The 144,179-nt window shown below is 38.6% G+C and overlaps 3 protein-coding genes across 3 annotated transcripts in view; all 3 read right to left on the bottom strand.

Annotated features, from left to right (window-relative positions):
• The window catches only part of CUL5 (cullin 5), a 163,341-nt gene extending 137,594 nt beyond the window's left edge, over positions 1-25,747 (bottom strand). Inside the window, exon 1 of the mRNA XM_037841325.1 lies at positions 25,295-25,747. Within this exon, the coding sequence (XP_037697253.1) occupies positions 25,295-25,318 (24 nt within the window). The 5' untranslated portion in view covers positions 25,319-25,747. The remainder of the gene's footprint in view (positions 1-25,294) is intronic.
• Positions 25,748-47,351: 21,604 nt separating this feature from the next.
• Positions 47,352-119,190, bottom strand: RAB39A (RAB39A, member RAS oncogene family). The gene is made up of 2 exons (XM_037841531.1): positions 118,825-119,190; positions 47,352-49,790 (listed from the first exon to the last, which is right to left on the bottom strand). Exons 1-2 carry the CDS (start codon positions 119,049-119,051, stop codon positions 49,364-49,366), a joined length of 654 nt encoding a protein of 217 aa, XP_037697459.1. The 5' UTR covers positions 119,052-119,190; the 3' UTR covers positions 47,352-49,363.
• On the bottom strand, positions 119,100-119,782 carry LOC119537292 (putative uncharacterized protein encoded by LINC01465). The gene is made up of 2 exons (XM_037839794.1): positions 119,679-119,782; positions 119,100-119,340 (listed from the first exon to the last, which is right to left on the bottom strand). The coding sequence occupies exons 1-2, from the start codon at positions 119,780-119,782 to the stop codon at positions 119,100-119,102; spliced, it is 345 nt and encodes a 114-aa protein (XP_037695722.1).
• Between the last annotated feature and the right edge of the window lie 24,397 nt (positions 119,783-144,179).

Genomic DNA, 144,179 nt, shown 5'->3' with positions numbered 1-144,179 from the left:
AACACATTGCAAGACCAAATAAAAAAATGGATGATCTTATGGAAATTAAAGAAACTGTTGACCAAATTAAAAAGACTCTGGACACTCATAGTACAAGACTAGAGGAAGTTGAACAACGAATTAGTGACCTGGAAGATGACAGAATGGAAAATGAAAGCATAAAAGAAAGAATGGGGAAAAAAATTGAAAAAAATCGAAATGGACCTCAGGGATATGATAGATGATATGAAACGTCCAAATATAAGACTCATTGGTGTCCCAGAAGGGGAAGAAAAGGGTAAAGGTCTAGGAAGAGTATTCAAACAAATTGTTGGGGAAAACTTCCCAAATCTTCTAAACAACATAAATACACAAATCATAAATGCTCAGCGAACTCCAAATAGAATAAATCCAAATAAACCCACTCCGAGACATATACTGATCACACTGTCAAACACAGAAGAGAAGGAGCAAGTTCTGAAAGCAGCAAGAGAAAAGCAATTCACCACATGCAAAGGAAACAGCATAAGACTAAGTAGTGACTACTCAGCAGTCACCATGGAGGCAAGAAGGCAGTGGCACGATATATTTAAAATTCTGAGTGAGAAAAATTTCCAGCCAAGAATACTTTATCCAGCAAAGCTCTCCTTCAAATTGAGGGAGAGCTTAAATTTTTCACAGACAAACAAATGCTGAGAGAATTTGCTAACAAGAGACTTGCCCTACTGGAGATACTAAAGGGAGCCCTACAGACAGAGAAACAAAGAAACGACAGAGAGACTTGGAGAAAGGTTCAGTACTAAAGAGATTCGGTATGGGTACAATAAAGGATATTAATAGAGAGAGGGAAAAATATGGCAAACATAAACCAAAGGATAAGATGGCCGATTCAAGAAATGACTTCACGGTTATAACGTTGAATGTAAATGGATTAAACTCCCCAATTAAAAGATATAGATTCGCAGAATGGATAAAAAAAAATGAACCATCAATATGTTGCATACAAGAGACTCATCTTAGACACAGGGACACAAAGAAACTGAAAGTGAAAGGATGGAAAAAAATATTTCATGCAAGCTACAGCCAAAAGAAAGCAGGTGTAGCAATATTAATCTCAGATAAAATAGACTTCAAATGCAGGGATGTTTTGAGAGACAAAGAAGGCCACTACATACTAATAAAAGGGGCAATTCAGCAAGAAGAAATAACAATCGTAAATGTCTATGCACCTCATCAAGTTGCCAAAAAATACATGAGAGAAACACTGGCAAAACTAAAGGAAGCAATTGATGTTTCCACAATAATTGTGGGAGACTTCAACACATCACTCTCTCCTATAGATAGATCAACCAGACAGAAGACCAATAAGGAAACTGAAAACCTAAACAATCTGATAAATGAATTAGATTTAACAGACATATACAGGACATTACATCCCAAATCACCAGGATACACATACTTTTCTAGTGCTCATGGAACTTTCTCCAAAATAGATCATATGCTGGGACATAAAACAAGCCTCAATAAATTTAAAAAGATTGAAATTATTCAAAGCACATTCTCTGACCACAATGGAATACAATTAGAAGTCAATAACCATCAGAGACTTAGAAAATTCACAAATACCTGGAGGTTAAACAACACACTCCTAAACAATCAGTGGGTTAAAGAAGAAATAGCAAGAGAAATTGCTAAATATATAGAGACGAATGAAAATGAGAACACAACATACCAAAACCTATGGGATGCAGCAAAAGCAGTGCTAAGGGGGAAATTTATAGCACTAAACGCATATATTAAAAAGGAAGAAAGAGCCAAAATCAAAGAACTAATGGATCAACTGAAGAAGCTAGAAAATGAACAGCAAACCAATCCTAAACCAAGTAGAAGAAAAGAAATAACAAGGATTAAAGCAGAAATAAATGACATAGAGAACAAAAAAACAATAGAGAGGATAAATATCACCAAAAGTTGGTTCTTTGAGAAGATCAACAAGATTGACAAGCCCCTAGCTAGACTGACAAAATCAAAAAGAGAGAAGACCCATATAAACAAAATAATGAATGAAAAAGGTGACATAACTGCAGATCCTGAAGAAATTAAAAAAATTATAAGAGGATATTATGAAGAACTGTATGGCAACAAACTGGACAATGTAGAAGAAATGGACAATTTCCTGGAAACATATGAACAACCTAGACTGACCAGAGAAGAAATAGAAGACCTCAACCAACCCATCACAAGCAAAGAGATCCAATCAGTCATCAAAAATCTTCCCACAAATAAATGCCCAGGGCCAGATGGCTTCACAGGGGAATTCTACCAAACTTTCCAGAAAGAACTGACACCAATCTTACTCAAACTCTTTCAAAACATTGAAGAAAATGGAACACTACCTAACTCATTTTATGAAGCTAACATCAATCTAATACCAAAACCAGGCAAAGATGCTACAAAAAAGGAAAACTACCGGCCAATCTCCCTAATGAATATAGATGCAAAAATCCTCAACAAAATACTTGCAAATCGAATCCAAAGACACATTAAAAAAATCATACACCATGACCAAGTGGGGTTCATTCCAGGCATGCAAGGATGGTTCAACATAAGAAAATCAATCAGTGTATTACAACACATTAAAAACTCGAAAGGGAAAAATCAATTGATCATCTCAATAGATGCTGAAAAAGCATTTGACAAAATCCAACATCCCTTTTTGATAAAAACACTTCAAAAGGTAGGAATTGAAGGAAACTTCCTCAACATGATAAAGAGCATATATGAAAAACCCACAGCCAGCATAGTACTCAATGGTGAGAGACTGAAAGCCTTCCCTCTAAGATCAGGAACAAGACAAGGATGCCCGCTGTCACCACTGTTATTCAACATTGTGCTGGAAGTGCTAGCCAGGGCAATCCGGCAAGACAAAGAAATAAAAGGCATCCAAATTGGAAAAGAAGAAGTAAAACTGTCATTGTTTGCAGATGATATGATCTTATATCTAGAAAACCCTGAGAAATCGACGATACAGCTACTAGAGCTAATAAACAAATTTAGCAAACTAGCGGGATACAAGATTAATGCACATAAGTCAGTAATGTTTCTATATGCTAGAAATGAACAAACTGAAGAGACACTCAAGAAAAAGATACCATTTTCAATAGCAACTAAAAAAATCAAGTACCTAGGAATAAACTTAACCAAAGATGTAAAAGACCTATACAAAGAAAACTACATAACTCTACTAAAAGAAATAGAAGGGGACCTTAAAAGATGGAAAAATATTCCATGTTCATGGATAGGAAGGCTAAATGTCATTAAGATGTCAATTCTACCCAAACTCATCTACAGATTCAATGCAATCCCAATCAAAATTCCAACAACCTACTTTGCAGACTTGGAAAAGCTAGTTATCAAATTTATTTGGAAAGGGAAGATGCCTCGAATTGCTAAAGACACTCTAAAAAAGAAAACCGAAGTGGGAGGACTTACACTCCCTGACTTTGAAGCTTATTATAAAGCCACACTTGCCAAAACAGCATGGTACTGGCACAAAGATAGACATATAGATCAATGGAATCGAATTGAGAATTCAGAGATAGACCCTCAGATCTATGGCCGACTGATCTTTGATAAGGCCCCCAAAGTCACCGAACTGAGCCATAATGGTCTTTTCAACAAATGGGGCTGGGAGAGTTGGATATCCATATCCAAAAGAATGAAAGAGGACCCCTACCTCACCCCCTACACAAAAATTAACTCAAAATGGACCAAAGATCTCAATATAAAAGAAAGTACCATAAAACTCCTAGAAGATAATGTAGGAAAACATCTTCAAGACCTTGTATTAGGCGGCCACTTCCTAGACTTTACACCCAAAGCACAAGCAACAAAAGAGAAAATAGATAAATGGGAACTCCTCAAGCTTAGAAGTTTCTGCACCTCAAAGGAATTTCTCAAAAAGGTAAAGAGGCAGCCAACTCAATGGGAAAAAATTTTTGGAAACCATGTATCTGACAAAAGACTGATATCTTGCATATACAAAGAAATCCTACAACTCAATGACAATAGTACAGACGGCCCAATTATAAAATGGGCAAAAGATATGAAAAGACAGTTCTCTGAAGAGGAAATACAAATGGCCAAGAAACACATGAAAAAATGTTCAGCTTCACTAGCTATTAGAGAGATGCAAATTAAAACCACAATGAGATACCACTTAACACCGGTTAGAATGGCTGCCATTAAACAAACAGGAAACTACAAATGCTGGAGGGGATGTGGAGAAATTGGAACTCTTATTCATTGTTGGTGGGACTGTATAATGGTTCAGCCACTCTGGAAGTCAGTCTGGCAGTTCCTTAGAAAACTAGATATAGAGCTACCATTCGATCCAGCGATTGCACTTCTCGGTGTATACCCGGAAGATCGGAAAGCAGTGACACGAACAGATATCTGCACACCAATGTTCATAGCAGCATTATTCACAATTGCCAAGAGATGGAAACAACCCAAATGTCCTTCAACAGATGAGTGGATAAATAAAATGTGGTATATACACACGATGGAATACTACGCGGCAGTAAGAAGGAACGATCTCGTGAAACATATGACAACATGGATGAACCTTGAAGACATAATGCTGAGCGAAATAAGCCAGGCACAAAAAGAGAAATATTATATGCTACCACTAATGTGAACTTTGAAAAATGTAAAACAAATGGTTTATAATGTAGAATGTAGGGGAACTAGCAGTAGAGAGCAATTAAGGAAGGGGAAACAATAATCCAAGAAGAACAGATAAGCTATTTAACGTTCTGGGGATGCCCAGAAATGACTATGGTCTGTTAATTTCTGATGGATGTAGTAGGAACAAGTTCACTGAAATGTTGCTATATTATGTAACTTTCTTGGGGTAAAGTAGGAACATGTTGGAAGTTAAGCAGTTATCTTAGGTTAGTTGTCTTTTTCTTACTCCCTTGTTATGGTCTCTTTGAAATGTTCTTTTATTGTATGTTTGTTTTCTTTTTAACTTTTTTATTCATACAGTTGATTTAAAAAAGAAGGGTAAGTTAAAAAAAAAAAGAAAAGAAAAGAAAAAAGACAAACAAGGAAAAAAAAAAAAAAAGATGTAGTGCCCCCTTGAGGAGCCTGTGGACAATGCAGGGGTATTCGCCTACCCCACCTCCATGGTTGCTAACATGACCACAGACATAGGGGACTGGTGGTTTGATGGGTTGAGCCCTCTACCATAAGTTCTACCCTTGGGAAGACGGTTGCTGCAAAGGAGAGGCTAGGCCTCCCTGTATTTGTGCCTAAGAGTCTCCTCCTGAATGCCTCTTTGTTGCTCAGATGTGGCCCTCTCTCTCTGGCTAAGCCAACTTGAAAGGTGAAATCACTGCCCTCCCCCCTACGTGGGATCAGACACCCAGGGAAGTGAATCTCCCTGGCAACGTGGAATATGACTCCCGGGGAGGAATGTAGACCCGGCATCGTGGGATGGAGAACATCTTCTTGACCAAAAGGGGGATGTGAAAGGAAATGAAATAAGCTTCAGTGGCAGAGAGATTCCAAAACGAGCCGAGAGATCACTCTGGTGGGCACTCTTACGCACACTTTAGACAACCTTTTTTAGGTTCTAAAGAATTGGGGTAGCAGGTGGTGGATACCTGAAACTATTAAACTACAACCCAGAACCCATGAATCTCGAAGACAGTTGTATAAAAATGTAGCTTATGAGGGGTGACAGTGGGATTGGGAATGCCATAAGGACCAAACTCCACTTTGTCTAGTTTATGGATGGATGTGTAGAAAAGTAGGGGAAGGAAACAAACAGACAAAGGTACCCAGTGTTCTTTTTTACTTCAATTGCTCTTTTTCACTCTAATTATTATTCTTGTTATTTTTGTGTGTGTGCTAATGAAGGTGTCAGGGATTGATTTAGGTGATGAATGTACAACTATGTAATGGTATTGTAAACAATCGAAAGTACAATTTGTTTTGTATGACTGCGTGGTATGTGAATATATTTCAATAAAATGATGATTAAAAAAAAAAAAAAAGAAGGGAAAGTTAAAAAAAAAATAAAGAAATAAAAACAAGGAAAAAAAAAAAAGATGTAGTGCCCCCTTGAGGAGCCTGTGGAGAGTGCAGGGGTATTCGCCTACCCCACCTCCATGGTTGCTAACATGACCACAGACATAGGGGACTGGTGGTTTGATGGGTTGAGCCCTCTACCACAGGTTTTACCCTTGGGAAGACGGTTGCTGCAAAGGAGAGCCTAGGCCTCCCTATATTTGTGCCTAAGAGTCTCCTCCTGAATGCCTCTTTGTTGCTCAGATGTGGCCCTCTCTCTCTGGCTAAGCCAACTTGAAAGGTGAAATCACTGCCCTCCCCCCTACGTGGGATCAGACACCCAGGGGAGTGAATCTCCCTGGCAACATAGAATATGACTCCCGGGGAGGAATGTAGACTCGGCATCGTGGGACGGAGAACATCTTCTTGACCAAAAGGGGGATGTGAAAGGAAATGAAATAAGCTTCAGTGGCAGAGAGATTCCAAAACAAGCCGAGAGGTCTCTCTGGAGGGCACTCTTACGCACACTTTAGAAAACCCTTTTTAGGTTCTAAAGAATTGGGGTAGCTGGTGGTGGATACCTGAAACTATCAAACTACAACCCAGAACCCATGAATCTCGAAGACAGTTGTATAAAAATGTAGCTTACGAGGGGTGACAATGGGATTGGGAAAGCCATAAGGACCACACTCCACTTTGTCTAGTTTAGGGATGGATGAGTAGAAAAATAGGGGAAGGAAACAAACAGACAAAGGTACCCAGTGTTCTTTTTTGCTTCAATTGCTCTTTTTCACTCTAATTATTATTCTTGTTATTTTTGTGTGTGTGCTAATGAAGGTGTCAGGGATTGATTTAGGTGATGAATGTACAACTATGTAATGGTACTGTAAACAATCGAAAGTACGATTTGTTTTGTATGACTGCGTGGTATGTGAATATATCTCAATAAAATGATGATTAATAAAAAAAAAAAAGAAAGTGACCCAGAAATGGCATAGATGATAAATTTAGTAGACAAGAATGTTAAATCAGCTTTTACAAAAATACTCTGCAAATTTAAGATGATAGAAGAAAGGATGAAAGTTTGAGGAAAGAAACAAAAGATTTTTTTTTAATTGAATAGAATTAACAGTGAGCTATGGGACATCCAGTGACCTAATACACATGTAACTGGAGTCTCAGGGTATGAGAGACTATTTGAAGAAATAAAGGCCCCAATTTTTCCTAACTTGATGAAAACTATAAAACTGCAGATCTCAGATATTAAACAATAAGTGGTAGAATCAATGAATCAGAGGCCCTAGTGAAAGCTGGACTGTTGGAAATCAGGGCATTAGAGGAAGTGAGTTGGAAAGACAAGAGGTGGTAATCAGAGTAGAGTTACTCATGAAACTGAGATTATGGAGGGGTTCCATTTTTTAAAAAGTTTCTCCTATTTTTATTATTTTTGTTTAATCATCCCATTGCAAGTCTACCTAGTCTCTAATTGCAAACAGATGGCACTTTGGCTAATATGGGATTATACAGACTAACAAACTTTGTTCAAAAGGGGATTTCCTTTTGTTTTCAAATGTTTATTTTAGCTTTCCACACACAGATCTAATAATCTGGTATTTATAAATAAGTTTGAGCTCAGCTATTTATACCCTCTATTTCTTAACTTCAGTATAGATGTGCAAATCACTCCACCCCTTTAACGATTTAATTTTATAATATCTAACTGCTAATTACTGTCAGGAACTATCTAAAAATTTTACAAGTTTTTTTCTCACTATTTCATATGGGCAGGAGGAGGCTCTTTGTCATTATCCTAAGGATGTGTTTCTTTTGCATACTAGATAATACAACAGCTCTCAGATTTCCAACTTGAGTGAAAGACTGGTGGAAACACTGACCAAAGAAGAAATACTAGGGGAGGAATGCATTTGAGATGAGGTGATTTGAGGTGCATTTGAGGTGAGGTGATGCGTTCAGTTTTGGATATATTGTCCAATTTAACCAAATATTGAAGTTATTAATAACTCTTGGCCTTCATTTATTCTTCCTGCACTCTTGCTTCCTCTTTATTTAAAATAAGATAAAAGCTTATTTACTACTAAATTGTTTTTTACTTAATGTCTCCTCCACAGAATTGAGGGTAAAAAAATAAATCAGTGTAAAGTTCCTCATAATCAGGAGAGATGGAATGAATAGTACGAAAAAAAAAGATAGAAAAATAGCTGAACAAAGGTACAGCAACCTTTGCCAGCTCTAGTCAGCATGAAGAAATCAGGATCCCTTAATATAATAGGTTGATTGCCCTGACCCAAATAAAATACACTAAGATGCCCTGACCCAAATAAAATACATCAGAAAAGTATTCCCTAATGGAAGAATCAGTTCTAAAACTGCTTGACAGTAAAGTCCCAGAATCTACTATCTGTAGAATAGTGGTTTTTTCAAAGGAAAACAAATGAACATACACCAGGAGGAAAACTGGTGGAAGGTATTATAGGCCAAGAATATAAGTGCTATATAGATCTTTGTAGATTACACTATCACTCAAAAACAAAAAACAAAAAACATAAAAACCATGCACACCTCCCAATGAAATTCAAGAGTGCTTTTTCAACCAATAAGTTCATCAACAATAGTGCCAATTTATTTAACCTCAAGAAAAAGACTGTGTGTGTGTGTGTCTATATATATATATATAAAATTGCTTGTGTGCAAACATAAAACCTGGTACCATCTTTTTAAAAAAAATAGAACTGCTTAAACATATAAATATAAACAAAAACAGAAAAGTCTGCTGGCTTGCAAAATGTTTTAATATTAAAAGTAAATGACACTTTACAACCAAAAAAAAAATACAAATAATGACCTATTGATTTGCCCTAAAAATGTCCAGAAAATTCTACATAACATATGGGAAAAAAAAAATACCCCATCAAATGGCTGGAGTATTATTACTGTGATATTTTATAATGATCTCAAATGTTGCATTTAAAAGAAAACAAAGAACATATGTACTATTGTTGTATTTATCATGATGACAAAAGTACAAGAAGAGGCAGGGTGAAAGGACAAATTGAAGGCAAGACAAGAAATAATAGCATGCAAGAAACCACATAATCATCTCAATTGCCACAGAAAAGCCATTAGACAAAATCTAGCACCCTTCTTGATAAAAATACTCAGAAAACAAGGGATAGAAACTTCTACAACATATAAAAGGAATATAAGAAAAAACCCACAAGTAACATCATATTCAACAGTAAAAGACGGGAAGCTTTCCCCTAAGATCAGGAACAAGACAAGGATGTCCACTTTCACCACTACTGTTCAATGCTGTATTGGAAGTTCTAGCAAGAACAATTAGGCAAGAAAAAGAAATAAAAGGCACCCAAATTGGAAAGGAAGAAGTAAAACTATCTCTATTCTCAGATGACATGATCCTAAACACAGAAAATCCCAAAGAATCCACAAGATACTAGAGCTAATAAATGAATTCAGCAAGATTATGGGGGATAAGATTAATACACAAAAATCAGTGGTGTTTCTATATACCAGAAATGAACAATCGAAAAAGGAAATCAAGAAAACAATTCCATTTACAATAGCATATAAAAAGATAATGTATCTAGGAATAAATTTAAGCAAGGATGTAAAAGACTTATAAGCTGAAAACTATATAACATTGCCAGAAGAAATTAAAGACCTAAATAAATGGAAAGACAGCCCAAGTCCATGGATTGGAACAACTGATATTGTTAAGATGGTAATACTCCAAGAAAAGCAATTACAGATTCAATGCAATCCTAATAAAAATTTTAGCAGTTTTTTCTGCACAAACAGAAAAATGAACCATCAAATTCCTAAGGAATGGTAAGAGTCCCCCAAGAGTCAAAACCATCTTGAAAAAGAACAAAGTTGGAGAATTCACACTTCCCAGTTACTACAAAACCACAGTAATCGCAACAGTGTGGTGTTGTTATAAGGACAAACAAATAGACCAATGGAAAAGAACTGACAGTTCAGAAATACACCCACACATTTATGGCCTGTTGGTTTTTTTAAGCAATTTTATTGGGATATATCTGACATATCATACAATCCTTCCAAAGTGTACTATCAATGGCTGTGTTACAACTGATGAAAGAACATTAAAGTATTACTATTAACTACAGTACACAGTTTATATAACGTGTATTTTTTCCATATACTACCCTATTATGAACACCTTGTAATAGTCTGTACATTGTTATAATTCATGAAAGAACATTCTTTTTTAATAATTCAATTTTATTGAGATATACTCACACATCATACAGTCATACAAAGCATACAATTAATTTTTCATAGTACCACCATATAGTTCTGCGTCCATCACCAGAATTAATTTTTGAACATTTTCATTACCACACACACAAAAGCAGTAAGAATAAAAATTAAAGTGAAATAGAACAATTAAAGTTAAAAAGATCACTGGGTGCTTTTTTTTTTTTTTTTTTTGCCCCCGTTTTTCTACTTACTCATCCACACACTGGAAAAAGGGGAATGTGATCCACATGGCTTTCCCAATCACATTGTCACCCCTCATAAGCTGCATTTTTATACAATCCTCTTCAAGATTCATGGGTTCTGGGCTGTAGTTTGATAGTTTCAGGTATTTACTGCTAGCTATTCCAATTCATTAGAACCTAAAAAGGGTTATCTATATTGTGCGTAAGAGTGACCACCAGAGTGACCTCTCAGCTCCTTTTGGAATCTCTCAGCCACTGAAACTTATTTCATTTCATTTCACATCCCCCTTTTGGCCAAGAAGATGTTCTCCATCCCACGATGCCAGGTCCAGATTCCTCCCCAGGAATCACATTCCACATTGCCAGGGGTATTTACACCCCTGGGTGTCAGATTCCACATAGAAGGAAGGGCAGTGATTTCACCTGCCAAGTTGGCTTAGCTAGAGAGAGAGGGCCACATCTGAGCAACAAAGAGGCATTCAGGAGGAGGCTCTTTAGGCACAATTATAAGCAGGCCTAGCCTCTCCTTTGCAGTAACAGTCTTCCCAAGGGCAAGTCCCGTGATTGACGGCTCAGCCCATCAATGTCTGTGAGCATATCAGCAACCATCGAAGTGGGGAAGCCCAACGCTCCATGCATTCTACCCCAGCAATGAAAGAACATTCTTTTTTTGTACTACTAACCACATGTTTGTTTGCTAAAGCTGCCAGAATGCAATATATCAGAAATGGGATGGCTTTTACAATGGGGATTTATTAGTTTACAAATTTACAGTTTTATGGTTGTGAAAATGTCCAAATTAAAGCATCAACAGGACTGATACCTTCTCTGAAGAAAGGCTGCCGGTAATCCAGGGTTCCTCTGTCTGATAGCAAGGCACATGGCTGGTGTCTGCTGGTCCTTCACTCCTGGGTCTCTTTGCTTTCAGCTACTAGTTCCAGTGGCCTCCTCTCTAATCATCTGTGGGTCCTCTCTTAACATGTCCAGGGCCTTTCTCTCCAAGCTCTCTGGGTTTTTCTCTCCCTAAGCTTTGACTTTGGCTCTTTTTTGTTTTGTTTTGTTTTGTTTGTCTTTTATCCTCATAAAGGACTCCAGTAAAGAATTAAGACACACCCTGAACTGGGTGGATTACATCTCAATTGAAACAACCTAATCAAAGGGCCCACCCACAACAGATCTGCAGCCACGGGAAAGGATTAAAAGAACATGTCCTTTTCTGGGGTACATAACAGCTTCAAACCAGCACACCACAGTACATCATCCACCACAGGGTACACTATGTTACACAGTCCTACGTTTTACCTTCTAACTCTCCTTGTAGTAATATACAACAATGCAAAACTTCCCATTTCAACAACATTCACCAAAATAATTCAACATGGTTAAACTCACAATAATGTGTTATTACCGCCACTATCCATTTTCAAACACTTAAAATCAACCTAAACAGAAATTCTACACAAAGTAAGCATCAGCTCCCCTTTCCCTACCTCCATTCTATCCCCTGGAAACCTATATTCCAGATTCTACTTCTATGAGTTTGCTTATTACAATTAGTTCATAACAAAGGGAACATGCAGTAGATATCTTTTAGTGTCTAGCTTATGGAACTCAACATAATGTCCTCAAGGTTCATGTGTGCTGTTGCATACATCAGGACTCCATTCCCAGTTACAGTTGAATAATATCCCATTGTATATATATTCCACATTTCCTTCATCCGTTCATTGGTTGATAGACACTAGGGTGGCTAACATCTTTTCGCATTATGAATAATGCCAATGTGAACATCAGGGAGCAAATATCTGCTCAAGTTCCCGCTTTTAGTACTTCTGGGTATATATCTAGTAGCAAGATTGACGGATCACATGGGAATTCTATACTTAGCTTTCAGGAACCACCGAACTTTCATCCACAGTGGCTGTACCATTTTACATTCCCACAAGCAATAAATGAGTGTTCCTGTTTCTTCACATCCTCTTCAACACTTGTACACTCGCAGTCTTCTGTTTTTTTACAGTGTCCATTCTAGTAGGTGTGAAATAATATCTCCTTGTGGTTTCGATTTTCATTTCCCAATAGCTAGTAATGTTGAGCATCCTTTTATGTGCTTTTTAGCCATATGTATTTCCTGTTTCAAGAAATGTCTAGTCAAGTCTCCTGCCCATTTTTTAATTGGGTTGTTTGTCTTTTTATTGTTGAGTTGTAGATATTCTTCATTCAGGATATTAAACCCTTATTGCGTATGTGGTTTCCAAATACTTTCTCCCATTCACTAGGTTGCCTTTTACTTTCTTGACGAAGTCCTTTGGAGCACAAAAGTTTTTAATTTTGAAGTGGTCCAATTTATCTGATTTCTTTATTGCTGTGCTTTGGGTGTAAAGTCTGAGAAATCCCTATCTACCACAAGATCCTGAAGAAGCTTCCCAACATTCCCAACATTTCTTCTAGAAGTTTTATGGTCCTGGTTCTTATATTTAGGGCTTTGACCCATTTCAAGTTAATGTTTGTACAGGGTGTGAGTGTAGGGGTCTTCTTTCATTCTTTTGGATATGGATAACGGGTTCTCCCAACACCACTTCTTGAAGAGACTGTTCTGTCACAGATGAGTGGTCTGAGCAGCCTTGACAAATATCAATTGGCAACAGAGGGTCTATTTCTGAACTCTCAATTAAATTCTATTGATCACTGTATATATACTAATGCCAGTACCATGCTGTTTTGACCACTGTAGCTTTATGCTTTAAAGTCAGGAAATGTGAGTCCTCCAACTTCATCCTTCTATTTCAAGATGTTCTTAGCTATTCAGGGTCCCTTACGCTTCCAAATAGATCTGATAACTGGCTTTTCCATTTCTTCTAAGAATGCTGTTGGAATTTTGGTTGGGACTGAGTTGAATCTATAAATAAATTTGGGTAGATTGTCCTTCCTTTTATATAAGTCTTCTTTGATTTCTTTAAGCAATGTTTTGTAGTTTTCTGTGTAAAAGTCCTTTACATTCTTGGTTAAGTTTATTTCTAGATATTTGATTACTTTACTTGCTATTGTAAATGGAATTTTTCTCTTGATTTCCTCTTCAGATTGTTCATTACTAGTGTAAAGAAACACTACCTTCTGCATGTCGATCTTGTTTCCCACCACTTTGCAGAACTCATTTATTAGCTCTAGCACCTTTGTTGCAGATTTTTCTGGACTTTCTAAATACAGGATCACGTCATCTGCAAATAGTGAAAGTCTTACTTCCTTCTTTCCAGTTTGGATGGCTTTTATTTCTTTTTCTTGCCTAACTGCTCTAGCTAGAATTTTCAGCACAATGTTGAATAACAGTGGTGACAGTGGGCATCCTTGTCTTGTCCAGATCTTTGAGGGAAAGTTTTCCAGTCTTTCACCATTTAGTATGATGTTAGCTGCAGATTTTCACATATGCCCATTATCATGTTGAGGAAGTTTCCTTCTAGCCCTATCTTTTTCAGTGTTTTTAACAAGAAAGGATGTTAGATTTTGTCAAATGCCTTTTCTGCCTCAATTGAGATAATGAACATGTGGTTTTTCCCTCTTTCATTTGTTAATGTGGAGTATTACATTAATTACTTGTATTGAGCTACCTTTGCATATCTAGGATAAAATCCACTTGATCATGGTGTATAATTCTTCTAATGTGCTGGTGGATTTGGTTTGCAAGTATTCTGTAGAGGATTTTTGCATCTATATTAATTAGAGATAATGGTCTGTAATTTTCTTTTCTTGTACTATCTTTATCAGACTTTGGTATTAGGATGATGCTGGCTTCATAGAATGTGTAAGACAGTGTTCACCCACCTTTAATTTTTTGGAAGAATTTGAGCAGGATTGGTATTAATTCCTCTTTGAATGCTTGCTAGAATTCACCTGTGAAGCAATCTGATCCTGGCCTCTTCTTTGTTTGGGACGTTTATGATGACTGATTCAATTCTTCACTTGTAATTGGTCTGCTGAGATCTTCTTCTGGTCAGTGTAGGTTGACAGGTGTTTCTAGGAATTTGTTCATTTCATCTAGGTTGTCTAATTTGTTAGCATATAGTTGCTCACAGTATCCTCTTATGACCCTTTTTATTTCTGTGGGATCAGTAGTAATGTCCCCCCTCTCATGTCTGATTTATTAATTTGCATCTACTCTCTTTTATTGTCAGTCTAGCTACGTGTTTGTCAATTTTGTTGATCCTCTCAAAGAACCGACTTTTGGTTTTGTTAATTCTCTCTACTGTTTTTTGATTCTCAATTTCATTTATTTCCACTCAATTCTTTGTTATTTCTTTCCTTCTGCTTGCTTTGGCAGTTGTTTGCTGGTCTTTTCCTGGTTCCTCCAAGTGGGCTGTTAGGTCTTTGATTTTAGCTCTTTTTTCCTTTTTAATGTAGGTGTTTAGGGCTATCAATTTCCCTGTCGGCACTATCTTCTCTGCATCCCAAAAGTTGTGATTTGTTGCATTTCATCTGTCTCAAGATACTTCTCTTGCAATTTCTTCTTTGACCCACTGACTGTTTAAGAGTGTATTGTTTAAACTCCATATAATTTTGGATTTTCCAGTTCTCCACCTGTTACTGATTTCCAGCTTCTTTCCATTATGGTCAGAGAAAGTGCTCTGTATAATTAAAATCTTTTTAAATTTTGAGCCTTGATTTGTGACTCACATTGTGTTCTATTCTTGAGAATGATCCATGAGCACCTGAGATTGAGAATGTATATAATGCTGTTTTGCGGTGCAATATTCTGTATACGTCTGTTAGGTTTAGTTCATTTATCATATTATTCAAATTGTTTCCTTATTAATCCTCTGTATAGATGTTCCCTCTATTGATGAGAGTGGTGCATTGAAGTCTCCAACTATTATTTAGAGACATCTGTTTCTTCTTTCAGTGTTGCTAGTGTTTGCCTAATGTACTTTAGGGCACCCTGGTTAGGTGCATAAAGATGTATGATGGTTATTTTTTTCTTGGTGGATTGCCCTTCTTATTAATAAATAGTATCCATATTTGTCTCTTATAACAACTTTATAAAAAATGTTTCCTTTATTTTTTTAGAGTCATTGCCTTGTAAGAACTTTTGACTAAAAGTCAATTTTGTCTGATATTAATACAGCTATCTCAGCTCTTTTTTGGTTTCTGAAGTGTGGAATATGTTTTTCCAACCTTTCGCTTTCAACCTATTTGTGTCCTTGGGTCTAAGGTGAGTCTCTTGTAGACAGCATATCAAGCATTGAACAGATAATGCTTTTTTAATCCATTCTGTCAATCTGTGTCTTTTGGTTGGGGAGTTTAATCCATTAACATTCAATTCTAATACTGTAAAGGCAGTACTCCAACCATTTTATCCTTTTGTTTTTATGTCATATCTTATTTTTGTCTCTCTTTTTACCCTTTTAGTTACCCTTATCAATAATCTTCATTTCTACACTGTCCTCCAGGCCTCTCTCTTCTGTCTTTTCCTTTCAGCTGGCAGAATTCCCTTTAGTATTTCTCGTAGGCTCATACCTTGTTGATGAACTCTCTCAGTTTCTGTTTATCTGTGAATATTTTAAACTCTCCTTAATTTTGAAGGACAGTTTTGTTGATAAACAATTTGGGCTGGCAGTTTTTCACTTTCAGTACCTTAAACATGTCATAAAACTGCCTTCTCACCTCCATGGTTTCTGATGAGATGTTAGCACTTAATCTTATTGCAATTACCTTATATGTGATGAACTGCTTTTCTCTTGCTGCTTTCAGGGTTCTCTCTTTATCTTTGGCATTTGATATTTTGATTAGAATGTGTCTCGGAGTAGGTCTGTTAGGATTTATTATATTTGGAGTACACTGCACTTCTTGGACATGTATATTTATGTCTTTCATGAGAGTTGGGAAAGTTTCAACCATTATTTCCTCAAATATTTTTTTCTGCCCCTTTTCTCTTCTCTTCTCCTTCTGAGATACCCATGACACATGTTTGTGCACTTTGTGCTGTCAGTCAAATCCTTGAGACCCTGCTCAATTTTTTCTATTCTTTTCTCTGTTCTTCTTCTGTGAGATTTCAATTGTCATATCCTCTAATTCACTGATTTTTTTTTCATCTGCCTGTTCAAATCTGCTGTTGTATGCCTCTAGTGTATTTTAATCTTTTCTACTGTGACTTTCATTCCCATAAGTTCTGTTATGTCTCTTTTCATACTTTCAAACCCTTCTTTATGGTCACACAGTGTCTTCCTACTATCCCTAGCCATATTTTTCTTTATCTCCTTGAATTGATGTAGGAGATCTGTTTGAACATCTTTGATTATTTGTTCCAAATTCTGTGTCTCCTCTGATATTTTAATTTGTTCCTTTGACTGGGTCCTATCTTCCTGTTTCTTAGTATGGCTTGTAATTTTTTGCTGATGTCTAGTCATCTGATTATCCTTATGAGTTTACTCTGAAGGTCAGTTTCTCTTTCACGCCTAGGGTTTTATTGGTGATTGGCTTTGTGTGAAGGCTCTTCTTTGACACTTGGTTCAACTTATTTTAGTCTTTAGAATTGCCAGTGTTTGATCAGTTTTTTTTTTCAGTTCTTCCTCATCTGATTCTTGCCTGGGTATGGGTAGAATTTTTAGAATTGTACTATTTGTGCAACTGTTTCACCCCCAGAGGAAAGCTTTCTTTCCCCTGTTCCTTCTCTGGGAGTCCCGATCTGTTTGTTTCTGTTTTGCCTCTATAGTTTTTTTACTCTCCTTTCATCACCTCTAGCTGCTTTTGCCTGGAGGGCAAATTCTCAGAGGAGGGTCACCCAGGAAAGGACTTCCCCACATCAGTATATCCCAGCCAAAACAGGGCCAGGGACCCACAAAGGGGCACAAACCAGTTCCAAGAAGCCCTGGGGAGAGAGACAGGAAAGATGACAAAAAGCCTTTTTGATGGCTCTGAAGCTGTGCTTTCCTGGTTTGCCCAGCAGATGGCACTCTTCAGCAAACTTTTCCCAGCAGCGTCTTTGAACTTTCTTTGCCTTTGCCTGTCAGGGGTGGAGTTGAAACAACGGCCGGGTGGTCCCTGTCCAGGACAGGTTAAAACTTCAGTTCAAAGCCAGGGCCTAGCGATTACAATTTGCTGATTACAAGCCCTGATCAGTACTCAGTCATGCCTTCCCCCCTCCCCCATACCAGTTCTTGGGGAAGAGGGCTTCCACATCTCTCTCCATCCAAAGCAGCCAGCCTGAAACCGGATCCAAGGTGTCCATCCTCAAGAGTGGGGGTTGGGTACCAGCAGATGCTGCTGAGTGCTTTACTCACAGTTCTTTACTGCAGTTCTGCAGCCTCTTTCCTGTTCTTCCCTGGATGCTATACAATGCTCCCCTGGCCTCCGGTGCCCCAGAACACTTGTTTCAGATACTTTCTACCTGTCCACAAGCTGCTTTTGGAGAAAGATTGAGTAGTGCAGCGCCCTACTCAGCCATCTTCCCCGGACATCTGGCCCACTGATTTTTTATTTTCATTTTTTGTGGTGTTTTTTGGTTTGTTTGCTTTTTGGCCCATTGATTTTTGATGAGAGTACCATACCCACTCAATGGAGAAAGAAAAGTCTTTTCAACAAATCATGCTGGGAAAACTGGATATCCATATACAAAAGAATGAAGGTGGACCCCTACCTCACACCATATACAAAAATCAATTCAAAATGGATCAAAAACCTAAATATGAGAGAAAAAAACATAAAATCTTACAAGAAAACATGGAGGAAAATCTTCAGGACCTTGTAGTATACAACAGACTCTTGGATATGACATCAAAAGCATAAGCAACAAATGAAAAAAAATAAAGTGGACTTCATCAAAATTAAAAATTTTGTGCATCAAAGGACGCTATCAAGAAAGTGAAAAGACAACCTACAGAATGGAATAAAATATTTGGAAACCATACATCTGATAAGGATTTAATATTCAAAATATATGAAGAACTCCTAAACTCAACAACAAAAAGACAAACCAATTTAAAAATTGGCAAAAGTCTTGAAGAGACATTTCTCCAAAGAAGATACACAAATGGCCAATAAGCACATGAAAAGATGTCAACATCATTAGCCATTAGGGAAATACGAATCAAAATCATGAGATACCACTTCACACCCATTAGAATAGCTTTTTTTTTAAATGGAAAATAAGTGTTGTCAAAGATGTGGAGAAACTGGAACTCGCGTGCATTGCCGTTAGGAATATAAAATGGTACAGCCTGTATGGAAAACAGTTTGGCGGTTCCTCAGAAAGTTAAACATAGAATTACCATATGTGCCAGTTTGTATGTATTATGTCCCCCAAAACAACATGTTCTTTATGCAATCTTGCGGGGGCTGATGTATTAGTGTTGACTAAGCTGGAATTTTTGGATTACGCTGTTAACACGGAAATGTGACCCACCTGTGGGTAATATCTTTGGTTAGATTATTTCCATGGAAGTGTGGACCCACCCATTAAGCAAGGGTCTTGATTAGTTTCTTGAAGCCCGAGGAAAAACTCACAAACAGAAGGACCTCAGAGCAGCTGCAGCTTAGAGAGACATTTTGGAGAACACCATTTTGAAACGCAACCTAGGAGCAAGCAGACGCCAGCCACATACCTTCCCAACTAAAAAAGGTTTTCCAGCCGCCATCAATGTTCTTCAGTGAAGGTACTCTACTGTTGATGCCTTTGTTTGGACATCTGCATGGCCGAGACTGTAACTTTGTAACAAAATAAACTCCCTTTATAAAAGCCAATCCATTTCTGGTATTTTGCATAATGGCAGCATTAGCAAACTGGGAACACCATATGACCCAGTAATTCCAATCTTTGGTATGTAACCCCCAAAGAATTGAAATCTGGTTTCAGATACTGCTACACCAATGTTTATAGCAGCATTATTCATAAGAGATGAAAAGTGGAAACAAAGGTAAGAGGCAAGTATCTACTGACAAATGACTGGATAAAACAAATGTGGCATATCCATACAACGGAATAGCAGTCATGAAAAGGAATGAAGTTCTGATACATATTACAACATGCATAAACCTTGAATACATAATACTAAGTGAAATAAGCCAGACACAAAAGTACAAATACTTACATGAAATAAAGAATAAACAAATTCACAGAGGGAGGAAGTAAATTAGAGGCTGCCAGAAACTGAGGGAAAGGGGAATAGTGAGCTACTACTTAAAGGGTAGAGATTTTCTTTACATGATAAAAAAATTTTAGCAATGGAAGATGGTGATGGTAGCACAACACTGTAAAAATACTCAATGCCACTAAATTGTACACTTGAAAATGGTTACAATGGTAAAATTTTGTTATATATATGTTACCACAATAAAAAGAAATAACATCTACACAATTAACAGCAGTTATTTTTATCACCTGTATTCTTTCATTCCAACATTTTGACCATAACATAAGGAGTCTCATTTTTAAAAAACTCATATTGGTTCCCTCTGTGAAGCTCCTAATGTAATGATTATAGATTATACCTACAAAGGCACTCTTAATAACTTTACAAAAGGAATCCAATTTGCAGAATTTTGATCCTTCACATAAACTTTGAGGTTAGCTATTTGAACACCTGGGCTCCAATAGTCTATTAGCCACTAGTGCTCCCACTTAGGTTATTTTAACACCACATTTGGAATCCCATTAACCATAAGAACCACAAAACTACAGTACATATTTGAATACTGGCAATTCTGACTACATTACAGCCACAGTAACATTCTAGGTGTTCCTCAAAAATGCCAACCTCACAACTATACCTCAAGACCATTGCCTAGAGTGCAGATCATTCAGGTCTCAGCTCCAATGTCGACTCAAAGAAGCCTTTTAAAACCAAACTAACAAAATACCCTTCCCCCACTAATATCTGTAGATCCCAGAACCAAGGGCTTGAACTAGAGAGAGGGATGCTTTGATTGGTTATGAGATTTAAATTAAAATTCCAACTAAACAGGACTTTTTAATATCTTGGAAATGACAGGAACATTATGGAATCTGGCAAAACGATCAAGTGGCAGAAAAGAAAAATTCAAAAGAATATAGTTGAAAACAATATCTATGGAAAAGATAAAATTATTTTCTGTTGTAAATAAGTAAGTAAAACAGTGCCCCCACCTTCCAAAAACTATTATATTGTTTTTATCACATACCTTACTACTAGCAAAATCTATTCGGTTTATTATTTTCTTCTTTGGTGTCAGTCTTTACCCATTAGACCATAAACTCCAAAGACCAAGGATCTTGTCTGTCAGTCACTACTGTATCACTAACACTTAGAATAGTATCTAGCACACAGCAAATGCTCAGGTATTTGTGGAATGAACAAACCTCAGTTAACACAGACCTATTAAATACCCTTGATATTACTTATCCACGTATTATTTATGATCCATGTATTATAACCAATGTTTTAACTTGAGCTGTATCCTGCTTTAACTGAGAACAACAGGCACCAATTTACCTTACACATAGAATACCAAAGGTAAGAGGCAGCGATACAAATCACAGAGGTGATACAAATCACAAAGAGATGATACAAATCACCTTTCACTAGGACCCTAGGCAAAATATCTAATAAGAAAAATGTATCTTTATCCATCTCCCCTCCTCCATGTTCACCACGTAGATGCCTAATGTCCTCCTGATAACCTCCTACAGTAAAATTTCCCTCCTCTAAATACATTCAATAAATGACTGACCTCTCAAATTTACCCTAAACTGTAACCTTCTTTCAGCAGCTTTAATTAAGATACATCACCTCCACATTATGGTAACTGCTCACACATTTATTTCCAGAGAATAAGAAAGATTCCCACACTAACATTTATCATACAGTTACACAGTTACTAATTTAGTCCACTATCTCCACTCCCACCCCTTTCCATGACCAACATACACACCTCTGAATTAGTTTTCTCCATAGGTTGTGTCTAATGTAATCACGTTTCTAGAAGAGGACACTATAGTGAGTACAGGTGGCCCTAAGGCTCACATCCCTTTTAGATATCCATTTCCAAAAGGACAAACAGCCACCAACCAAATGAAAAAACTGACAAACTGGATTCTTAAAGAGGTTCTAGTTTATGTTTAACAGATTTATTAAATAGAATTATCCAGTTGTGGATCTTAACCACATTTATTGCCAACATTCAAATCTTGGTATCACATCCATATTACTTGCTAAGCATGACTTTTACACTGGTTGTTCCCTCTACCTGAAAACTCTTCAAAATAGGTACATGGCTTGCTCCCTTGCTCCATTCAGGTCTCTCCTCAAATATCATCTCCTCAGAAGCATTCCCCCACCACCTTATCAGGAATAACAACACCTATCACTCTCCATCCTTTACACTGATTGTTTTTCTTCACAGCATTTAACATACTGACATATATTGATTTGCTTATATTTTTATTGCTTCTCTTCCCCCAAAAAAAGTAACTTCCACAAGGGCAGTAATTTGTCTGCCTAGTTTATTTATTTTCCATAAACTTTATGATTCCTATTATCGTTCTAATGAACATGGGGTCATTAGCACAAATGCCCCTAATCCATGGCCAAACCCCCCCTCAAAAAAATCAGATTTTGAATACATACAAAACAAACGTAATGATGAGTAACAGGTTTTATGTGTAAGAGTCAAAAATAAATTGAGGGCTTGATAATATCTTTGCTTGCATATTTTCAAATACTCCCCATTACCTCTAGAACTTTTTCAAATTTCCATGCCTATCATTGAAGGCCTTTCATAATCTGACCCTGATTTTTCCTCTGTATTCTTACCTCCTCCTCTTTTCCTGTATCTGGGCTACTATGCTGCACAATTCTAAGGAGCACCATTCATACAGAATGCAACACAGCATGCAATACAGCTACACTGCAGCCAAAATGACTTAGTCTCCATTCTCTATTCTCATCATTTTTATCCTAATTACCACATATAAAAATTCTACCCATTTTTCAAAAGCCAGCTCTTATTGCATAAAACTTTCCTTGAACATCCCAACAGAAGTGATATCCTTTCTCTACAAGAGACCATACAGCAGTTGGTAACACTCCTTAAATTCTGGCCTTCTACTAAATCATCAGCACCTTTTTATCTCCTTCAGTATATGGTAAATTCCCAAAGAACATGGACATTATTTTACACATCTTTGTATACTTCATGGTATCTTGCACATAGGTGTCTCATCAAATTATTTTACTAATGAATAAATTCTACAGACAATTTGAATTGCTCTTTTGTTTCCACTCTTTCCTCTTAAAGGATAAAAACTTTTCAACTGAGAAAAGTAATGAGCTTTCTATTTCGGCTGAAAGTCTAGGATTCTCTTGATGGGTTGGTTTTATATCCCTCTCCCCTTCTCTCTCCCTTTTTCTGTATCTAATTACAGAGAGCATTAAATCAGAAACTCCTTTTAACCAATCAACACTCATTTACTAAGCATCTACATGCATTACTGCACTAGACTTCTCTTTTTAATCAATTATCTCTCATTTACAGAGCACCTACCATGAGTGACACCAGTCTAGGTAGTAAGGCATCAACAGATGAATAAAATCAAGTCCCTGCACCAACAGGGTTTACAGTCTGGAAAGGGAGTTAAATAAGTTAAAAAACTAATAAATAAGGCACAATATAAGCGCTAGAAGAGACTGATACAGTGCTATGGTTGTGCACAGTAGACAACAATTCTAACTGAGAGCACTAAGAAGAAAGGAATATTTGGGATGAGTCTTGACGGTTGGGGTTCGGGGTCATTCCTGGCAGAAGAAACAGCAAATATAAAGAATCATGAAGACCTCGGCATGCTAGAGAACTAACAAGTAACCATCTAGGTAGTGTGTGTGTGTGTGTGTGTGTGTGTTTAAGAGAGAAAATAAGAATTAGTTATTAAGGAGAAGAAGTACAAGTTGTAAAGATCTCAAAGAATTCGAACCATCAAAAGTATATGAGCAAGAAAGTGATATGGTCAGAAGAGTGTTCTGTCTAAAGCTCAGATCAGAGTTAAGAAGACAAAAATAGCGAAATCATGGGAGTTAAGACTGTCCCAGGAAAAAAGTACAAACAGAAAAGGGCTGAAGATCAAATCCTGAAAAATAATTTTATGGGGGCAGGGGACATGCAAAGCAGGTCAGTGAAAACCACAAGTGATTTGAGTAGAACAAGTAGAGAATAACGCCATAAAAACCAAAAGAGAAGCAGAGGAAGTGGTCAACAATAAAAGGAGAGAGAACGATTGGACAGAGAAGAATCTCATTTGGCAATCAGGAGGTTGCTAGTGCTTTTAAGACCAACAGCTTCAATATAATGGGGGATGGGGGGGCTAGGTCACAGTAAATTAAGGAAAGAGGTAAAGAATTATAAAGGCAGCAAGTGGGATTGCTTTTCCAAGAATTGTGACAATGAATGGAAAGAAAGAAAAAGGCAGAAGTTTGAGGCAGAAACAAAATATAGGCTGCATTTACACGAGGAGACACGTGAACTTTCTTACAAGCATAGAAGTGAGAAAAACTCAGGCAAAGAGAGATTGAGAAACTTATCCAAAGTCACACAGTTTTAAGTGGCAGATACTCAACCAGTCTAGCTCTAGGCCCTTACCCTTTTTAAAAAAACTATATATTGCCTCTTAAATTAGTAAAATAAGATCTTTGTTTTATAAGACAGTCCCACCTTTTAGGCACTTAATATCAGTGGTGTAAAGAAAACATGATGGTGACATTCCAGTATATTTTAATATTTCTATTATGCATCTTCACCGCCTGACGGCCTAATGATGTGTCCTGGGCGAAGAAGAGAGGATCCTTCGTATTTAGTTTCCCTGAACTGATCACTACCCTCATTTCAGTCAATACTTTTAAGGCAAAAGTCTCCTACTACAAACACAAGCACAGAACGGACTGGTGCTATGTCTAGCTCATTCTCCTCCAAACTTTTTAACTGATGGTAGAAGTCTGGGCATAGATTTCCCTTGCTATCCAAACACAGAAAACTATCTTCAAGTAGTTTCTTCTGTTTTCTTTGATAAAGTAACTTTCCTAAGCCCTGAAACGACACTTCATCAATTATCACATGGCAGTGTTCTGCAATGGGGTGGGGGTGCGAGTGAGAAGCAGTTTCCTAAGGAAAAATGGGAAAAATATGACTTCAGGAATTGGGGGGGGGTGGAGTAGGAGGGAAGCTGTAACGTGCAGAACAGGGAGGAAGGGGGTGGGGCGGGAAATACTGCTGTGTCTGACTTGGAATTTTTAAGCAGACTGAATAAGAACAGAAATTGAGATGGGGGCAAGTCGTTGACACCTGTTAGGCGGCAATTTCTTGGATTTTCCTTTCATGCGTCTTGGGCGCTCGCTTAGGAAAAAACTGAGACCGTCTTAGACTGTGGCTTCAAAAGAAACTGAGACCCCCAAAAGTACTACAGGCCCAATCCGTCAGGGCATAGCAGGACCATTCACCCCTCCCATCCGGCCAGAGCTAGTTCCTTGAAAGCATCGCTCTCCGCCACCCCTCAGGCGGCCCTTTCACTCCGCCCGCAACCGGCGGGAGAGACAGCCGGAGCCTCTCGACCCCAAGGCCAGAGACCCGCGTTCCGTTCCTCTGCGGCTGCCACCGCTACTTCTCTTCCGGTGGACAACCCCTGAACACTCCCACATTTCGCCGCTGAACAGGAACCGAGCCTTTTCCGAATAGGTGAACCCGGTGGTCTGGGAATAAACCCCAGAATGAAGTGAGGGTCTTACCTTTAACAGATTCGACGTCGCCATGTTCCTTTAACTTAAATTCTCGCGAGACGACGCGGGATTTCGTGGGGGGTCCGGCCCGGGCCCCAACTGGAGGCCGGAATTTTCACCAGGGCCGATGGGCCCTTGAGCCCGCACCGGAACTGTGGTGGGCGCGGGGGTGGCGTGCCGAGAGCTGACCTCGTCCCAGGCACCGGGAGCTTCCTCACTTTTTCCCCCTACATGGTCACCGGAGCTTCCCCACACGGAAGAGCTCATGCAGACACTTAGGGAGACCGGAAAGGCGAATGGGAAAACGTGACAGGAGCCGACCTGAAGTGAGGGAGGAAGCACGGACTCCTCGAGCTTGCCTCACTCCTTAGAATTAGCCTTTAAGGCTGCACCCGCAGCGGCCACCGTCGACGAATTTAGCGCGGCTTAGGCCTGGCACCTCAGGGTCCGCGGCCAAATCACGTGATGCGGCGGACGGGAGCGCGCTCAGGAGCGGGCGGGGGCGCTCTCGGGAGCGAGCCTGGGAGCCTGGGAGTCTCGGTCGACCAGGAGGCGGCTGAGAGGACGCGAGCAACGCCCTCTGCTGGCGGGATCCGACGTTTTTCTTCATCCCTTAAGGGAAATGAGTGATCTCAAAATGCTTAGAACTGTCTTCAATAAGAACTGACATGTAGAAGGCGCTCAGTAAATATTTGTTGATTGCATGTATGCATGAATAAATGCATAAAAGTGATAGCTATTAATATTTTTATTCAAAAAAAGTGGATATGGAAGTTGAAGATCTAGAAATTAATTTCCTTGAAAGTATCCAGGCTGCTCTCTCTCTAGCTAAGCCAACTTGGCAGGTGAACTCACTGCCCTCCCCCCTTTGTAGGATCAGACACCCAGGGTAGTGAATCTCCCTGGCAGCATGGAATATGACTCCCGGGGAGAAATGTAGACCCGGCATCATGGGATGGAGAACATCTTCTTGACCAAAAGGGGGATGTGAAAGGAAATGAAATAAGCTTCAGTGGCAGAGAGAATCCAAAAGGAGCCGAGAGGTCACTCTGGTGGGCACTCTTACGCACAATATAGACAACCCTTTTTAGGTTCTAATGAATTGGTATAGCTAGCAGTAAATACCTGAAACTATCAAACTACAATCCAGAACCCATGAATCTTGAAGACGATTGTATAAAGATGTAGCTCATGAGGGGTGACAATGTGATTGGGAAAGCCATATGGACCACACTCCCCTTTTGTCTAGTTCATGAATGGATGAGTAGAAAGATGGGGGAAGGAAGCAAACAAACAAACAAAGGCACCCAGTGTTCTTTTTTACTTTAATTGCTCCTTTTCACTTTAATTATTATTCTTGTTATTTTTGTGTGTGTGGTTATGAAGGTGTCAGGGATTGATTTTGGTGATGAAGGCACAACTATGTAATGGTATTGTGAACAATCAAATGTATGCTTTGTTTTGTATGACTGCATGGTATGTGAATATATCTCAATAACATGAATTAACAGAAAAAAAAAAAGTGTCTAACACGCTTTTATTCCATGAATGATTGTTAAGGGAATGAGTATTAATCTTGGATTTTATCAAGATACGTTAACCTAGAAGTTCCTAAAACATAAGACCCCCAGCTCTATCCCCTTAGATCACAAACTGCTGGCCAAGGAAGCGGTATGTAATTTATATGGAGAACTTACCATATACCTGGTATTGCATTATGTATGTTTACAAACAGTATTTATTCATACATTAATATGTTAGAAATTAATAAGAGCTATAAAGTAAAGCAGAGGAAAGGGATGAAGTTTGCAATTTTAAATGGAGTGGTCTGTGTAGTTCTCACTGAGAAGATGACATTTGTGCAAAGACTTGAAGTAGTTGAGGGAGCAGGCCATGCCTTATGTGAGAGAGCATTCCACAGAGAAAAGCAGGGGAATGTACCTGAGGGAGAAGGTTGCCCAGTGTCCAGGAAACAGTTCAGTGTGTCTAGAACAGAGAGAGAAAGATAAGGAGTAAGATCATATAGAACCTTGTAGGCCACTGTAAAGACTGGCTTTTATTCTGGGTGAGATGGGGAATCATTGCTGGGTTTTGAACAGAGAAGTGGCATGATCTAACTCCCATCTTATCACATGATCACCCTGTCTACTATGCATGAATAGAAGCAGAAAGGTCATTTACAAGTCTTTTGTAATATGTCATTTACTCCAAATAAGTTAATAGAGAGTAACCTAGTCAAATTTAAATAATTACTAAGTGGTAGAACAAGAATTCAGAGCCTCTAAGCCTGTAATGTCCTAGTAGAATGTTAACATGAAGAGAACACTTAAAGGTCATCTTTGTTCTACAATTTTCAATTTTTCTATATGTTTGAAATTTTCATAATGTTGGGGGAAATTTAAAAAAAAAAAAAAAAAAAATCCTCTTTTCCTCCTCAGTCCTCCTGACAGCCATCATATTGAGTGAAATAAGCCAGACACAAAAAGACAAATATTGTATGATTCCACTGATATGAAATAGTTGGAATAAGCAGTTTCATACAGTCAAATACTAGAATACAGTTTCTCAGGGGCCTGGGTGGTGGTAAGAATTGAGAGATAATGCTTAATTGGTACAGAGTTTCTGTTTGGGGTGATGGAAAAGTTTGGTAATGGATAGTGGTGAAGGAAACACAACATTGTGAATGTAATTAGCACCACTGAATTATAACTGAATGTGGTTAAAAGGGGAAATTTTAAGGTGTATATTTTTTACTAGAATAAAAATATTTAAAAATCAAGCCATAGTACTGTAAACACAAACAGTGAACCCTAATGTAAACTATAGACTATAGTAAATAGTATAATCATAATAATATTGTTTCATCAATTTTAACAAAGGTACCACACTAATGCAAAGTGTTAATGAAAGGAAAAATTGTATGTGTGACAGGGTGTATATGGGAACTCCGTATTTTCTGCATGATTTTGCTGTAAACCTACAACTCTCTTAAAAAAAAAAAAAAAGACTGTGCAGGAAGACCCATAGAATCCTACCCTAAACCTAACCCTAACCCTTTCCCTAACTGGAATCTAACAGTTTCTGTATATTGATTCCTATTCTCATTCCTAAACCAGAAGATCCTTCTTGCTGTGTCAGGTAATGCCACACATTGCCTGTGCCGAGGGATGTGTTTTTTGTCTTTCTTAGGAGAGAGCATCTCAGAGGTAGCTGCTTTCTACATATGCCTATAAGCACCACCTGAACCTTGTCTTTGCCCAGGCCATGGGAACTACTTTATTTGTATGAATCCCTCTTTCGTGACTCAAAACACTTCTAAGTTCCATCCCTCTTCCCCAACAGAAAGTGGGACTCTGGGCAAGGTGAAAGGATGGGGGAGGGGAGAAGTAAGGAAGTAAAATTCCACCAGCAAGTATGTGAAATTGAAGAAAACCATCCTAAAATTTCCACCCCTAAGATCAGGTCAGGAGGGAAACATCCACCACCCAATTTACCCACATTACATAATAACTTTCTTGCAAATGTCTTCAACAATCTATCCCTTCTCCCCTCTATCATACACAAGTAATAAAATCACAACCTTGAAAAAACCTTCCTCTCTATTTTCTCCACATACCAAGAAGTTGAACGTTGCTGGAGAAAAGCAGGCAGCTAAGTTGAGTGGTTTCTCTTTCAATTCATGAAAGACCTACAACGGGCATTCAACACTACCCAACAATCCTGTCACGTTCTCTGGTGAGCATGCTCTTACACTCTGCTCTCAAGTACACCTACTTCTCATAATTTCTTGTGCCCCTTCCCCTCCTCAGTGGATTACCTCCAGCCATACTTCATTGTCATTATGAAAATGGCATTTTCTTCATCTGCCCCCCACCAAATCTTCAGATTTCCATCCCTCCGTCTTTTGATTCTTCTCCCTTTTTGCACTATTGGGCAGGCTCCACCTCCAGCCCAATGCCAGTTCCTTTACTTGTGTTCTGGATCCCATACCCTTTCACCTTCTCAAGGACTTCCTTCCTTTAGCCAAATTCTGCCTCTCTTGTATCATCAATGTTTTCCTCTCTGCTATGCCATCAGCATAGAAACCATGTTCAGAACTGCCCTTCATACTAAAAGAAAAGAATCCCTCCTTTGACTCACTTGTCAATTCTAATGTTCACTGCCCTGATCTTAATTCTCAAGACGGTTCTCTACTTTCCCTTTCCAGAAGTACTCTCCTCTTTTTGCCTCCATGACACCAGATTTTCCTTATGGCTACTTCTCTGTCTTCTTTGCCAGCCCCTTCTCCTCTACCTAACCTTTATGGTTATTGTTCTTCTAGGATCCATCTTAGCCTCTCCTCTCTATCAACAATTTCTCATCAAGTCCTGTAGTTTTAAATCTCTATTATACTGAGGACTTTCATATCTATATCTATATGTCCATATATCATCCATATCTATTCTTGATCTTTTCTCCTGAATTCCGTACTCAAATATCCAAAAGCCTGCTAGATATCTCTATTTGGAATTGCATAAACACGTCAAGTTTAACATACGGACAACGTTAAATTTTACCTGAGCCCTGTGCTCCCAGAAAAAGTGACAGTTCCAGACTAGTCAGTGTTCCAGAAATGGCTTAACTGCAAAGAACTACCCTTCTCCAAATGACTTAGATTAGATAAGATTCGCCAATCACTCTTTCTCATGATTCCCATAAGATTGGAGAATGACTCCCTTGTTTATTTAGTACAAGGCCAAATACAGACCCTCCATGTTCCCATTCTTTGTCTTATAAATGACTGACTGAACTGTTTGTCCCCTCAGAACTAGCTTGACACAGAGATAAGCATTTCTTGTCCAGTTGACTGTCTGAGACTACACTCTCCCCTTACAAAAAAATCCCAACTGTAAAATCAACCCACCTATAATTTGTCTACTCCTCCCTATTAAAGTTTAAGGCAAAACCACCCTGCTTAGGCACTGTGATCTTTGGATCTGGGTGCTTTCCCTAGTGCAGTAGCCTGAATAAATCAATTTCCTTACTTGTTCAGTGTTTTTACCTTTGACAATATGTAAAATAGAACTTTTGATTCTCTTCTCCTCTAATTGTCATTTCCACACCTTTCCCATCTTCCCAAGCTTCCACAACTCATTTTAAAGCATCACCCTCCACCCAGTTGCTCAGATAAAAAAACCTAGGAATCATCCATCCTTCCCCCTTTAATTTTATCCCCTAAGACCAATGCATAAGTAAACCCTCTTGATTTTGTTTCCAAAACATAAATCTGAATCTATCCATTCTGCTCCAAATCCACTGCCATCACCATATTACAAGTCAGAATAACTTCAGCAGATTCCTAACTACACTACTTTCTCTAATCCATTCTCTTTGCAGGAGATCCAGGTTGGGGACAAGCAGAAGAATTAGCAACCATCTGCTATATCATAAGGTTACCAAATGATACATTAGAGATTGTGGAGATAATTTGGGGGTGCTAAAAGATTATTCTTGCCAATCATTACTTTATTATTTAAAAATAAAATTCTATATATTTCTCATTACAATGTTTTTCTTCACCGTCATAAGGATCACTTTGTAGATCATATACATCATTTAGCACTTTGTTGATGTAGGCATTATATCAACACTGAATTCCATTTTAATGCAACAGAAAAAAAGAAATGCACAAATATCTGTTTGGAGCTGTTTACCTTAAAGTATTGGTCAATCCTTTTGATCACTGAAAAGCTAGTTCTATGTTTAAGTTTCAGGGGAAGATCATCAACAACCCTCTTGAAAAGTTTTGTGATTTACTTAATAAAGAATAAAGATACTAGCATTTTATTACAATAATACTGAAGAAAATCTTTCATATTCCTGGATATACTTTAGGATTCAATAATACAGATATTAGTGGGAAAACAATAAAATAATTATCCTCTGTTTCAGGTATAGAGAATGTTTTATAGATGCTGAATATTAAAGAAAAAAGTAGGATTTTCTATTACTATTTTCTGTTAAATATAATGGACACCCAATAATGTCACTCTGGTTGGGGCCTCAGTCAGGACTCAGGACTCCACCCTATTTAACAGTTTTGTTCATATATTACAGACTAAATTTCATGCTATCTAATATCCTCAGCATCTAAACTATCTCAGCTGGCTGGAATAGTGGGCTAATGTGACAACATTTAGCCAGGAAAAAAAGTAAAATCTAGTGCTTGGATTAAAAAAAAACAGCACACAGTTTTCAGAGGAAGGCTAGGAGGCAAAAGAATATTAGCATCTGTGAATATACTTAAGCATTTTAATCTTTGGGTTCAAGATTCATAAAAATGTTCTTATTCACTTCCAGGTATTTATTTGTAAGAAAAAAACCATATATAAACCATCAAATTTTGGTATGAGCACTTTTATCCCAGCGTTATCAATAAGAGCAAAAAGTATGAACAACCTAAAACTCTAACAATAGAGGAATGGTTAAATAAATTATTACAGATACATGACAGAATAATATTCAGTTATTAAAGCTCATATGTAAGATGATGATTATTTAATTACATAGAATAATGCTCAGGGTATGATACATGAAAATATAGGATGTAAAGTTCCACATATATACTATAAAAGCAATTTTGTAGAAAACAAAAACAAATTACAATTTTATTTTCTACCCTGAATAGGGGAGAAAACTGGAAGAAAATATTCACAATGTTACAGTACTTAGCCATAGATGGAGGGAAATTAGATAATTTTTTATTCATTTAAAATCTGTTGTTCTGATTATAAAAGCATCACATGCTTATTTAAGCAAATTTAAACATTATGTTGAATCAAAATACATTAGAAAATGAAAGGTCTCCATAATCATCTGTCCAACATTCTAAGAAATCTACTGTTATCAGTTTGCTTTCATTTGTTTTCTGTGTATAAATTAAAGGAAATATAAAGGAGTTTCTCAGATGTGGTTGAGGTATCACATATCAAAAAATCTGGAGTGTTTATTTTAAAAAACATATTTCCAGGCTCTACTCTCCAAAGATTCCCATTCTCCACTATCCAAAGTTTATGTAGGTTAGAAGTTGGACCTCAAATCTGCCTTTTCTCCAAACATCCCAGGTGATTTTTATGCACACTAATGTTTGAGAACCACTTGTGTGGTGCTTAAGAGAATGTGCTTTAGAACCAAGCATGCCCTGCTACTTAGGAGCTATGAGACCTTGGCACTCTGGTTAACCCTGCTGAGTCTTAGTTTCCTCATCTGTAAAGTTAGGATAAAAAGCATCCATATCAAGTAGAGAGGTCACTCTGTTGGATATTCTTATGCACTGTATAGATAACACCTCTTAGGTTTTAATGTATTGGAATAGCTAGAAGTGAATACCTGAAACTATCAAACTCCAACCCAGTAGTCTGGACTCCTGAAGATGATTGTATAGCAATGTAGATTACAAGGAGTGACAGTGTGATTGTGAAAACCTTGTGGATCACACTCCCTTTATCTAGTGTACGGATGGATGAGTAGGAAAAATGGGGACAAAAACTGAATGAAAAATAGGGTGAGATGGGGGGGGATGATTTGGGTGTTCTTTTTTACTTTTATTTTTTATTCTTATTCTGATTCTTTCTGATGTAAGGAAAATGTTTAAAAATAGATTGGGGTGATGAATGCATGACTGTATGATGGTACTGTGAACAGTTGATTGTACACCATAGATAATTGTATGATATGTGAATATATTTCAATAAAACTGAATTTAATTTAAAAAAAAGCATCCATGTCATAGAGTAATTGTAATGATTAAATACGATAATGCAAGCTATTATGTATTGCACATGGTAAGCCTGCCAAATTTAATAAAAAAATAAAGAATAAGAGCTAACACATATAATACTTACTATGTGTCAGGCACTGTTCTATGCATTTTTCAGAGTTTAATACCTCAAATGCATGAGTGTAATCTCTCCTCGTAGAGACTGTCACATCTGGGAAGAGGAGAAGTCGGAGGTGGCTGATGGGAATGATCAAGTAGAGGGAATAAAATGATGATCAGAAGACAGAAGGGGAAAAATTGCTGTGGCCATATTCTTGATAGAGAGAGAGTATGGCACCTGGTGCACAAAGGAGGGGGAGTTGGCCTTTGGTGGAAGCATGGATATTCACAGATAGTAGGAGGATGGGCATGATGCAGTAGATGGACAGATAGAAGTAAAAAGGTCTCTTCTCATGGAAGCTGGAAACCAGGTTATTAGCTGATAGTGTGGATGTTGTGAGGTTTAAGGAAAAAGGAGAAAAGAAGATAAGAAATCATTACCTAAGACAGTAGGAAAGTGAAGGGATGAAGGAAATGTATGATTACTGGGCCACCCCAAGGGCCTACTTGAGACTAGTGGTCCTGAATTTTAATTGTGATCACTTAGCATAGCTTTTCTCCAGCCACATTCAGCCACTCAGGTGCAGGCACTGAGCAGGTATAGAATAGGATGTAACCAAGATTTGGCTTTTGCCGATGGAGAATGTTGGAGGGAGTAGAGAGTGTATGTAAGGAAGTGAGTATGATGATTGACCATGGGGATGAAGCTAGATCAGGAGGGCAAAGGACAATGAAAAGAGAGTAGGATCAAAGTGCACTAGGTCCAGGTGAGAGTCTAAGGATTTTTGGAGTTAAGGTACAACAGGGACTGAGCTGAAAAGGTGGTGGTGGTTGGATGGTGAAATAACTGAACTTATGGACATGTTGCAGTTATTGGCAATGGCCAGGAATAAGCTATTACCAAGAGAGTAGTTGAGGTAGGGTGGAGGACAGTGATTGGAAAAGAGGAGATCAGAGAATTAATAAATGCCCAGGTATATGGGGATGAGGAGGTAACCTGGGTATTGGGGCTTCTTGTGGAGAATGATACAAACAAGTCTAAAGGCATAATGTAATTACGTAATGTTTAATGGTGGAAAGGCAACTAGTGGGAACATGTCAAGGGGTAGGGATGGGAGGGGATCTTGTGGAAACACACAGAGCTCTAGGGTCTCCTTTTCTAGGCCTCAGTTACAAGTGTGGGAGCCAGGGAGGGGCAATTTTACCCCAAATCCACAGGGTTCTTGAGAACTCTCCTGACCCTTGCTCTAGCAATCAGGGAACCTGGGAAAAGACATGTAGTTCTAGGGAACAAGTTCTAATGACCAGTTTGGGAGACAAATACTTTCTCAGAGCACTTGGTGAATGGTCACCCATTCTTTCAAGGTTTTTCATTAACAATTTTAAACCAATGCCTCAATCATATATTCTAGCTACAAATGAATTAAACAATATGGGATTTTAATATTCTATTTGCATAATAGAAAATTAAGCCCCCAAATGCTGAAAAATAGCAAAAATGTCTAAAGATTCAAAATATTGCAAGACAATGCCATGAGGCAACAGAATTATCAAAGCTTAAAAAAAAACAGTGATTAAGTATATGATTTTTGGACAAATACCTATTTTAACCAACTTGTTGGGTTGACCGGTTGCATCCTATGAGCTTTAGGCCGAATTATCTTCCACCATATCAACTAGTGTTGATTGACAGAACTGGGACTAGAACCAAGTCTTCCTGTCTGAAGGATGGTTTCAGAGAAAAGCATCGAAGAAAACTGGAATAAGAATGCACCAGATGTGTTTTGCCTGCAGAACCTTCACTTTCAGATCTGATTCTTCGCTTCTCCCCTGAAGCTGCCTCACTCACCAGAGACTCAGACTTTAGTTCCTCTTTCCCATTGTTCACAGCATTGGACCTCCCCTGCTTTATACTCACAGTGTGCCCTAAATTTCATATAGTAGAGGAGTGTTTAAAACTAAGATAGTTCCATATTTTCTGACGTCTTTGCTGGACCTGTTTGCTTTCCACCAGATCTGTTTGTTCCAGTGCCCAAGTCAGGCCCACCCCTTCTCCCTTCCTCACCCACTGAAGAGATTCTCCAGGAACTAGAAATTTTCCTCCGTGGAAAGTCAGATTTTAATGCTGAGTTCCTTACCCTCACATTCTGGCACCCTCCACGGGCCGCTGTTGGGCTTGCAGTAGGTGGTGAGGGGAGTGTTCAGATCTCAATGGCACTCCCAGGGATGCGTCACTCAACTACAGTCGCAGGGGCTGCCATCTGAGATCAGAACATTGACTTGTTGGCTTACGGGGGATTTCAGACAAAGACCCTTTAAGAAACACACACATACACACATGCCAACACGTCTAACACTTGTTTCATTATACATAATTACATTATATATAATTGCATGATATATAATTGCACAAACAATTATTTACTCACCAGGAAAAACAAACAACTTTCTTGTCTAATTAGCACTAAATAGAAGAAACACAAATTAGCAGCTGTTGGCCAATTGTAACACTTTTTATTCATGCTATCATTTGGAAGCCTTGTCTAATTAGAATTTTATTTTTAAATTCTATAAAAACACTACTTTTTATTCAAGTCTATTGTTTGAAAGCTCTATCTAATTAGAATTTATTTTTAAATTATTTCAGTTTAGACAATTTACAAGATAAGATAAGGATAGACTGTATGAAAATAATAGTTTTGGTAATAGAATTTAGAGATTTACTTTCTACATGAAACTCAATTTCTTAATTGAATTAAATCTGAAGTAAGCTGTCAGAGTATTTTTGCTTTTCCAAAGTAATCTAGTAGCTATAGTACAAAGGATGTGTTTTGCTCTATTTTTTGCTTAGTATATGACTTATTACTTATAAAATTAAAATAACCCCAAGCTTTGCAAGTCTAGGCAATGAGGTCATATCAACAGTAATACCTAAATTTTTCCACTTTCTCCACCAGCCTCCACCTCTTCCTCCTCACAATTTTTGTTTTGTTTTGTTTTGTTAGTCTCCAGGGCATGTTTCAAAATCCTTAGGAGTGATTCTGCTTGTGTTTTTCAGCTGCATTGGGCTACCTAAAATGTATTGGTGATTTCAGAGAACATAATTAGAAATGCTAATTATGAGCCAGTTGAGAGCAATCATAAGGGGAAAAACAGGGCTTAAAATATCTACTTTAATGGTTGTAAAGCTATATTGGAGAATGTATCTTCAAAGGGAGACACAATGGTGGCTTAATCTCCTTTCTCTCTGATTTGAACTTGATTACCCAGGCACAGATGGGGCAGCTGGAGAACCACAGACCTCCCTTCAACTCCTGCAAGTTTATAAAGACTATAGTCTGACTCTGTCCACTAGACAGACAAAAGAATCAGCTCGGACAAGCAGGATCATCCTGTTACATTTAAACTTCGATATGATTTTCCCCAAATTAAACTCTATATTAAATAAAATTCTAACAAAATACCTAAAGGATATTTTTTAAAATGAAACTTGACAGGCCAATTTAAAAAGGTATCTGGAAGATAAAATGTGCAATAGCAAAACATAAATTTTTTGAATGACAAAAGAGGACTTGCCCAACTAGATATCAACCCATATTACATTTATTTTTCCAATGCTTGTTTTATTTAAAAAAAACCTTTTTATATAGAAAATTTCAGGAAAGTAAATAAATAGTAAATGAAACTCCACATACCTACTGTACTAATTTCCTATTTTGGTCTAACAGATTACCATAAATATCATGGCTTAACACAACACAAATTTATTCTCTTACAATTCTGGAAGTCAGAAGTCTAAAATCAGAGTGCGAGCAGGGATGCATTCCTTCTGAAAGTTTCAGAGGAGAACCCATTTCTTGCCTTTTCCAGCTTCTAGAGGCTGCCCACATTCCTTGTGGCCAGCCTTCCTCCATCTTCAAAGCCAGCAGCATAGCATCTTCTTAGTCTGACTGTGCTTCCATTGTTTTATAGCTGTCTCCTTTTACTGACTTTGACCCTCTTGTGTCCTTTTTCTGACTTTGAACCTCTTGTCTCCTTATAAGGAGTTCTGTGATTATATTGGACCCACCTAGATAATTCAGAATAATCTTAACATCTCAAAATACTTAACCACATTTACAATATCCCTTTTTCCATGTAAAGTAACATATTTGTAGGTTTCAGGGATTAAGATGTGGGTATTTTGGAGGGGTCATTATTTTGTCTACCATACTTACCAACAACGCACAGTCATTTATCTCATGTATATTCTGGTCCATTTCCAATTATTATTTTTAACATAGTACATATCATTTCATCTATAAATATTTTAGTATGTATTTCTAAAAGACAGTGATATTTTAAAAACATGACAATAGTACCATTATCACACTAAAAATTAACAATAATTCCTTAATATAATTATTTAATGTCCAAATGTCCCTGATTATTGCATAATCCTTTTAACAGTTGTTTGTTTGAAACAGGATCATATGACAATCACTATATATATATATATATATACAGTTGATGCATCCTTTAAGTCTCTTTCAATGTATAAGCTTCTATGGTGGACAATGAGATACCTCATCCAGATCCCACTTCAAAGAAAGACTTGTTACCTCAGCTTTCTGGGAGTGATACTGGCAGACAACTTTTACCTTTCACTTCCCTCAGGGATTGCCTCAGTTGCAAAGCAACCTCACCCAAGGCCATGCCACTTTTGGAAGGCCCATATCCAATAACCGATCAATGTGAGGGAATGAAGTTTTGGTCATCTACCCAATTCTGTCTCAGAGTCCGCTACCTGGGAAATTCACCCTCTGGTAGTTGCTACCAGGTGGGTTCTGATAAAGAAGCAGCAAAACTAAACTTTCGGAAATGGCTCACTTCTCCCCAGTGTGAGGAAGACACCATCACAGGTTATTAAAACTTTCTCCAGTGGTGAATTATTTGATATATGGTGGAAGAGAATGCAAATATGATAAAAGGGGAGTGATATATCATGCATTTGAGGAATAAAAGGATAATAACAGTAACTATAAGGACAATGGAATTGGGTGGCTATTACTAAGCACAAGAAAAGGTCAATGAAAAGCTGAAAGTATGAATTGCCAAGTGAAAACTAAGTGTGAAGTCCAGAAGGTCTCCCTAAAAGCTTATAAAGAGGCTTTCATCTCTGTCAATGGAAGGACAGAGAAAGAAGAACAGGCAGGCCCATTACTTAATCATCAGAGCAGCCAAACTTCAAAGAAAAACTCCCTACAAGGCAGGTCTTCTATGCCTTGACTGGGAAAGAACAGGAACCTGATACATGTGATGAGGACATCTAGGTTGATGACCTAAAAAATCGTGAAACACTAGATCTCCCCTAACCCTCTGCACCTGAAGAAGTAGTGTACCCCCCCCCATTAAGAACTATCGCTTCTCCATTGCTTGATGGTCTTTTCCACATGAGACAACATGTGCCTCTGCTCCTGCCACTAGGCCTAAAACTAGGGTTAAGCCACAATGTAATCCAGTAATGAACATGCTGGGACTGATAAGGAAGGAAAGGGACTATATCCTACAGTATGCTGCAAGACTGCCACATGTGCAGGCAGGAGCTGGGGAATCATGCTGCTATTGGATTTTGAAGGTGCTTGATCAGCAATATGAAGTTGGATAAGGGAAATTTTATTGATATGGGAGCAGTCTCACAGAATATTAGATTTGATACTCTGGGTAAGAACCCTAGGAGATGATGCCAATTTTCTCTTACGATGTCTTCTAGAAATATGGAAAAACTGATGTCCACGCTAAATGATGTTGGAACACTAGAATTGCCATGATAGATGGTAGAAGAAAGGATTAAAAGGCTCAGAGAAGTGGGCATGCTGAAGTGGATATACTACGTAAAATGGAAAATGATTATGTTCCACAGAAAGGCCTGGAGGATATATCAGTTACCAAGGCAATAAGGAATGTCCTGGTAAGAGGAGCATCTGTGTCACTAAGAAGACAGTTGCAGCTCTCCTCTGGAAGCTAGGGCTGATAGTAAGAGGCCATTATAGCATTAGGCTCCCTGAGAGCAGTGGTGATGATAGGACTCCTAAATAATAGAAAGTAGGTAGCAACATTTAACCATTAGAAGCCAGGTGGCCACAATTATCAAACTGTATGTCAATGTCAGAGGGGCTATCAGGGGTGCCTGAGAGTTACAGAGATGGTTAATAGAGCATAGTGTTCCTGTTGCAAAATATAATGGAAGTCAAGCTGGTACACTCAATCTATACTATCAAAAGAAATCAAGGATGTACAATCAGGAGGTTGAAGGCAGTCACTCCAATTAAAAAAATCATGATCCTTTGCCCAGTTTGTGTACTTGAACCAATTTTCAGATCCAAAGACTATTGACTTAAGAAAAAATTGGGTCCCCAAGAGGAGGACAATGTGACACTTTGGTCAGTATACATAGTAATGGTCCTCTCCCACATGGACCTACAGCCATTTACTTGGGTAACTATGCACCGGGGAAAGGGGAAAATACAAATATTTCAAGGATCATTGAACTCAGGGTCCAAGTTGACACTGATATTCTGAGACATGGTTACATTGTGAGAACGGGAATATATGGGGGACCACACAGAAGCTGCTGACTTGATAAAGCATTAGAATGGCCTCTAAAAGCAGAGCTGCAGTGTCTGCTCAATGAACATATTTTATGAGGATGGGACGCCATCCTCCAGGATGCAGAATATACTTTGAATCAAGACCTTTATATAGTGCTGTTTCCCTAAATAGGAAGAACGCATGCATCCAGGAACCAAGGAGTGGAAGGAGAAGTGGCCCAACTCCCAGTGACACATTTAGGGAATTTGTTTTCCCATTCGCACAGCTCAGAACTTTAAAGATCCTGATCTCCAAATGGGAAACACTCTGTCAGAGGGAGGACACAGCAAGAATCTTGTTAATTGTAAGCTATGGCTGCACGGAGAACTTTGGCATCTTATGGCAAAGGACTGCAGTCAAGAACTCATCATGATAAGGGTAACTGAACTTTGTCAAGAGAAGTTAAGGATGTTAGGCAGTGGGATAAGGAAAAGTATGTGGATCACTTGACGGTAAATGGAGAAGTGCAGCACCTTATTCTGAAAAGAGCATGTGCATTAGTTTCCTATTGCTGCTATAACAAATCACCACAATCTAGTGGCATAAATTAACACAAATTTATTATATTACAGTTCTGGAGGTCAGAAGTCCAAAAATGGGTCTTGCAGACTAATCAAGTGTTGGCAGGGCTGCATTCATTCTGGAGGCTCTAGAGGAAAGTGCATTCCTTGCCTTTTCCAGCTTCTGGAAGTCACCTGCTTTCCTTGGCTCATGGCTCCCTTCCAACAGTGGCATCACTCTGACCTCTGCTTCCATCATTATGTCTCTGACTGACGTTCCTGCCTCCTCCTTTCCCTTATAAGGACCCTTGTGATTGCATTGGGCTCACCTGGATAATCCAGGATAATCTCCCCATCTCATAATTCTTAACTCAATCAAAAATGCCAATTCCTTTTATCATGTTAGGAAACATATTCAGTTTCTGGGGATTAGGACAAAGACATTTTTTGAGGGACCACTATTTTGTGTAACACATATGGTGACTAGGAGCTCAAACCCCTCAGGGATGAGGGTCTGTGTTATACCACCAGACAAGATAATGAAACCAGTAGAGATGCTAGCTGGGGTGAGGGAATCTAGATGTGAATAGCAGAGGAAGAAGACAATGAGTATCAGTTACGGCCTTGAGATTAGTTGCAGAAGCAGATTCTTGAATTTGTTTTGCTAACCCTCCTCTTCTCAGGTTCCCCTCAGAGAGAGAGGTCCACCAGAATCCTGGAGGAGCTGCCCCAAACACATATGAAGAAGTGAATCAGAGCAGCTTGTACCAGCTATCAATTTATGGCCTCTGGCACCAAATCCAACTTTCTTTGCCTTGCTTTGTGGTTGGACCCAAGAGCAGGGGGCTCCCACTTACCAAAAGCTGACCTAGTTACTGCCACCCCTGAATGTCCAACTTGTCAGCAAGAGACACCAACACAGAGCCCCTGATGTGTCACTACTCCCCAAGGGACTGGGCAGAAAATAGTTAATACAACAGGATTGAGACTGCTATTCTTAGAAAGACCTGCTGGCAAGGTTGGCCCTTGGCTGGTGTATGGGAATTTGAATGGTCAACAGCTCCCCCCACTGATATAAAATTTTCCAGAATGATAGTGGCTCACTGTGCCTAAACTGTACAAACAATATGTTTTTGCTGAACACCTGCTTTCCATCTGGGAGTATAGAATTTTGGTATGTGCTAGGCAGAGACCTACGTGACCAACCCCCAACGAAAACCCTGGGTGCTGAGTCTCTAAAAGTTTCCCTGGTAGACAACATTTCTTACATGCTGTCACAACTTCTTGGGGGGATTAAACACATGCAGTGTGACTCCACTCGAAGAGGACTGTTGGAAGCTTGTGCCTTGTTTCACCCAGACTTTGTCCCATGAGTCTTTTCCCTTTGCTCATATAGTGAGTACAACTATATGCTGAGTCCTGGTGTTCTCCTAGTAAATCACTGAACTTGAGGGTGTTCGTGGAGACTTCCAGCACAGGGACTAACCACAACACTATAATCACATTGGACCTTTTTTGCTTTAGAAGAGGCATAGATTTGTCCTTACTGGAATAAATACATATTCTTGATATGGTTTTACCTTTGCTATCTGTAATGCTTTTGGCAGCACAACCATCCATGGACTCACAGAATGCCTTATTAACAGTAATATCACTCCCTATAGCATTATGTCTGATCAAGGAACTCATTCCACAGCAAAGGAAGTATAGCAGTGGGCTCATGCCTACAGAATTTTCTGGTCTTACCACGTACCCCATAACCCAGAAACAGCTGGCCTAATTGAAAATCGAAATGGCTTACTGAAGCCTCAGTTACAGAGCTCCTTAGGAGACAATAGAACTCCTGGGGTTCTGTCTTACAGGATGCAGTATATGCTTTGAATGAAAGACCATTCTATGCTACAGTCTCCCCAACAGCCAGAATACCTGGGTCTAGGAAACACGGAATAAAAGTTGGATTAACTTCTTTCACTATACAATGAATTTTTATTAGTATCAATTTGAGCTCATAGTTTGAAAAATATTTAATGTTATTTTACTCCATTATTATTCATTTTGATGGTCATATTGTCCCAGGTTTGACTTCTTCAGGTTTGCTTCTAAGTCCTTTTGACACATCCCCAGTATTCTTTGGTAGTTGCCTTATTTTCTGGGGTGACAAAATCTCCAGGCTCATTTTGTACATTTCCTGCCCTAAACCAGGAACCAGCTGTTTCACCAATTTCACTAAGAGCCTTGGTTCTTCTTAATGGGAAATAGTATTTAGAGACCACAGTCTGAGTGGTGGGAGGGGCATATAGCAACTGGGTTAGTCATTATCAAACCTTTTAAAACTTGCGTAAATGAAAGTGGTATTAGTTCAACAATAGATTAATAATCAGTGGAACTGAATAGTCAGGAAACAGATTCTGTATAGTAAATGTAGACATGAAATATAGATCTGTAAATCTTATGTGATAGAGACGGCAATTCAAATGTTTGGAGAAAGAAAGAAAGAACACTGGAACAAGGGGCAATTTATTCAGAAATAAAATCCCTATGTCATACCATATGAAATCATATTCTGATAAATAAAGGTGTAAACATAACAAAAACAAATGTAGGAGATTATATTATAATTTTGGACTAGGGAAGAAGTTCCTATTCAAGACATAAATCCTAGAAGACACAAAGGAAAAAAATTAGAGATTCCTGAATATGAATCTTAGAAGAGGCATATTTATAACAAAAAATAGCATAAACAAGTTAAAAACACAAATAACAGATGGAAGAAAATATTTTCAACATATAAAACATACAAGGCATTTCTGTCCATAGTCTAGAAAGTTTTCCTAAAAATCAATCAAATTCTAACAATCTAATTGAAAATTGGAAAAGGATATAAATAGATACTACAATGAAGAAATACAAATGATCATTAAATTTATGAAAGAACTCAAGCTTAGAAGAACAGAAAAACACTATTAAAAGAGAGTATTTTTGTCATAAGATTGTCAATATGTCACAATTTCGCCGTTATTTAGTATTAATGGGGATATTAGTGAAATAAATGTTCTTTAGAAACTCTTTGTGAAAGTATAATTGACCTACTCTTTAAGGGAAATTTGACAAAAGCTACAAGAAATGTGCGCATCCTTTGGCGCCGCAAGTTCATTTCTAGGAATCTATTATATAAAGTACATACACATTTTCCCAAAACTATGTGCACTAAGACATTCTTTGTAACATTGTTTATAATAACAAAACAAAACAATGGGAACAATCTAAATGTCTATTATTGTGGGTGGTTAAATAAATTACATTTCCTTTTATATTATGGTACTCTATGAAGCTGTCAAAAAGAAAATGAATAAATATTGATATGGAGAAATTTCCAAGACCCTTTATGTGCAAAAAGCAAGTTACAGAATAACATTATAGATTAATTCATTTATATAGTCCACCCTCCATTACATATGTGAATGAATATTTAAATACATAGGGAAAACAACATGAAGGATACCAAAAAAAAAAAAAAAAGTCAACAGTTTTCTCTTTAAGGGGAATGGAATCAAGGTAAATTAAAAAGGGGCTTTCATTTTCTACTTTTTATGTCTTTCCATGATTTGATTTTTATTTACAACATTGCTGTGTTCATGTATTACTAGACGGAAGCATATTAAACAATAAAAACAGTTGTTTTGGGGTGATAGGTTTCATGGTGATCTTTCCATTTTTCTGTATTTTCCAAATTTTATATGAGCTTGTATTTATTAAATAATGGGAAAATATTTATTAAATAAATATGTTACTACCATGAAAACATGGTAATTGAAAGAAGCCAGTCTCAAAAAACACAGTATTATCATATGATGCCATCAATATGAAAAGTGTAGTCAAATATATAGATACAGAAAGTAGATTAGTGGTTATTTAGGACTGGGGAGGGGAGAGGTGGGGAAATTTGGGAATGACAGCTAAAGGGCACGGGGTTTTCTTTTAGAGGTGATGAAAATGTTCCAAAATTGACTGGGGTGACGGTTACACAACTCTGTGACTATACCAAAAACCATTGAACTGTATAGTTTGAATGGGTGAATTGTATGATATGTGTATTATGTCAATAGGGCTGATACTAAGAAAAAAAAATCTTTAAAAAATGGCACTACCAATAATCATTGTATGTACAACTGATTGAAAAGCCCATTCCTCTGACCTACAATCGTTACCACAGTGTGCATGTGTACTGTTCTTGGTGATGGCTGTTTCCAGCATTGCCGTGGAGACGTGTGATGGTCCCAGACTTATTAGAGCAACTGTTTACCTGGCCAGATGTTGCTGTTGATCACCAGCAATTCCCAAGAGCTACAGCATCTTCTTTGTCCTTTAGTGTCATACTAAAATCATTCTTCTGACTCTAAGAATCAGACCATTTCAACAAGTCATGACCATTAAAAATGAACAAGCAAAGAAATAAAAAAAAACCCACAAATATAAAGATTAAAAAAATTAAAAAAGAAAAAGAGAATTAAAGAAATGAACCAGCAAGATAGCTATTATCAACAATCAGTTCTTGGCAGACCATAGAAATTAAAACTGGCTTCTTGGCAACTTAGTGGTAACAGTAATACCAAAAATAAAGCAAAAATAAAAGGTAACAGCTATCAAGTGTTTCCTTCATGATAGGCACTATTGTAAACATTTTACACGTAAAACTGGTTGTATGTGCAGAATGTATGAAACATGCATCTGTGTGATTTAACAGTTGAACTCAGAATTTAATGAGCTTCTACTAAGTGCAGGGCTGAAGCAGTACAAGCAGCCAACTAGATAAGTCACAAATTCTGAAATATCTGCCAAGGCACAGTACATGGCCATGATTCTTTTTCTGCAATTCTGAAATCCAGAAACGTTTGAAAATAAAATTATTTTCATAACTCATTTGTTAGCAAAATCTGACCTGAACTGATGACAGGTTATTTATATACTTTGTCCTTTTTAGTGTGAATATCCATACATTTTATTGTATAAATATTAATGTTTGATTATGGGGTTCTGCCCCAGATGCCATCAAGGTATTTTGTAATATGTAAGAGATTGTGAACTTTACTTGATCCTCATTTGCATTTTATTTGTGACTACACACACACACACACACACACACACACATGATTGCAGCTAAATAGTTGCTTCTGTTTTAAAATCACCACTAAAGAGATTACAGAAAGGTCAGGTCATGCAGCAGTTCATTCAGGTTCAGGAGGATAGTTTGTTAGTTATTTTAAGATCAAGTAAAGACTGATGCTCCGGAAAGTTTAGTGAAAATATTGGAATTTGGGAAGATTCTGGCTATTTGTCAGCTGTGGAATTTCCAAGAGTTAACTTCTGCTTGGATTGTATTCCACTATTTTAAAATACAAAGGGTCTAACTTGAAAGTCTTTATAGCCTTTCATTTTTTTCTTAAAGATTACATGTTTCCTTTTCATTTCCAAACTAAATCTGTCCAGGCACAGTTACTGGGGAATAACTGGGTTAACTTATGAAATGGGTTTAATCTTGTGAGTTCCTTCTCAGACCTAGGAAATTATTCAGACCTAAGGAAATTATTCAAATATAGGGCACTCTTTGAAGTCAATGGAAGCTTTGTGCCCAATTGAACCAAGAGTAGTATAAAATCTGACAACAGTACTCTTGAAATGATTTCATTAATCCTTGGATTCAGTTTTTTAATGATGTAAAGTTGGATAAAAAGACTTTGCTCCAGTAAATTTATTTTAATTATAACAGAAAAGACTGTTTTGGTTGCCACAAGCACAAGAAATCATGGTATGCTTGAGGCTTTTGGAACTCTAGAGTAAACTCTCAAGCTTCCAGGCTCAAGAAATCTTGTTTGCCACTATTATGTATGTATACATATTTAAAGGCCACATTTAAAAGCACTCTGATTACAGAATAATTTTAACTTAAACTTATAATGAACCATCACGTCCCTACACGTACTGAAAGTGTTAATGCAACTCAAGATGAACAATTTCTGTCAGGGACAAGCTTATCATATGGTTGGAAACTTCTTCATTCCTTTTATAGCACACTAATTTAAAATATTTAGTAATTAGCTACACCATTCATTAGTTTTAGATTTTTAAATTTAAACAAAATTTAAATTTATATTAAATAAATTTTAAATTAAATAATTTTAATATAAAATCAAGTATATCTGATTTCTAAGAAACTTAGTAAAAATGTTTTGCCTAAAGCAAATATTTTTATAATTTTGGCATTATTATCATTCATATTCTCTATAATGATGAGTAAGAAAATAGATCAAATATTTTATATATTTGGATAAAGAAATCTTGACTAAGGTTATACAGACAAGTTGGCAATCTTGTATAAGAAATTAGATCTTTGTAGTCATTGTTCATTTTACTATTGTTTTGCCACAAATAGCACCTCCGATATCAAAATGATTTAGCCCAATTTTAGTATTTTGTGGGTTCAGTTAGATCACATTTCGTCTTTCCTTCATTCTAAACACATAAACACTACACACACACACACAACAGCAGGGTAATGTAACGAACTTCCACTAAGGTTTTAGTAGTACCAGAGTTCTAGGTTTCCTTCCCACTTATTTCTTCTAGTCCTTTAATTCTATTCAAAACCTTAGAACATACCATGTCCTTGGGTCTGAATATTAGTCCTATCCCAGCATTATTATTATAACAAGTGTCAATGCAAAGTTAAGTTTTATTTTATATTTTAGCTGTGTAGCTTTATAAGTAGGCACAAGGGACTGAACTTTGAACTGTATTTAAATATTCAGTATTTGAGTTTGTTCCATTTTGTACTGATGGTAATTTGTCTGAACATAAGATTTAAAATTGTAAAAGTAAAAACAGATTATGGCACATTTTGGGGGACAGGTATTATCTAGTCAATTATAGTTCAAATTCACTCAAGTAAAATCAATCTAAGGATATTAAGAGAATGTTGAAAATATTAATATTCAAAAATTTTATAGTGATGTTATAGTTTGTATTCTTCTCTCCATAAGCACTATTAAAAATATTTAAAAATTAACATGAACCTAGAAAATGTACAAGTATTAAAAATACAATTCAATATCTATTTCAATGACGCACAAAGAACATCTCAAAGTGTCAAGAAAAATGAACAATATTGACATTTTTGGACATATTTGTCAGATATATGCTAACAAAGTTGAGAATGGTGGTAATTAACACTTCAGTTTCAAGAAAAAATTGTCTGCTTTGCCTGATAACTGAATGAAATACCCAGGTAGGTGTGAGGCCAAGTTAAAAAATCATGCTATAAGAATGGGAAGTAGCTGATGATTTACAAGACAAAATGCCCCTGTAAGTTTTTAAGCAAGCACTGCTGTTATAAAGAGCTTTTAAATAAGTCTGTAGTAACCCAGTGCTTTTAGGACTTCAACCCCTTCTTTTGAACAAGACTTTTGATTGAATTAAGAAGAGCAGTGTTTCAGGGTAAAAGGGCAGCAGGGAAGCGTCAAGGCCAAGAATTTCCCCAGGTCCATGATAACTTGTACTTACTTCTGTTTCCTTTGCATGGGGATGGAGGGAAGGAATATGAAAAAACAAACTTCTTACCCATTGTAAATATAATGGTGTGTACATGAGCAGCTGAGAGCAATCTCACAATTTTATAGTGATTTCTCTATTTACAAAGCTTTTCCACTTGATTCTCAAAATACTTCCATGAAACATAATAAATGGAGTACTAGACTCATTTTATAGAAGAAAAAACTACTGCTTTTGAGGTTAAATGACTTCTTTACTCATGGTCAAATGTAAGTACAGCACAGGAAAGCTTAGAAAACCATTTTTCTGATTTCTTGTTAAATATTCTTTCTCCTCTACTATGTTTGTTTTCAAACAAATGAAGCAACTACAGTTTAACAGTTAAAAAAAAACCTTATGATTTAAAGAAGGCAGCTTCATTTGGTGCTCCTTTGTGATTAGAAATGGTTTACAGAACAGAATAGAAATATACATTATAAAATAATTGACAATGTGATCAAAATGTCCCTTCCAGGAGAGAAGTTTATTCGGTAAGATAAAAATTAGGGGACTCAAAAGTCTTTGAACTCCATTGACTCATTATTCTACCTTCACTTTCATGATAAGAGTGTAAAATAGAATTTGAATACTAAATATATCAAACATTTAACCCATTTTCTGTGTCTAGAACTCTTTTCTATACTTCTCTTGTATTGGAAATAGGAAAATTTGGAAATTTTCTGTATTTACCTATATTGATAATTTTGACAATAGCTCAAGGTAAACTGCATTTACTTTCTTTGAAAATGTCAGCATGTAAATAAATGTTTTTCCTATCTAAATAAGGATAGTACAGTATAACATCAAAACATTTCCTGAATCATGGTCCTACATTTTTATTTTTACAAATATTTGCAATAAAATATTTTTGCTTGGATTTTTACATACCTTTATAAAACATAAAATTTTCAAGAGCATTAAATCAAAGAACAAAATGAGTATAAACCATATTTTCTCATGTTCAGGCAAAATTAAAGGAAGATAATATTTCAGAGAATGATTATAAACTTGGTCCCTTAAATAAGTAATTGCTATTTTAGTCTTAATTGACACCTCTAGGCTTTGTAAGTGACCAGCACACTTTTAGATCCATTTTACTATGCCTTATTAATTAACTAAAAAGAATACAGTTCCTGATGAAAGCTTTTAAATTGGACTATACGTGCACAGAAAAATGCCCATTTCAAACTGTGAAGAAAAATGAATAATATTGACATATTTGGACACTATAGTCAGCTATAGGCTAACAAAGCAAGAATAGAGGTAATTATATAGATAATTCAGTTTTAAGAAAAAGCTGTCTGTTTTGCCTGATATTTTAGCAAAATATCTAATCTGGTAGTGTAACAAATAAGCATGTTGCTCTGAATTAAATACCTTACAAAATAGTGTTAGTATGGGCATATGAATCAGGTAATGCTTTCATCACATCATTCTGTTCTTATTATTGGTATTTTTCCTGAAATAACACACAATCTGCTTGTTAGTTCTTTGGCATGTTTGAAGTCAGCAGAAGCACTCTTTCCTGGGCTTTACTGCTTCCTCAGAAGAATGTACTGTATTTGGAACAAAACCACTTTTAACCCCTTCCCACCCATCTTGAATACAAATTTCTCCCTTTTTAATAAGTTCATATATGTCTCTTGTCAAGATTGTGAAGGATTCCTCAACATTTGTAGCATCTTTTGCTGAAGTTTCTATATACTTCATACCACAGTCTGCTGACAGTTTTTCAGCTTCTTCCCTTGTAACTTGACGTTGTGAAGCTAAATCGCATTTATGTCCCACTAGCAGAAATACAATCTGAAATGGCTGTACATGCATTTTTGCTTCTTCTAGCCAATCTCTCACGTGTTCAAAAGATCGTCGGTTAGTAATGTCAAATACTAAAAATCCACCAACTGAGTTGCGGTAATAAGAGCGAGTTATTGATCTGAAAAATAAATAGAAAAAGGATTGTAAAAGGACAACTTGGTTTTTTTTACCCTCCTTCCAACAATATAGCACCATAATAAAATTTGAAGATAACTTAATGTGACTTAACTAGAACTTGTAAATCAAAGATAAGGCATATTAAGTGAACACAAATATTCCATGAGACTAATATGTAAGCCAGTTTCACACACTGACAGAACATTAAAGTTGTGGTAGTTTTCTTTTTATCATGGTAACATATATACAACACAATATTTCCCATTTTAGCTACTTCAATTGTATAATGCAGTGGCATAAGTTACATTCACAGTGTTGTCATACCATCACCACCGTCCATTACCAGAACTTATACATTTCCCCAAACAGAAACTCTGCACCCATTAAACATTGATTCTCCATTTCCCATTCTCCGCCCCCTCCCCACACCTTTGGTAATCAAATTTCTGTCTCTATGAATTTGTATATTCTAGGTATTTCGCATAAGTGTAATCACACAGTATCTATTCTTTTCTGTCTGGCTTATTTCACTCAATGTGATGTCTTTAAGGTTCATCCATGTTATAGCATGTATCAAAACTTCATTCCTTTTTAATGGCTGTATAATATTCCATTTTATGTATATATCACATTTTGTTTATCCATTCATTTATCGGTAGACACTTGGGTTGTTGTGAGTAATGCTAATGTGAACATTGGTGTGCAAGTATCCATTCAAGTCCTTGCTTTCAATCCTTTTGGGTAAATGCCTAGAAGTGGGATTGCCAAGTGATATGGTAATTCTAAGTTTAACTTTATGAGGAATTGCCAAACTGTTTTCCAGAGTGGCTGCACTGTTTTACATTCCTACCAACAATGTACCAAACTTTCTATTTCTCCACAACCATGCCAACACCTGTTATTTTACATCTTTTTAATATCAGCCATTCTAATATGGGTGTGAAGTGAGTAGTTCTTTTTAGATAGATAAATAAGCACTTACATGGTATGTCATCTTGCACTGTCTTATAGTTGCTTATTCTTAATATCTGATAGAATAATTATTACATCATTATGGCTGAAAATAGGCATATGAAGACTGGGTGAACAGCAGGTTACACAGCAAAGCAGACCTTAAGATTCTCTCCCTATCATTTAATTTAACGAGCCCCTCTCTATCCATTCAGGAAGAAGAAACAAGGACAGACTGCTAGTCCTGTGCTATACCTATCTGAGAAACAGGAAATTATTCTATGAACTTGGGATATGGAACTGAGGAATGCAAATCATTCTCTGTTTGTCTCCATTCTTCTCTGGGCCTAAGGCCCAGGCAGCTTTCCCCAGACCCCCTTGCCCTCTGGCTGGCTGTTGGGTTCACCCAATGGGAGGCACGTGTTGGAGAGAGAAGGAAGGAGAGGCCAGAAGATTTATCCCTCTCTGCATCTCTGCCAAGCTGTGGCTCAGCAGTGGCTGTGTTCCTCCTGCTGGGGAGTCCCTCTCCCAGTGCTACAAACTTTTTACCAGATTCTGGTAGCACCATTCCCTTTCCTTGTGCCTTCCAACCTGATGGCTTTTCCCTCTTGCTATCCCTGAATGCTTCACCATTTTTTGTTGGTGCCCTTAACCTTGTCCATACCTCTGGAAGTAGTCACATAAACTCTTTTCAACTAACTTTTGAGTGTGCCATTTGTTTCCTGACTGAATAATGAGGCAAAGTGGTAAGGCTATATACTGTTTTGTGTTTCTAGCCTTCATGTATGTTTGTTGTTCTTTCTTCCTAGAATGCCCTCTACCCCTTCTCAGCCTAGGAAATTCCTGTTTCTCCTTCAAGAGTCAGCTCAAGAATCATATCTTCAGAGAAGCCTCCCCTTCCACTGACTTTTCCACCTCTACCCCTCTTAGGCACTCCTTTTCTAATGATTCCATTGAACTTTTTGCATACTGCCATGATTATATCAATTTCATAAAATGCTGTGATTAGGTTTGCTAGCATGTCTCCCTAAAGAATTTAAAGCTCCTTGAGGGTCAACATTTTTTTTCATCTATCTATCTATCTAACCACCAAATTGCCTAGCAAATGATAGATGTAATCAAATTTCTGTTACAATGGATTAATTGATTTTATTGGAGAGTGTTCCGGTTTGCTAACAGTGCCGTTATGCAAAATGCCAGAAATGGATGGGCTTTTATAAAGGGCATTTATTTGGTTACAAAGTTACAGTCTGAAGGCCATGAAAATGTCCAAATTAAGGCATCAACACAAGTATACCTTCACCAAAGGAAGGCCAATGGCGTCTAGAAAACCTCTGTTAGCTGGGAAGGCACGTGGCTGGAGTCAGCTGATCCTGGGTTGTATTCCAGCTCCTTTCTCAGCTCCTGTGCATTCTTCAAAATGTTGCTCTTGGGGAGTTTGTCCTCTCTTAGCTTCTCTGGGGCAAAATGTAAGCAAAAATCTGCTTTCAAAGGCTGTCTCCAAAATGTCTCTCTTGGCTGTAGCTAACATCAGGGGTCCACAACTCCAAGCATGTCTAAGCATCAGCATCAGCAAGCATCTGGGCCTGTGTGGCTCTATTTTATAGTACTCCAGTGATTAAATCAAGACCCTAGTTGAATGGGCAGGACCGTACCTCCACAGAAATAATCTAATCAAAGGTATTACCCACAGTTGGGTGGGTCACATCTCCATGGATACAACCTAATCCAAAGATTCCAACCTAATCAACACTAATACATTTGCCCCCACAAGATTTCATTAAAGAACATGGCATTTTGGGGGACATAATACATCCAAACTGGCACAGAGAGGTAAGATGCTAAATGTTGTATGAGCCAAAGACTCCATGTTTCTCAGTTTCCAAGCTCTCGAAGATCTTGAGCATTGAGATCATTCTTAAGCAAACTCACCTATCTACTTCTCTGAGGTATCAATGATCTTTGTGGGGGGGGGGGCAGTGGATTATCTGGTACTCTCAAACTTACAAATACCTTTATTATTTTCATTGCTGAAATCATAGTGATCTGATACCAAAAATACCTTTGTTAAAGTAGTGTGAAGAAGAAAGTATTTTACTTTCCTTTTCTTTCCATTTCTTTTCTGTTTCTTCTCAGAATTCCCAGTATAGATATTCTCCAGTGACTAGTTTTTTAAAAAACTTTTCCCAAGAACCATTGTACCATACAGCCATTGACCATAAGAACAATCTCCCATCATCTCTGGCAGTTTACAAAGAATGCAATCCATTAAAATTTTTCTTTGAAGGCCAATTAATTTGTTATTGTTTTACTACTCACTTTTATAAGTGTGAATTCAGGCGGATGTGCAGTTGGCTTGAAAGAAACCTAATTAAGGCTGTGATATTAGGCAGACAACTTTAATATATTCAGCACCAAGTCTGCATTACTTTTTTTTCCACCTCTCATTTAATTTGCAATTACTGGAATTGAAAAAAACTATGCCTTTTGTAGTCAAAAACTCAACATTGAAATGCTTATATATCAGGCAGAGACATGTTTTACACTGTAAGAAATAGCATTGTGAGGCCATAAACCAGAGAAGCCATAAGTTCCTAGATAAGACAAACCACCACCCCACCCCACCCAACCCCTTTAGATGCATCTTAAAGTGCACGTGCATATTCCTAAGCACGATACTTATCTTTATTAGAATCACTCCTGATACATATAAGTAATTTCAAAGAAACATGTTTACGATCTTGCAAATCCTGACTTGACTCTCTGCCTTCTTTGTTCTTGCCCCATATAACCCCCTGTAACACCTGGGGTGGTGTGGAGCACTACTCTGAGCGTCCTGCGGCCCCCCAGGAGCAGCTTCCCAGTCTGTAAGTCTCCTAACAAACTGTTTACTATTTTGTTATGTGGCATAGCCTTCTTCGTTTTTTGGTCTAAAGTACCCATCGAATTTTGGTGGAACCTGTTCTGTAGGTTCACAGTCAGACAACCATGTTTTTCCAGCATCTTGAATTTACTTTAGAAAGGAATTTGGAATATAGTTGGCAAATCATTCTATAGAATAAAATTATAGCAAATTATATGCAATATACTGTGCCAGTTTGAATGTATTGTGTCTCCCCCAAACACCATTATCTTTGATGTAATCTTGTGTGGGCAGACCTACCAGTGTTAATTAGATTGTAATTCTTTGAGTGTTTCCAAGGAGATGAGCCCCACCCAACTGTGAGTGATGACTCTGATTGGATAATTTCCATGGAAGTGTTGGCCTGCCCATTGGGCGGGTCTGAATTAAATTACTGGCACACTATATAAGATCAGACAGAAGGAGTGAGCTTGCTACAGCCAAGAGGGACATTTTGAAGAAAGCACAGGAGCTGGAGATGAAAGACATTTTGAAGATGGCCGTTGAAAGCAGACTCTTGCTCTGGAGAAGCTAAGAGAGGACAAATACTCCAAGTGCAACTAAGAGTGACATTCTTGAGGAACTGCAGCCTAGAGAGGAACGTCCTGGGAGAAAGCCATTTTGAAACCAGAACTTTAGAGCAGACGCCAGCCATGTGCCTTCCCAGCTCACAGAGGTTTTCTGGACACCATTGGCCATCCTCCAGTGAAGGTACCTAATTGCTGATGTGTTACCTTGGATAATTTATGGCCTTAAGACTGTAACTGTGTAAGCAAATAAACCCCCTTTTATAAAAGCCAATCCATTTCTGGTGTTTTGCATTCTAGCAGCATTAGCAAACTAGAACATATACTTTATAAAATAATGCTTATTAATAATTATTTGTAATAAAAGGTCTTAAAATATCAACTGCCATTTTCCATATAATTGATTTCCAGTTTCTGTGTATGGTTCAGGATATTAGGCTTTGAATTCTGATATGGTTGTCCTAAGGGGTGCTTAGGTTTTCCCTAAAACAAGTGGGGATTCTTCTGTGCGTCATTTGGAAGAAGAGGCAGACCTTCAGAATGAAAACTTGAACTTGAAAGAAGGTCTTACAGAGTTAATGAGGAAGCATCTTTCTCCAGACTTCCTCCCTTAGGTTGATACAATCAGGTCACTAGAAATTCTTGAAGGTATTATGAATAGGTACGGAGCAGACCCTAAAAGAACTAGGTGGGGAGACCTCCTTGCAGAGAACTCAAAAGTTGTTGATGAGTAATAAATCCTTATAAGCAACAATATCTTGTTACATGTTACTTTATATCTATTTCCTTCTGGGCTTTGGATTTCGCACTGAATGAATTAATGATTTAAGAAAGGAAATAAATAGGGAGGGAGACAGAGGGAAGGGAAGAATGAGAAGAAAGGAAGTCAGAGAGAAATAAATGAATGAATTCCAATCAGGTCTCAGGTGTGCTATGGAGAATTAAGAGTTTTGATACTACGTTCTGCTAAGAACAGTAATAAGAACAGTAAAATGGATACAGCATCCTCTAAATCTGGCATGATGGTGGCATGATGGGGAAGGTGAATTATGGAGGACAGAATTTAGGGTTACAGGCTCTTAGTGGCCCCTTGTTCTTCTCAAGTGGAAGATCTAGCTTTGATTAAAAAAGAAAACTGTTGGTTCTTTTATGTCTTGGATGGGACACTATCAGCACATTCCATCCCAGTTCCAAAGGACCAGTTCTCTTCTCAGAATGTTTCCTTCACCTCCTTGACTTACCCGAAACCTCCTGGTCCCTGAGAACATTCTGCAGCACACACGTTCATTCTATAGGATCAGGAGGAAGTGGCTTCTTTTTCCCAATGTCACTCCCCCAACCCGTTTTAAAAAAAAAACAAACAAAAAAACAAAAACAAAAAACCTTGCTCCTTTGAGGCTTATGCCACCCGCTGTTTCATTGCTGTCATCTATTAACTTCTTGGTCACTCTCCATGTAATGAAGACTAGCACTTAGCTTAGTTTTTCTTTCTATCCTAATTCTTGTCACTCTGCTTAGTGATTTCAACCTTCATTTGAATAAGCTATCTGATATCACCTTTTCATTTCTTAACTTCTGCATTTCCAATGAATGTTTCCCTCCATTCTGCCTTTCTCACTCACTTCATTTTCATCACCAGAAACTTTCACCATCTCCAGTACTGCAAATTCACACACTCCATTTTTTTATCAAAATCTCCCAGCCTTCTAGCATAATTTTACTGTGGTAATTCTTTAAGTTTATCAAGATTTGTAATCCACCGACCAACTTTATCACTTTTTATCCATTAACAATCTCCTATCTTTACCTTCGATTCTAATGAGACATCATAATTGCTCTTTTGGAAATACCTTCAATCCCCAAGCCCCTCTTCCTGTAATACTCATGTGGGAAAACTCTATCTCTGGATCAGTCTAGCATGAAGCTGAATGTTTCTGGGGGAAATTTACTCAATCAGGCATACTTGTGTCACTATGAATTGATTATAACTAAACCCAAGTAGGGATTCAACACTTGCCACATAATATTGCTAGTATCAAGAGAAAAACTTTTTCCTTTTCCCTCACATTTAGGCTTCTACCATAAGAAGAAATGGAATTTCTAGCCAACCTTCTTCTCTCCACAAAAGAGAACTGGATGGTGGTGGATACCTGAAACTATTAAACTACAACCCAGAACCCATGAATCTCGAAGACAGTTGTATAAAAATGTAGCTTATGAGGGGTGACAGTGGGATTGGGAATGCCATAAGGACCAAACTCCACGTTGTCTAGTTTATGGATGGATGTGTAGAAAAGTAGGGGAAGGAAACAAACAGACAAAGGTACCCAGTGTTCTTTTTTACTTCAATTGCTCTTTTTCACTCTAATTATTATTCTTGTTATTTTTGTGTGTGTGCTAATGAAGGTGTCAGGGATTGATTTAGGTGATGAATGTACAACTATGTAATGGTACTGTAAACAATCGAAAGTACAATTTGTTTTGTATGACTGCGTGGTATGTGAATATATCTCAATAAAATGATGATTAAAAAAAAAAAAAAAAAAAAAAAGAGAACTGGAGGATTACTTTACCCTCTTGCCAGATTTCTCCATAGAAAGAGAAGTTGTTCCATTCAGTTAGTTTGTTTCTTAAACTGGTGGGCAGGATTACTATGTGTTCAAGATCAGTACTCTTACATAACATTCCTTTCCCCTTTTCCACCTTCTGGATCCATGCTACTGGTTTGCCAATTTTGGGAAGTGGGAAGGTACCATACCTATTTGTTCAACACTGAGTACCCAGGCTTTTCAAATGCCTGGCACGCAGTAGGTGGGCACTCAATACATTCTTGGTGAGTGAATGAATGGCTGATTTAGTCAGAGCTATGAACATAGCAGTTGGGGAAATAGGAGAAATGGCAGAGATTGAGGATGCTTGATGAAAAAAGGTACCAGCAGGGAGAAAAAAGAAAGGTGCCCAATGTTATATCTATTAGTAGCATGTTCTTTATTCTCATACCAAGGTCACTAAGTTGTGGTATCTTATGTCTCCCTAACAAGGAGAAAGAAGCATAATACTTGGTGGATTTGTTTGGACTTTAAAGGAAACTTTTATAGTATTTGGATGTGCTTCTGAACCACAGGGCTACCAAGTTTAATACGGCTGAGAGCAAGAAGAGTTCCTTCAGCTGGTACAGGCTGTAATACAAGCAGCTTTGCCACTTGACCATGACCCATCAGATCTAGTGGTGCTTTTAGCAGACAGGGATGCTCTATTGATATTCAGCTTGTGGAAGCCTCCACTGGACAGAGGTGTGGAATTTTGGAGTAAAGACATGCCACCTTTGTCAAGAACTATTACACTTTTGAGAAATAGTTCTTGGCTTATAACCTTGCTTTAGATAGAGACTAAATGCCTGGCTGTGGAACACTAAGTAACAGTGCAATCTGGGTGCCCATGATGAGCTGGGTATTCTGATTCACCAGGCTGAAACTTTGTCACCAAGCAGAAGTGGCATATATAGGCAAGAGTATGGGGCTTGAGGTGAGAGGGAGTAATAAGGCTCACATACCCAGAAAGCCTACTCCTGAAACACTCTCCCAAACCATGGCCTTATCTGGATTTCCCTATAATTAAAAAGAAAAAAAATTCAATTCTGCCTTACAGATGGTTCTACACAATATCATGGCATCAGTCAGTCACACTCAATGGTGGACTTGAAGGTCAGTGGAAAAGAGAAATCCTTCCATTTGTGGAACTTTTTGTAGTACATTTCATTGTCCAGTTTTGCCATAGGAAGACAGATGAAGAGAGGTAAAGATCTACACTAATTCACAAGCAGAGCCTAAGGTTTTGGTATATTGGAAAAAGCAGGATCAGAAAAAACTGGTAACAAGGTTTGGGCAAGAGGTATATGGATGGGTCTAGAGTATGTGAACACTTGTATCCTATGAGAATGCTCACCAAAGCCCCCCTCCATGGAGGAATTCTCAGAATGCAGAACACAACGTCCTCTCCTACAGTACTCAGTATTTTTAATCCAGTTTGAACTCAAACAAAGTGGCCATGGTAGAGGAATAGAGGTTATGCCTGGGCCTAACAAGACTTTCTCTTACCTAGGCTGGTTCTGACTGTCATTTCTTAATCCCTAACTTCCAACAGCTACTGACACCTTGGAAGTGGTACCTTACTCTGGGGGAGAGGATGAGGGGTACCACCATCCATGAACTTATGGAATGCTTTAAACATTGTCATGGTATGACACAGTGCTACTAACCAAAGAATTCCCTTAACAGTGGAAAAGTTAGGGCAATGGGCTAATGCCATGGAATTCATTGATCTTCTCATGTCACTCTTACCTAGTCACCTAGAGATGTTTGGGAGAATGGCCTATTAAGTTTCAGTTATATCTATGTCCACATGACAACTTGTTAGATTTTGATACAATCCTTCAGGTTATGTATGCTCTAAACTAGTGAGCAATATAATAGATGGTGCTTTTTCCCACAGACAGAAGTTGTTGTATGGGAAGCAAAGAAAAGCAGGGAGATGGTGCCTATCACAATTACACTTAATGACTCTCTAAAATTTTTTGTTCCTTTTAATCCTTGTGACTCTGAACTCTGAGATTTAAAGGTTTTAATATTCAAGGGACAAATGCTTTCACTAGAAAATTCTATGATGCTTTTGGCTGAATTAGCAATTCAGACTGCTAATTGGCCAACTGGGGCTTCTTATGGCATTGGGTGAACAGGCAGAAAAGGGGCAACAGCATCATGGGGACCACATTAGCCTCCTGTGGGTCTTGTCGCCCAGAACTCCTGGGATCTTTTGATTCATTCCAGCTTCCCAATTATCTATGTCCCAGACATGATTCCAGTAACTCTCATTTTTCATTGAGATCCTTAAGTTGGTTTTGTTGCTGGCAATCAAGTATCAGTCAGGTACTGATAGGGTCTGTATATATTTTGTAAGAAAAGAATGATATAAAACAAGGCCACAATATGCCCTTAGGAATTTTTTTTTCCTTTTCTATTTGACACATCTACATTTATTTGTATCATTTTTTTATAATTCATTTTTATTGAGATATATTCACATACCATGCAGTCATACAAAACAAAACAAAGCATACATTCAATTGTTTACCATACCATTATATAGCTGTGCATTCATCACCAAAATTAATTTTTGACATTTTTATTACCACACACACAAAAATAATAATAAAAATTAAAGTGAAAAAGAACAATTAAAGTAAAAAAGAACACTGGGTGCCTTTTATTTATTTATTTATTTTTTCTTCCCCTATTTTTCTACTCATCCATCCATAAACTAGACAAAGGGGAGTATGGTCCATATGGCTTTCCCAATCACATTGTCACCCCTCATAAGCTACATTTTTATACAATCATTTTCAAGATTCATGGGTTCTGGGTTGTAGTTTGATAGTTTCACGTATTTACTGCTAGCTATTCCAATTCTTTAGAACCTAAAAGGGGTTGTCTATATTGTGTGTAAGAGTGCCCACCAGAGTGACCTCTCAGCTCCTTTTGGAATCTCTCAGCCACTGAAGCTTATTTAATTTCCTTTCACATCCCCCTTTTGGTCAAGATGTTCTCCATCCCACAATGCCGGGTCCAGATTCCTCCCCGGGAGTCATATTCCACGTTGCCAGGGAGATTCACTCCCCTGGGTGTCAGATCCCATGTGGTGGGGAGGGCAGTGATTTCACCTGCCAAGTTGGCTTAGCTAGAGAGAGAGGGCCACAGCTGAGCAACAAAGAGGCAATCGGGAGGAGGCTCTTAAGCACAACCATAGGGAGGCCTAGCCTCTCCTTTGCAGCAACAGTCATCCCAAGGGCAAGTACTGTGGTAGAGGGTTCAACCCATCAAACCACCAGTCCCCTATGTCTGTGAGCACATCAGCAACCATCGAGGTGGGGAAACCCAACACCCTTGCATTCTCCACCAGCTCCTCAAGGGGGCTCGGAATATTTTTTTCATTTTTTTTTAAATTAACTTCTTTTTAAAATCAATTATATAAAAAAAAATTTTTTTTTTAAATACAATTAAAAAAAATTTCAAGCAAACCATAACAAGGGAGTAAGAAAAAGACAACTAGCCTAAGATAACTACTTTATTTCCAACATGTTCCTACTCTACCCCAAGAAAATAACCTAATATAGCAGTATTTCTGTGAACTTGTTCTTACCATACCCATCAAAAATTAACAGGCCATAGTCATATCTGGGCATTCCCAGAATGTTAAATTTACCCATGATAGCTTATCTGTTCTTATTGGGTTATCATTCCCCCTTCCTTAATTGCTCTCTATCGCATTTCCCCTACACTCTACATTATAAACCATCTGTTTTACATTTTTCAATATTCACATTAGTGGTAGCATACAATATTTGTCTTTTTTGTGCCTGGCTTGTTTCGCTCAGAATCATGTCTTCAAGGTTCATCCATGTTGTCATATGTTTCACGACATCGTTCCTTCCTACAGTCGCGTAGTATTCCATCGAGTGTATATACCACATTTTATTTATCCACTCATCTGTTGAAGGACATTTGGGTTGTTTCCATCTCTTGGCAATTGTGAATAATGCTGCTTTGAACATTGGCATGCAGATATCTGTTCATGTCACTGCTTTCAGATCTTCTGGGCATATACTGAGAAGTGCAATCGCTGGATTGAAGGGTAACTCTATATCTAGTTTTCTAAGGAACTGCCAGACAGACCTCCAGAGTGGCTGAACCATTATACAGTCCCACCAACAATGAATAAGAGTTCCAATTTCTCCACATCCTCTCCAGCATTTGTAGTTTCCTGTTTGTTTAACGGCAGCCATTCTAATTGGTGTGAGATGGTATCTCATTGTGGTCTTAATTTGCATCTCTCTAATAGCTAGTGAAGCTGAACATTTTTTCATGTGTTTCTTGGCCATTTGTATTTCCTCTTCAGAGAACTGTCTTTTCATATCTTTTGCCCATTTTATAATTGGGCTGTCTGTACCATTGGTGTTGAGTTGTAGGATTTCTTTATATATGCAAGATATCAGTCTTTTGTCAGATACATGGTTTCCAAAAATTTTTTCCCATTGAGTTGGCTGCCTCTTTACCTTTTTGAGAAATTCCTTTGAGGTACAGAAACTTCTAAGCTTGAGGAGTTCCCATTTATCTATTTTTTCTTTTGTTGCTTGTGCTTTGGGTGTAAAGTCTAGGAAGTGTCCGCCTAATACAAGGTCTTGAAGATGTTTTCCTACATTAACTTCTAGGAGTTTTATGGTACTTTCTTTTATATTGAGATCTTTGGTCCATTTTGAGTTAATTTTTGTGTAGGTGTGAGGTAGGGGTCCTCTTTCATTCTTTTGGATATGGATATCCAACTCTCCCAGCCCCATTTGTTGAAAAGACCATTATGACCCAGTTCAGTGACTTTGGGGGCCTTATCAAAGATCACTCGGCCATAGATCTGGGGGTCTATCTCCGAGTTCTCAATCTGATTCCATTGATCTATATGTCTATCTTTGTGCCAGTACCATGCTGTTTTGACAACTGTGGCTTTATAATAAGCTTCAAAGTCAAGGAGCTTAATTTTTCTTTTTTAGAGTTTTTTTTTTTTTTAACAATTCGAGGCATCTTCCCTTTCCAAATAAATTTGATAGCTTTTCCAAGTCTGCAAAGTAGGTTGTTGGAATTTTGATTGGGATTGCATTGAATCTGTAGATGAGTTTGAGTCAATGTAGAATTGACATCTTAATGACATTTAGCCTTCCTATCCATGAACATGGAATATTTTTCCATCTTTTGAGGTCCTCTTCTATTTCTTTTAGTAGAGTTATGTAGTTTCCTTTGTATAGGTCTTTTACATCTTTAGTTAAGTTTATTCCTAGGTACTTGATTTTTTTAGTTACTATTGAAAATGGTGTCTTTTTCTTGAGTGACTCTTCAATTTGTTCATTTCTAGCATATAGAAATATTACTGACTTATGTGCATTAATCTTGTATCCTGCTACTTTGCTAAATTTGTTTATTAGCTTAGTAGCTGTATCGTCGACTTCTCAGGGTTTTCCAGATATAAGATCATATCATCTGCAAACAATGACAGTTTTACTTCTTCCTTTCCCATTTGGATGCCTTTTTATTTCTTTGTCTTGCCAGATTGCCCTGGCTAGCACTTCCCGCACAATGTTGAATAACAATGGTGACAGTGGGCATCCTTGTCTTGTTCCTGATCTTAGAGGGAAGGCTTTCAGTCTCTCACCACTGAGTACTATGCTGGCTGCGGGTTTTTCATATATGCTCTTTATCATATTGAGGAAGTTTCCTTCAATTCCTACCTTGTGAAGTGTTTTTATCAGAAAGGGATGTTGGATTTTGTCGAATGCTTTTTCAGCATCTATTGAGATGATCATTTGATTTTTCTCTTTTGATTTGTTGATGTGTTTACTACATCGATTGATTTTCTTATGTTGAACCATCCTTGCATGCTTGGAATGAACCCCACTTGGTCATGGTGTATGATTTTTTTAATGTGTCTTTAGATTTGATTTGCAAGTATTTTGTTGAGAATTTTTGCATCTATATTCATTAAGGAGATAGGCCTGTAGTTTTCCTTTTTGTACCATCCTTGCCTGGTTTTGGTATTAGATTGATGTTAGCTTCATAAAATGAGTTAGGTAGTGTTCCATTTTCTTCAATGTTTTGAAAGAGTTTGAGTAAGATTGGTGTCAGTTCTTTTTGGAAAGTTTGGTAGAATTCCCCCGTGAAGCCATCTGGCCTTGGACATTTATTTGTGGGAAGCTTTTTGATGAATGATTGGATCTCTTTCCTTGTGATTGGTTGGTTGAGGTCTTCTGTTTCTTCTCTGGTCAGTCTGCGTTGTTCATATGTTTCCAGGAAATTGTCCGTTTCCTCTACATTATCCAGTTTGTTGGCATACAGTTGTTCATAGTATCCTCTTACAATTTTTTAAATTTCTTCAGGATCTGCAGTAATGTCACCTCTCATTCATTATTTTGTTTATATGGGTCTTCTCTCTTTTTGATTTTGTCAGTCTCGCTAGGGGCTTGTCAATCTTGTTGATCTCGAAGAACCAACTTTTGGTGTTATTTATTCTTTCTTTTTTTGTTGTTGTTGTTCTCTTTGTCATTGATTTCTACTTTAATCTTTGTTAATTCTTTTCTTCTACTTGGTTTAGGATTGGTTTGCTGTTCATTTTCTAGATTCTCCAGTTGATCCATTAGCCCTTTGATTTTAGCTCTTTCTTCCTTTTTAATGTATGCATTTAGTGCTATAAATTTCCCCCTCAGTACCACCTTTGTTGCATCCCATAGGTTTTGGTATGTTGTGTTCTCAATTTTCATTTGTCTCTACATTTTCAGTAATTTCTCTTGCTATTTCTTCTTTAACCCACTGATTATTTAGGAGTGTGTTGTTTAACCTCCAGGTATTTGTGAATTTTATAAGTCTCTGATGGTTATTGACTTCTAATTGTATTCCATTGTGGTCAGAGAATGTGCTTTGAATAATTTCAATTTTTTAAAATTTATTGAAGCTTGTTTTATGTCCCAGCATATGATCTATTCTGTAGAAAGTTCCGTGAGCACTAGAGAAGAAAGTGTGTCCTGGTGATTTGGGACGTAATGTTCTAAATATGCCTGTTAAATCAAATTCACTTATTAGATTGTCTAGGTTTTCAATTTCCTTATTGGTCTTCTGTCTGGTTGATCTATCTATAGGAGAGAGTGATGTGTTGAAGTCTCCCACAATTATTGTGGAAACATCAATTGCTTCCTTTAATTTTGCCAGTGTGTCTCATGTATTTTGGGGCACCTTGATTGGGTGCATAAACATTTATGATTGTTATTTCTTCTTGTTGAATTGCCCCTTTTATTAGTATATAGTGGCCTTCTTTGTCTCTCCTAACATCTTTGCATTTAAAGCCTATTTTATCTGAGATTAATATTGCTACACCTGCTTTCTTTTGGCTGTAGCTTGCATGAAATATTTTTTCCCATCCTTTCACTTTCAATTTCTTTGTGTCCCTGTGTCTAAGATGTGTCTCTTGTATGTAACATATTGATGGTTCATATTTTTTTTTGATCCATTCTGCCAATCTATATCTTTTGATTGGGGAGTTTAATCCATTTACATTCAACATTATTACTGTGAAGGCATTTCTTGAATCGGCCATCTTATCATTTGGTTTCTGTTTGTGAGATATATTTTTTCCCTCTCTCTCTTAATGTCCTTTAATGTACCCATACGGAATCTCTTTAGTACTGAACCTTTCTCCAAGTCTCTCTCTCCTTTCTTTGTTTCTCTGTCGGTCAGGCTCCCTTTAGTATCTCAAGTAGGGCAGGTGTCTTGTTAGCAAATTCTCTCAGCATTTGTTTGTCTGTGAAAAATTTAAGCTCTCCCTCAAATTTGAAGGAGAGCTTTGCTAGATAAGAATTCTTGGTTGGCAATTTTTCTCTCTCAGAACTTTAAATATGTCATGCCACTGCATTCTCGCCTCCATGGTGGCTGCTAAGTAGTCACTACTTAGTCTTATGTTGTTTCCTTTGTATGTGGTGAATTTCTTTTCTCTTGCTGCTTTCAGAACTTGCTCTTTCTCTTCCGTGTTTGACAGTCTGATCAGAATATGTCTCAGAGTGGGTTTATTTGGATTTATTCTATTTGGAGTTCACTGGGCATTTATGATTTGTCTATTTATGGTGTTCAGGAGATTTGGGAAGTTTTCCCCAACAATTTCTTTGAATACTCTTCCTAGACCTTTACCCTTCTCTTCCCCTTCTGGAACACCAATGAGTCTTATATTTGGACGTTTTATATTATCTATCATATCCCTAAGGTCCATTTTGATTTTTTTTATTTTCCCCCCTTCTTTCTTTTGATCTTTCATTTTCCATTCTGTCATCCTCCAGGTCACAGATTCACTCTTTAGCTTCCTCTAGTCTTGTACTAATAGTATCCAGAATCTTTTTAATTTGGTCAACAGTTTCTTTTATTTCCAAAAGATCATCTATTTTTTTTTATTTACTCTTGCAGTTTCTTCTTTATGCTCTTCTAGAGTCTTCTTCATGTCCTTTATAGCCTGTGCTATGCTCTCATTGTTCGTTTTAGTTCTTTGATTAATTGCTCCAAGTACTGTGTCTCCTCTGACCTTTTGATTTGGTTGTTTGGGCTTGGGTTATCCATATCGTCTGTTTTTTTCTTATGCTTTAAATTTTTCTGTTGTTTTTGGTCTCTTGGCATTTGCTTAACGTGACAGGGTTCTTTTAGGATATGTAGACTGATTCAAGCCCTTATCTCTAATTTGTCAGATCTACAGTTTCATGGAGTACACTTTCTCTAACTACCCAGCAGGTGGAGTCCGCAAGCCACCTATTCCCCTCAAGCCAGTTCTCCCCCGCTTTGTCTTTGTGGTGAGTGGGGGTGTGAGTCTTGTGGGGTCCAATTGGTGCACCAAGCTTGCTTGTGTAGTTGGTGTTGCCCACCCTGCATATGGGGCATGTGTCTGAGCAGTTAGGGAGGTGAGGCGGCTTTAATAATCAAATCTCCCAGGTGTTCCTGGAGATTTAAAGCTGTTGCAATAGTCTAATCCTTCAGTTCAGTCTTGCCACAGTTTGTCTCTGCCGCTGACCCACAAGTCCTTGGTAATGGCGTATGGTCCCTGGGACTTGCAAGTGGGTCCCTCTTCCAAGCCATGCACTACTAGGTCCTCTGCTGAGGGATGACTGTGCTACACCACAGGTGAGTGCCGTCCCCCAAGGGAGGTTCTAAGCTGCAGAGCTGGGTAGGGGTGTTCCCAGTCTGCTGAAAGGATGGCTGAATGGGGCGTGTTAATTTCCCCCTTTTCACACTGCTCCATCTTCCCAGCTCCGGGACAATTAGCTGAGGGTGTGAGAAAGGCTATTGTCCACGCTCGATATTGATATTGTGGTATGTGCGTGTGTTGTTGGAAACACTTCCTGTCACACTGGGTTGTTTGGGGTAGCTCTGGGCTGTGGTGCTGGCACTGGACAGGGGTGTTCCCAGCCCACCAGGAAGATAGCTATAAGGGGATGCCCCCCTTTTCTTGGGAAGTTGTGGTGTTTAGTGAATTTTCTCAGCCACTGGACTCATTGCTTTGTGTCTCAGAGCTCTCTTAGCTCTGCCCTTGTCTGGGCCCAAATTGCAAGTCTTTGAGGCTTTCTGTAATGGGTTTCTTAGAGTAATTGTTTTAGAAAAAGAGAAAAAGATAAAAGAAAAGAAAAGAAAAGAAAAGAAAGGCCCTCCTTGCAGATCTCATGGGCTACTGAAATGCTAAGAGACAAGGAGATTAGGGCCATTAAGGAACAATCAAGAAAGCAGAGAAACCGGCTCTTCAGACAAGGAAACTTGCCCACTGGATTTGCATATGAGTTTGACTCTGTTCGAGCCCTGCTCTTCTTCATTCTATGTTCACCAGAACTCCAAAAAGTCTCTGTTTTTGTTTTCAGGATTTTTTTTTGCTAGCCCTATCTCCTCTCCACCGGGCTAACTGCTCCCGGATTCTCCAGTTTCTGGTCTCAGTCTATCTATGTTTGGAGTTTGGATCAGCAGTCTGAGTTTTCAATAAGAGCTGCAACTGCAGTTCTCCCTCGTTCCCAGCATCAACAGCCCCTCCTCCAATGGGACTGAACCTGGCCGTGAGAACTTACAGATTTCGCTGATCTCAGCTGTTCCACGCTTTCATGAGTGTTGTATGAAGTATGCCCAAAGTCAAATTGCTCTCTGGTGTTTGGTCCACGCAGTTCTTGGCTTTCTACCTACTGCCCTGGAGGAGTAACTAAAACCTACACCTCACCACTCCGCCATCTTGCCCCACCCCCTCCCTTAGGAATTTTTTAAAATAGAAAATTAGGCATTCCAATATCTCTTTATCTGCTTTGTGTGAAACCATGGTGTGAAGCATAGCTGGCTGCTTTTTACTGCTTGTATAGTCATGAGTGTCTTTTGTAATTATTACAATTCAGAACTACCAATAAAGACAACAGACATTAACCAGGGAGTTCTGTTAAGCTTCCAAGCTAGCACAGCTTCTTTCCCACCTGGCATGGCCTATCTGGCATGTTCTCCTAAGGGCGAGAATGATTTTATTACCTATCATACCTTGTATATTGAGCACATGTTAACATTAGGAATTTTTAATATATTAATCTTGGTCTATTTTGTCCTAGAAAATTCTATCATGCAGACATTTTTTGATGAGACCAGTTGGCAATAACAGGGAATTCATTAAACATATTTGGGCTTAGCACTTTAAGTTGTTGCAGATACAGCATAATAATTTATTTGTAGTAGTAAAATGATTGTAGCTGCTTTATGGTTTTCCTGAAGAACATGAGGAGTGGGCGCAAGGGAGCATACACTCCTTCCCCCAACTTAGGAATCCTATCGACTAGTGTAATGTTACTTCTTATTACAGAGCTCTGTATCTGACTAGCACATTGTTGCAGTCAGCTGTGAGATGTTTGAGGAAAATGTTCCAAGTATTCATTGGCATAGAATTATAAACTATATATTTTAAAGTGTTATGGTGAAATAGCATAGAAAAATAGTTTATATACATTTGAAAATCTGGGTCGTTGTCTTTATTATTGAAGTTTCTCAAGGGCCAGAAGAGGCAAAGTCATAAAACTTCAGCTGTGGGGATGGGGGATGGGGGTGATGGGTAGTTTCTATCACAAAATATGTAAATTTCCCACCTGGAAGAAGTAAAGATTTGTTAATGTGCTCTTGTGTTCATGCTTGGGAGAAGAACTATGAGATTTTTAAAAGCTTTACTCTTGCTTGGATGGAGCAAGTGGAATCCCAGTTTAGGACTTCTCAGGAATTCCAAAGCTTAGCACTGATTCTTTAATAGTCTGGCCTGGAGGGTTTTCTACCTTTAAGTATAATAAACAGTAGTTCACCAAACAAACAAACAAAAAAAAAAAACAAGGCCACAAGTAGTTTATAACTTTCAACATATGCATAATTTTATGAAACCAAAGTTCATTCTCATATATATATTTGCTTTAAAATAGAAAAGAAAAATTGTTGTCCTGTTTATGTAATAATTTTTTAATTTTCTTCTCTTGAGGTTTTTCCTGAAATAATATGTAGACAAATAATGACAGCATTCAAGTTTGCCTACATATACAAAGAATTACCTAAATATGAGTAATGCAATCAAGTGTGAATGATACGCCCTGGGGAATATGGAGTCTTTTTGACACAAATGAAATGATATCTCAAATTAATCAGTTATCTAGTTTCCTGGAAGGCACTGAAAATAAGAAGCTGTTGTCCTATGAAGGACAAAGTTCCATAGGGCCTGGAATACTCAAGATTATTTATAGTGGATAGTTCCTTATATAAAAAATATTATCTGAAAGCAACAGAATTAGATAGATCCTCTATACTATTATAAGCTCAGTTGGATGTGTGCCAGCCTCCTTAAAAAGCAACAAACTATACAGAGCACTTTTTGACTCACATAGGTAAAATAAACCAGGTGTTCTATCCTGAAAATTCCCTTCTTGTGGTTTTGCCAATTGTAAAATAGGCATTTAGTAGACAGAAGTACTTTGATGCCAAAGGCTGTTGGCAGCAAGCAGCCTATGAATGCATTAGCCTTGTGAGTGCTTCTTTTTCACCATGACATTACATTCCTACTAATCTTCTGGGAATAGTCATTATGTTGATGCTTTATTTACCTGCTTCACTTGTCTTGTATTGCTGGCCCTTAGGACTGCTTTCAAGAGATGAAAACACAAGAATCCCCACCCCTCTATTATAACTGACTTTAATTGTTCCTGCTCTTGCCTAAGATTCTGAATCTTGGCACTTATAACTTAGGAATTCTTTCTTCACATGTATAAACAGATTTAAAATTCTTTTTCTTTGTATAATTCTAGGGCTTTCTGTCAAAAATCAAGGCAGTGGTTGTGGAAGCTACATATTAAACTGAAAACACCTAATGGGCCACATTCTTCCTTTGAACAGATGAATCAATTCCCTTGTGGTCATCTTTTGTTTTCTTTTCATGACAGATCATCATTTGATGATAGTGAAGGCTTCTTACCACGCAAGTACTCTCTATTCACCTTTTATGTTCTCTTTTCCTGTGTAGCAATGAACACATTCTGGCATCATATACAGTTCCTTATTTTTAAAATATTTGTTTGTTTGTTTATTAGAGAAGTTGCAGAAAAATCATGCAGAAAATACTGAGTTCCCATATACTCCTCCCTTATTTTACCCCCAGTTTTCCCTATTATTAACACTTTGCATTAGTGTGGTACTTTTGTTACAAATGATGGAACAATATTATTACAATTTCACAATTAACTATGGTCCACAGTTTATATTAGGGTTCACTGTTTGTATTACACAGCCCTATGGTTTAAATTTTTTTTTTTAAATTTAGTAACATATATACAGATATTCCCCTTTCTTTTAATGGTAAAGATTTGAAAATTTATTCAAAACAGTATGATCTGAGGGGTTTGTAGTGTCTGCATCTCCCAGTCAGAGTGTACATGGAAGAGTGTTCTAGAAGGTTCTAGGGACACAACAGGCAAGGGCTCAAGCAGGGAAACTACTGTATTTACATTTAATAAATGCTAGAGAGTTTGGCTTCTAAATTTATTTAAAGCCATAGACTCAGTTTAGCTTTAACCTAGACAGAAAGTGAAAGGTAATTTACAAGTGCAAGAGGCAGCAAGAAATAAGACAATAGATAATATGTCAAAGCTGGAAGAAGGGCAGAGGCCAGGACACATCTGGCTATTAGCTTTGTCCTTGACTGCTAAAAAAGCCAAACTTTTTGTTCCTCTGGATCGTCAGCATACCAAGTTCAGAAGTTATGCAAATTGATTTCCAAAAGGATCCCTATATACATCAGGAGCTGAGGGTTGAGGAGCCAAAGGGATTTGTGTGATAAACTGAAAGAACCTTTAGAGAAAGGGTTCTCAAATGCATTATCATCAGATTTGGTAAATGGCAGGGCACCTGGTCTGGGAGCTGGCTTTGGTGGTTCACTGATCCTGCTCAACAGGTGATTAGCATCAAAGTCATCATAGTCTGCATTATCTTGAGAAATGCCAACTTTACTGTGAAAATAACTGGAGAAAGCACTGGAAGTCCCAGAGGAAGTCTGTTCTCCCTTCCTTGCAGGTACAACAGGTGGTTGCTGCAGTTCTAAGTCTTTAACACTTCTTTTACTTCCTTAATGTCTTTATCCCCTAGTGGGTCTAAGGCAGTGAAGACATCATTGGAAGTGTCCTGTGCAGCAGCAGTTCTGGGAGGTGGCTGAAGAGGAGCGACCAGAAGAGAGGAGAGCATAGAAGAGGATTGAGCTGACACAGGAGCTGGAAAAATATTGCTCTGAAAAGGATTCCCCAAGGAGGTTGTTGATGGCCAAGCATTAGCTGTCACAGATGCTAAAGGGCCCTAAACATCAGGGGCTGGAGGGGAAGTTGAGGCTGCAAAGGATGAAGGCTGGTTCCAACCTGGAATAGCAAGACTTGTGCTAAAAATGAGCAACTGACCAAACCCTGAAAGTTGACCACCCACAATAGCTCCTGGACCATTGAAAAGGACTGAATAAAGACTAAAGATGGTGATGGGGGTCTGTGATGGTTGGGTTCATGTGTCAACTTGGCTAGGTGGCCTAGCTGTCTGGTCAAGCGGGCACTGGCCTGACGATTGCTGTGAGGCTATTTGAGGCTGGTTGGTTTGTTGGATCATCAGTCAACTGACTGCAGCTGACTGATGACTCATCAAGGGGCGTGCTTCCACAGTGAGAGAATGCAATTGGCTGGATTTGGTCCGGGTGATCAGCTGGAGGCTTATAAGCCGGACGGTTAGAAAACCTTCACTTCTTCTTCAGCTGCTCAGTGAAGCTTTTCCTGGGGAGCTCGTTGAAGTTGCCAGTTCGTTTCCTGAGGAGTTCGTCAAAGTTGTCGGTTCGTTTCCTGAGGAGTTCTTCAAAGTTGCTGGTTCGTTTCCCAAGGAGTTCGTCGGACGTCTTCCTTGGAGTTGACAGCTTGTCGACGGCTCTGCAGAATTTGGACTCGTGCGCTCCCGCAGTTGCGTGAGTCACTTTTACAATTTGATAATAAGAGACATCTCTCATTGATTCTGTTTCCAAGGAGAACCCTAACTAATACAACTTGGTACCGAGAGTGGTTCTTGAGAAACGGAATCTTAAAATGGGCTTTTACAACTTGTTTTCTACTCTGATTAGATTCAGAGGCACTAATGACTCTATTTCCAATAATCAAGAGGGTACTAATAGTCTATGGCAGGAGTTGGCAAAGGAAATACACAAAATAGCACCATTTGATTCTCCTAATTGTGCTCTAGTACGAAGCGAGGCTCTGGGTGACAGCGTTTTCGACACTTTCACGGAGTTTTGCAGTATTGAGGTATAATGATGTTGGCTGGCTGCTCTTAGATACTTTGGATACAGTTGTAAGAGAAAGGGATGAGCTAAAGGCTTCAAATTCAAAACTTGAATGCCGTATGACAGATGTAAAGGGTTCCATCTGTGCCCTGAAAGAAAATCTTATTTCCTGTGCCCGCAGACTGGAGGTTTCTGAAAATCAGACGCAGTCTCTTATTGTGCGAGTAGCACATTTACAGCGTAAACTAAAATCTCAACCTCTTAGGGTGTCTGCTGTTAAAGTAAAGGCATTGATTGGAAAAGAATGGGACCCAGAAACTTGGGATGGGGACATATGGATTGATAATAATGACAGTGAGGACATTGGAACCCTGGATTCTGCTGGGTTATTGTTAGATTTACCTGTAGAGGGCTGTCCTGGGGAAACAGCTTCTCTGCCTCCAGTCTGCCCTAAGGAGCCTGCCACGCAACTCCCACCTAAGGAGATTAACCCTTCAATGCCTGCTAATCTTGTAATCACCTCCCCTGAGGAAGCAGCCCTCACTCTTTTGTCTGGAGAGATTAATCCTGTTTTAAGAGATGAAAATGCAAGAGTGCCCTGAGGTGAATGGCTTGAGAGATAATTCTAACTCTTTTCATGACCCACCCCCACCACCAGTTTTTGCTTCAAGACCTATAACTAGGCTCAAGTCCCAACAAGCCCCAAAGGGTGAGGTACAAAGTGTGACCCATGAGGAAGTACGCTATACTCCAAAAGAACTGTATGAGATTTCCAACTTATACAGACAGAAACCAGGGGAATATGTGTGGGAATGGATATTGAGAGTGTGGGATAATGGTGGAAGGAATATAAGGTTGGATCAGGCTGAATTTACTGATATGGGCCCACTAAGCAGAGATTCTGCATTTAATGTTGTACCTCGAGGGGTTAGAAAGGGTGTTAGTTTGTTTGGGTGGCTGGCTGAAACATGGATCAAAAGGTGGCCGGCATTACCAGAAGTTGAAATGCCAGAACTGCCCTGGTATAATGTGGAGGAGGGGATTCAAAGGCTTAGAGAGATTGGAATGTTAGAGTGGATTTATCATGGAAAACCTGCTCACACAGCCCTGGAATGTCCAGAGGACACACCTTTTACCAGGACTGTAAGGAATAAATTTGTGAAACTAGCTCCATCATCCCTGAAGAGCTCTGTAGTCGCCCTTCTCTGTAGGTCAGATATTACTGTAGGAACTGCTGTCACTGAACTGGAATCCTTAAACACAATGGGGATAATCGGGTCCCGAGTCAGCAGAAGCCAAGTGGCTGCAGTTAATCGCCACAGACAAGGTGGACAGGGCTACCATAATGGAAAACAGGCTCAAAGCAGCAATCAAAATAGTATGACTTGCAGAGACTTATGGCGTTGGCTAGTGGATTATGGAGTACCAAGTAGTAAAATAGATGGGCAATCGACTAAATTCTTGTTTGAACTATATAAGCAGAAGAATTCTAGGCCACGTGAACAAAAATCTCCCTTGAATTACAAAAACAGAGAGTCACGGCCCCTTAATCAATTCCCAGACTTGAGACAGTTTACAGATCCAGAGCCTCTTGAATGAAGGGAAGGCCGGGTACCCTTGGAGAAGGATCCTGTCACACTGCCAAAAATTTACACTGTTAATCTTCCTCCCAGCCTTCCCCAGGGGGACCTACGGCCTTTTACCAGGGTGACTGTGCATTGGGGAAAAGGAAATGATCAGATATTCCGTGGATTATTAGACACTGGGTCAGAAGTGACATTAATTCCCGGAGACCCAAAACATCACTCTGGTCCACCAGTCAGAGTTGGGGCTTATGGAGGTCAGATGATTGATGGAGTTTTAGCCCAGGTCCGTCTCACAGTGGATCCAGTGGGTCCCCGGACCCATTCTGTGGTTATTTCCCCAGTGCCGGAATGCATAATTGGAATAGACATACTCAGCAACTGGCAGAATCCTCACATTGGTTCCCTGACTCCTGGAGTGAGGGCTATTATGGTGGGAAAGGCCAAGTGGAAGCCACTAGAGCTGCCTCTGCCTAGCAAAGTAGTGAACCAGAAGCAATACCGGATTCCTGGAGGGATTGCAGAGATTAATGCTACTCTTAAGGACTTGAAGGATGCAGGGGTGGTGATTCCCACCACATCGCCATTCAACTCTCCTATTTGGCTTGTGCAGAAAACAGATGGGTCTTGGAGGATGACTATGGATTATCGTAAGCTTAACCAGGTGGTGACTCCAATTGCAGCTGCTGTCCCAGATGTGGCATCATTGCTTGAGCAAATCAACACATCCCCTGGTACCTGGTATGCAGCTATCGATCTGGCAAATGCTTTTTTCTCAATTGCTGTCAGCAAGGACCACCAGAAACAGTTTGCATTTAGCTGGCAAGGCCAGCAGTTTACATTCACCGTGCTACCTCAGGGTTATATCAGCTCTCCAGCCCTATGTCATAATATTGTCCACAGGAATCTTGATCATTTCTCCCTCCCACAAGACATCACACTGGTCCATTATATTGATGATATCATGTTGATTGGACCTAGTGAGCAAGAAGTAGCAACTACTCTAGATTTGTTGGTAAGGTATTTGCGTGGCAGAGGATGGGAGATAAATCCAACAAAAATACAGGGGCCTTCCACCTCAGTAAAATTTCTAGGTGTTCAGTGGTGTGTGGCCTGTCGAGATATTCCTTCTAAGGTGAAGGATAAGCTGCTGCATCTGGCCCCTCCTACAACCAAAAAAGAGGCACAACGTTTAGTTGGCCTCTTTGGGTTTTGGAGACAACATATTCCTCATTTAGGTGTTCTACTCCGGCCCATTTACCGAGTGACTAGAAAAGCTTCTAGTTTTGAGTGGGGACCGGAGCAAGATGAGGCTCTGCAACAGGTCCAGGCTGCTGTGCAAGCTGCTCTGCCGCTTGGACCATATGATCCAGCTGATCCAATGGTGCTGGAAGTGTCAGTGGCAAATAGAGATGCTGTTTGGAGACTTTGGCAGGCTCCTATAGGAGAATCACAACGCAGGCCCTTAGGATTTTGGAGTAAAGCTTTACCATCTTCTGCAGATAACTACTCTCCATTTGAGAAACAACTGTTGGCCTGCTACTGGGCCTTAGTAGAGACAGAACGCTTAACCATGGGCCACCAAGTTACCATGAGACCTGAGTTACCTATCATGAGCTGGGTGTTATCTGACCCACCAAGCCATAAAGTTGGGCGTGCACAGCAGCACTCCATCATAAAATGGAAATGGTATATACGAGATAGAGCTCGAGCAGGTCCTGAAGGTACAAGTAAGTTACATGAGGAAGTGGCCCAAATGCCCATGGCCCCCACTCCTTCCACCTTACCTTCTCTTTCCCAGCCCACAGCTATGGCATCTTGGGGAGTTCCTTACAGTCAGTTGACTGAGGAAGAGAAGACTCGGGCCTGGTTTACAGATGGTTCTGCACGATATGCAGGTACCACCCGAAAGTGGACAGCTGCAGCACTGCAGCCCCTTTCTGGGATATCCCTGAAGGACAGTGGTGAGGGGAAATCCTCCCAGTGGACAGAACTTCGAGCAGTGCACCTGGTTGTTCACTTTGCTTGGAAGGAGAACTGGCCAGAGGTGCGTCTGTATACTGATTCCTGGGCTGTTGCTAATGGTTTGGCTGGATGGTCAGGGACTTGGAAGGAACATGATTGGAAGATTGGTGACAAAGAAGTCTGGGGAAGGGGTATGTGGATAGACCTTTCTGAGTGGGCAAACAACATGAAGATATTTGTGTCCCATGTGAATGCTCACCAGAGGGTGACTTCAGCAGAAGAAGGTTTTAATAACCAAGTGGATAAAATGACCCGTTTGGTGGATACCAATCAGCCTCTTTCCCCAGCAACTCCTGTCATTGCCCAATGGGCTCATGAACAAAGTGGTCATGGTGGTAGGGATGGAGGTTATGCATGGGCTCAGCAACATGGACTTCCACTCACCAAGGCTGACCTGGCCACAGCCAGTGCTGAGTGTCCAATTTGCCAGCAGCAGAGACCCACACTCAGTCCCCGATATGGCACCATTCCTCGGGGTGATCAGCCTGCTACCTGGTGGCAGGTTGATTACATCGGACCACTTCCATCATGGAAAGGGCAGCGATTTGTTCTTACTGGAATAGACACATACTTCCAATATGGGTTTGCCTTCCCTGCACGACATGCTTCTGCCAAAACTACGATACGTGGACTTACAGAATGCCTCATCCACCGTCATGGTATTCCACACAGCATTGCTTCGGACCAAGGAACCCACTTCACAGCAAATGAAATGAGGGGATGGGCACATGCTCATGGAATTCTGTGGTCTTACCATGTTCCCCATCATCCAGAAGCAGCTGGGTTGATAGAACGGTGGAATGGCCTATTGAAGATTCAATTACGGCACCAACTAGGTGGCAATACCTTGCAGGGCTGGGGCAGTGTTCTCCAGGAGGCTATGTATGCTCTGAATCAGCGTCCACTCTATGGTGCTGTTTCTCCCATAGCTAGGATTCATGGGTCCAGGAATCAAGGGGTGGAAACAGGAGTAGCACCACTCACTATCACTCCTAGTGATCCACTAGGGAAATTTTTGCTTCCTGTCCCTGCAAGTTTAAGCTCTGCTGGTCTACAAGTCTTGGTTCCAAAAGGAGGAGTGCTTCCACCAGGAAACACAACAATAATCCCATTGAACTGGAAGTTAAGGCTGCCACCTGGCCACTTTGGGCTTCTTATGCCTCTGAATCAACAGGCAAGTAAGGGGATTACTGTACTGGCTGGGGTGATTGATCCTGACTATCATGGGGAAATAGCACTGCAACTACACAATGGAAGTAAAGAAGAGTTTTCCTGGCATACAGGAGATCCCCTGGGGCGTCTCTTAGTACTACCATGCCCCGTGATTCAAGTCAATGGAAAACTGCAACAACCCAATCCAGGCAGGACTACCAATGGCCAAGAAACTTCAGGAATGAAGGTTTGGGTCACCCCACCAGGCAAAGAACCACGGCCAGCTGAAGTGCTTGCTTAGGGTAAAGGGAAAATGGAATGGGTAGTGGAAGAAGGTCGTGATAAATATGAACTACGGCCACGTGACCAGTTACAGAAACGAGGACTATGATGATATGAATATTTCCTCCTCGTTTTGTGATGATTATGTTTGTATTTGTCTGTGAAGAAAATATTTTTGCTTTCTTCTCTGTCTTATCCCCTTATCATATGGCATAAGCTGTAACGTTCATTTTGAAGATATGGTTTTAGGTGATGTGTACGACTGCCAAGTTGACAAGGGGTGGACTGTGATGGTTGGGTTCATGTGTCAACTTGGCTAGGTGGCCTAGCTGTCTGGTCAAGCGGGCACTGGCCTGACAATTGCTGTGAGGCTATTTGAGGCTGGTTGGTTTGTTGGATCATCAGTCAACTGACTGCAGCTGACTGATGACTCATCAAGGGGCGTGCTTCCACAGTGAGAGAATGCAATTGGCTGGATCTGGTCCGGGTGATCAGTTGGAGGCTTATAAGCCGGACGGTTAGAAAACCTTCACTTCTTCTTCAGCTGCTCAGTGAAGCTTTTCCTGGGGAGCTCATCGAAGTTGCCAGTTTGCTTCCTGAGGAGTTCGTCAAAGTTGTCGGTTCGTTTCCTGAGGAGTTCTTCAAAGTTGCCGGTTCGTTTCCTGAGGAGTTCGTCAAAGTTGTCGGTTCATTTCCCGAGGAGTTCGTCGGACGTCTTCCTTGGAGTTGACAGCTTGTCGACGGCTCTGCAGAATTTGGACTCGTGCGCTCCCGCAGTTGCGTGAGTCACTTTTACAATTTGATAATAAGAGACATCTCTCATTGATTCTGTTTCCAAGGAGAACCCTAACTAATACAGGGTCCCATGGTCCAGTGTGAGGTGGTGTAACCTCAAATCCATTAAGGACCCTACTGAAACACTTGTTTTGAAGAGATGCAGAGGGTTGGTTTGTTGGGTTTCAGGTTGTCCTGTAGATGACATCTGGCCTAGAGATTCTGAGATGGGAGGAGTAAAGAGGTGTGATGGAAGCAAGTCACTGGCTGAAGATGTTGCACTACCTAGGTCAGGAGGTGTAGGCATGCCTCCCAAAAATCCATCAGGTCAATACCCAATTTAAATTTGCTAGCTTGGTCATCAAGAGTCAGGAGGCTCTCATCCCATTCTCTACTGCTTTGTTGGCTTCTTCAGTCTTTTTCTCTTCTTTTTTCTTTATGTTGTAGATAACTTGAAAAAGATCTTTAAGATCAACGACCAATGGCTCGGACTGTTGCCGTTTTTATGGCAAAAAAACGTGCTGGCCTTCTCTTCCACATGCATAACCGAATACCCAGTTGTCTATCATATCATGTGCAATGAAAGAAAGTTTATTCACTGGATGTTCACAGTCTATTACCCCAGTTTTCTCATCAATTAATTTTATCCCAGAAAGCGAAATGTTGACTCAGAGCTTTTGTTTGTGTTGTCCTTGAGACTGAGCAGCTGTCAGCCTTCCCCTTAGTTTCATCATAGAATCCTGGCTCATTTTATCCCCTCTTGCATCTGGCACATCATCAATGCCAATTAGCTTGGCCTTGTATTTCATACCATCACCTTTAAACCTAGCCAAGAGATACTCATCTGTCTTTTCAGGGCCTTTCTTATTTTCCTTCTTTGATGGGGCTTTTGGTGCAGCTCATTGGTCAGGCTGATCATTGGTTGTACTTGCCTCTACTTTCTTTGACAAGGCAAGAAATCAGGCAGCAAACCCTGGCTTTGGTGGACACTTAGTATTACCTGGTGATTTCCGGTGGAGAAATCTCAAATGAACATAACCTACAGATACATGTTAGCTAGCGCCTCTGCGATACGAGCATCACTTCTCTGTCCCCGGAGCCTCCAGGATGCAGCGATTAAACACCCGCCCAGCCCAGAGCCTCCGAGCAGCGCAATAACTCAGGGCAAGAGATAAGGTTCTAATCAGATGCTGGCAGCTGATGATTCCCCAGGAATATGATGGGTATGTTTTTGCTGCCTGCGCTTGGTAACTCCCTCAACTTGACTGCTTAGTCTTCCAAACTCAACCTTTTATTTATTTATTTATTTTTTTAATCATTTTATTGAGATATATTCACATACCACGCAGTCATACAAAACAAATCGTACTTTCGATTGTTTACAGTACCATTACATAGTTGTACATTCATCACCTAAATCAATCCCTGACACCTTCATTAGCACACACACAAAAATAACAAGAATAATAATTAGAGTGAAAAAGAGCAATTGAAGTAAAAAAGAACACTGGGTACCTTTGTCTGTTTGTTTCCTTCCCCTATTTTTCTACTCATCCATCCATAAACTAGACAAAGTGGAGTGTGGTCCTTATGGCTTTCCCAATCCCATTGTCACCCCTCATAAGCTACATTTTTATACATCTGTCTTCGAGATTCATGGGTTCTGGGTTGTAGTTTGATAGTTTCAGGTATCCACCACCAGCTACCTCAATTCTTTAGAACCTAAAAAGGGTTGTCTAAAGTGTGCGTAAGAGTGCCCACCAGAGTGACCTCTCGGCTTGTTTTGGAATCTCTCTGCCACTGAAGCTTATTTCATTTCCTTTCACATCCCCCTTTTGGTCAAGAAGATGTTCTCCGTCCCACGATGCCGGGTCTACATTCCTCCCCGGGAGTCATATTCCACGTTGCCAGGGAGATTCACTCCCCTGGGTATCTGATCCCACGTAGGGGGGAGGGCAGTGATTTCACCTTTCAAGTTGGCTTAGCCAGAGAGAGAGGGCCACATCTGAGCAACAAAGAGGCATTCAGGAGGAGACTCTTAGGCACAAATATAGGGAGGCCTAGCCTCTCCTTTGCAGCAACCGTCTTCCCAAGGGTAGAACTTATGGTAGAGGGCTCAACCCATCAAACCACCAGTCCCCTATGTCTGTGGTGATGTTAGCAACCATGGAGGTGGGGTAGGCGAATACCCCTGCATTCTCCACAGGCTCCTCAAGGGGGCACTACATCATTTTTTTTTCCTTGTTTTAATTTCTTTTTTTTTTTTTAACTTTCCCTTCTTTTTTAAATCAACTGTATGAAAAAAAAAGTTAAAAAGAAAACAAACATACAATAAAAGAACATTTCAAAGAGACCCATAACAAGGGAGTAAGAAAAAGACAACTAACCTAAGATAACTGCTTAACTTCCAACATGTTCCTACTTTACCCCAAGAAAGTTACATAATATAGCAACCTTTCTGTGAACTTGTTCCTACTATATCCATCAGAAATTAACAGACCATAGTCATTTCTGGGCATCCCCAGAACGGTAAAAAGCTTATCTGTTCTTCTTGGATTATTGTTCCCCCTTCCTCACTTGCTCTCTATTGCTAGTTCCCCTACATTCTACATTATAAACCATTTGTTTTACATTTTTGAAAGTTCACATTAGTGGTAGCATATAATATTTCTCTTTTTGTGCCTGGCTTATTTCACTCAGCATTATGTCTTCAAGGTTCATCCATGTTGTCATATGTTTCACGAGATCGTTCCTTCTTAGTGCCGCGTAGTATTCCATCGTGTGTATATACCACATTTTATTTATCCACTCATCTGTTGAAGGACATTTGGGTTGTTTCCATCTCTTGGCAATTGTGAATAATGCTGCTATGAACATTGGCGTGCAGATATCTGTTCGTGTCACTGCTTTCCGATCTTCCGGGTATATACCGAGAAGTGCAATCGCCGGATCGAATGGTAGCTCTATATCTAGTTTTCTAAGGAACTGCCAGACTGACTTCCAGAGTGGCTGAACCATTATACAGTCCCACCAACAATGAATAAGAGTTCCAATTTCTCCACATCCCCTCCAGCATTTGTAGTTTCCTGTTTGTTTAATGGCAGCCATTCTAACCGGTGTTAGATGGTATCTCATTGTGGTTTTAACTTGTATCTCTCTAATAGCTAGTGAAGCTGAACATTTTTTCATGTGTTTCTTGGCCATTTGTATTTCCTCTTCAGAGAACTGTCTTTTCATATCTTTTGCCCATTTTATAATTGGGCTGTCTGTACTATTGTCATTGAGTTGTAGGATTTCTTTGTATATGCAAGATATCAGTCTTTTGTCAGATACATGGTTTCCAAAAATTTTTTCCCATTGAGTTGGCTGCCTCTTTACCTTTTTGAGAAATTCCTTTGAGGTGCAGAAACTTCTAAGCTTGAGGAGTTCCCATTTATCTATTTTCTCTTTTGTTGCTTGTGCTTTGGGTGTAAAGTCTAGGAAGTGGCCGCCTAATACAAGGTCTTGAAGATGTTTTCCTACATTATCTTCTAGGAGTTTTATGGTACTTTCTTTTATATTGAGATCTTTGGTCCATTTTGAGTTAATTTTTGTGTAGGGTGTGAGGTAGGGGTCCTCTTTCATTCTTTTGGATATGGATATCCAACTCTCCCAGCCCCATTTGTTGAAAAGACCATTATGACTCAGTTCAGTGACTTTGGGGGCCTTATCAAAGATCAGTCGGCCATAGATCTGAGGGTCTATCTCTGAATTCTCAATTCGATTCCATTGATCTATATGTCTATCTTTGTGCCAGTACCATGCTGTTTTGGCAACTGTGGCTTTATAATAAGCTTCAAAGTCAGGGAGTGTAAGTCCTCCCACTTCGTTTTTCTTTTTTAGAGTGTCTTTAGCAATTCGAGGCATCTTCCCTTTCCAAATAAATTTGATAACTAGCTTTTCCAAGTCTGCAAAGTAGGTTGTTGGAATTTTGATTGGGATGGCATTGAATCTGTAGATGAGTTTGGGTAGAATTGACATCTTAATGACATTTAGCCTTCCTATCCATGAACATGGAATATTTTTCCATCTTTTAAGGTCCCCTTCTATTTCTTTTATTAGAGTTGTGTAGTTTTCTTTGTATAGGTCTTTTACATCTTTGGTTAAGTTTATTCCTAGGTACTTGATTTTTTTAGTTGCTATTGAAAATGGTATCTTTTTCTTGAGTGTCTCTTCAGTTTGTTCATTTCTAGCATATAGAAACATTACTGACTTATGTGCATTAATCTTGTATCCCACTACTTTGCTAAATTTGTTTATTAGCTCTAGTAGCTGTATCGTCGATTTCTCAGGGTTTTCTAGATATAAGATCATATCGTCTGCAAACAATGACAGTTTTACTTTTTCTTTTCCAATTTGGATGCCTTTTATTTCTTTGTCTTGCCAGATTGCCCTGGCCAGCACTTCCAGCACAATGTTCAATAACAGTGGTGACAGCGGGCATCCTTGTCTTGTTCCTGATCTTAGAGGGAAGGCTTTCAGTCTCTCACCATTGAGTACTATGCTGGCTGTGGGTTTTTCATATATGCTCTTTATGATGTTGAGGAAGTTTCCTTCAATTCCTACCTTTTGAAGTGTTTTTATCAAAAAGGGATGTTGGATTTTGTCAAATGCTTTTTCAGCATCTATTGAGATGATCAATTGATTTTTCCCTTTCGAGTTTTTAATGTGTTGTAATACATTGATTGTTTTTCTTATGTTGAACCATCCTTGCATGCCTGGAATGAACCCCACTTGGTCATGGTGTATGATTTTTTTAATGTGTCTTTGGATTCGAATTGCAAGTATTTTGTTGAGGATTTTTGCATCTATATTCATTAGGGAGATTGGCCGGTAGTTTTCCTTTTTTGTAGCATCTTTGCCTGGTTTTGGTATTAGATTGATGTTAGCTTCATAAAATGAGTTAGGTAGTGTTCCATTTTCTTCAATGTTTTGAAAGAGTTTGAGTAAGACTGGTGTCAGTTCTTTCTGGAAAGTTTGGTAGAATTCCCCTGTGAAGCCATCTGGCCCTGGGCATTTATTTGTGGGAAGATTTTTGATGACTGATTGGATCTCTTTGCTTGTGATGGGTTGGTTGAGGTCTTCTATTTCTTCTCTGATCAGTCTAGGTTGTTCATATGTTTCCAGGAAATTGTCCATTTCTTCTACATTGTCCAGTTTATTGCCATACAGTTGTTCATAATATCCTCTTATAATTTTTTTAATTTCTTCAGGATCTGCAGTTATGTCACCTTTTTCATTCATTATTTTGTTTATATGGGTCTTCTCTCTTTTTGATTTTGTCAGTCTAGCTAGGGGCTTGTCAATCTTGTTGATCTTCTCAAAGAACCAACTTTTGGTGATATTTATCCTCTCTATTGTTTTTTTGTTCTCTATGTCATTTATTTTGCTTTAATCCTTGTTATTTCTTTTCTTGTACTTGGTTTAGGATTGGTTTGCTGTTCATTTTCTAGCTTCTTCAGTTGATCCATTAGTTCTTTGATTTTGGCTCTTTCTTCCTTTTTAATATATGCGTTTAGTGCTATAAATTTCCCCCTTAGCACTGCTTTTGCTGCATCCCATAGGTTTTGGTATGTTGTGTTCTCATTTTCGTTCGTCTCTATATATTTAGCAATTTCTCTTGCTATTTCTTCTTTAACCCACTGATTGTTTAGGAGTGTGTTGTTTAACCTCCAGGTATTTGTGAATTTTCTAAGTCTCTGATGGTTATTGACTTCTAATTGTATTCCATTGTGGTCAGAGAATGTGCTTTGCATAATTTCAATCTTTTTAAATTTATTGAGGCTTGTTTTATGTCCCAGCATATGATCTATTCTGGAGAAAGTTCCGTGAGCACTAGAAAAGTATGTGTATCCTGGTGATTTGGGATGTAATGTCCTGTAGATGTCTGTTAAATCTAATTCATTTATCAGATTGTTTAGGTTTTCAATTTCCTTATTGGTCTTCTGTCTGGTTGATCTATCTATAGGAGAGAGTGATGTGTTGAAGTCTCCCACAATTATTGTGGAAACATCAATTGCTTCCTTTAGTTTTGCCAGTGTTTCTCTCATGTATTTTGTGGCACCTTGATTGGGTGCATAGACATTTACGATTGTTATTTCTTCTTGCTGAATTGCCCCTTTTATTAGTATGTAGTGGCCTTCTTTGTCTCTCAAAACATCCCTGCATTTGAAGTCTATTTTATCTGAGATTAATATTGCTACACCTGCTTTCTTTTGGCTGTAGCGTGCATGAAATATTTTTTTCCATCCTTTCACTTTCAGTTTCTTTGTGTCCCTATGTCTAAGATGAGTCTCTTGTATGCAACATATTGATGGTTCATTTTTTTTGATCCATTCTGCGAATCTATATCTTTTAATTGGGGAGTTTAATCCATTTACATTCAACGTTATAACCGTGAAGGCATTTCTTGAATCAGCCATCTTATCCTTTGGTTTATGTTTGCCATATTTTTCCCCTCTCTCTATTAATATCCTTTATTGTACCCATACTGAATCTCTTTAGTACTGAACCTTTCTCCAAGTCTCTCTGTCCTGTCTTTGTTTCTCTGTCTGTAGGGCTCCCTTTAGTATCTCCAGTAGGGCAGGTCTCTTGTTAGCAAATTCTCTCAGCATTTGTTTGTCTGTGAAAAATTTAAGCTCTCCCTCAAATTTGAAGGAGAGCTTTGCTGGATAAAGTATTCTTGGCTGGAAATTTTTCTCACTCAGAATTTTAAATACATCGTGCCACTGCCTTCTTGCCTCCATGGTGGCTGCTGAATAGTCACTACTTAGTCTTATGCTGTTTCCTTTGTATGTGGTGAATTGCTTTTCTCTTGCTGCTTTCAGAACTTGCTCCTTCTCTTCTGTGTTTGACAGTGTGATCAGTATATGTCTCGGAGTGGGTTTATTTGGATTTATTCTATTTGGAGTTCACTGAGCATTTATGATTTGTGTATTTATGTTGTTTTGAAGATTTGGGAAGTTTTCCCCAACAATTTCTTTGAATACTCTTCCTAGACCTTTACCCTTTTCTTCCCCTTCTGGGACACCAATCAGTCTTATATTTGGACGTTTCATATTATCTATCATATCCCTGAGGTCCATTTCGATTTTTTCAATTTTTTTCCCCATTCTTTCTTTTATGCTTTCATTTTCCATTCTGTCATCTTCCAGGTCACTGATTCGTTGTTCAACTTCCTCTAGTCTTGTACTATGAGTGTCCAGAATCTTTTTAATTTGGTCAACAGTTTCTTTAATTTCCATAAGATCATCCATTTTTTTTATTTAGTCTTGCAATGTCTTCTTTATGCTCTTCTAGAGTCTTCTTGATTTCCTTCATATCCCGTACTATGGTCTCATTGTTCATCTTTAGTTCTTTGAGTAGCTGCTCTAGGTGCTGTGTCTCTTCTGGTCTTTTGATTTGGGTGCTTGGGCTTGGGTTATCCATATCGTCTGGTTTTTTCATATGCTTTATAATTTTCTGTTGTTTTTGGCCTCGTGGCATTTGCTGACCTTGATAGGGTTCTTTTAGGGTTTGTAGACCTATTGAAGTCCTTATCTCTAATTTTTCAGATCTACAGCTTCGTGGAGTACACTTTCTCTAACTAACCAGCAGGTGGCGTCCACGAGCCACCTGTTCTCCACAAGCCAGTTCTCCCCTGCTTAGCCTTTTTGGTGAGTGGGGGAGTGAGTCTTGTGGGGCCCAATTGGTGTACCAAGCTTGCGTGTGTAGTTGGTGTTGCCTGCCCTGTATGTGGGGCGTGTTTCTGGGCAGTCGGGGAGGAGGGGTGGCCCTAACAATCAAATCTCCCTGGTGATCCTAGAGTTTTAAAGCTGGTGCAATAGTCTAATCCTTCAGTTCAGTCCTGCCACAGTTTGTCTCTGCCACTGACCCACAAGTCCTTGGTATTGGCGTATGGCTCCTGAGACTTGCAAGTGGGCCCCTCTTCCAGGCTGTGCACCCCGGGTCATCTGTTGAGGGATGACTGTGCTATGTCACAGGTGAGTGCCGTCCCCTCAGGGCAGTTCTGGGCTGCTGGGCTGTGTAGGGAGGCTCCCAGTCTGCTCAAATGATGGCTGAATGGGGCTTTGTTAATTCACACTGCTCCACCTTCCCAACTCTGGGACAATCAACTGAGGTTGCAGGGAAGGCTAATGTCCACGCCCAGTTTTGTGGTGTGTGCCTGTTATTTGAAGCCCTTCCGTCACACTGGGTTGTCTGGGGCAGCTCTGGGCTATGGGGCTGGCGATGGGCAGGAGTGTTTCCTGTCCACCAGGATGGTGGCTGTGAGCGGACACCCCCGTTTTCTTGGGAAGTTGTGGTGTTTAGTGAATTTTCTCAGCCACTGGATTATTGCCTTTTGTCTCAGAGCTCTCTTAGTTCTGCTCTTGACTTGACGTGCCCAAATTGTAAGTCTTTGAAGCTTTCTGTATTTGGCTTCTTAGAGTAATTGTTTTAGAAAAAGAAAAAAGGATTAAAAAAAAAAAGAAAAAAAAAAAGGGTCCTCCTCAGAGATCTAATGGGTTATTGAAATGCTAAGAGACAAAGCAACCAGGGCCATTAAGGAAAGGTCCACAGGGCAGAGAGATCGGCTTTTCTTCGGGATTTGCATATGCGCCTTAGGGCCTGAGCTCCACCCTTCCCCTTTCTGTGTTCACCAGAACTCTAAAAATCTTCCGCTTTTATTTTGGAGTTTTTCGTGTTGTTTTTTTTCTATGCCTGTCTATTCTCTGCTGGGCTGGCTGCTCACAGATTCTCTGGTGTCTGGTCTCTGTCTATCTATGGTTGGAGTCTGGATCAGTAGAATGAGTTTCCGATAAGAGCAGCCACTGCAGTTCTCCCTTCTCCTTCCCGGAGCTGACAGCCCCTCCTCCCACGGGACTGAGCCTGGCAGGGAGGGGCGCGGGTCCCCTGGCCGCAAAAACTTACAGATTTCGCTGATCTCGGCAGTTCGACATTTTCATGAGTGTTGTGTGAAGTATGCCCAAAGACAGATTGCTCTGTGGTGTCCAGTCCACGCAGTTCCTGGCTTTCTACCTACTTTCCTGGAGGAGTAACTAAAACATACAGCTCACCAGTCTTCCATCTTGCCCCGCCTCCTCAACCTTTTATTAACTAGAGTTTGCAAGTCTCGTCAAAGACGCGGCAGCCGCACCTACCCCAGCCCCTCACCCCTATACCACCCCCAACTCGGCAAGCCCCACCAGCTGGGGGCGATTGTGGGGAGACCAAGCGAAGCCAAATATTCTCCTTTTAACCACATTCAAATATATACTCAATGGTTTAATCACATTCATGATGTTGTGCCACCATCACCACCATCAATTCCCGAAACTTTTCCATCACCCCAAACAGAAACTCTACCAATTAAGCATTAACTCCCCATTCCCTACCCCTTGCCTGGCCCCTGGCAGTCTGTATTCTAGTTTCTGACTCCATGAATTTGCTTATTCTAATAATTTTATATTAGTGAGATCATATAATATTTGTCTTTTTGTGTCTGGCTGATTTCACTTAGAGTGATGTCTTCAAGGTTCATCCTTCTCACATGTATCAGAAATTCATTCTTTTTTACAGCTGGATAATATTCCATTGGATGTATATATCACATTTTATTTATTCATTCGTCTGTTGATGGACATTGGGTTGCTTCCCTCTTTTGGCAATTGTGAATAATATTGCTATGAATGTCAGTGTGGAAATATCTGTCTGAGTCCCTGCTTTCAATTCTTTTGGATATATACCCAGAAGTGGGATTGCCAGGTCATGCAGTAATTCTATACTTAATTTTCTGAGCAACCACAAAACTGTTTACTACAGCAGCTGCACCATTTTACATTCCCACCAACAATGAAGGAGCATTCCTTTTTCTCCACATCCTTTCCAACACTTGATATATTTCCTATTTTTTTAATAGTAGCCATTCTGGTAGGTATGAAATGGTATTTCATTGTGGCTTAAAAAATTTTTTTTTGGAAATACATGCAAACTTACAGGATGGTTATAAAAATAATGCAAACTCTATACAAAGAACTCCAAAAAACTCCTCTCCAGGTAGCCAGATCCACCAATTTTAACTTTTTGCCACATTCGTCATATCATTCTATTTAGGTATGTATCTACATATTTATCTATCAACCCAATTTTTAACACTTATCTATCAATTTTTAAAACTTGAGTGTAGGTTGTACATATCATGCTCCTTGAACACTTCATACTTCCATGTACATTTACTAAGAACAAGGATATTCACTTACGTAAAAACCATAAGTGCAGTTATCAAGTTCAAGCAATTTAACATTAATATAAAGCTTATAGCCTATATTCCAATTTTTTCATAAGTCCCAATAATGTTCCCATTAAGCCTTTACTCCTTCCTTGCTTGATCCCATCAAGGATTATGTATTGCATTTAATTGTTGTTGTCTCTTCAGTTGTTCTTTATTTTTTTTTGATAGTGGGAACATATAAACAACATAAACTTTCCTATCTCAACCACTCCCAAGTATACCATTCAGTAGGATTAATCACATTCACAGTATTGCAGTACCCTCACCATCTTCCATTACTAAAACTTTCCCATTTCCCTAAACAGAAACCCTACACCCATTAAGCATTGAAACTCCATAACTGTAACCAAGAAGTTAGGATTTAAGGGATGATTATGATAACTGAATAATTATATAGATATTCCTTTTTTACTTTCTGTTATGTTAGAGTAGATAGAGGGAAATACCTGAAATCTCTGAACTGTAATTCAACTGCCTTGATCTCTGATAATGATTGTATGGCTTTCATCTTGTGCCCTTGTGATTATAAAACCTAGTGACTAACCTGCACTTGTACCCATTTATCCAGTTATTCAATTTTAGAGTCTTGCGATCACTAAAAAGAGCTCCTAATGTTTATTAATGCAGGGTCTTGGGTCAACCCAGAACTAACCCACTCCAAGTCCAAAGTTGTCTTGATAACTGAAGCTGGATCTAACCAATGGGCCAACCTGATATGTGCAGTAGCTTAGACTTTAACCTATAAGTGATCTATACCTCATTAAAATACTAAAAATCACACTCATCATCATATTAAGGCTGCCATTTTCTTATATACGTTCTTTGACTAAGCATGTAATCAATCTGTACATGCTCAATAATTATATCATCTCTAATTAAATCATCTGGGGCCATTGTGCTCATTATCCTAAAACCTGCCCATCTTTTGATGCTATAAAACTATCAGAATTACTGCAGTTCGGAGAGACAGATTTTGGGGGCCAATAGGCCATTTGCTTTCCTGCTTTGCACCCAGCAATAAACTCTTTCTCTCTTTAAAACCTGATGTCTCTCATTTGAGAGCATCAGGCAAAGAATCCACCACCTTGGTCCAGGAACATAACCTTGCCCCACATTCCTGGCAACTTATATTCTAATTTCTTTTTCTGTGAGCTGCATATTCTCCAATATTTTCTCTGTAATTACCATGGGGGCTAAATTTAACATCCTAAAACTATAAAATCTTGTTCTCTTTGATACCAAAATCACTTCAGTAATATACAAAAACCAAGTTCCTATATCCCCACCCCTCACCTTTATGTAGTTCTTGTCACAAGTTACGTTCATACATTATGAATCCAAACTCACTGATTTGTTATTGCATTTTATACATTTGCCTTTTAGATCCTGAAGGGAGTAAAAAGTGGAATTACAAACCAAAAGGCAATAGTACAGAAATTTATATTTACCCATGTTGTTACCTTCACTGGAGATCTTTATTTCTTCATACAGCTTCAATCTATTATCTATTGTCCTTTCCTTTCAACCTGCAGAACTTTCTCTAGCATCTCTTATAGAGCTGGTCTAGTGGTGATGAATACCCTGCGTTTTTATTCTGGGAATATCTTACTCTTTCCCTTATTTTATTTTGTCTTTTTTTTCTTTATTAGAGAAGTTGTAGGTTAACAGAACAATCATGCATAAAATACAGAATTCTCTACCAGTTTGCATATATTATGTCCCCCAGAAAAAAGCCATGTTCTTTGATGCAATCTTGTGGGGGCAGACATATTAGTGTTGATTGAGTTGGAACGTTTGGATTAGGTTGTTTCCATGGAGATGCACCCCACCCAAATGTGGGTGATAACTCTGATTGGATAATTTCCATGGAGGTATGGCCCCACCCATTCAGCATGGGCCTTGATTAGTTTACCAGAGCACTATATAAGCTTAGACAGAAGGAACAAGCTTGCTACAGCCAAGAGGGATACTTTGAAGAATGCAAAGGAGCTGACAGAGGAGCTGCAGATGAGAGACAGTTTGAGGACGGCCATTGGAAGCTCATGCAGACATTTTGGAAAACGGCATTTTGAAACACAACCTTGGAGCAAGCAGACGCCAGCCACGTGCCTTCCCAGCTAACAGGGGTTTTCCAGATGCCAATGGCCTTTCTCCAGTAAAGGTACCCTTTGTTGGTGCCTTACCTTGGACACTTTATGGCCTTAAGACTGTAACTGTGTCACCAAATAAACCCCTTTTATAAAAGCCAATCCATTTCTGGTGTTTTGCATTCCAGCAGCATTAGCAAACTGGAACACTACCCCACCAGCAACACCTTGCATTGGTGTGGATCATCTGCTACAATTGATTATAGCACATTTTTATAGTTGTACTATTAATTAAAGTCCATGGTTTAACTTAGGGTTCACTGTTTGTGTAGTATAGATCCTTGAATTTTTAAAAAAAATTTATTTTGTTACCACAAATACAATCTAACATTACCCCTTTTAATCATATTCAGATGTATATTTTAGTGCTGTTAATTGCATTCACAATGTTGTTGTTACCATTACCACCATCAATTATGAGAATACTTCCATCATTCCAAATGGGAATCCTGCACATTTTAAGCCTTAACTTACCATTCCCTATCCTTCCCCATCCCCAATAAACTATATTCTAGATTCTGAGTCCATGAGTTTGCTTATTCTAATTATTTCAAAACAGTGAGGTCATACAATATTTGTCCTTTTGTGTCTGTCTTATTTCATTCAATGTGATGTCTTCAAGGTTCATCCATGTTGTCGCATGTATTAGAACTTCAATCCTTTTTGCAGCTGAATAATATCCCATTGTATGTATATATCACATTTTATTTATCCATTCATTGGTTAATGGACACCTGGGTTGCTTCCATCTTTTGGCAATTGTGAATAATGACACTATAACCATTGGGTGTGAATATCTGTTTGAGTCTCTGCTTTCATTCATTTGGGTACATACCTATTAGTAGGATTGCTGGGTCATATGGTAATTCTATACTTAGCTTTCTGAGGAAACACCATCTTTCTTCCATAGCTGCTGCACCATTTTACATGGCCACCAGCAATGAATTTCTCTGCAACCTCTCCAACACTTGTTATTTTCAGGTTTTATTAGCAGTCATTCTAATGGGTGTGAAATGGTACCTCATTATGGTTTTGATTTGCATTTCCCTAATGACTAATGATATTAAGTATCTTTTCATATGCTTTCTGACCATTTGCATATCTTTTTTCAAGAGATATCTCATCAAGTCTCTCACCCATTTTTAAAAATTGGGTTGTCTTTCTGTTGTTAAGTTGAAGGATTTCTTTATATATACTGCATATTAATCCTTTATTGGATATGTGGTTTCCAAATATTTTCTCCCATTGTGTAGGCTGTCTTTTTACTTTCATGATAAATCTATTTGAAGAACAAAAATTTTTAATTTTGACAAGGTCCCATTTATCAATTTTTCTTTCATAGCTTGTGCTTTGGGTATAAAGTACAAGAAACCATTGCCCAACACAAGGTCCTGGAGATGCTTCCCTATGTTTTCTCAGTAGTTTGATAGTTCTAGCTCTTACATTGAGGTCTTTGATCCATTTTGAGTTGTTTTTATATATAGTATGAGGCAGGGGTCCTCCTCCCCACCCCACAAATGGAGACACAGTTTTTCCAGCACCTTTTGTTGAAGGGACTATTCTTTTCCAATTGACTGGTCTTTGCCATCTTGTCAAAAATCAGCTGACCATAAATGAGGTGTAGATTTCTGAGCTCTTGATTCTATTCCATTTGTTTATATGTCTCTCCTTGTGCCAGTACTATGCTGTTTTGATTAGGGTGGCTTTGTAATAAGTTTTAACATCAGGAAATTTGAGTCTTCAACTTCGTTCTTCTCTTTGAAGATGGCTTTGGCTATTCAGGGCCCCTTACCCTTCCATATAAATTTGATGATTGGTGTTTCCATTTCTGTAAAGAAGGTTGCTGAAATTTTTATTGAGATTGCATTGAATCTATAAATTGCTTTGGGTAGTTTTGACATCTTGATGATGTTTAGCCTTCAAATACTTGAATATTGAATGTCCTTCCATTTATTTAGGCCTTCTTTGGTTTCTTTAGGCAATGATTTGTAGTTTTCTGTGTACAAGTCCTTTACATCCTTGGTTAGATTTACTCCTATATATTTGATTCTTTTAGTTGCTATTGTGAATGGAATTTTTTTCTTGATTTCTTCTTCTGATTGTTCATCGTGTGTGTTTAGAAACACTACTGATTTGGGGAGTGTTGATTTGTATCCCACCACTTTGCTGAATTCATTTATTAGCTGTAGGAGCTATGTTGTGGATTTTTCAGGAATTTCTGTATATAGGGTCATATCATCTGCAAGTAGAGAAAGTTTTCATTCCTCCTTTCCAATTTGGATGCCTTTTATTTCTTTTTTTTGCCTAATTGCTCTGGCAAGGACTTCCAGTACAATGCTGAATTACAGTGTTGACAGTAGGCATCCTTGTCTTCTTCCTGGTCTTTGACGGAAAGCTTTCGGTCTTTTACCATTAAGTAGCATGTTTGCTGTGGGTTTTTATATTTTCCCTTTATTATGTTGAGGAAGTTTCCTTCTATTCCTTGTTTTCTAAGTGTTTTCATCAAGAAAGAGTGCTGTATTTTGTAAAATGCCTTTCCTGAATCAATTGATATGATCATGTGTTTTCCTTCATTGTAATGTGGTTTTGTTACATTAATTGACTTTCTTATGTTGAACCAGCCTCACATACCAGGGATAAATCCTACTTGATCATGTATGGATTGGGTTTAATATGCTATTGGATTGGGTTTGCTAGTAGTTTGTTGAGGATTTTGGCATCTATATTCATAAGAGACATTGGTCCGTACTTTTAAGAGTATGTTATTTAATATCCACATTTATGTGAATATTGTCCCTCTGTTATTGATTTCTAGCTCATTCCATTGTGGCCGGAGAATATAAATTGTATGCTTTCAATATTTTTGAATTTACTAAAACTTTTTTTGTGACTCAACATATGGTCTACCCTGGGGAATAATCCATGTGCACCCAAGAAGACTATGTTCTAGTTTGCTAATGCTGCCAGAATGCAAAACACCAGAAATGGATCAGCTTTTATAAAGGGGGTTTATTTGGTTACACAGTTACAGTCTTAAGGCCATAAAGTGTCCAAGGTAATGCATCAACAATCAGGTACCATCACTGGAGAATGGCCAATGGCATCTGGAAAACCTCTGCTAGCTGGGAAGGCATGTGGCCGGTGTCTGCTCCAAGTTCAGGTTTCAAATGGCTTTCTCCCAGGATGTTCCTCTCTAGGCTTCAGCTCCTCAAAAATGTCACTCTTAGTTGCTCTTGGGGTGTTTGTCCTCTCTTAACTTCTCCGGAGCAAGAGTCTGCTTTCAATGCCGTCTTCAAACTGTCTCTCGTCTGCAGCTGTTCTCTCAGCTTCTGTGCATTCTTTAAAGAGTCCCTCTTGGCTGTACTAGCTTGCTTCTTCTGTCTGATCTTATATAGTGCTCCAGTAATTTAATTCAGACCCACCCTGAATGGATGGGCCAACACCTCCATGGAAATTATCCAATCAGAGTCATCACCCACAGTTGGGTGGGGCACATCTCCATGGAAACACTCAAAGAATTACAATCTAATTAACACTGATAGGTCTGCTCACACAAGATTACATCAAAGATAATGGCATTTGGGGGTACATAATACATTCAAACTGGCACACTGTATATTTTGTTTTTGTTGGGTTCAGTGTTCTATATATGTCTGTGTGCCAGTTTGAATGTACTATGTCCCCCAGAAAAAGCCATATTCTTTGGTGCAATCTTGTGGGGCAGACATTTTATTGCTGATTAGATTGGAATTCTTTGAGTGTTTCCATGGAGATGTGCCCCATCCAACTGTAGATGGTAACTCTGATGAGATAATTTCCATGGAGGTGTGGCCCCACCCATTCAGCATGGGCCTTGATTACTGGAGCAGTATGTAAGCTCAGACAGAAGCCAGCTTGCTACAGCCAAGAGGGACATTTTTGAAGAAGCACAGGAGCTGAGAGTAGCTGTAGCTGAGAGACAGTTTGAAGACAGCCGTTGAAAGCAGACTTTTGCTCTGGAGAAGCTAAGAGATGAAAAACGCCCCAAGAGCATCTAAGAGTGACATTTTTGAGGAACTGCAGCCTAGAGAGGAATGTCCTGGGAGAAAGCCATTTTGAAACCAGAACTCTGGAGCAGATGCCAGCCATGTGCCTTCCCAGCTAACAGAGGTTTTCCGGACACCATTGGCCATCCTCCAGTGAAGGTACCTGATTGTTGGATGACTTACCTTGGACACTTTATGGCCTTCAGACTGTAATTGTGTAACCAAATAAACCCCCTTTATAAAAGCCAATCCATTTCTGGCATTTTGCATTGCGGCAGCATTAGCAAACTAGAACAGTCTGCTAGGTCTATTGGTATAGTGTATCATTCAAGTCCTGTCCTCCCTTATTTATCTTCTGACTAGATGTTCTATCCATTATTGAGAGTGGTGTGTTGAAGTCTCCTACTATTAATGTGGAACCTTCAATTTCTCTCTTAAAATCTGTCAGTATTTGCTTCATATATTTTGGGGCTCTGCTGTTAGATGCACATGTATTTATAATTGCTACATTTTCCTGTTGAATTATCCCCTTTATCAGTATATAATGACCATCTTTGTCCCTAATTATTGTTTTTGACTTAAAGTCTTTTTTATCTGATTATTTAGTATAGCCATCCAGCTCTTTTTTTGGTTACCAACTGCATGGTATATTTTTTTCCATCCTTTCATGCTCAACCTACTTGAATCTTTGACTTTAAGGTGAGTCCCTTGCAGACAGCATATAGTTGGGTCATGTTTTTTCACCCATTCTGCCATATTTGCTCCATATATTTTGGAGCGCTTCATTAGGTGCAAATGTATTTATAAATGTTATGTTCTTCTTGAATCAACCTCTTTATCAGTACATAATGACTTTCTCTGTCCCTTGTAACAGTTTTTTACTTCAAGTCTACCTAATAATAGTATAGCTACCCTAGTTCTCTTTTTATAACTACTTGCATGGCATATTTTTCCCATCCTTTCATTTTCAACCTATATGTGTTTTTAAATTTAAAATGAGTCATTTGTAGATAGCACAACATTGCATCTTCTAAATAGTGTTCTTTTCTTTCTTTTTAAGTTTGTGTTTTTATCAGATTATATACACACTCACCACATGTCCTCACTCATCCCATTCCCCCCCAACTTCCTAATATTGTTATATCATACTTTTAGTAAGATTATTTCACAGAGTTTGCATTATTATGACCATATAGATATATTTCATTTCTGAGCCTGGAATAAACTATTTTACTGCAATACTTTCTCTTTCCCCTAGAGTTACTAATTATCTTGTATATTAGTCTAGGAAGGCCAGGTTATTCTGCACTAATAAACAACCCCACTTCAAGATAGGAAGAACATCAAAGAATCTGGGCTGTGTTTTTTTTTTTTTTTTTTAATCATCATTTTATTGAGATATATTCACATACCACGCAGTCATACAAAACAAATTGTACTTTCGATTGTTTACAGTACCATTACATAGTTGTACATTCATCACCTAAATCAATCCCTGACACCTTCATTAGCACACACACAAAAATAACAAGAATAATAATTAGAGTGAAAAAGAGCAATTGAAGTAAAAAAGAACACTAGGTACCTTTGTCTGTTTGTTTGCTTCCCCTACTTTTCTACACATCCATCCATAAACTAGACAAAGTGGAGTTTGGTCCTTATGGCATTCCCAATCCCACTGTCACCCCTCGTAAGCTACATTTTTATACAACTGTCTTCGAGATTCATGGGTTCTGGGTTGTAGTTTAATAGTTTCAGGTATCCACCACCAGCTACCCCAATTCTTTAGAACCTAAAAAAGGTTGTCTAAAGTGTGCGTAAGAGTGCCCACCAGAGTGATCTCTCGGCTCGTTTTGGAATCTCTCTGCCACCGAAGCTTATTTCATTTCCTTTCACATCCCCCTTTTGGTCAAGAAGATGTTCTCCATCCCACGATGCCGGGTCTACATTCCTCCCCGGGAGTCATATTCCACGTTGCCAGGGAGATTCACTTCCCTGGGTGTCTGATCCCACGTAGGGGGGAGGGCAGTGATTTCACCTTTCAAGTTGGCTTAGCCAGAGAGAGAGGGCCACATCTGAGCAACAAAGAGGCATTCAGGAGGAGACTCCTAGGCACAAATACAGGGAGGCCTAGCCTCTCCTTTGCAGCAACCGTCTTCCCAAGGGTAAAACTTATGGTAGAGGGCTCAACCCATCAAACCACCAGTCCCCTATGTCTGTGGTGATGTTAGCAACCATGGAGGTGGGGTAGGCGAATACCCCTGCATTCTCCACAGGCTCCTCAAGGGGGCACTACATCTTTTTTTTTTTTTTCCTTGTTTGTCTTTTTTCTTTTCTTTTTTTTTTTTTAACTTTCCCTTCTTTTTCAAATCAACTGTATGAAAAAAAAAGTTAAAAAGAAAACAAACATACAATAAAAAAACATTTCAAAGAGACCATAGCAAGGGAGTAAGAAAAAGACAACTAACCTAAGATAACTGCTTAACTTCCAACATGTTCCTACTTTACCCCAAGAAAGTTACATAATATAGCAACATTTCAGTGAACTTGTTCCTACTACATCCATCAGAAATTAACAGACCATAGTCATTTCTGGGCATCCCAGAACGTTAAATAGCTTATCTGTTCTTCTTGGATTATTGTTCCCCCTTCCTTAATTGCTCTCTACTGCTAGTTCCCCTACATTCTACATTATAAACCATTTGTTTTACATTTTTCAAAGTTCACATTAGTGGTAGCATATAATATTTCTCTTTTTGTGCCTGGCTTATTTCGCTCAGCATTATGTCTTCAAGGTTCATCCATGTTGTCATATGTTTCACCAGATCGTTCCTTCTTACTGCCGCGTAGTATTCCATCGTGTGTATATACCACATTTTATTTATCCACTCATCTGTTGAAGGACATTTGGGTTGTTTCCATCTCTTGGCAATTGTGAATAATGCTGCTATGAACATTGGCGTGCAGATATCTGTTCGTGTCACTGCTTTCCGATCTTCCGGGTATATACCGAGAAGTGCAATCGCTGGATCGAATGGTAGTTCTATATCTAGTTTTCTAAGGAACTGCCAGACTGACTTCCAGAGTGGCTGAACCATTATACAGTCCCACCAACAATGAATAAGAGTTCCAATTTCTCCACATCCCCTCCAGCATTTGTAGATTCCTGTTTGTTTAATGGCAGCCATTCTAACCGGTGTTAGATGGTATCTCATTGTGGTCTTAATTTGCATCTCTCTAATAGCTAGTGAAGCTGAACATTTTTTCATGTGTTTCTTGGCCATTTGTATTCCTCTTCAGAGAACTGTCTTTTCATATCTTTTGCCCATTTTATAATTGGGCTGTCTGTACTATTGTCATTGAGTTGTAGGATTTCTTTGTATATGCAAGATATCAGTCTTTTGTCAGATACATGGTTTCCAAAAATTTTTTCCCATTGAGTTGGCTGCCTCTTTACCTTTTTGAGAAATTCCTTTGAGGTGCAGAAACTTCTAAGCTTGAGGAGTTCCCATTTATCTATTTTCTCTTTTGTTGCTTGTGCTTTGGGTGTAAAGTCTAGGAAGTGGCCTCCTAATACAAGGTCTTGAAGATGTTTTCCTACATTATCTTCTAGGAGTTTTATGGTACTTTCTTTTATATTGAGATCTTTGGTCCATTTTGAGTTAATTTTTGTGTAGGGGGTGAGGTAGGGGTCCTCTTTCATTCTTTTGGATATGGATATCCAACTCTCCCAGCCCCATTTGTTGAAAAGACCATTTTGGCTCAGTTCGGTGACTTTAGGGGCCTTATCAAAGATCAGTCGGCCATAGATCTGAGGGTCTATCTCTGAATTCTCAATTCGATTCCATTGATCTATATGTCTATCTTTGTGCCAGTACCATGCTGTTTTGGCAACTGTGGCTTTATAATAAGCTTCAAAGTCAGGGAGTGTAAGTCCTCCCACTTCGTTTTTCTTTTTTAGAGTGTCTTTAGCAATTCGAGGCATCTTCCCTTTCCAAATAAATTTGATAACTAGCTTTTCCAAGTCTGCAAAGTAGGTTGTTGGAATTTTGATTGGGATTGCATTGAATCTGTAGATGAGTTTGGGTAGAATTGACATCTTAATGACATTTAGTCCTCCTATCCATGAACATGGAATATTTTTCCATCTTTTAAGGTCCCCTTGTATTTCTTTTAGTAGAGTTATGTAGTTTTCTTTGTATAGGTCTTTGACATCTTTGGTTAAGTTTATTCCTAGGTACTTGATTTTTTTTAGTTGCTATTGAAAATGGTATCTTTTTCTTGAGTGTCTCTTCAGTTTGTTCATTTCTAGCATATAGAAACATTACTGACTTATGTGCATTAATCTTGTATCCCGCTACTTTGCTAAATTTGTTTATTAGCTCTAGTAGGTGTATCGTTGATTTCTCAGGGTTTTCTAGATATAAGATCATATCATCTGCAAACAATGACAGTTTTACTTCTTCTTTTCCAATTTGGATGCCTTTATTTCTTTGTCTTGCCGGATTGCCCTGGCTAGCACTTCCAGCACAATGTTGAATAACAGTGGTGACAGCGGGCATCCTTGTCTTGTTCCTGATCTTAGATGGAAGGCTTTCAGTCTCTCACCATTGAGTACTATGCTGGCTGTGGGTTTTTCATATATGCTCTTTATCATGTTGAGGAAGTTTCCTTCAATTCCTACCTTTTGAAGTGTTTTTATCAAAAAGGGATGTTGGATTTTGTCAAATGCTGTTTCAGCATCTATTGAGATGATCAATTGATTTTTCCCTTTCGAGTTTTTAATGTGTTGTAATACATTGATTGTTTTTCTTATGTTGAACCATCCTTGCATGCCTGGAATGAACCCCACTTGGTCATGGTGTATGATTTTTTTAATGTGTCTTTGGATTCGATTTGCAAGTATTTTGTTGAGGATTTTTGCATCTATATTCATTAGGGAGATTGGCCGGTAGTTTTCCTTTTTTGTGGCATCTTTGCCTGGTTTTGGTATTAGATTGATGTTAGCTTCATAAAATGAGTTAGGTAGTGTTCCATTTTTTTCAATGTTTTGAAAGAGTTTGAGTAAGATTGGTGTCAGTTCTTTCTGGAAAGTTTGGTAGAATTCCCCTGTGAAGCCATCTGGCCCTGGGCATTTATTTGTGGGAAGATTTTTGATGACTGATTGGATCTCTTTGCTTGTGATGGGTTGGTTGAGGTCTTCTATTTCTTCTCTGGTCAGTCTAGGTTGTTCATATGTTTCCAGGAATTGTCCATTTCTTCTACATTGTCCAGTTTGTTGCCATACAGTTGTTCATAATATCCTCTTATAATTTTTTAATTTCTTCAGGATCTGCAGTTATGTCACCTTTTTCATTCATTATTTTGTTTATATGGGTCTTCTCTCTTTTGATTTGTCAGTCTAGCTAGGGGCTTGTCAATCTTGTTGATCTTCTCAAAGAACAAACTTTTGGTGATATTTATCCTTTCTATTGTTTTTTTGTTCTCTATGTCATTTATTTCTGCTTTAATCCTTGTTATTTCTTTTCTTGTACTTGGTTTAGGATTGGTTTGCTGTTCATTTTCTAGCTTCTTCAGTTGATCCATTAGTTCTTTGATTTGGCTCTTTCTTCCTTTTTAATATATGCATTTAGTGCTATAAATTTCCCCCTTAGCACTGCTTTTGCTGCATCCCATAGGTTTTGGTATGTTGTGTTCTCATTTTCATTCGTCTCTATATATTTAGCAATTCTCTTGCTATTTCTTCTTTAACCCACTGATTGTTTAGGAGTGTGTTGTTTAACCTCCAGGTATTTGTGAATTTTCTAAGTCTCTGATGGTTATTGACTTCTAATTGTATTCCATTGTGGTCAGAGAATGTGCTTTGAATAATTTCAATCTTTTTAAATTTATTGAGGCTTGTTTTATGTCCCAGCATATGATCTATTCTGGAGAAAGTTCCGTGAGCACTAGAAAAGTATGTGTATCCTGTTGATTTGGGATGTAATGTCCTGTAGATGTCTGTTAAATCTAATTCATTTATCAGATTGTTTAGGTTTTCAATTTCCTTATTGGTCTTCTGTCTGGTTGATCTATCTATAGGAGAGAGTGATGTGTTGAAGTCTCCCACAATTATTGTGGAAACATCAATTGCTTCCTTTAGTTTTGCCAATGTTTGTCTCATGTATTTTGTGGCACCTTGATTGGGTGCATAGACATTTACGATTGTTATTTCTTCTTGCTGAATTGCCCCTTTTATTAGTATGTAGTGGCCTTCTTTGTCTCTCAAAACATCCCTGCATTTGAAGTCTATTTTATCTGAGATTAATATTGCTACACCTGCTTTCTTTTGGCTGTAGCTTGCATGAAATATTTTTTTCCATCCTTTCACTTTCAGTTTCTTTGTGTCCCTGTGTCTAAGATGAGTCTCTTGTATGCAACATATTGATGGTTCATTTTTTTTGATCCATTCTGCGAATCTATATCTTTTAATTGGGGAGTTTAATCCATTTACATTCAACGTTAAAACCGTTGAAGGCATTTCTTGAATCGGCCATCTTATCCTTTGGATTATGTTTGCCATATTTTTCCCTCTCTCTATTAATATCCTTTATTGTACCCATACCGAATCTCTTTAGTACTGAACCTTTCTCCAAGTCTCTCTGTCCTGTCTTTGTTTCTCTGTCTGTAGGGCTCCCTTTAGTATCTCCAGTAGGGCAGGTCTCTTGTTAGCAAATTCTCTCAGCATTTGTTTGTCTGTGAAAAATTTAAGCTCTCCCTCAAATTTGAAGGAGAGCTTTGCTGGATAAAGTATTCTTGGCTGGAAATTCCTCTCACTCAGAATTTTAAATATATCGTGCCACTGCCTTCTCGCCTCCATGGTGGCTGCTGAGTAGTCACTACTTAGTCTTATGCTGTTTCCTTTGTATGTGGTGAATTGCTTTTCTCTTGCTGCTTTCAGAACTTGCTCCTTCTCTTCTATGTTTGACAGTGTGATCAGTATATGTCTCGGAGTGGGTTTTTTTTGGATTTATTCTATTTGGAGTTCGCTGAGCATTTATGATTTGTGTATTTATGTTGTTTAGAAGATTTGGGAAGTTTTCCCCAACAATTTCTTTGAATACTCTTCCTAGACCTTTACCCTTTTCTTCCCCTTCTGGGACACCAATGAGTCTTATATTCGGACGTTTCATATTATCTATCATATCCCTGAGGTCCATTTCGAGTTTTTCAATTTTTTTCCCCATTCTTTCTTTTATGCTTTCATTTTCCATTCTGTCATCTTCCAGGTCACTGATTCGTTGTTCAACTTCCTCTAGTCTTGTACTATGAGTGTCCAGAATCTTTTTAATTTGGTCAACAGTTTCTTTAATTTCCATAAGATCATCCATTTTTTTATTTAGTCTTGCAATGTCTTCTTTATGCTCTTCTAGGGTCTTCTTGATTTCCTTCATATCCCGTACTATGGTCTCATTGTTCATCTTTAGTTCTTTGAGTAGCTGCTCTAGGTGTGTCTCTTCTGGTCTTTTGATTTGGGTGCTTGGGCTTGGGTTATCCATATCGTCTGGTTTTTTCATATGCTTTATAATTTTCTGTTGTTTTTGGCCTCGTGGCATTTGCTGAACTTGATAGGGTTCTTTTAGGGTTTGTAGACCAGTTGAAGTCCTTATCTCTAATTTATCAGATCTACAGCTTTGTGGAGTATACTTTCTCTAACTAACCAGCAGGTGGCGTCCACGAGCCACCTGTTCTCCACAAGCCAGTTCTCCCCTGCTTAGCCTTTTTGGTGAGTGGGGGAGTGAGTCTTGTGGGGCCCAATTGGTGTACCAAGCTTGCGTGTGTAGTTGGTGTTGCCTGCCCTGTATGTGGGGCGTGTTTCTGGGCAGTCGGGGAGGGGGGGTGGCCCTAACAATCAAATCTCCCTGATGATCCTAGAGTTTTAAAGCTACTGCAATAGTCTAATCCTTCAGTTCAGTCCTGCCACAGTTTGTCTCTGCCACTGACCCACAAGTCTTTGGTATTGGCGTATGGCTCCTGAGACTTGCAAGTGGGCCCCTCTTCCAGGCTGTGCACCCCGGGTCCTCTGTTGAGGGATGACTGTGCTATGTCACAGGTGAGTGCCGTCCCCCCAGGGCAGTTCTGGGCTGCTGGGCTGTGTTGGGAGGCTCCCAGTCTGCTCAAATGATGGCTGAATGGGGCTCTGTTAATTCACACTGCTCCCCCTTCCCAGCTCTGGGACATTCAGCTGAGGTTGCAGGGAAGGCTAATGTCCACGCCCAGTTTTGTGGTGTGTGCCTGTTATTTGAAGCACTTCCGTCACACTGGGTTGTCTGGGGCAGCTCTGGGCTATGGGGCTGGCAATGGGCAGGAGTGTTTCCTGTCCACCAGGATGGTGGCTGTGAGCGGACACCCCCGTTTTCTTGGGAAGTTGTGTTGTTTAGTGAATTTTCTCAGCCACTGGATTATTGCCTTTTGTCTCAGAGCTCTCTTAGTTCTGCTCTTGACTTGACGTGCCCAAATTTCAATTCTTTGAAGCTTTCTGTATTGAGCTTCTTAGAGTAATTGTTTTAGAAAAAGCAAAAAGGATTTAAAAAAAAAAAAAAAACGGCCCTCCTCAGAGATCTAATGGGTTATTGAAATGCTAATAGACAAAGCAACCAGGGCCATTAAGGAAAGGTGCACAGGGTAGAGAGATCAGCCTTGCTTCGGGATTTGCATATGCGCCTCAAGGCCTGATCTCCGCCCTTCCCCTTTCTGTGTTCACCAGAACTCCAAAAATCCTCTGCTTTTATTTTGGAGTTTTTCGTGTTGTTTTTTTTCTATGCCTGTCTCCTCTCTGCTGGGCTGGCTGCTCTCAGAGTCTCTGGTGTCTGGTCTCAGTCTATCTATGGTTGGAGTTTGAATCAGTAGAATGAGTTTCCGATAAGAGCAGCCACTGCAATTCTCCCTTCTCCTTCCTGGAGCTGACAGCCCCTCCTCCCCCGGGACTGAGCCTGGCAGGGAGGGGCGTGGGTCCCCTGGCCGCAAAAACTTACAGATTTCGCTGATCTCAGCAGTTCCACGTTTTCATGAGTGTTGTATGAAGTATGCCCAAAGACAAATTGCTCTGTGGTGTCCAGTCCACGCAGTTCCTGGCTTTTTACCTACTTTCCTGGAGGAGTAACTAAAACATACAGCTCACCAGTCTGCCATCTTGCCCCGCCTCTGGGCTGTGTTTTAAAACTATCACATGTGACTTTTGCTCAAATCTATAGGCCAGAACTAGTTACATGGTTCTGTTTAACTGCAAGAGAGAAGGGAAATATATCCATCCCATGTGTCCAGAGGAAAAGCAGCATCAGATGTGAGCACCAAATGCCTCTCCACATCTTTCTTCCCCTTTTGCTTAGTTTTCCATGTAGTTCTCAGTAATTCGAACCCAGACTCTCCGCCAATTACCTAAATCTTCTTTTAAGAACTTCATTCACAATAGCTCTTATGCCGATTTCATTTTCCTGAGGAAGTCTCTCCTAGGACTTTCTGCCCTGCTCCAAATCTTATCTGGTTGTTCTCTGTACCTGCAGCAAAGATGTCATCGTAGGATCTCCCTTGACCATTTTCCTGGGCATTTCTTTTGACATTCTTTAGAGGTAGACCTCCTGTTTCTTGTATCCCATGTCATCTTCATTCCCGATATGCACTTGTGTATGTGTGTGCATGCCATATCTTCAGGTAGCTTCCTATAAAAGATATATGGAAGGTAATGTTTTGAAATCTTGAATGTTTGGTTTATTCTGCTTTCACAGTTGAAATGTAATTTGGCTAAATATAGAATTTGTTCAGGATTTTGGAGTAATTTCTCCATTGCCTTCTAGCTTCCACTATTGTTCTTGGGAAGTCTGAAGAGACAATATGACACCTGATCTTTTTTTATGTGACCTGTCTTTTCTCTCCAGAATCTTGTAGAAATGTCTCTGTGGTCCCAATGTTCTGCAATTTCATGATGATGTGCCTTAGAGTGTGTCTACGTTCATTCATTGTGCTGGGCACTATGTGAAACCTTCTAATCTAAAAACAGGTCCTTCAATTTTGGAAAAATTTCTTTAATTATTTCACTGACAATTTCTTCCCTATGTTTTTTTCTGTTCTATCTTTCTGAAATTCTGATAGTTTTATTTTGGAACTTTTGGACTGGTCTTCTAATGTTTTGAATATAGGTTTTCCTATTTTCTAAATTTTTGTCTTTTTTTGCCTTTTTTTGAGAGAGAGATTTTCTCAACTTCATCTTGATTGTTTCATTTTTTCTATTACGTTTCCAAAGTTCTTTTGCCATTAGAATAGTCTTTTTAAAAAACAGTATCCTGGAGAGAGAAACCAAGATGGCAGCTAGGTGAGACAGGGCTAAGGAACACCTCCGTGGAAAACACTAGATAAGGACCAGAGAGTGACCCAGAATACCGGTTACAGCGATGTGCCAGCTGGACGAGATCTGCTAGTTCCCAGGGGCCATATACTTGGAGAAACTGGGAGTCTGCATTCTGAAATGAGTGAGCAGGCTGGCTGGAAGTCCCGCAGCCGTGCAGCGATCTGGGGAAGCCAGGGCTTGGTGTCTGGAGACCAATGGCCTCTTTTAATAAAAAAAAAAAGGGGGGGGGGACCCAGAAGCGGCTGCAGGTGCGATCATGGGAAACAGGGTAAAACACAGCAAGAGGGGGCTGGGCCGGCCTCTCAGCGTCTGGCCTGGAATATAGCCTGCTGCAGATATCCCTGGGGCCGGGGGAACGGAGAGGAGAGCCAGAAGCTCAAAGAATCCCCGCGGCTAGCAGCTCGCTCCCGGGAAGGCTGGATAAACTCCTGCTCGGAGGCGTGCCCACAGCCCAGAGCCCCACCAGTTGTCCCGGAGCTGGGAAGGAGGAACTGTGCGAGAAGGGGGGTGTGGAGATGCCGTGTTCGGCCATTTTTGCATAAGGCTGAAAGCGAGCTGGCTCGGCCCAGCGGCCTGGGGCTTCCCTTGAGGGACAGTGCGCACTGGTGACGTAGCACAGCATTCCCTCAGCAGAGGTCCTGGAGGATTGCGGCTGGGCGGGGGAACCCGCTTGGAGATCCCAGAGACACTATGCCAAGTCCGGTGGTTTGAGGGACATTGAGGGAGAGGGGCTGGGGCTGAAATGAAATGAAGGCTTGGACTCTTGCGGCGGCCTTGAATCTCTGGGAACCGGGGGGATTTGAATATTGAGGCTGTCCTTCCTCCCTGACCACCCGTACAAGTGCCCTGCATTCAGGGCAGACAGCTCCAGCAACACACCCAGGCTGAGTTCTCCGGCTGGACCCCACAAGAATCATTTCCCCACACACCGCAGGGACAAGGTGGAGAACTGATCAGAGAGGTATAGGTGACTCACAGATGCCATCTGCTGGTTAGTTAGCGAAAGTGTATGTCAGCAAACAGTGTTTCTGAAAAATTAGATAGGTTTTTTTTTTTACAAATTAAAAGAACCCTGTCGAGCAGAGCAAATGCCAAGAGGCCAAAAACAACAGAAAATCTCAATGCATATGATAAAACCAGATGATATGGAGAATCCAACTCCTAACACACAAATCAAGTTACCAGAAGAAACAAAGTTCCTCGCAGAATTAATCAAAGAAATACAATCGAGGAACGAAAGCATGGCAAAGGATTTAAAGGACATCAGGAAGACCATGGCCCAGGATATAAGCTACATAAAGAAGACCCTAGAAGAGCATAAAGAAGACATTGCAAGGCTAAATAAAAAAATAGAAGATCTTATGGAAATAAAAGAAACTGTTGGCCAAATTAAAAGACTCTGGATATTCACAATACAAGAACAGAGGAAGCTGAACAACATCTCAGTGTCCCGGAAGTCCACAGAACAGAAAATGAAAGAACAAAAGAAAGAATGGAGAAAAGAATAGAAAAAATTGAAATGGATCTCAGGGAGACGATAGATAAAATAAAACGTCCAAACTTAAGACTCATTGGTATCCCAGAAGGGGAAGAGAAGGGTAAAGGTCTAGAAAGAGTATTCAAAGAAATGGTTGGGGAAAACTTCCCCAACCTTCTACACAATATAAATACACAAAGCATAAATGCCCAGAGAACTCCAAATAGAATAAATCCAAATAAACCCACTCCGAGACATATTCTGATCAGACTCTCAAATACGGAAAAGAAGGAGCAAGTTCTGAACGCAGCAAGAGAAAAGCAATTCACCACATACAAAGGAAACAGCATAAGACTAAGTTGTGACTACTCAGCGGCCACCACGGAGGCAAGAAGGCAGTGGCATGACATATTTAAAATACTGAGAGAGAAAAATTTCCAACCAAGAATACTTTATCCAGCAAAACTCTCCTTCAAATTCGAGGGAGAGCTTAAATTTTTCACAGACAAACAAATCCTGAGAGACTTTGCCAATAAAAGACCTGCCCTACTTCAGATTCTAAAGGGAACCCTACCAACAGAGAAACAACAGAAAGAAGAAAGAGATATAGAGAATTTTAACAGAAATATATAGTACCTTACATCCCAAAGCACCAGGACACTCATTTTTCTCTAGTGATCACAGATCTTTCTCCAGAAGGGACCATAAGCTGGGACATAAAACAAGCCTCAAGAAATTAAAAAAAAAAAATAAATTGAATATACTCAAAGCACATTCTCCAACCACAATGGAATACAAATAGAAGTCAATAATTTTTGAACTGTAACTCCACTATTTACTTCCTACATGATATAAATTACACAAACCCTAATGACAAATCAGTGGTTTTGAACTCAATGTAAAATATGTAATTTTAGACAACTATATAAAGGTAGGGGAATGGAGGAGTATAGGAACATAGTTTATGTGTCCTACTGAAGTGGAGGTGGTATCAAAGAAAAACAAGATATGGATTTAAGAGGTTAATTTTAACCCCCACAGCAAACAAAGAAACTATTAGAGAATATAACCATAGAGCTGAACTGTAGAGTTCGGGCTAAGAGAAATGGGGGAAGGGGCAATAGGGAGTTAAGAAAAGAGGGTGGAGTTGCTGTTTGAGGTGAAGGGAAATTTCTAGTAATGGAGGGTGGGAAAGAGCATCCACTGTGGTTGGAGAATGTGCTTTGAGTATATTCAATTTTTTTTTTTTTTTTTTTTAATTTCTTGAGGCTTGTTTTATGTCCCAGCTTATGGTCCCTTCTGGAGAAAGATCCGTGATCACCAGAGAAGGTGACTAATCCCACTAATGAAAGGCTAGGGAGGGGGTGGAATGGGAAGATTTAGGCTGTATATATGTTCCCACAACTAAAAAAAAAAAAAAAAGACAGTCTAAATAGATGATTGAATGCCAAGGATGAACTTAGATGGAATTGGAGGATAGAGGACAGGTGGCTCAAAGGGACACAGTTGAGACATAAGGTAAAGGAAATATAGAATGTAAGCTTTGTATCATTGTTGAGCCTCTTGTACTTAGCTGCGCTTAATGGGACTGCATAAAAGAATGTTCTTGTTCATGGGAAGTGTATACGTGAATTATAGTGTATGTTCAAGGATGTGTGCAGCTAGCTCTCATATGTTCAGAAGACAGAGCAATAGATGATGGATGATAGGGAGGGAGGGAGGGAGGGAAAGAAATAGCGATGTGACAGCATGTTAAGGTTGGTGGATTGAGCTATTGGGGGAGGGGGGTCAGGGTACGATGGAATTCTTTGTATGGGGTTAGTATTGTTTTTGCAACTGTTCCTATAACTTTGAATTTATTTCAAAATAAAATTTTAAAAAATGAAAAAAAAATCAATATGAAATTAAAAACAAAACAAAACAGTGAACCCTAAGTTAAACCATGGATGATAGTTAATAGCACAATTATAAAAGTATGCTATCAAGAATTGTAACAAATATTCCACACCAGTGCAAAGACTTAACAACAGATTTATTGGAATCCTTTATTTTATGCATAATTGTTCTGTAAACCCACAGCTTCTCTAATAAAGAAAAACTACACTTAAAAAAAAAAAACAGTATCCTGTTCTTTTATGGTTGCAATATTTTCCTCTTATCTCGCTGAGAAAATTAAGGACAGATTTCTTTGTTTTGTTTTTTAACCTTCCCTTCTCCATTTTTAGTTCCTTTTCTCTAGTTATTTCCTGTTTTGTTTTGGTCTCTAGGTTTCATATTAAAGATTTCTTAACATTCCTTTTAATCCTTCAACAGGACCATTAAGTCCTACAGTAGGATAATTAGGCTGGGTCTTTTAATTGAGGAACCTCTAATGTTGGTATCTTTAGGTCTTTCCTCTTGAGCTGATCAGATTCTCCAGGAATGACTCCACCAATATCCTGTTTGAAGGGTGAAGGCCTGGCTGCCGGCAGTCTAGGGGGATGAGTGGGGGAAGAGGGCTAGACAGTTTAGCATTTCACATACATACATTTACTTAAAGCCCTTACTTTTAATATGGGACCACAAACACAATTATGCCTGGTGTTTCCAGTCAGACCTAAAAGACAAGTCTAAAAGTTCCAAAATATAAGTACCAGGAATTCCAGAAAGATAGAACAGAAAAAACAGGGGAGATATTGTCAGTGAAATAATTACAGAATAAATTTTCAGCTTTTTGCTGATTTGGGGTAGTTGGGAAGTCACTGAGTATGTGAAGTAGTGGTGGGGATAGGAGGATTCAATTTGTCTTGAACAGACTGACAAGCAATGACTTTTACTTTAACACTCTCTCTTCCAGGAGTATCTACTGCCATTATTTCCTGAATCTTTGGAAAAATACACTGTGTTGGCTTTTAGCTTTTTCCACTACTACCTTAGAAATAATTTTTTTGAATCTGCTAATTCATTTACTGTTCCTCTGTCTGCTTCCAAAATTTTGTTGCTTAGTCTCCTTACTTGCTGTGGTTTTACGCTTAAAAATATTCTTTTATTGTCACTTTAGTAAGCATTCAAGAAAAAAAAGCTGAAATAGATACAGGTGTTCAAACTGAAAGCTACTTCTTTTTCTATTGTTATTGTTTCCTATTGTTATTTCTCTTACTATTGACATATCCTTCATGTACCAGCATCAAGCACCACCTTCTCTGAGATTCATTCTCTGAAATTGGCCTTCATGCTAGACATAGATGACAATTCCTCCCTTTGTTCTGTCACTGGAACTTATTTTAGGAGTTACCACCCTTTATTGCAATTATTTGATTATTTTTCTTTGCTATGAGTTTGTGAGAGTTTGTGAGAAAGTCCTCTAATTGTCCCCTCCTTGCCCTACTTTAGTAATAGAACTCTAAGAGGTTTAGATGACACATAACAACCTATATAAAAACTATATTTCCCAGTCTCTCTTGTAGTTAATTGTGGCCTTGTACCCAAGTTTGAACCAGTGGGATATGAGAAGTAATGTGTGCAATCTGAAGTTCATCTACCTGAAAAAGCCATTTGTCCTAGGCTTCCTCCTTCTTCTTCCTACCTGCTAGGAAATGGTAATGACTAGAACAACCATGGGAACTGTTGTTGAGGCAAAGCCACCCTGATAGCCCAAAGCTGCTCACCTCTGGACTACCATGGAGGAGAGAAAGAAACTTCTATGTTATTTAAGTTCCCATATTTGGGTGGTCTCTTTGTTACAGCAGTACAGAGATTGCATGGACCTTGAAAGTGAGATTATATCTTATTTATTTTTGTACCTCCAGTGCCCAACATACAGTAAATCTAAATAAATGCATGAAATTCCACAAGTAAATCACTGTCCTGGTTGATTTCAACTTCTCTGGAAGGGATGGGACCACATTTAAGGATTGGAAAACTACTTCATGGTACTTATAAAACTTTAGGATGCCATTTCTAGTATACGCTTATAGCTTTGCTAAAGGCCCAACCCTTCTCATTGTTTAAACATGGCAAAAGATCTTATAGAAGTTTCTGTCTTTCAGTGGGGCTGGGCACAAGTGCATGTACACGCACATGCACACACACACATACACACAATGCACAGCACTATGTGAGTCTACAAAGCACAGGACAGGGTATACTATTGCCTGGGTTTATCACTGTGATGGTTGGGTTCATGTGTCAACTTGGCCAGGTGTCCAGTTGTTTGATTAAGCAACTGGCCTGACTGTTACTGTGAGGACATTTTGCGGACTTAAATAATCAGAAAGTTGATTGAATCCATGGTTGACTACATCTACAATCAACTGAGGAGATTGCCTTCATCCATGAGAAACATCTCATCCAATAGTTGAAGGCTTTAAAAGGAGACATAATGATTTAGCAGTCAGAAGAACTTCCATCTCTACTTTAGCCAGCCAGATTCTCCTGGGGAATCCACTGAAAACCTTCAATGGAGTTCCCAGTTTGCAGCCTGCCCTATGGAATATGTATTTGTGCATTGCCACAGTGGTGTGAGACAATTTTTATAAAAACTTCATAATATTTACAGATATTTTCCCTAGAGAATCCTGCCTAATAGAATTACTAAATGTAGCAGTACAGTCACTCACTGCAGCCACAGTGTTTTCTGTCCGTTATCTGTACTGTTACAACTGTGTAAAGTTATTTAACCTTTTGTTTTCTGAATGTAGCAGTAAAATAATGGGACACAGTAGTTAACTGTAGTTATATTGGGGTGAGGTTGGAAGAGTAGTGCAGCAGAATTACCTCTAAGCAAAAGAATGAAGGTGGACCCCTACCTCACACCATATACAAAAATTAACTCAAAATGAATTAGCCACCTAAATATAAGAGCTAAAAATATAAAATTGTTAGAGGAAAACATAGGGAAATATCTTCAGGACCTTGTATTAGGTAACAGATTCTTAGACTTTACACCAAAGCATGAGCAACAAAAGAAAAAACAGACAAATTGGACTTTATAAAAATTAAAAACTTTTGTGTATCAAAGGACCAAGAAATTGAAAAGACAACCAACAGGATGGAAGAAAATATTTGAAGAACTCATACAACTCAACAACACAAACAACTCAATTAAAAAAATGCACAAAAGATTTGAATAAACATTTCTCCAAAGGTATACAAATGGCCAAAAAGCACATGAAAAGATGCTCAACATCATTAACCATTAGGGACATGCAAATCAAAACCACGAGATACCGTTTCACATCCACTAGAATGGCTACTATTAAAAAATAACAAGTGTTGGAAAGGATGTAGCAAAATAGGAACACTTGTTCATTGTTGGTGGGACTATAAAATGGTGGAGCCACTGTAGAAAATGTTTGGCAGTTTCTCAGAAAGTTAAATATAGAATTACCGTATGACCCAGCAATTCAACTTCTAAGTATATACTCAAAAGAATTGAAAGCAGGGATTCAATCAAATATTTGCCCACCAATGTTCACAGTGGCATTATTCACCATTGCTAAAAGATGAAAGCAACCCAAGTGTCCATCAACTGATAAACGGATAAATAAAATGTGTTATATACATGCAATAGAATATTACTCAGCTGTAAAAAGTAATGAAGTTCTGATATATAAGACATGGATGAACCTTGAAGACATCACATTGAGTAAAAAAAGCCAGATACAAAAGAACAGATTGTATGATCTCACTGATATGAAATGATTAGAATAAGCAAATCCATAGAGTCAGAAACTAGAATATAGGTTACCAGAGGCCAGGATGGGGGTCAGGAATAGGGAGTTAATGCTTAAATTGTATAGAATTTCTATTTGGGATTATGGAAAAGTTTTGGTAATGGATGGTGGTGATGGTAGCAAAACATTGTGAATGTAATTAACTGCATTGAATTATACATTTGAATGTGGTTGAAAGGGGAAATTTTAGGTTGCCTATGTTACTAGAATAAAAAATTAAAAAATAAACAAGCATAGGACTTCACAACACAAACAGTGAACCCTATCATAAATGATGGACTATAGTCAATAGCACAATTAAAAAAAGTTCTTTCATGAATAGGAACAAATATACCACACATTAATGCAAGGTGTGCAAAATACATGCCCTATACATCAGGGCAGTAAATGTGAACTCTGTATTTTATGCATGATTTTTCTGTAAACCTAAAACTTCTCTAATTAAAAAAAATCCACAAGGAGATACTAATTCACACCCACTAGAATAACCAATATTTTTAAAATGGAAAATAAGAAGTAGTGAGGATGTGAAGAAATAAGAACTCTTGTGCACTGCTGATGGGAACATAAAATGGTTCAGCTGCTGTGGAAAACAGTTTGGTGTTTCCTCAGAAAGTTAAAAGTATAGAATTACCATATAACCTAGGAATCCCATTTCTAGGTACATACCCAAATGAACTGACAGCAGGGATTCAGACATTTATCTGTACAACAATGTTCATAGCAGCATTATTCACAATACCCAAAGAGTGGAAGCAACCCAAGGGTTCATCAATGGATAAATGTGGTATACACATACCACGGATTATTAATGTGTAAAAGGGAATGAAGTTTTGAATCATGCTACAACACTGATGAAACATGAAAATATCATGTTGCATGAAATCAGCCAGATACAAAAGAACAAACATTGTATGATATCACTTATATGAAATAATAAGAATATGCATATTCATAGAGACAGAAAGTAGATTACAGGTTACCAGGGGGCAGAGGAGAGGGAGAATGAGGAGTTAATACATAATTTGTGCAGGGTTTCTGTTATGGGTGATGGGAAAGTTTTGGTAATGGATGGAGTGAGGGTATCAGAACATTGTGAATGTGATTAATCCCACTCAATGTTATCCTTGGCAATGGCTGAGATGGGAAAGTTCATATTATATATATGTTTCCACAGTTTATAAAAGAGGGAGAGACTAAACAGACAATAACAACAAAATGCAATACATGATCCTGGACTGGATCTAATAATGGAGGAGAAAAATACCCAAAAGATTTTTATTGGAAAATATGAAAAAATAGGAATACAGAAAGAAGCTATAAAATTATCAGTGTTAATCTTCTTGAACTTGATAATTAAGTTAACTTATTATTTAAGATGGTTACATAAGTGAATATCCTTTTCATAGGAAATGTACATGGCAGTATTAAGTGCTCAAGGAGCTTGATTTATACAACCTACTTGCAAATGTTTAGAAAATAGATGGATAGAGGACAGATAGGTTGGTAGGCAGATAGATGGATGGATGGATGGATAGATAGAATGATATGGAAAAATGTGGCAAAATGTTAAAAATTGGTGGATTTGGGTATCTGGATGGGGGCTATGTTGGAGTTCTCTGTATGAGTTTTGTATTATTTTTGCAACTGTCTTGTAAGTTCAAAATTATTTCAAAATAAGTTTATTAAAAAAAAAAAAAGACACACAATAGAAGAGGAGGAGTTAGAAGAAAAGAGAAAAAGAGGCAGGTAAAGAGTCAGAGAAAGAAGCCTAGTAGGTTTATTAGTTAGAAGCCACCCCTGACTGATTGTTTGAAGGGGAAGGGCTATCCCTTAAATCAGTGCTTATTGCCTACAGCCCTTTAAAAAATTAGCTGGTTAACTAATATTTGCAAGTCTACCTGTGCTCTAAGCTTCAAGAATTTAGAGGTTCTACTCAAAAGCATGTGACCAAAGCAATTAACTCATCCAAGGAGCTTCTCCCAAATTCCTTGGAACATTATTTCTCATAAATTTCCTTATTTTAAAAACAACCCTTCCATTCTTTTTTACTTTCATTTTTTACTCTTATTCTTATTCTTTCCAGTGTAAGAAAAATGTTCAAAAATAGATTGGGGTGATGAATGCATAACTATATGCTGTTACTACGAACAGTTGATTGTATACCATGGATGGCTGTATGGTATGTGAATATATCTCAATAAAACTGAATTTAATTTAAAAAAAGGACTAATATTATATGATCTTGCTTACATAAAATAATTAGAATATGGAAATTAATAGAGTCAGAAATTAGAACACATGGGCAAGGGTAGGGGTGGGGAATGAGGAGTTAATGCTCAATTGATAGAGTTTCTGTTTGGAGTGATAGCAAAGTTTTGGTAATGGATGGTGGTGACTGTAACAGAGCATTTTGAATGTATTTAACACCACTGAATTTTATACCTGAATGTGGCTAAAATGATTAATTTTAGGTTGTATATGTGTTATGAGAATGTAAACTATGGACCTATAGATAATAAAATTATAATAATATCATTTTATTAATTGTAACAAAGGTACTACACTAGTACAAAATGTTAATAACAGGGAATACTCTGGGAGAGGAGGTAATTCTGTACTTTCTGCATGATTTTTTTGTAAACTTACAACTTCTTTAGTCAAAAAATTAAAAATATATTTGAATTACTTTTTGATTGCAAAAACATAGATATCTTGTAGAAAATTTAAAAAGAAAAATAAGAAAAAAAGATCCCTTTTTAAATCACATTGAGTGTTTAAAGAAACCACACAGTTGTCCTGCAGAACGTTCTACCTTTTTATTTCAAACATATATATACGTTTTTTATCTAAATAAAATCATTGGGCATTCAAAAAAACAAAAACAACAACCCTTCAAATAAATTTGGGGCATGCTAGTTTAATCAAAGTTAAGACAACATGCTTTACAACAATATTTCTTAGAGCCTTTGATACGAATTTCTAAGAGAGTGCTCTATTGAATACAGGAGTTTCCAAACTTATTTGATCATCTTTGGAAAAGAATCTCAAGGGAGGAGTGTTCTGCAAAACATGGTTTGATAAGCACTCACTAGGAGGACATTATTCTCTTAGCTTTATAACCTGTGACTCTAACAATAATACCTGAAAGGCCAGACAACATGAAATAGAAGGCCAAATTTGGCTTGCAGTCTAGAGGTTTCCTGCCCCAACAGCCAACATTGTTATCTCACTTTATCTTTATACTGCTTGAAAAGCTTTTTAATGGGAAAAGTTCAAATTTATAATCTTTCATATAATACTCTTCACAATTAAAAAAAAAAGAGAAAGAGACACACAAGACATAATAACAACTAAATGCAATATGTGATCCTGCACTGGATCTAAAAATGGAAGAGAAAATGCCCAAAACGTCTTTTTGTGGCATAAAGGAAAAGGTTAGAATATAGACTGTAAGTTTTATATCAATGTTAATTTTCTTGAACTTGATAACTGTACTTAAGGTAGTTACATAAGCCTTTCCACTATATTTATCCTTATTAACACTGTACTAAACAATATTGTTTCCTTTACTGCTAAACTTTTTCCACTATGATTAAAATTATAAAAAGTGGTGACTTTTTATAGTTTCAAGGGCTGAGAGAATTCAAACACAGTCAAGAGGCTATCCTGGAAGTTACTCCTATGCAAGCTTCACCTAGATATGCTAAATGACAACAGTAAGATAAGCCTAAGTCAACAGTAGTCCAGAAAACCTTAAAGAATACCTGGATCCCTATCTGAGACTATAAAAGTTTCATTCACTAAGTTTATTCTTAAATCCTTCAGAGAACTCCTATGCCAGCTAAGTCACAAAACCCAGAGGCAATATCCTCTTCAAGAATATCAACTATATATGTCCCCTTTTCTCATAAAGTTGACATCTCTTTTCAACATGAACAAGTTAGGGTGGTCACTACCTAGTCATCTCTGACGATCAAAAAGTAATTGTAATAGAGGAAGGGTAGCAATAGACAGGATGGAATTTGGTAGAGGATTGTGAATACTGAATCTCTATATAATTTTTTTTTCTTGGTTGCTGGGGTATTGGAGTAGTTGGAGGGAGGGGACTGGGATGGTGGAGCTTTGATATGTGGCATCTTTTGGGGTTTGTTCTATAGCTATTTGTATTGTGGTTTGAAGGCTGTCGCCCTTTTGTATGTGTGTTGTGTTTCACTGATGGGAAGTGACTGAAACTATGGTACTGTAACTCATAATAACTTTGGAAGTTTCGTATATAGCTGCTTGTTGGATCATACTTTGAAGATGTTACCTTCTTGTATATATGTTATTATATATACGTATATATGTTATTATATTTTACATTAAGGAAGTGACTGAAAATGTGGAACTGTAGCCTATAATATTCTTAGAGATTTGCTCCCTAGCTGCTTGTTGGGTTGCACTTGGAAAGTTGTCACTTTTAGGTATATATATTATATTCTACAATTAAAAAAAAATTAAAAAAAAAAGTGGTGACTGCCAGTTTCTCCCCAACTCCCACAATGACAAATCCATCTTCCCTTTTTCCAGGACACATGGTGGCCTAGTCTTGCAGCTAAATGTGGCCTTGTAACTAGGTTCTCAATGAATTGAGAATCAAAGTGATCTGTCCCATATACCTCACTGAATTAAAAGAAAAATTGTTTGATTTAGATCTCTTTTCCCTTTCCCTGAGCTGGGACACAGATGTGCCTGCAACCTAGCTTTGTCCATGCAAATGATTATAATATTCAGGAGATGGCAGAAAAATAAGAGGGAAAGTACCTGAATGATGGCCTGGAGCAGAACCACTCCACCAACCTATACCACTCACCTTGGAACTGTTACACAAGAAAAAAATAAACTTTTTAATTTTAATGAAGGCACTATAACTTTGAGTCTCCTTAATACAGCAGTTTAACTTTTATTCTCACTAAAACATAATATCAAACAATAAAAAGTAAAACTTGAGTACTACGTTATTGCTTACAGTATGCTTGCATATACATTATTTTTCTGTATCTTTTTTCACTTAGATTTTCTTTTATATTTTATGCAAATAGTCATTGTCTATTAGCATATGTTAATCTAACATTGAAAACTAAGGTTAATCATGATCATAATTATCAGCTCACCATTTTGTTGTTCTGTAACATAATTTATTTATTATTTATTTATAAAATGTACAATGATATATATTATTCAAAATAAGTATCCATATTTTCTTGGGGAAAGAGAACGATTTAAAAGTAATTGTTTTAAATGCAATTTGATGGTGAAACATTCTCATTCAATGAAAGAAAAGCAGTATCTAGAGGTGACTAAATTTATGAATATATTATGTATTTATGAATATATCTGGTAAACAGTCAAACAAAATAAAGTATGAGTCATTGTCAATAAACATTCCTTCAATGCCCTTGCATTATTATGGGAGAGAGACTCACTCGTTTCAATAACGCATATAAAACAAATTACATCTACATTCTTTTTACAGGCAGTAAAAAAATTATTTAGCAGAAAGGTCTTTAAAATCTAGCCAATTGATTATCTTTTTTACTTTCTTGCCCAGCAGTTGAGAAGCTACTTTTAAGGAAAGAATTAGACACACGATTTTACTACCTATGATCCTTGTAGTTGCAATTTGCAAAAGTTGTAGACGTTTAAGGGATAAAGAATATGTTTTTATTGTATTCACTTTAGAGGGTAGAGCAAGAGCCATTAGTAAATGTTTTTCTCACCCTGAAAAATATCAGAGTTCCTCACTGATTGAGATCACAAGTGAAGGAATTTGCAATCAACCTTCGAATGGCAAAATTCGAAGGGATCTTAGAGATCATAATGACTCCCTCATTTTCAGATTAGGAATCAGAAGTTTAAAAAAGAGGCTTCTTGAAAAAGAAAAAAAAAAAACATTTTTTCATGTAATTCTAAACATTCTACAAATCAAACCAATAATCTTTAACACCTCTCGCTGGCCTTACCATCTTTCCAAACTAAGGTATAAGCAAGCTAAGCAGTCCGCTTATTATCTCTGTGAAATCAGTGTCATAGCAGGCAATGGAAGCCAAAACTCTGAACCTTGGATCATTCTCCCAGATATAGGCTGATCTCATTCAGAATGGATGACGGCTGGGGTGAGGGGGAAGCCATGTTTGGAAAGTACCCCCATGGAGTACTGTTTTTCACAAGCAGAGTACTTGCTGAAGATCTCAAAATGCTTTAATGAGTTTCAATTGATAACAATGCAATTTTAAAAACACATAATATATCAGATTTCCCCCTCCTCCTCTCAAAAAAAAAAGTGTCCTTGAATCCTAGAAATTTTAAACGCACTTTAAATCTGGTTCAATCTTAAATATCCAGGAAATGCATATAATTTCGATTACTTTTCAATCACAAAACACGAGTTCGGTTTGTGAAAACCTTCCTTCACGTTCCAGTGAACATTTAGCATGAGACTATCCATTTTGATCCCTCCTCTATTAAGAAATGTATCATCTGTTCTATTACCACTCTGAAACGTTCAGTACCAATCATAGGTTAAACAGAGGGAAAGTTCCTGACAAATCTCAACACAAATTTTTCCCCACCAAAGTGCCAATGATGAAAAACTTCTAAAGACAACTCAAGTGAAAAAAAAAACAAAACTCAGCTGTGTCACTGTCCCTGTGATGATGCATCTTGTTGCTGTACAAGACACATTCCCATGGGTCATGGCCCAGTAGTTCTAATGACCACATAGTGTGCTATGAGGTGTTCAAACCATTACCACATCACCTCCTCCTTAACGATGCCCAGTGAGCTCATGCAGTAACCTGGGTGGGAGCACAGCTTACTGTGAAACTAGAGGATCGATCACAAATCCGGGAACCGTACTTCGCAGCTCTCCCCGGCCGCATAGAGGGACAGCCGCTTGTTAGGGGAGTGAAGGGGGTGCCTGGAGGAGGGCGATAGGTCAGGGTGTGCGCAGCGAGAGACGTCGAATTTGGGGAGAAGACAGCAGGGGAGCCGAAGAGTTGGGGCTCAAGACACAGGCAGAGGCAGAAAGAGTTTGGGGAAAAAGGGAGCAGCGAGGGTGACCTCGGTTCAGGCGGGAAAGGAAAAACGGAAAAAGGGAGCAGGAAATGGGCGCCAAAGAAAGAAGTGAGAAATTGCGGAGGAGGAAGTCGTCCCTGGAAGAGGAGGGGCAAAGGGGAAGCGAGAACGGAGTGTGTGCACTTTCGAGAGGGAAGGGCCGGAGCCTCTCCCCACCCGGGCCAGTGGGGCGGGTGTGTGGGAAGCCCGGCGGGCCAGGGGGCGGTGCTGTGCCTGGGGCCTAGGGGTCGGGGGTCCCGGCGTGGGCGGCCCTACCTGAACCGCTCCTGTCCCGCCGTGTCCCACAGCTGCAGCTTGATCCGCTTGCCCGGTTCGATCTCCAGCAGGCGGGAGAAGAAGTCCACACCGACTGTGGGGTCGCAGGCGGGGGAGCGCAGCCCCGGGAAGCGGCCCTGGGTGAAGCGGTGCAGGAGGCACGACTTGCCCACGGTGGAGTCCCCGATCACTATGAGGCGGAACTGGTAGATCCAGATAGTCTCCATCGCTCACGTGCCCCGCCGATTCCGGGGCCGCCACACCCGCCCGCCAGCTCACTGCGGGGCAAGTTCGGCGGCGGGAACTGTCCCTTCAGCACCTCCTGGGCGCCCGCCCCCTCGCCCGCCCTCGGGCTTCCAGCATATTCCTGCAGCTGCGGCCGCCGCCTGGTCCCCGCCCTCTCGGGAAGGAGAGGCGGGACCCGGCCGGGCCGGGGGCGGGGCCTCAGGGGCGGGAGGCGGGTCGGGGGCGCGGGGACGCGGCGCGGGAAGTGGGTGGAGGCTTGCTGCGCGCGAACTCCCGCCCCGCCCAACCGCTGTAAATCACTCGCCCCTAAAGCTCACTGGACGTCCACGGGGAAGTGGGTGTGGTGAAGTGACGTGACAGCAGCAACAACCAATGCACTTCATGTCTCAAGGCTTCAACGCTAAGAGGGTCAGCCAATGAAAAGTGAGAGGCGCTTTCCTACTGGCGTCCGCGCGGGTAGATTTGGGGTATCTTGCCAGGCTGGGAGGCCTATATCTGGCTAACTGCTTGTCGCTTCCCTTTTGAACTATTTGACCAGTTCTGTAGCCAGCGCCACTTCACAGTTTTGTGTAGATTCCAAATGACGGCTTTACGTTCTTTAGCCTTACTGATCGCCACCACCCAGGCGTTCTAAGGTGAAGCAGTTGACAGCAGAATCGACAGATTTGTCGAGCAAATCCTGAATGCTTTTTCCAGCAAGGGCTCTGGCCATTGCTGCTGCCACCGAAGAGTGAGGAAATGACGGGCCTCGTCCCTTATTCTCGGAAGCCCTCCAGCACAGGGAGGAAGGGGAGGGAAAAAAAATGGAAATTTGAGATGCCCATTCTGGTCTGGTCTTCATTCTATAAGTCTGAAAAAGCCTACAATCGTTCTCTATTTAGCTTGTACCTGGTCAGTAATCTAAATAAAGTAAAGCTGAATTCTGGTGAAATTTTACTACTTTCTCAAGCCTTTCCTCAAAGTGGAAAATAGTGATTTCAGGATTAAATCAGAGTGAAACAGTTTTGAGGTATATTTTTGCCAAAATACAATTTTTAGCAATTCCATTTTTTTCTTGCCCACCTCCTTGCTTCCTTTCTTGTTTTGGAGGAAGAGGTGTCACTTTCAAGGCTGTGTTTAATCAGCTGTCACCCATCTTTTTTAGCCTTTTCTCCAACAGTTAATTCTAATTCCATATCATTTATACATTAAGATACCCCTCACCAATTGTTTATACTCCTCGGACTATAGTCATGCTCAAGTATTTCCCATCCTAAAACAAAGCAAAGCACGTCTCCATTAATTATGTCCTTCCTTCAGATTTTTTATTACTCCATCATTCTCTTTCAAAAACCAGGAATTTTTTTTTTCTCATTTCTTATCTACCAGCTAATCTTCAACAACCCTGCTCAGTATATTTTCCATGCCTAAAATACCTCTGAAATTGCCTTTGATAATGTTGCTGGGACTTCCTAATTAGAAGCACCCCACTTTAGTTATCATTGTCCTTGACCTCTGTTCCGGTTTGCTAATGCTGCCCTTATGCAAAATACCAGAAATGGATTGGCTTTTATAAAGGGGGTTTATTTGGCTACAGATTTGCAGTCTGAAGGCCATGAAAATGTCCAAATTAAGGCATCAACACAAGTATACCTTCACCAAAGGAAGGCCAATGGCATCTGGAAAACCTCTTTTAGCTGGGAAGGCAGGTGGCTGGCGTTTGCTGATCCCGGGTTGTGTTCCAGCTCCTCTCTCAGCTCATGTGCGTTCTTCAAAATGTTGCTCTTGGGGCATTTTGTCCTGTCTTAACTTCTCCAGAGCAAACTCTGGGCTGGTATCTCAAAAGCGTCAGCCAAAGTCTGCTTTCAACAGCCATCTCCAAAATGTCACTCTGAGCTGCTCTGAGGTCCTTCTGTTAGTGAGTTCTTTTATAGAACTCCTATAATTAAATCACAACCCACCCTGTATGGGCGGGGTCCATATCTCCATAGAAATAATTTATCAAACTCTCACCCACAGTTGATTGAGTCACATCTCCATGGAAAAACCTAATCCAAAGATTCTAACCTAATCAGCAGTAATACATCTGTCCCCACAAGAGTGCATTAAAGAACATGGCGTTTGGGGGGACATAATACATCCAAACCAGCATACTCCCTGTAGCATTTGTTTCGATGATACTGTGTTACAGCAAGTGATTGACTTGCCCACCCTCATCCACAATCCTTTATTTTTTAGCGCTCTTCCATTTACGGATGGCCAAATGGCCAATGAGACATAAGTGGGACTTCCTGTAAAGGTCTTGCTTTTCTGATAAAAAGAGATTGGTATCCCTACTGTCTTCCCCTTCTCCCTTTCTTTTCCTTCCTACCTGGATTTCATAGATGAAGCCTGGAGGTGGAACAACCATCTGGTGACCATAAAGAAGTCCTAGATGCTTAGCATGGTGGTAGGAGAGAAAGAACCTGGATTTTTGAAAGCCTTGCTGATCTGTTGTACCAGCTCTGGGCATCTTGTGTGAGACAAACAAATCACCACCCATTTAAGTCACGGGTGGTCAGGTTTTCTGTAAGTACAACATGAACACCCTTCTTCCTTGGCTTGGTTTCCACAAAAGTGTTCTGCTCCGATTTTTCTTTCTTTTTTTTTTTTTTCTTTTTCTTTTTAATCTTCTTCACTGACTCCTCCTTTTGTGATCTATTCCTTAAATATTGAAGTTCTTAACTTCCATATATTCAACTATGTTTCCTCTTAAGTGTTGGATTTGCATTTTAGATTCAATACATCAGTATTGGTTAGGATTCTTTGGTTGAAACTTTGAAACTCCACTTAAATGATATAAAAGAATGAGTACATTTATTATAATGATACAGAGGTGTTTTAGGGAATCCACAGGCAGAAATGCAGTTAGCATCATAAAGTGAGTGGAACAAGGAAAAGGGAAGTTGTCAGGAATCCAGGAAGCCTGTCCCTGTCTCTTTCATCTCCTCTTCTAAAATCTGCTTAATTCTTCTCTCCCTGTCGGCCAGCTTTCTCTGTTTGCTTAGTACATATGGAAGACTATAACAGCTGTTGTTTCCATGTTTCCATGTTAGAAATTCAGATACATAAACTGATTTCCATTTCTCTGTAGAGAAAACCTAGTTTGCCCAGTTTGGGACAACTGTCCATCCCTGAACTAAAGAAGAATGGCCAGTGAGAAAGGAATATGCAAACCAATCTCTTTGGCTGGGCAATACAGGTTTTACAATTCTGGAGGAAGGGTGGGTCAATGGCTTCTATTTGTGTCCAAAACATATACTCTACAATGTCTAAAATTGAACTCAGTAGCTTTCTTGCCATGTTTTCTTTTCCTATATTCTGTGGTTACTGTCTTTAATTAGTATCTGTTCTAACTCCCTAGATAAATGAGAACCTGTAGTGCTGGACCTGAGCGCGAGGCTGGGAGCTTGTACTAGTATAGTGGAGAGATGGATTTGGCCTAAAACCGTAGAATGTGGAACTAAGGATAATCTAATAAATGGCATCCAGGACAAAGCTAAGATGGAAAGGCAGGTAGTTGGGTCAACTGACGTGTCTTAAAGGGACTGGATGGAAAGAGAAAAATGGAAACTGGGGACCTCAGACCAAAGAAAAGTTGGGGTGGGAAGGTGGAGGCAAAGCTTTGTTCGATTCCACACTATCCGGGGAAAAAGATATGAGAACTTTTTATAAGGACTGTGGGCCTCAGGAAAGAGGACACTAAACTAGTTTAGATACTATATTCAATTGATTAAGCTAGAATAAAAGCTTCATCCATCTCAGGCTCCTCCCTCTCTTTTTTTTTTAATAATTCAATTTTATTGAGATATATTCACATACCATGTAGTCATGCAAAGTGTACAATCAATTCTTCACAGTACCACCATATAGTTGTGCGTCCGTCACCAAAATTAATTTTTGAACATTTTCATTACCACACACACAAAAGTAATAAGAATAAAAATTAAACTGAAAAAGAACAATCAAAGTAAAAAAGAACACTGGGTGCTTTCCTCCCTCTCTTTTGGCATCTTCAGCCAATCACTAAATCTGGTTGCTTTTTTTCTCTTACATTATTATATTAATACATGGCTCCTGAAATGCCATAGTCTATCTCAATATCATACACTTTGTATCAGTTAGGATTATATTAGGTTGGGAAGGGCAGAAAAGCCAAAAAATAAGAGTGGCTTAAAGAAGATGGGAATTTATTTCTCTTTCATGTAAAAGATCTCTAAAGTTAGATGTTCCAGGACTGATAGGGCAGTTTTACAAGGGTGGAGACCCAGGCTCTGTCTATACTGCCGCTCTACCATCCTCTGCATGTGGCTTCTACTCCAAAATGGCTGCTTGAGCATCAGTCATCATGTCCACATTTTAGCAATCCCAAAGGAGGAAGGGGTGAAGAAGTGTGCATCTTCCCTCTTAAAGAACTAGGATCTTAGCGAATCTCGAGACTTTTTTGAGACCTATTTAGAAAGATAATCTTTCCTTCAGTTGGATTTGTTGTGAGGATAATGAAATGTGAGTATGATAAGTGCAGCTTCCTTGCTATCATGAAGAGAAAGCCTGCTTTAGAATGGAGCAATTTGTAGAAAGCTGAGCTTTTAAGCTCAGAAATAGAAGCTGGGTTATTGTGATATTGTCTGATCCCTTGCTTGAAGCTATGACTGAAGCAAGACCTACCCTTGGATTTTTAAATTACATGAGCGATTATAAATCTAGGTTATGGTACCTAAGGTGGATAAAGAAGAAAGTTAGGAAAAGAAGGCCTTGAAAGTGGTGGTGGGAGGGAATGGGGGTAAATGGATAGGTGCTTTTGATGGGAATGAAGAATTGTGGTAGTGGGCTACTTGAGTAAGGGAGCTGGATGGATAGAATAGAGGTTTTGGTTGTGATGTTTGGATTTGTGATTTTGGATATGGTAGTTTCTGGTGATGACAGGATGTAACTCTGGAAAGTGACTATCTCAGGTGGTATGGATGAAAAATGTCCATGGAGATTAAAAAGTCAAGGAACTGAGAGGCCAGTGTGTTTGATTATTTTATAAAATGTCTCTCAATGTAGGCCAGTGGGCTCATGCCTGAGTGTAAGTCAGCAAGAGCAGATGATGAGAGGCTGAGGTCCCACTCTTTTCTGATTTGGTCTTTCCTAGGGATAGATCTTAGCATACTTGAAACTAGAGCAATAGACAATTCAGCCAATCTACTGTGAACATTATTTTTCTCTCTTTGGACAAGTATTGTGAATTCAATGTTATTCTCAATGCCAGGTACCTGGAATGTACTTAAAGGTAGAGCCAGAAATATTAATAGTCATCTGGGCTGGAGATAGGATTACAACTTCTTTGAAGGCTGAAAAATCCTGGAAGGGCATGGAGATAGACCAAGAGAGCAGCCTAGGACAGGCTGTTGGGATTTACTACAACACAAAGGTGGAAAGGTCATCAAGACCTCATAGTTCTACATAGTGGAACGTGACTTCAGTAACTTAACCCAGACAAGTTTTTTTTTTTTTTTTTTTTTTTAATCATCATTTTATTGAGATATATTCACATACCACGCAGTCATACAAAACAAATTGTACTTTCGATTGTTTACAGTACCATTACATAGTTGTACATTCATCACCTAAATCAATCCCTGACACCTTCATTAGCACACACACAAAAATAACAAGAATAATAATTAGAGTGAAAAAGAGCAATTGAAGTAAAAAAGAACACTGGGTACCTTTGTCTGTTTGTTTCCTTCCCCTACTTTTCTACACATCCATCCATAAACTAGACAAAGTGGTGTTTGGTCCTTATGGCTTTCCCAATCCCATTGTCACCCCTCATAAGCTACATTTTTTACAACTGTCTTCGAGATTCATGGGTTCTGGGTTGTAGTTTGATAGTTTCAGGTATCCACCACCAGCTACCCCAATTCTTTAGAACCTAAAAAGGGTTGACCCAGACAAGTTTTAAATGAGGTGAAAACTAAATGCCATTCTCAGCCATTCAAAGTGAAAATACATATAGGTAACTCAATGAGTTTAACTATATAGGTTTCTAATATAAACAAGCTAAACATTAGAGTCTATCTATCAAAGGGGAAGTTTATTTTTAATACAGTTCCCTTTTAGATGTACTTGTTGTCTGAAAATAGAGAACAGATCAGTGATAGCAGAAGAAATAAAAGTAATTCACATTTAAGATAAAGGAGTTATTATTTATTTATTTGTTTATTTATTTATTATGGCTAGGGGCCTGTCATCTACTCATCCAAGAGTAGTTTCATGCCATTAATGAATTGTTTTTCCACAAAAGAAGAATTATAAATGGCCATTAAGCACTGAAAAAATGGCCATCTAACTAGTGGCCAAAGAGATGCATATTAAATCAATGATATGCACTTTTTAACCTAACAAATTGATAGTTTTGCTGATGGTTACTAACTTGATGATCGATCACTCTAGTTTTTCCTTGCTTCCCTTTCTCCATCACTGGAAATAAATGACTCAAATGTTAGAGAATAAGTCATCAAAATGAATTTTAAGATTAAAAAAGCAATCTTGTTGGAATTTCTGAAGTGTGAAAATAGTCCAAAACCTAAAACATTTAGAAAATTTTGCTTTACAGAGATGCTCAGAAATTGATATGATTGAAGAAAAGGAAAGAGAAAGGATTGGCTCTCTTCCATTTCCAAGCCTTCTCAGATGCCAGTTATTTCTGACTGGAAGTCTACCAAAGAGTGTTCAGGACCTATTCACTTCATCAGAGCTAAACGCTTGGGCTCTAATTATTCATTAAGACATTATTTCATCTTAAGAATATTTTCTATCAAGCAACATTTCATTAGGAATAGGCAACCTGAATGTAGCCTGCATTCTTCAATAATGTACTCATGGAATTACTGCAAAAGAGTGCCCATTTATTTTTATTAAAAAGCATAGGAACCTGGAATATGATACAAGAGTCACTTTTCTAGTCCTCTGTAGAGTTAAATAAATACCTAGAGCTGTATTTCCCTAATATCCTAAAGATCTCAAAATGGATAAGAAAATGGTTTCTTTCTTTTTCCAAACTGTCTTCTTCAGGTCTCTTCAGATGATGGTGTCTGGCCAGTAGTTCTTTGTTGTCTTGCCTGGTCATCCTTTCAGCCAACCACTGACTCTCTCTCTCTTCATCCTACAAGGCTTTCAGGGATGGTCAGCAGAGAATGCAGTGTGGCCAGTAGCCACACCCTTCCCTGACCATATGTCACCATACACATGCACATCCCTTTCCCTCCTCTTCTCAGTGCTACCATTGTTGGCATTTCACTCGTCTTTTCAATGCCCCCTCCCCCCAACAGCTTCTATAGCTGGAAAAGATCTTAAATATCATCTAGTGTAGTGAAAACCACACATTTCAATTTGTATTTTTGCCAAAGTGTAACAAGATATAATGGAAGATTCAGCCAAATCCCTTGGACAACAGAGAACATATTCCAAAGTAAGTCTTCAGACCAAGATTTCAAAAGAATTTGCAAAAATTTCAAAGGAGACTCCCCAAATCAGTCACTCAACTCTTATACCCCCACTCACATTGAGAATAAAAAAGTCGTGAGCTGTGCAACACAGAGTAAACCCTGATGTAAATTATGGACTATTGTTAATAAGAAGTTTATGATAATATTGTTTCATCAATTATAACAAAGGTACCACCCTAATGTAAAGTGTTAATAATAGGGAAAACCTTGTGTGTGTGTGTATGTGTGTGGCGGGGGACAGGGGGTGATATATGGGAACTCTGTACTTTTTGCATGGTTTTTCTATAAACCTACAACTGCTCTAATAAAAAATAAATGAAAAGAGAGTCATGGTTTTCTGGTAATGAGGAGAGGGTTTTGGAGAGAGCTGGTAATATTCTTTGAGTTCCATCTTCCCTCATGATTTAGTTTCCTGGCTAGTAAACGAATACCATGCAAAAGTTTGGCTTAAACAACTGGAACTTATTGGCTTATGGTTTTGAAGCTAGGAGAAATCCAAAATCAAGGCATCATCAAGCTGATGCTTTTCTCCCAGAAGACTGTGGCATTCTAGGGCTGGCTGTTGGTGATCCTTGGCCCTTGGCTTTTCTTCACATGTCAGTGCAGCTTCAATGGGTTCTGTTGACTTCTGGCTTCTTCCTGTGGCTTTCTCTCTATGTGTCTGTATTTAATTCTGCTTATAAAGGACTCCAGTAATAGGATTAAAATCTATCATGATTCAGTTGGGCCACATCTTAACTGAAAGTAACCTTATCAAGAAAGCTGAGAAAATGTAGGTTTTAGCTTTCCAGCATCTTTACAAAGGCAAACTAGGAGGAGGTTAGAATAGTTCTTTAGTGAGCCAATCCACTTTATCGGCTATGCCATATCTTCCTCTTTCTTGAAATCCTTTTCTATTTGGTGGATCGAATTCTCCAACAGCTTTTCACAAAAGGGTGCACAACAGGTGTTTTTTAAAGCTTGCATGTATAAAAATGTCTTCATTTTAGCCTTACATTTTCTTAATAGTTTACCTGGATATAGTATAATGGTTGGAAATCATTTTTCATCAGAAATTTGAAGACATTCTTGTATTGTGTTCTAGATTCCAGTATTGTGGTTAAGAATTCCAATGCCATTTTCATTCATAAATATTTGTGTGTGACCTATTTGCTTTTTTCTCTTTGGAAGTTTTTAGGATCCTCTCTTTATATCTAGTTTTACAAAATTTTGCAATGATGCGACTTTTTATTTCATTATGGGACTATTCATTATGGAAATTCTTGTTTGTCAATTCTAGGATTTTTTTTCTCTGAGAATTTTTTCCCCCCCCATTTCTTTGTTGTCTTACCAAAATACCTAAAAATTGGATATAGGAGCTTTTGGGTATATCTTCTGATTTTCATATTGTTTATCTCCAATGTTCTCTTTGTATTTTATTTTCATTTTCTAGTAGATTTCCTCAATGTTATCTTTTAATATTCTTTTTCAACTTTTAATTTCTGCTATCATATTTTTAATTTCTCAGATTTTTCCTCAAATTTTTAAATTTTGCAATTAAAAATTATTTTGGTGGTTCTCTATTTTCTTTTTATAGCATTCTGTTCTTGTTTCATGGGTTCATTATTGTACTGTCTCTCTGAATATATAAATTATTATTTTCAAAGTTTTCTTTTGGTCCTTAAGTAGTCTGTTTACTCCCTAGGGGTTTGTTTTGGCCTCTGACTTTCCGCACAGGTTTCAGCAGCCTCAATTCTGGTAAGTTAGTTTCCACTTGTTCAACTACTTATATTTTCCAAACTTTAGTTGATATCCTTGTCTTTTTTCTCCTGTTCTTTTTGTCCTTACGGATTTAAGTCTCCTTTGTCTGTTAATTTGTTTACTATCGCTTACTGGGGATTTGGAAAGGAGATGAGATAAATATATACATATATGTAATAACCATGTTGTTGTTATTTTTTTAACCTCATTGGCACTGCTCTAATAATAAAACAACAATTGCAACAGTGTGATAATGTGCAACACTTAGAGCCTTTCAGCAGAGGAAGACAAGGCATTTCACAAACATTAAGATTAAATTCCTCGATGGTTGCTGATGTGCTCACAGACATTGGGGATTGGTGGTTTGATGGGCTGAGCCCTCAGTCATGGGACTTGCCCTTGGGAAGACTGTTGCTGCAAAGGAGAGGCTAGGGCGCTCCATAATTGTGCCTAAGAGCCTCCTCCTGAATGCCTCTTTGTTGCTCAGATGTGACCCTCTCTCTTTAGCTAAGCCAACTTGGCAGGTGAAATCACTGTCCTCCCCCCTACGTGGGCTCTGACACCAGGGTATAAATACCCCTGGCAATGTGGAATATGACTCCCGGGGAGGAATCTGGACCTGGCATCATGGGTTGGAAATCATCTTCTTGACCAAAAGGAGGGTGTGAAATGAAATAATTTTCAGTGGCTGAGAGTTTCCAAAAGAAGCCGAGAGGTCACTCTGGTGGGCACTCTCATGCACAATATAGATAACCCTTTTTAGGTTCTAATGAATTGAAATAACTAGCAGTAAATACCTGAAAGTATCAAACTACAACCCAGAACCCTTGAATCTTGAAGAGGATTGTATAAAAACGTAGCTTATGAGGGGTGACAATGTGATTGGGAAAGCCATATGGACCACACTCCCCTTTGTCCAGTGTACGGATGGATGAATAGAAAAACGGGGGCAAAAAAACAAAAAAGCTCACATAGTGTTTTTTTTATTTAAATTGTTCTTTTTCACTTTAATTTTTATTCTTATTACTTTTGTGTGTGTGGTAATGAAAAGGTTCAAAAATTAATGTTAAAAAAATAAAAATACAAACAAAAAAATTAATTTTGGTGATGGATGCACAACTATATGGTGGTACTGTGAACAACTGATTGTACACTTTGCATGACTGCATGGCAAGTGAGTATATCTCAATAAAATTGAATTATTAAAAAAAAAGATTAAATGGCATGTATTCCCAGAGCAACTGTCAGCAGAACAGAAGAAAGATCACCAGAATTAAATTCTAATAAAGGTTCTAAGAACCTGGATTCTTATAACTCCACACATGTATCTCACACTAGCATTCCAATATGAGGATTCTGAACCAGTAAACAGTGTAAGAAATGTTCCTTATCTCCATAGTTTGTTGGTTGTACCTCCATTTTAACACTTAATCTAGTGCTTGATTTTATTTTAATTTTTGGACACATCTGTCTCCCCCACTCAATTGTAAGTTCCTTGAAAACAAATGGTGCCTTTTTTACTTTTGTATCTCTTACAGTGCTCTGAGCACAAAATGCCCCAAATAAATAATCATCCAGTAAATATTTATTAAGCATGCCAGGCAAGGGCTGGCACAGATGAATAAAATGCATTTTTTGCCTTCAGGGACCTTATAGTCCAGTGAGGGTGATTAACAGGTAAACAGATAATCTCTCTGAGTGCTGGGATAAGGTGCCTTGGAAGCATGTGGGAGGGGAAAGGAACTCAACCTTGGAGGGACAGGAATGGTTTCCCAGAGGAAGTGATATCTACTTGGAGAACCAATTGTGGTTAGTTAGGTGTTCTGGTTTGCTAAAGTTGCCGAAATGCAATATACCAGAAATGGAATGCCTTTTATAAAGTTGATTTATTAAGTAGCAAATTTATAGTTCTAAGGCCATGAAAATGTCCAAATTAAGGCATCAAGAGGTAGATACCTTCTCTGAGGAAAGGCCAATGGCATCTGGAACACCTCTGTCAACTGGGAAGGCATGTGGCTAGTGTCTCCTGATTCTTTGTTCCTGGATTGCATTGGTTTCAGCTTCTGATTTCAGTGGCTTTTTCCAAAATATCTCTGGCTGCTGTCTCTCTTAGCTTCTGTCTCTCAGCTCCTGTGCATCTTTGCTTATTTCTCCTGGGGTGTTTCTTTCTAAGTGTCTGGGAGTCGTCTCATAGCTTCTCCACAGCAAATTCTGGGCTTCATCTCTTAGCTCAGCATCTCCAAGCATCTGGGTCTGTGTCCACTGGGTAAACTCTCTCCCTGAGCTCTCTTAAGGACTCCAGTAAACTAATTAAGACCCACCTTGAAAAAGCGGGGTCACATCTCCATGGAAACAACCTAATCAAAAGATCCCACTTGCAATAGGTTTGCCCCCACAAGAGTGCAATAAAAGAACATAGACTTTCATAGGGTACATAAATAACAGATAAATAACAGATTCAAACCAGAACACTAGGCAAGGGGCTGGAGATACAGAGGCGACCTGCAACATTTGCTCCCTAGGGTAGGGATCAGGACAACAATAGTCAGGAGGGGTCAAAGCCTATTCTTCCTATTTTTGTCTCAGAGATGCCTTCAGCTATCTGTACATGCCACCTCATGGTGCTTTCCCTCTTAAGGAGAAAGCAGGAAGCCTAAAACCTTGTCATGCTTGCCCACTTGAGAATAGAAAAATAAGTTCCAAATAAGACTGCTATTTTTCTGGTCATAAAAGTAATATTGAGTAAACATTTCAGAATGTAAACATTTCAAACAATACAGAAAGATATACATTAAGTAAAAGCTCCCCAAAATCCCACTACCAGAGCCAACCACTGTTAAGGAGAAGATCTTCTCAGACTCTTTTATAAACAGATCCACACATGGATTTCTTCTTCCAACACACAGTGGGATACAGTCCAGGGTCTTGTCTGGGCTCTGGAAGATCTCATTGCTCAGAATTCCAGCTTTGGAATGACTCCCATCCCCCCATACCACGTTTATTGGAAGAAAACCAATAAATTAATCAAATATTTATTGTGGAGGATGAAGGTTTCAAGTTCCTGCCACAGCAAATGACAAATTACCACTTGTTACAGGACTTTGGGGCTCACTCAGCCTGTGTGGATGTGGAGTCAGTGAAGGTGGGGTTGGGTGGGGGTCGGCTGTGCTCATCAGACACTGCCGTAGGGCTTACAGCCATGCTGTGGTCAGAAATGGTGTGCTAGGGTACTCCTGTGCTCCCTTTCTTATTTCCTCTCTGCATGTCACTTGGGAAAATTTTTTGTTTGTTTGTTTGTGTTGTTTTGTTTTTTTTTCTAGTTGATGGTTCTAATCCACCCAGCTTTTGTTTCCCCTCCAATAACTATGTTTTTAAATGATTTTAATTTGATGTGCGAGGAACTAAAACCCAGGGAAGAGAGGTACTTTTCCTAAGGACCCAGAATTAGTCTGTGCCAAAACCAACCTAGGACTTTTAGTTTTTCTGATTTCAAGTTCAGGCCTATTACTGATTTCTGCTTTCTCACTCTCTCCTACCACTAGCCACTTATCACTATCTGATATTTTTCCTATTTGTTTGTTTGTTTATTTATTGATTGATTAATTGATTGATTGATTTATCCCCACCCCATCTTCCATGCTATATAGATGCAGTGCCTAGAACAGTGCCTGGCACAGAATAAGCACTCAATACTTAATTGTTGCATAAATGAAGAAAAGGTAGTTGACTTGTACCTTCGATTTCTTCTCATTTAAGATTATGCTTTTGAAGAGACAAATTCTCCAGGTGATGGTCAATGGAAGGGGTTGAGACACACTGACTTGGGACCGTCCAAAATAATGCCTAACCTTCTTTATGAAAAGGCAGATTTAAGAGCATGAAATTTGGAGACAGAGCTAGGTTTTGGTACTTGGGTTCAAATCCCAGTTACCTCATTTACATTCTGTGCAACCTGTTTCTCCTTCCAAAAGTCTCAAAAGGTAAGAGAATCTGACTTACAGCACCAGGCAATATGCTCGTTCCATTTCTCCCTTTTCCCTCCTCCTCATCATCCTTTCTTTTTGGAGTTCTGTGTGTCTCGATGTTTTTCCCTATATCTTCAGAGTATGCTGACCAATAGCAAGTAACTACATTTTACTTCTAGCTTTTATTTCTAATTGGCCCACTGCTTCTTGGTAATTTAATAAAGCTAAGAATAAAGTCCTTTCAGATTACTGTGTAACTATTCTTGTGTCATATAGAAATTATTATTGTTAGTCAAGATTTTATTCTGGGAAATATCAGACTATGGTAGAGCTCCCAAAAGGTTTCCCAAAAGGTTACAGAGATGAGGAATCTGTCCCATTGGATTACTTTTGGCCATCAATGTTTGAATATATATCATGTTTCCTAAAACAATGAAGTAGGCAATTTATTTTCCTTCTGCTATTGCAACTTAGATACACATGGAGGCAGTACAAGGTTGGGAGTCACACCGGCATCCAGGATCTGTTGTTAACTAGTATAAGGGATTGTCACTGGTGTAAGTTATTAAATCTACAAACTTGTCAATTAATAAAAGAATTTTATACATTTTGAAGGGCTAAATAATGTTGTTATTATTAAACATTAAGAAATCACTTCTAAGAGGCAAACTTTTTTTTCTACCTTGCTATACATCTCCATTTGAATGTCTTAGGGGCACCCCAAACACAGAAAGCCCAAGGTAAAATTTCGTTATTTTCCACTTCAACCTGCTTCTCCTCCTAGTTTCCTTCATGCCTTTTATCCAGTTGCCTTAGTCAAAACATGGGGATTTAGCCTAGTCTCCTCCTTCCCATCCATCACGACATCCAGTCAATACTAAACCTTGATTCTACTTTCTAAATATCTTAAAACTCTCCCTCTGCTCCATCCTTGGTTCAGGCCCTCATTATCGTTTGCCTGGCCTATTGTAATTGTCATCTAACCAATGTTTCTGCTCCTTCCTATCCATCAGGCCATTAATGACAGAATGGTCATGGCATTCCCACGTCCTGGTGCTGCAGTTCTCAGGAGGCATCAAACTCTTTTTGACAAGTCTCTTGCTGACTTTTCCAATTTTCTCTTTTAGCAACTTGTCCCACCAGCCTCACCTTGTGTGTTTGTGGTTCTTTCTCCTGTGATATCCCCTCATCTCCTTGTCTGTCTACCAAACTTCTATTTTTTAAAAGGCTGCCTTAGCCACTCTCTCAGTAAATTCTTTTGTGATCTTTTATCAGCCTCTCTGTGCTACCTCTTGCCTCCCTGTGTCAAAAGCCTTCTCCTTTCTATGTCCATAGCACCCGCTATTCAAGTCCATCTGGAGACTGTGTACGTCTGTGTTTTTAAGAATCCAGACTCTAGAGTCAGCAAATTTGGGTTTAAATCTTTCACTTATTAACTGTGTGACATCAGGAAATTTATATAACATCTCTAAGGCTAGGTTTCTTCTTCAAAATGGGGATAATGCTTGATACGTGGTAAACACTCAGTAAGGATTATTATAGCATTATTTTATTGTATTTTATTGGTGATTTAAATGTCTGGCTTCTTGCTTTGCCTGTGAGCATCCAAGGTCAGAAATTTCTCAACCAATTATTCAATAACATTAGCAAAACATTTATTATGTGCATACATCCACTCATGTAATTCTTCCAGTGTTCTCTCTTGGTCTAAGTTTGCCTGACTCCCAAATCCATGCTATTATACTAAACAGCCTCTTGGATTTAGTATCAGCCTCTTTAAATTCTTCCAATAATTTGGTGATTTCATAAAAATTCATCAACAATAGCTTCATGCTTAGCCAAGGCAGTTATTTTCAAGCATTATTTTCTTGCTTGACGTAATGTAGATATGGGGTCAATCCACAATTCGGGGACCCAATAGCTGAGTCAGTTTGAGGGTTATCTATAGCATTAGTGAATAATTAGAATTTGACTATATATTTGAATATGTTTGGGCTTGTCCACATGACCACATGATTCTCAAACAGTCAATCAAATAAGTTCATTCAACTAACTTGGTCAATTTATTTAAATAAAAACAGTTAATTGACTCAGGTAGATAGTAAGTGATTTATTGCCCATACATAAATATTAGTCATTAGTATCGATAATTTCATCTTATTCTTCTAGAAATTTTGCATTTATTGTTAACTCAATTATTTGTATACGAATAATTTATTAGCTCTCATCTCATTTAAGTGTGCAATATACATTTAATTTGAAAATGTTACAACATTCATCTCTCTTAATATCATATAATTTTTTTCCTCAGAATTCCTGAAAAAGTTTTGGTGTCACCCTTTCCTTTTCATTATTCTTTATTACATTTTCACTATCTTACCTTTTCTTGAATATTGAGGGACAGACTTATAAAATCATACTCATTTTCATCATTCATGTTATGTGTTTCTGTTTCCTGCACTGACATCCACGACACATTTTGGCCTCCTAGTGTGGCCTCTCTTCCGCTTCCCATCCCCAAGGTGAGGGCATTTGCTGGGTTTGGTTTGGTTTTCCTCTTTTTACACTTGTGTCCTCAGGGCATGTGGTTCAGTTTCATGGTTTCAGCTACCACTTTCAGGCAAAAGAATCCCAAATTTCTGTCTCTAATATGGTTCTTTCCATCTACCTTAAGAAGTTGTCTGGACATTACTCCCTGAAAGCTTAGCTGCTCCCTGAAACACAACATGCTTGAAAATCAGACTCTTGCTCTTCTTCACGAATGGATTCTCTCCTCCTGATTTCTTTCTCTGTCAATAGGACTATTATATCTCTGTCACTCTCAGAGCATTGAGGTTATATTTCATCTCTTCTTCTTGCTTGCCAAGCAATTGCCAAGTTCTATAGATTCTGTAAACACTTCCATTTTTTTGGCTTCTTTTTTTATATGCCTTTGATACTTCTATCACCACTTCTCAACTGAAGTGGTCCCTGTTACACATGTGGGTGCTATTGTAATTACCATCTAATGTCTCTCCCTGTATCCAGCATATTTTCTAATTCATTCTACTTGAGCAACCTTCCTAGTACTCAACTACTAAAAAAAAAAAAAAAAGCCTCAATGTCTAATGTACATGGAAAGAAACTGAAACTACTTAACTTAAAATTCAACACCCTTCATAATCTGGTCACAACCTACTTGTCTTCCTTATTGTTTCCTATTTCCTGTCATGAAACTCTTTCTTTCAGCCAGGCCATTTTGCTTATCCTTTCATGGTTATGCATGAGACTTCATGTTTTACCTGGCTTTCGAATGCTCTCTTACTCAACATCTGTCTCTGTCCTAAGCATAATTTATTTTTTTATAATTCAGTTTTTTCATTTTTTCATTTTTATAATTCATTTTTTCAGGACATCTTCTCTGATTGAGCCTGGAGCCACCTTACCTAGTTCTGAATCCCTATAGGATTTATGGAACTTGACATTTAGTGCCTTGCTTTGTCAGTTTTAATGAATTTATTTCTCTAATAGATTGCTAATTTCTTGAGGCCAAGGATACAACACACACACACACACACACACACACATATACCATATACACACATTTATAATACATATATTAATGTCTTGAGGCCAAGGATGCTATACAGCAAACAAAAAATTGGTTCATATGGTCTGTGAAAATGTGACTGTAATTTACATCTGGGACACTTGTGAAAAATCCCCAAATTTTACAATTTGTTTATAAATCCTTTTGGATGATGCATTTAAGCTTCTTTTCTAACAAATATGTTTTGCAGGATAGTAAGAGTGACGTTATTTGATATAAATGAGTTGGAAGTTGTTCCAGTTTGCTGATGCTGCTGTTACGCAAAATACCAGAAATGGACTGGCTTTTATAAAGGGGGTTTATTTGGTTACACAGTTACAGTCTAAAGGCCATAAAGTGTCCAAGGTAAGGCATCAACCATTGGGTACCTTCACTGGAGGATGGCCAATGGTGTCCAGAAAACCTCTGTTAGCTGGGAAGGCACATGGCTGGCGTCTGCTTGCTCCCAGGTTGCGTTTCAAAATGGCATTCTCCAAAATGTTGCTCTTGGGGCGTTTTGTCCTCTCTTAGCTGCAGCAACTCTTCAAAATATCATTCTCAGTTGCTCTCCAAAATGTCACTCATAGCTGCTCTTCGTCTGGGCCTGTGTTGCTCTTTTTAAAGTACTCCAGTGAATTCAATAAAGACCCACCCTGAATGGATGGGGCAATGCCCCCATAGAAAAAATCCAATGAAAGGTCTAGCCCATGGTTGATTGAGCCACATCTCCATGGAAACAGTGAACCAATAGGTTCCAACCTAATCAACACTAATGGGGTTTTGGGGGACATAATACATCCAAACTTGGACACTATCTAACCTGAAAGACAACTGGAGTATCCCAAATATGCACCAAGTACAAACTACTCATCTAATCTTTTTCTTTAAAAAACTCTTGCCTGAAATTGCCAAGATAGATGTGTTTTGGATTGCTACCTGACTCTGTGCCCCCTGAATTCCAATTCTAAGCACCAAATGAATACCTTTGTTGCCTTGCAGCTTAGTTTATTTCTTGGTTGACAGAAGTTTAATTGTTTTTATTTTATCTGATTTAATGAGGAAAGTAAATCAAAGCATGAAAATCAAGTACATTAAACCTCAGAATATTCTTAGCTGATTTATTTTGACAGGTGCTTAAATTATTTATTCTGAATTTATTTATTTTATTTTAATTATTTATAACAACACTATAGTCCATTAGTAAATGTCTTGAAGAGTGTTTTGTAAAAGTAGGCAGCATCTCAGTAACAATAATATCACTCTGCCATTTAATTTTTGCTGACAAATGAGTTGAGCCTGAGATGATAATTGTAAGAAACATTAGGGGACAATGCTTATGCAATTGATACAGGATGGCATTATGTTTGCCTTTTCAATTCTTTGTACTAGTATGGTTTTTTAATACTTTTCAAAACTGTCAGCAGTTCAATAAGACTTTTAGTTCATTCCTGAGCTTAAAATATCTTCCTTATATGCACTCAATGCTTTATGCCCAAATTTCTCAAGTGCTTACCTACTTACTTTTTAACAGCAGCACTTTTAAGTGATGTTCCATTACATCCTAAATGTCCAAACCTCTTCTCTTTTTATTTCTGCTTGGAAAATCTTCAAAAGCACTTCAGTATTTGAGACATAGTGCACCAATCTACAATGTAGAATTTACATGGAACGACTCTAGATAATAAGACTGGCTTCCGTATTCATTTTGCATTATTCCCCTAATTTTTTTCCCTTTGACATTTTCAGTAGAAGCTCCCTATACTCCTCAATGAGAATGAGATTAGTATAAAGACGGCTACAGTCAAGCATTCCCAAAGTATGTTGGCTTTGAGAACAAAACCAAAAAGAATCAATGCAATAATTAATTGAATCTTGCAGTGGGTACCACAAGCAGGAGTTTCTATTCTAAGAGATTTATTGTTAATGAACACTTGTAATTTCGATTTAATCTTAAGGCTGGTAAATTACCTGCAAAGTTACAATCTTTGGCACAATCCAAGGGAGAGAGAAAGACACTGTATTTCACAGATATAAGTACTCTGGTTATTAGAGAGATGAAATCTATTATGAGACAAGAGCTTTCTAATTTATATATCATCTCTTTTGTGTGATGAACATGATGGATTAGTATTTGATCTCCATCCAATTTCCTTCCAGTGTACCTCCCTGGTTTGCAAAGGCTGGAAAGCCAAAAACTAGATTTCTTAGATTCCTTTGAGCCATGAGCTTTTAAGAAACTTTTTAGTATGGACATTTTGAAACATTTACAAAAGTAGCAAGAATAGTATGATAGATGCCCACATGTATATCCATCAGCCAGATTTAACAATTATCAATACTTTACCAATCTTGTTTTATCTAATCCCCTCCACATTTGGGGTGGGGGTTGGGGGAAAGCGAGTTGTAGTCTTTTAAAACAAATCTAAGAAATCATATCATTGTACCTGTAAATATTTTAGGAAGTGTCTCTTGCAATATCTAGGATTCTTGCAAGATGTGTGTGCTCAAGATTTGAAAGTTAGAAGCGAGGCAGAGATCTGTCCCTTTGGCTGTTTTCTGCTGTTAAGTATGGGAAGTGGAGACCTTGGGTTTTTCCACAACAGTGATTCAGTGTCCAGCTGTTCACACTGGCAAACAAGGAGTCACTACACTTACAGGAAGGATTGCTCCTGATAATCAAGGAGAACTGGGGTTGCTGATATACAAGGGAGCAAGGAAGAGTTTTTCTGGAATCTAGGGGATCCTCTTAGTATGTGCTAAGTCAGGGGTAAAAAGTAATGGAGGACTAAACCACTCAATATAGGCAGGACTTCTCAGAAAATAAATTACAGTTAATATTTATGTGGCATTTATAACATGTCATATACTCTTCTAGGCATTTTACATATATCAGCTAATTTAATTCCCACAATAACCCTAAGATGTGGGCACTTTTATTACCTCTGCTTTCCAGATGAGGAAACTGAGGCACAGAAAAATTAAATAACTTGACCAAGGTTACAGAGCTAAGAAGTGGCGGAGCTGGGCTCAAACCCATGTAATCATGATACTGAACAAAAACAGGGTTCTCTGCCTGATGTGGGTAACAGCCAATCCATGACACCATGGTTTCAATGCAAGTAAGAGTTTATTGCTATGTGCGAAGCAGGGGATCAGATGGCCTATCCTCCCAAAAAGCTGTCTCCCCGAATCTAAGGATTTCAGGCGTTTTATAGATTCAAGCAAGGGGAGATGGAATTGTTACCATTACAATATCAAGTATAAATAGTGCTGAGACTAATTGGGTTTCAGTAATTTCAGTTACTAACTTTCGGCTATTCTACAATATAGAAAGTAAAAAACAACTATATAATGATTCAGAATCATAATCATTTGTTAATTCTTAATTTCTCAGTTATAATCTGACTCCAGAGCTATCAGTTTGGATCACCCCACCAGCTAAGATCCAATCAGCTGAGGCACTGACTGAGGGCAAAGAAAATGTGGAATGAACAATGAAGAAGGATATTATAAATATCAACTATGGTCTCATGATCAGTAATAGAAATGAGACCTGTGGTAGAACTCATGTTCTTTCCTTTCTGTGTTAGATATTACAGCAGGCACTTTAAGTGCTCCATCCCATTGTCTCCTTAGCCCGCCTCTGAGTTCAGCTGTAGCCTTGGTGGATAGTTTCTCTGGTGGATAATTGTGGAGCATGCTGACAGTGTCCCACCTCAAGTGTTTGTTTTTCTGCCTCAGGTCTTTCTCTGAAGTTGTGGGAGTTGGCTCAGCCCCCCACGGTCCAAAAATGGAGAGATATTAATTCCTTGGGGACAATCCTCTGCCAAAGGGTATTGGAATTGGTGGATAAGTTCCCACCTCTGTCCTTTAGAGGGACAATTCCAAGTTGCATTCTATCTGTTCCTCAGAGGATCCCCAGTGGGATTCAGCTCCAGCTGTCCAGTGGTAACTAGCTCAATAATGAACATTCTGTCTGTGATGGTTAATTATATTTGTCAGTTTGGCTAGATTATGGTGTCCAGTTTTTTGGTCAAGCAAGCACTGGCCTGATTGTTACTGTGAGGGTATTCTGTTGATGGATTTAAATCATGAATCAATTGACTGCATCTATAGCTGATTACATCTATAATCAATAAAGGAGATTGCCCTTAGCAATGAGAGGAGTCTTCTTATCCAATCAGTTGGAGACCTTAAAGGGAAAACTGAAGACTTCAGCAGTCAGAAAAAAGATTTGTCTCTATTTTAGCCAGCCAGCTTCTCCTGGGAATTCAGTATCACCTTCATAGGAGTTTCCAACTTCAGGCCTACTCTGTGGAATACACTAATTTACCAATCACCATGGTTGTGTGAACCAATTCCCATAATAAATCTCTTAAAATGTATCTCTATCTCTCTATATCTTTCTATCTACCTATCTGTCTATCATCAATCTATCATCTCTTATCAAGTTTGTTTCTCAGGAGAACCACAACTAACCCATTGTCTTTTCCTCCTTTCCTGTCTCACTTAACCCATTCTTTTATACCTCCTCCCTGGGATGACCTCCCTAATAAATATGTGTACTCTAGTCCTTGTCTTGTATATAATATTTGTATATCCAAGCTGATTTCCTTCATTTTCCCCTCTTCTTTTCTCCTATTTATATAAGGGGAGTAGGTGGTGATTTTTTAAATGCAATTTTATTAAGATATTTCTTGATATATGAGATTAACTTCTTACATGATTAACTTTTTAACTGAGTCCACTGTAGGATATCAAGGTAGGGTTGTGACTGAACAAGAAGAGGAATGACCATCACCCAGTGATTCTTGAGAATTTGGATTTACCCTTTTGGTGAGACATGCTGCAGTTCTTTTTATAAGGAAGGATAATTACGTTACATTAGGCAGTAGCAGGTTGTTTTTGCCATTGCTACTGTTTAGAAGTTTAAATATATATAGGAATGTGCATGGGATATTGAGTAGTCCAAAGGCTGTACTATAGGGGATACAGTGGATTACTGCTCAACCTCCATTGCCAACTCCTTCGACTTTGCCTTCCTATGCTTCAGAATCTGTGTAACTGCATTCTTAAGACTCCCTTGCATTTATAATTCTTGTTGTGATCTGGGTTCCACAAATTAGATGCACTTATTATTACTTAAATTAGAAGCAAGGTGAAGTCCATCTGTTTGCTGCTTCTAATACTTTCTGTTATCAAGCACAGTCATGAGGGTGTTAGTTTTTTCTTCGGTGTCCAGTTTCAGGCTTTGCTGGTGGCAAGAGCCAAGGCATGGTGTATCTAGTAGGTATGGAGTGACTCCAGAGTCACCATTGGTGGAGCAATGATTTTCTGGTCTCTAGAGTGTTCTTGAGGCAGCCTCCTGATTCTTCACCTTCCTGACTGTGGCAGAGGCTGCAGCAACTCTGGTGACTAGTTCTGTGTCACTGTTGTCGAGTCTGCTCCTTCAGGCATTCCAAATGGGTTTTTCATAAGCACCTAATTTCCTGCTCTTTGATCTTTAAAACAGTTCCTGGTTTCTGTATTCTGCAATTGGACCCTGACTGATAAAATTAGAATGAGACCCATCTTTGTGCTGTATTACCTTGGAGTTTACTACCAACTTGAGCTCCTGGATCACCAGAGCTGAGGATCTGAAAACAAACTACTCTTGCCTCAGCAGGGCAATATCACTCTGTAAGCCCTGGCCTAAGATGTTGGCTAGCCCCTTTTATGATTTTTATTCTTGACTCAAGCAAAAGCTCTTAACAAGAATGTCAAGATATGGAGGGATATAAAAGATAATCTCTTTCAGCATCCTCATTTTACCTTATTTCATTTTTTTGGTACTGATTTCTGCTTCCTTTTTATTTGCTTTTTAAAAAAATTGGGTATAACACATAAAGTGCACATAAAGGTGTACGTTGTTGCATTTTTACATACATAATACACCATGTAACCACTACCCAGATCAAGATACAAAACATTTTTTTTAGTACCCCGGAAGGGTCCTTCATGTTTTCTTCCAGTTGTTTTCTCCCCATTGGCAACTACTATTCTGACTTCTATAAAAGTAGATTAGTTTTACTTTACTGAACTTCTTGAAATTCATAAAAATGAAGCATAAAAATGAAATAATATATTTTATAAACTACAAGTAACTTGATATGGCTGGAAGAATGGGTGCTGCATGTGATTGTAGGAGAGTAAATGAAGAAGGCAGTGAGAGGGGTACTGAGGTTAATACAGTAAAATTTGTAGAAGATATATATCAAGAGTTAAAAAGACATCTTTCAGGAGTCAGGACTTGGGGGATCATTTGCATGCTTTATGGTTTAGCTTCTTTTGTTGATCTCTAATATGATTATCAGGACACTTTACAGGGTTGCTCCCAACAGAAAGGCAGCAAGTTCTTTGGGGGCAGGAGAAACACTAAATTAGCACTCGAATGAACACGACAAGTTCGTATAATTTCTATGATAAAAATGAGAGGCTGAGAGACAATGGGTTAATTTAGGTCAGAGAAGGCTTCTCTGAGGAGGTGACATTAGATCTGAGTCCATGCTTGGATCTGAAGGCAGGCTGCTCCAGGCAGAGGAACTGAGACAAGCTTGGTGCTTGAGGAATAGAAAAAAAAGAGCACAGTGTGCAAGTTGAAGATACAGGTAGGAGCTTTATAAGCCAGAGTAAGGTGTCTGAATTTTATTATAAATGCCAGGCTTGTAAATAGGCAAATAACTTTTTTCATAGGCATTTTGGATAATGGATTGTAGAGAGACAAGTATGGAATCAGCAAGAAAAGTTAGGAGTCCACTGCAGTGGTCTAGGCTAGAGGTTTTTGGTGGCTTGGTCTAGGGTGGTGGAGATAGAGAAAAGTGAATGGATTGAAGATGTATTTTGGAAATGGAAATAAAAGACTGCCTGAGAAAACAGGAGAAATCCAGTATGATTCCCTAGATTCTTAGTTGAAAAATTGGTGGATGGAAAGTCTATGTATTGGGATAGATATGCCTAGGGAAAGAACAAGAAATGGGGGAAGAGAAAGAGTTTTGTTTGGGTCATGTTAAGTTTGAGATACTTATAAAACTTCCTAGTGGAAATGTAAGTAGTTGGATATATGAATCAGGACCTCAGGGGAAACCATACTGGAAATAAAAGTTTGGGAGTCATCAGTCAGTGGATGTTACATAAAACTGTAGGACTAGATGATCAGGGACAGCTATGGCTAATAAACTTTAAGACAACTTCAGATTACTTTTTTTGCCCCCGCATCCCTTTCTTACTTTTTTTAAATTAACTCTATGTCTGTTTCCTATTTGTTACCCATGAAGTACTTATTTCAGAGGTTGGATGATCTCAGGGATAGGGATTCAGACAACGGCACAATTTTGGAACACCTCTGAAAGAGAAAATAAGGAAGTGTAGCTAGAACGAGACAGTCATGAGTCTTTGTGAGCTTCAATTGTAGTGGCAATAGTGTATTTAATAGAATGCTACAAACAGGATCTTTTCAAATAAGCTTTTTTATATAAGGGCTTTAAGACAGATTTAAATATACATTACATTTGGTAAGTTTCCATTGTCTGTTTATAAAAATGACTTTAGTTTAAGTACCTTAACATTGGTTCTGGATGAAAGGAATCAAATGACGTCTTCAACACTTTAATTTTTTTCTTCTTTTTGACCCCTTTAAATAAACAAGTCAGAGTTCATTGCTAAATATGGAATTTTAGTATTCAAATAGGCCTCGCATAATAACGTAATATAAAATTGTGGAAATTTATAACTATAATCTTATGTTTCTTGATTGATGACAATCTTATTATGGATCTGACTCTAATAGCTTTTTTTTTTTTTTAATTTTTTAATTCAGTTTTATTGAAATATATTCACAAACCATACAGTCATCCATGGTATACAATCAACTGTTCACAGTATGATCATATAGTTATGCGTTCATCACCACAATCTATTTCTGAACATTTTCCTTACATCAGAAAGAATCAGAATAAGAATAAAAAATAAAAGTGAAAACAGAATACCCAAACCATCCCCCCATCCCACCCTATTTGTCATTTAGTTTTTACTCCCATTTTTCTACTGATTTTTTTTCAATTTTTTAACTTTGTTTATCAAAAAATTAAAAACAAACAGGCAAACAACAACCAAAAAAACCCCACAACATTTCAAACAAAGCAATGCATTAAGGAAAACAAATAACCTAAAATAACTACTTTGCTTCCAATATGTTTCTACCATACCCCAAGAAAATTAATAAACCATGTCCAAACAGAGGAGTAAGAAAAACAAATAATCTAAAATAACTACATTGCTTCCAAC

The sequence above is a fragment of the Choloepus didactylus genome, chromosome 6 (genome assembly GCF_015220235.1).
Source record: "Choloepus didactylus isolate mChoDid1 chromosome 6, mChoDid1.pri, whole genome shotgun sequence".
NCBI lineage: Eukaryota > Metazoa > Chordata > Mammalia > Pilosa > Megalonychidae > Choloepus > Choloepus didactylus.
Note: the sequence above shows the minus strand (reverse complement) of the source record. Positions and strands in the feature narration are given on the sequence as shown.

Excerpts from the sequence above, each read along its gene's own strand:
- RAB39A (XM_037841531.1), bottom strand. The coding sequence starts at position 119,051 with ATGGAGACTATCTGGATCTACCAGTTCCGCCTCATAGTGATCGGGGAC. Across the intron at positions 49,791-118,824 it reads GCGGGACAGGAGCGGTTCAG|ATCAATAACTCGCTCTTATT; the intron begins GTAGGGCCGCCC and ends TTTATTTTTCAG.
- LOC119537292 (XM_037839794.1), bottom strand. The coding sequence starts at position 119,782 with ATGGCCAGAGCCCTTGCTGGAAAAAGCATTCAGGATTTGCTCGACAAA. Across the intron at positions 119,341-119,678 it reads CGCCTGGGTGGTGGCGATCA|TTCGCGCGCAGCAAGCCTCC; the intron begins GTAAGGCTAAAG and ends GCGGGGCGGGAG.